Genomic DNA, 113,669 nt, shown 5'->3' on the forward strand with positions numbered 1-113,669 from the left:
TAACTATTTTTTAGCTATATTTTGTATTTTGTAAAGCAGATATTTTATCTGAAATGTTTTAATCAACTCCAGATCAAATAATAACCGCAGACTTCCGGGAAATATCACATCATTCTGTCCCATATTGGGAACGTCTACATACAAATCCTCGAACGTCTACATACATGACTCACCTTTACACGCTGTTTTTTAGCTTTTATAGCGAACATTGTTTTAAGTTCTGTACATGAACGAGTGTTTTTCAAAATATGTTACTTATAGCTAGTTTATTATTAGTTGTTTTTTCGTTAAAATAAATGGCTGATAATCAAGGGATTAGAAGGAGATTTTACAGATGAGGGCAATATTGATGATAATGATAATAATGATTTTAGTAGAACTGACAATCTTGCGCAGCCTGGCACAACGTCGACGCAAGCACATGAAGAAATAGAGATGGGTGAGTACAACACAATAAGGCAGCTGGAAGAGATTAAAAAATCTCTCAATCTCGTGTTTGAATCTCTGGCACAGGTGGAATCGGATGGGACGGGACTGTTCAGCTACTGGTTGAACATCCTCGTCAATGTGGAGGTGTACTTGATGGTCCTTCAGCAAGCCGATTCCATCAAATACATTTTTTTGTGCAGAGACAACTTGGGAAAGTTGCTCATTTTTTTGACCCCTGCACGTCGGATCAAGTTCGATTTCAATATTGGTTTCGGTTTAGGGTTCGACTGCAATACCACTTAACAAGAATTCTACCTTCCGCTTGACAACATAGATTCTGACGTTTGCCACCCCTTCACCACACATAATCATACCCTGGTAAAGTCCAACACATGTAATAGACCTGGAACTGTATTGCTTTGTTTTCATTTTGGTCTTTGAAAGTGGTAGGTTCAACTCATCAGCAAGTTCTCTGGACATGACACTGATGTCTGCTCCTGTGTCAGCAAATGCATCGACTGTCTTCTCGTTAATTATTAACTGAACCTGGTATCGCGGTTTGATTGACACTTGTCTCATATTGTTCCGTTTCCTAGCCTGGCCTACTGGACGGGCAGGAACATGTTTCCTGGACATGCGTTTCGTACTGGCAGTTTCCTCCTCCGACTCACTTGAGGTGGTATCAGTCTCAGTCTCTGAGCTTGATGCAGAGCTTGGTGAGTGGCTCTGATCCTCAACACGGTTGGTATGCTTGTCTCGTCCTTTGCGGGCTTTCGATACAAATGCATCATAAGTGTTTCCTTTATGTAACTCAGGATCAAACTTATGTAAACCACTGTACCCAGCCCTTTCACACTTGGCTGACATCCAACAACTGCAACAGGGTTTTTTTAAAGTCTCTTCGTCGCCAGATGAAGTACCTAGGGGAGATAGGCAGGAATAGCCAAAGGGCGACAGTGGAATCAGAGTTACCGTAGATATGCGTAACGCCAACCAAGCCATTGTTCCGATACCAAGGGAAGAAAATATTAGAGCCCAACTCTCTAGCTGTCAGTATTTAACCAAACTTGATTTTAAATCTGCATTCCACCAGCTTGAAGTCCCACCTCAGAGTCGATACATCACGGTGTTCCATGCCAATGGAAAGCTGATGCAATACAAACGTTTGACCATGGGTACAAAGTCAGCTTCGGGTGAACTCCACCGAGCACTGCAACCGATATTTGCAGACATACCTGAGGCACACTTTCTACACGATGACATAATCATTGCTACAGAAACTGATTCTCGCCACTATGAAGTGATTGATGCAGTTCTGAAAAGGCTTTCACGCTGAACCCGGACTGAACCTATAATGATGTAGGTCAAAACACTTCGTATTAGGCTAAACGATATTATTTTTTTAAAGTAGTTTGAAACCTTACTTTTTGACTGATTCCTTTTTATTAAACTCAGTTCCGACAAATTCGACAAAAAAGTTGACGTCTTTCTGGAAATTACTAGAAAACACTAGGGGAGTAAACGAACCATATTCATTCTCAAGGACGGCTTTATTGTATTTTCTTTCTTTCTCTTTTTCCATCGACTGAAATAGAGTGTTTATGCGTCGGTTGACATAGCTTGAATCAAATGGATCATCTATCTATCTATCTATCGCCGGGGACGTCACACGACAATGTAAAATTTACGGTAGCCGTATGCAAATGGTGGCGACTGCAGGTTGAAACAATTAAGGTTTTTTTGGAAAAAAAATAGGTTTTTAAAGACTAACTTTCATACTAGGGTGAGCTATTCAGCAACGTTTTTTAAAATGTTTGTTTTTCTCATTTGAAAAAACCCTAAAAATAAACAGGAGCATCTTCATTGAGCATCTCCATTGTCTTTGTGGCCATTGTTTTCTGCAATTTATATACATAAAGTTTACGCAGTGCTAAACGAAAAAATTTTCAACAACAGATTAAAAATTGTAGCTATCACACAAGGCAACTACTGGCCAAAGGAAGTCGTAACACAGGAAATCAAATTCGTCACAGCTACAGCTGCCATTATGGATTTTCAAGGTTTGTAACAATTCCTTGTAAAAGAGCAAAGTGGATATACTTTTCCTAAAATTTAAACGAATACCTTTAAGCGTTTTCGCGGATATCTTCGGTTTGAATTTTTACAAAATATTACAGCAAAACATGTTTTTTTCTGTATTTCCGCAAACAAAGATAAAAATCCCACACTATTTCGTAAAAAGATTGTGTGGGTGTGTTGTATGTTTTCATAAAGTTTAGGGGTGAGTGGACAGAGCTCTTTTGTTAACAGAGAAGTTTTATGTATTACGAATATTTTTAGTTATTTTAGGGTGAGATATACATTTGAATTGGTTCTTTGCCTATGGATTTACGCAAATATCCCCAAAATATCATCTTGTATGCTAAATAAATGGCCCTATTGTATCTATCTCATATTAGAGCACTAGTTTGCCTGGTTATCTGTTACATAAAGGTTTTTGGTACCATAGGAAATAAATAGATGAGGTCTTGAAATATTTACTTAACATGGGGTGGATGGGGGTGGTATTACATTTGTTACGATGCGTTACAGGAAGGGGGTGGGGGTAAAAATGGCGAGTTTGGTCTTACGGAATTATTGAATGGCCCTTAAACACAAAAACAACAACAGAAAAGTCTTTTGAATGTATATATGACGATATGTACTACATTATGTACTAGCTGTGTAAAGACACATCTTCTAATGTTTTAATAAAAAGGGATCTTAGATTAAAAATAACCAGCTATCTTTCTGGGTTTTTGTAGCTTTCACAATTAGACACAGAAACGTTTAAGGTGGCTTACCACCAAATAACCTATATCGCAGAGGAATGTCTTTTCTAAGTTAATTGATGAGGATAGTAGGATAGTACGCAACAGTACAAAAAAATTAAGCCAAAAATCTAGTTGATTGGTTGCCATGGTTACCCGTTGCTAGGTAAAATAGGAGCAAAATATGACACTTTGCTGCTCGACGCTAAACCAAATAACTGAATAAAATGCGCTATTTGAAGCACCTTTTTGGGCGCGTATGTTTCTCAAGGGTCACGTGCAGTGATTGAGTGAAACGCATTTTCGTAAGGCTGACTCGTCGCCCAGACAACTGATGCGGTATTTCTTGGACAAAAAAAGGCTAAAACAGAGCGAAACTGGACAAGATAACTGAAAGACAAAACTTAGATTTGAAAATCGGTTTCAGTTAAGCACTAGGTAATAATAATGTCTGCATCCACGGAAGAATTTGTAAATCATGTGTGCTTCGATCTTGAGAATTCTTGCTTCGCGTGGATTCCGTACTTAAACGGCAAAAAACGTGTTTAAAGATTATTTTATGGACACTAGTCGTTAGCCCGTGGAAAGATGCACAGGCTCGCCCGTCGCAGCTAGCTACCATTTTGCGTGACAGACATACGGACGGACAGACGTATACGGGTATTATAATATAGATTCTAGACTTGTGGATCGACAAAAGGTGTACAGCAGCACTATTTCGACCTGAAAAGCACCAAATACTTACGACCTTTGAGTAAACTCTGACGAGTTCACTTCGGAGGGTGCATCGTTATGACAGCTTTCTGACTGCGTGTGGAACACCACATTTAATATTCATAACTGTCATATAATCTCCCAGGCGGCCCTAAAGTGTCATCCAGCTTTTGCAAAGCATTAAACATCGACGGAGGGGCAAGAAAGCTGACTAAAAATGAACGAAATTTGTAACTAAATTGTTTTTTAATTAAAATTAGCGATTTTATGTGCGATTTGCGACGAGGAAGATGAAATAATAAAACAAAAATCAAATTTTGAATTTTAAATTAATTTATTTAGTTTTTTTAGATAAAAAAAAATCACACAGGAGGCCGATAAATGAACTCTCGGAACGGTTTTTCCATTCTGGCAAAAACATCGTTTGCCGATTTGATTGCCTTAGAAATGCCAGCAGAATCAAAGCCATTGATTATGGAATCCTTCTGCTTTTTGTGTGAAGGGATTTCAAATCAGTCAGTTTGAGGGATACTTAATAGATGCATAAAGCAAATAATTTGAAAAAAAAAATGATTTTCTTTTACTCGGTTAAAACAGTTTGTCGGTTAAAGTGACGAAATTAAGGCCAGGTGACGAAATTTTTTAACCGACGAAATAAAAGTCCGACATATTTTTAACCGATAAGGTAACTAAGATTAGTTGCGGTGAGGGACTTTTTTTTAATAGTCTAACATTTTCGTAAAAATAACAAAGTGTATCGCACTGGTTGTTAAAAAGCATGAAGTCCACTTACTAATTGGGTGGAGGAAGGAAGTATTTAAAATAGCAAAATTTTTACAATTTGTTGAAACTTTCTTTCAAAAAACTCATCTGCATAAAAATAGATACAATGTTCAAGCACATTGAAAATAAAATACGGCGCAAAAACGGAAGCTCACTTCAAAAATTTCAAAGGTAAATTGATTTTTTATTATAGTTCGTTGACAACATATTTCTGACACCTAATAACTCCCAGGAAGAAACCTTCGTGAGTCAAAAAAATCAGGAATCAAATCACTTTTAAACAAATATCTATTTGATTATTATTGTTTGATTTTGTAAAGAGGTGGTTAACGATTAAGGGATCTCTTTATCCCATAAAGGTAAAAGCTCGCGAGAATTAACTTACTTTTTTGTTCTCAAAATTTTTGCGGGGCCAAACTAAGTATATAACCGTCAAGACTAATTTAGCGAAGGACTTATTGTAAGACTGGACTAACAATGTTTAAAATGCTAAGGAGCGAGTTCTACATACAAAAAACCATAAATTAATTAAAATTCAATGAATTAAGTTGCGGTTATATCATGTTACACAATAACGAATCATAATAAAAGAAATTAAAAATTTTACCTATGAATAGTAGTGAATGCGCGAAAATTGTTAAGGGAGCATAACTTACTAACAGATATTTGTTAAAAAAGCGTAGTCAGCTCAGTAGGTACAGTAAAAGTAGATTACTTTAGCAATATTATGAATGCTGCTGTGATTTCTCTCAAACTTCATTAACTTCTTTTTCGTTCATTTTATCCGATAATTTCTGTCCAGGTTGCAACATTTTTATAGGAACAATGTTCACACGAGTACTCTTTCTTTCAAGATCAGACTGTCCAGCACGTGCTAAAAATAATGACAACAGCAAAAATGAAAACAGTCAACGAAATTCATTCCCAAAGGTCAAATATATTATCATACGTTTTCTAGGCTGTCTCCTTCTTTGAGGTCGAGACGGATCTCTAAAGGCAGAGCCAGTTTGTAAAGCAGCCATTAAACCATCTAACACGCCAGTATCGTCCTCAGATGCATCCAGGGCAATCTGTCTATTTTTCTGCTGCTTCGTGGCTTCTTTTTTTTTACGGTCTGACTCCTTTAAAAAGATATATACTTTTGAAATAATAAGGAAACAATAATAGTATTAAATAAAAAAAGACTGAAACAGAAGCTTACTGCTTTTTCCTTAGCTTTGCGCTCCTTTTCTTCTTTTTCTCTTCGTTTTACATTGTCTTTTTTCGCATTCTGAAAAGGTTGAAAAATAACACAAATTAATGCATATGTAATCATAACGAAATAATATCGAAAATGGATGTTTTAGGGTCAAAATCTCTTATTATAGCTATGTATTTGTTACAACAAGGCTACGAACCACGTCACAGTTTATAACAAAATGACTATATCCACCACCTCCGAAACGTCTTTTAATTTTTGGAATCTCTAATAGATGGGAACATAATATCACAAAACTGAGATATTTTTATGCATCCTCGTAATTAAGTATGAGCGGCAATCGTTTTACATTTACCGTAAAGCCTCAAATAAACGCAACCCACGAATATACGTACCCTTTCTTTCTGATTTTTCAAATAAACGCCCGCTTAAATAAACGTCTATGAGGCGCCGTAGCGGACAAAAGCAAATTCTCGTTTGTATGACCTATATTATTTTTATGTGACATTACTATTTTTTGTTGTATGATTTTTATATGGCACAAATTCAGAGACCTCATCGCTGTTTTGGTGGAGGAACAGAGGAACCTACAATAATTTGAAATAAATAAAGTGAAAACAAAAGTTAGCTTAATTGACAGAAACAGAAAGATAAAAAGAATGCTATGTATGAAGAATGCATTTTTTTTCAATTTAGGTTTCTGAGGAGGAGTATACATGTGAGAAGTGTGGAACGAGCTACTATGATTTGCAGTTGCACCAAGAACTCTGCCAAGCACAATTTCTACCATTGATCCCTGATGATTTCATGCACCAAAGTTCGAGTCAGTGTGGTAATTACATGTCACCATCAAATCCTGATATGAGTATGCCATCTTTAAATACACAAGAAAATCTTAGCACTATCCAGGAATTACTACCAGATGCTGACCACAATCAAATAAGAACTTGTCTGAGTAATGCGAATGACTTAGATGATGCTCTCAACCATATAATGTGTGCTAATGATGTTGCTGAACCATCAACCTCTAAAGGATCTTTAGCCTTCACTACTCCAATGTCAGTACCTGAAGGATACCAAAGTGGGTATCTCTTAAATTCAAATGATGATTGTACTTTACCTGTAAACAGACAAAAATATGGCAGCATGCATTGAGTTTTTATAAAAGGCCACTGGGAGAAAAAGAGAATCTCTTTAAAAAAATTAGGGTTTTTTTTGATGGTGAAGATGGAATCGATGCAGGTGCATTGAAGAATGAGTTTTTTACAATTGTGTTCAATGTAGCTAAGGATGAGCTATTCGAACCTCTCAACAAGAAGGAAGTGTTTTTTATTCCAAAAAGATCAGGTGGCAATTTGCAAATATACAAAATTTTTGGAGTAATTTTTTTTCAACTTTAAAGTAAATTTTAAATATGGGGAGTGGCACTCGAGGACTAAATATGCTAATATCAGCAATAAAATTCTAAAAGTCATAGGTAGAACCACATATTTTAAAAAAAATGTATTTATAAATTTCCGCAGATTTTCTTTGGAAAACTATAGTAAGAAGTAATATTCACTATGAAGTTCTTGCAAGGATAGGACATTGTTGTTGTAGCTAGAAGATCTAATCTCCGTCTGGGTGAACATTTAATACAGGTTTAACTGTATCATAAATCCAGTGGAGCGCTTACAGCAAGTGACTTTGGCAAAGCAAATAAATTGGTTAGGATTTTTTATTTTGCAAAATAAGGTAAACCGTGTTAAAGATCCCAGTGGAACACAAAAATCAACTTTCTAAAACTTTGTATACTAATATAAACTAATAAACAATTATGATTTTTAAACTTTTCTGGTTCATCCACGATGTGGGAGGGAACGGTTGACGCCATCGACACAAACAATACAATTTCCACGTCCTCTCACCGCCAAATGTATGGATTGTGTGATGACGTCATCCGTCGTTTCTTACATCGTGTTTCTTGATATACCTGAAAATTTTTCGCACATAGTCTTTCACAATATTTTCAATTTTCTCATATATGGTTCTCAATGTTTATTCTCTTAAATTTTTCAATATCTACTTCGAAATTACTTCGAAAATTTTATATTTTGTTATTTTTGTTTTACACAGGTCTCTCATTGATAACAGTAACATTTACATATATCTTGTATATATTATACTGACGTAGATAAACCTGTATAAAGATGAATAATAATAATAATAATAATAATAATAATAATAAAATTTAGATTTAATATTAGGTACTGTGCCTTACAAGCACATTCTAACTTTCTCTTAATATTTTGTGCACATGTATATGGTCCAATTTATTTTGTAGTACTTTGAGAAAAAATTTTCAATTTTTTATGTGTTTATTTTCCTTAAAAAAAAAAAGGAAAAATTTCTACTCTCTGGAAGACATTAGTTTCAAACCTAAATTTTTTCCCAGTGAAAAATTCGAAAAATTATAAATCATAAAATCGCAAAAATCTTGCGAAAATTTTTAATTTTAGATAATCGAACGTCATCCTCAAATATATTTTAATTGTCTTGTGAGAAACTTATCTTTTCTTTTGGCAAGTTCATTCTCTAAAATCTCAGATTATATTGTATAATTCGTAATAAAAATAAATTTTGCAGGTAACTCAACTCCCCCTTGTCTTCTTCCAGTTATAACTGCTCTCATTTTGTTGCCTGAATCTTGATTAATGAAATGATGATAGCCATTTAAACTTCCATTAGTGTATGTTCAATACGTAACAAGCTTGATAGAATGTAAATTATTTATCTTGTAAAACAATCCTTTTAGTTTTACGATACTTTTACTTTATTTCAGATAATTGAAAAAATTAGAAGGCCTCCTTCTTTTAAACACACCCTCCCCTTAAAAAATATAATAAACGCTCCGGGCGTTTATTCGAAGCATTACGGTATCTATTAGGCATTAAAACATCAACAGTTTTTGTCCCTGCCACGTACTTGACTAAATATTTTTTTAAAAAAAAATATAAATTTTTCTTTTTTTAGACATTGTTGCAGTTAGTCATCGTGCAATTATATAGTTTTACCGTGTATTCTTGTAAGAACATATGTATAATTCCAAATGTTTCTTCCAGAGATGACTTCTTTGGATCTAAGCAAAAGTACTCGACAATTTCAGAGAACAAGCTGGTCATCTTTTTGTGCATTTCTTGGACTATTTGAAATGTCTCACCGGCCCCTGCTAAAAAGTCCTGCATTTTACAAAAGAAAAGTTAAAGAACTTATCATTGTAAAGGCAGTAAACTGAACAGTACAAAGCATTTATTAAATGTCATAAACTTTGTGGTTTCTGCATTTTTTCGTAGAATCGACAAATTATATTTTCGCGAAATTTAGAACAGATTCTTAAATGTGAAAATGATTTCAGCAAATTTCCACATTACACGCAGTTGGAGTCTAATTCATACACGGATTATGTGACGTTGCGTGAAAATAAGTAAATTGTCATTTGTGAATTAACATATAGTTGCTTGCTTATTTTTAAAGTAAAAAAAGTGTATTCAGAATTGAACTTTTTCCATATCCATTTTGTTTCGCGAAATATGCATGCGAAAATGCAGAGCGTGCAAACGAGATTAGTTATGACAAACTTCGGGATACTACTTGTTTACTTGCAAGCTTGGACAATGTATCAACAAAATGTTGACTTTTGCAGCTTTTAACACTTTCTTGCCTTAAAATAGGCAATAGAGCAAAAGTGTAACATTTTAATTCGATTAATTACACTTATACTTTATCCCACAAACCTATGCCGAGATTTGGGTTTCATATATATCTAAAATAATCACCTGCTTTCAGACAGCTCAGTGTGGGCACTAGTAAAGCGCTTGTAGGAACAAATTTTAAAGCTTAATTTTGCTTCATTCGATAGCCAGATTCAGTTTCTTATTGACTTCCCTGCAACGAATTCTTTGTGTAACACAGAACGAGGCTGAAGTGATTAACCCTATCTGCCATCTTTTTCCAATTCTTTGCTTGTATGCAACGTTTAACTTTTCGTGCAAAAATGCTTCTGCTATTATTCCTGTAGTATATTAACTTTCGTAAAAAGTTAAAATGAAAAGTGAACATGACCTGAAGCACTCACTAGAAAATAGATGACACACTTCTAAACATTAGTACACATCTTTTCCCCTTGACCAACCTTTATGTTATAAATTAACAATAGCTATCTAGCTACAGTCCTGTTCATAATTTTTTTGGAAAATGTCAGTTTTTAGTCATTTTTCGAAATATCAGAGCAGCTCTTTCTGTCGAGAGCTTACTGATGAAGTTAATAAAAGTAGAAGAAATATGGATAATAATATATCAAACTAAAACACCATTGTCTCCAACATCAAATTCCGACAAAAAATCTTTAAAAAAGCAGATACCATACTAATTACTTGATCATCTAAAAACTAAAGGTTTTGGTGACCAGAACGTACTCCACTGACTACACAGCTCTACAACTTTGAAAAATTGGCAGTAAACAGGCAGGTGCATATTACTGAATATCGGTCAAAACAATCCAAGCTATATAGCTATAGTTTATAATTCTATATATAATTGAGTAAGAGACATTTGCCAGTTTGCCAGATATTGTACCAGGGACGCATCCACACATTGGTACATCTACAAGAATGCTAAATGTTATGCCAAATTCAATGTTTTGTGCATATATGTAATTGTTTGATACTGAATAATAAAGGGTATCATTTAGCTGTATATAAAAAACAATAGATTTATAAAATCTTATAAATTTAAGTTTCTGGTAAACCATTTACTTCCAAAACGTGATCATGGGTACGATACGCCTGTCAGGGTGCTTAATTTTTGGCCTCATTGTTTTTAGACACTAGCATATAGTTACAAACTAAATACAGCCTCATACATACTTCAGCATGAATTTATTTGTATTTATCGGTTATTGTATTTATTCAATTGAGTATCTTGGGATTCGAACCAAAAAGGAAAATTTAAGGAAATGTTGAGTTAGAAAAATTCATAAAAAATCCAATCAAAATATCTGAAAAAAAAGGAATAATATGGTTAATGTTGCAACAGCTTTTGTATAACTTATATAGCAATTATGTTAACGATGATGTAGATATGTGAAAAATTATGTGTTCTATTGCCAAGAGGAAAAAGTTTAAAACATTTGGGCACGTTTATACACGATCCAATTTGTTAAATTCCAACTTCGCGTTTAAAAGTAATTAGGAGATCACAATCCATTTTGTTGAATACGATTTTTCAAATTGGACAAACTTTCTAAATTTTGTTTTTATTTCAAATTGGTTAAAATTTTTGATACAATTTGTAAATACAGTGAAATCTCTCTATCTCGACTACTCTCTATCTCGAACTTCTCTCTATCTCGAACTAAAGTCTCGGTCCTTTTGTGGTCCGCCTAAGGTATTTTCCTTTCTTTATCTCGAAGTTTCTCTATCTCGAACAAAATTTTGGTCCCTTGCGAGTTCGAGATAGAGAGATTCCACTGTATCATGATTCTTGATGTTTCTTTCAACAAATGCAAAAATTAGATTTAACAGAATAGATGGTGTATCGTCCACTTTAGACATTTTTCCAAAAGATAACTATCATCACTTCAGATTTCACTAAAACACAACTCACAGTCCCTGGCTACAGATAAAATCAACCTGCCTGTTGTTTATAAAGCTGGCTTATGTTAAACTTTTTTAGGGTATCCCTCAACAGAATTTAAAAAAATTATTACAGAATGTTTTTATCACCATGGTGGCGATAAAAACATTTCGCATATTCTTAATATTAACAAATAGGAAAGTGCGTTACACAACCATGAGACTCATAGACCCTATCTCACTTTTTTCAATCATAAAGATTAGTCGTAACGTTTTTTGTCCATGAATCTTTGTTAAAGTTAATATGCAGTCAAAAATCGTTTATCGGCGTCTTAGAAAATGGCTAAAATTAGGAACTCCGGAACTATGATAATACTGGAAAATGTTTTTGGCTCAATTTCATCAAATCGGTCTAAAAACACGTCATACGAAGTTTGAAGTAATCTATATTATAATACCCGTATACGTCTGTCCGTTTGTCACGCAAAATGGTAGCTTAGCTGCGCAAGTATAAAAAGGACGAGCGAACCCGTAGATTTTTCCACGGGCTAATGACTAGTTATTTCAATTTTTACTAAAGTTATGCGACTTGTATTTTAGCAAATTTTACGGATTTAAACCAAAATTACGTTTTTTTTATAAGTTAAGATAGAGCAAAACCTTTACAAGATGATGCTTAACGGCTATGAAATACACAGTTAGTTCGAGATTAAACGAAAATTTGCCTCGATTAATAAAATAATTAAAATATGTTTGAAATATAACTTTCACCAACATTACATTTTAAATAGGGAAGCGTGAAAATCAAATCAAACTGTGAGATCTGTTCTGCCATACCATGACGTAAATATCTTACCCTTTGACTATGCTGCCGTCTCCAAATTGTTTATTCTCGAAAATAATCTGCATATAATTCTTCCATAGTGTTGATTTATTGGAATATGAAACCAAAAGTTTCGTTTTGATCTCATAAAAAAATCTCACCTTGTTTTCACCTTGTTTCTATCGTTAAAGTTAAAGTTTGACAAGCAATCTGCAGACAGAATTTTAGTTGCAAAAAGTTTTCTTTTAAGGTATTAAGTCAGAAACGTGCCAGTAACAATTTTTAAATTAAATGAGACAAAGCAAACATGATTTGTGGAGTGATCCTCTCAAGGAAAGATTTGTTTTGACTGGGCAAAATCACTTAATTGCATTTGCTTAAAAAAATACATGGACATGGAAACTTCCTCATTACAAAATTGTTAACAACCTCATGTCATATAATTTACAAACTACTTTGTATTTGGCATATTTTGGAAATTTAAATAGATTTTTTTACGAAATGGAACCTAGAATTGCTTGTAAGAGTCCTTACATTTTAGCACTTTATTACCAATAACATGAGGTTTGACGTCCCACTTGCTAACCTCGATAAGAAAGCCAAATTAGTATCCTAGTTCTGAAATCACAAATGCTTGAAATTTGACTTTTAAATATTGCCAAAACTAACATTTTTATCTCACTTGGCAAAAAAATAAATAGAATAAGATAACCCTTACAATAGGTAAACTGTTGTTTTACAAGCACTGTCAGTAACCCCAGTAACTATTATTTTTACAGATGTTGTTTGGAAAATAAGGTACACTCATTAAGTGGAGACACACTGTGTATCCCAGAAACATCACCAATTTTGATAAACAACTTGACATTCCCTATTTCTTTGAAATCAGCCAGATAGTCAGTTACTCACATCATCATATTCAAAGTTAGCTACAGTATACATAACTTATTTAACACTAAGAATAATAAACTATTATAACGGCCAATATCTGGCACATACATGCTATTATCCAATATTATCACCAAACGTTAATAATTTGATTGTATAACAAATTAATTTTGCAAATAATGCAAATTAACAAACATATGCACGACTTCACTGCGAACTACAAATTTGCTCATAACTAATCTCGTTTTCATGTTATTCAGTAATTTGGGATATATATTTTGTGGAACAAAAATAGATATGGAAATAGCTCTGATTAACCTTGAATTTTCTTGTAGAATAACCTTCGTTATTTTCAAGCCAGAAGTCAAACTTTGTTGTTGTCTTTTGGTTGCGCTACCATTAGAAAATATTTGTCCCTATAAGCGCTTTACTACTGCCCAGACCGCACCATATGAAAGGCAGTCAATGTGTTTAATTTTTGCGAATTTGACTTTTCACCTTTCTCGCCAACAGTAAATCACAAATACATTTAGGTGTGCTCAGAATAATAACTCTTAAAATAACTCAATTAGTACGTGGATTTAACTCATAAGATTTTCACATAAGAAGCTCGACCATAGAGAATTGTGAATTGAAAGGGAAGAAAGGTTTGGAAAAAAATTATTTGATTTTTCGTTTGAGACAGAGAACAATATTAGTATTCATATAAAAAATAATTTTCAAAAACTAATAAATTTTAAGCAAAATAATAAATATTGAGCAAAATACAAGCATTTAAAAATTGCCTTTTTGAGTACAAAGGTCATTTTTTGACATCGGTAGTGTCGTTTTAATGAAATCACATATTATATGGAAGCCAAACATGCTGTGTCTTTTCATCTTTCTATTATATAAGGCCTGTGGAGAAATCTATTTAGGCAGGTGTACATTGAAGTAATTTGGTCCCATGTAGTCCCTAGTTATCAACGCAGGAGATGACTTCAGTTATTTTCACCAGTTTCCAAGTTATTTAGCCTTAAATTTAAAAGTGCAATGCAATGGTTTCACTGCTCTTATTTAATGAATTGACGTCAGTCTAAATATATCGAATGTTTGTGGATTAACAATTTACAGTCTATTTTTGAAAAGGACATTAACCATCGTCATTGATAAACATGCTCCTGTTATCGAAAAGAAGGTCAAACAAAAACCTCAGTGGCTGGAAAGTTCCTTAAGGGATAAAATGAACAACCGAGACAGCCTTTTACGAAAAGCTCACAAATCGAACAAGAATCTAGACGAGCAAAAGGTTTAAGCAGGTGTGGCTTTAATTGAATAACATCATCAGCCATAACAACATATGGGTATAGCTTATTAACGGTATCTTTTATTGTGGATGGGAGTAGCATATTAATTAAGTTTTTTTCTATAACATCACCAAGTTTGCTGTTCTTATACACACCTCCATCGCTTCATCGCCTACATCACCAATATCGGTCAAAGTAAATTCATAATGTGCCTTGCACACAACAAGCAATATTATGCTATGTGTTTTCTTGTAGTTAAAGTAGTCTGAACCACTTCAAGCTGGTGCTTGCATTACAATATGTGTGTCATCCATTGCACCTAAAAAATGTGAACAGTTCTATCGGACTTCAAACTCATTTGCCACCTTTTGTCACATGCTTTCTGTGTCAGGAACATCCAAAAAAACCAAAGTCTGCAATTGACTCCATATTCCTTTGCACGTTTCACTTATATTGACTGACAGTTGGAGGACTTTGTAGCCACTTTAAATCGAAATTTAAGCATATTCTGTCGTTAAGTACCACAATGCTATACATAAACGCTTATAAGGACTAGTGACATCCCTGGCAGTAGAGAGTAGCTGTTAAAATCTGATTGGTGTCGTTTGAAATGACTTGAAGAAATATTTAATGTCACATAATAATAAATCCTTAACTAATACATTGTACAACCTCTTGTGTTTTCTTTCCTGGAAAAGTCTTCTTATCCACATTCTTTTTTGTTGTTTTCTTGTTCTTCTTCTTTATCATGGTGCCATATAAACAAAGTTGTGATTAATTATAAATTTTGCAATAAAACGTATCATCTCCTGCAGCTATTTTAATCTGAATGAGCATCTTTTCTCCTGAGCCCGGAAAATTAATTTCCATACATATCAAACTCGAGAGAAAAATACTCTCAAGTTTTTTTCTCTGTGTAGTCATATCTACCTTAATACGGAAAGCCTAACGCAACCATTGGAATCTTAAATTGCTCTTATTTAACATTAGAGTAAAAATAGATGATAAAAAACACATTTCTGTTATCGTCTTATCATACTCCCATTTCAACCGAAAACAACAACAACAATATTTTGACCTATGTCCCCTTTCAAACTAGTCAACAATCCATGCAAAAAGGTATGTCATTCAGATGACATCAGCAATGACCGATAGATACGCCAAAATAATATTTTCTAAATTTGTTCACCTATTGTCTCTACTGTGTAAAACTTGAAACGCTGATAAAGACTTAAAGCATTTTGTGCTTTTGTTGAATGGTTAAAGAGATATTGGGGCTTAACTGTCTGTTCGGTAATGTGTTGATTAACCCAGCTTCAGAAAATTGATCCCATTTTCGTCCTGAAACAGAATGGGTGACCTAGATTTGGAAACTTACCCTCAAGGTGAAAAATAACTGACGTTATTTCGCCTCAAAGTTATAAGAGCTTCATTAATTTAAATTAAGCAATGGACGTTAACAAATAAGACATAACTTTTTGGTAAAATCAAGGGAACACGAGGAAACTCCCCTTTGCCTATCAAAGACAAATAGACACAGAGTAGTAGTACAAGACTGGTCGATAAGCCCGTTAACTATACATGGATTTCGCGTGTTTGAAGGAATTTCGCAAACTTTTTGATTTTTTGCGAAAATTAATCCACGTAAATTTTTTAAAAATTGTTTTGAGTTGAAAAGACTATTAACGTTATAAACGAATGATTTATAGTAAAATTTTGTTGTTTCTTTCCTCTTTTTGTTAGTTATGCTTTCTCCACGAAAATTTATTACGCGAAATTTTTAAGACAAGCTTATTTGCGAAAATAAATAAACGCAACATTTTTAAAATCTTGCGATTCGCGAAAATGAATCCACGCAAATATTTTCAGGGTTGGCATTCATAAAAATAAGTCCACGCGAAAATTAATCCACTTAAGGTAGTATATAAGATACAGCACATAGTTGCTTATTCAAATATGCAAGTAAACAAATACAACAGCGCAAAAAGATTTGATAAGAAAAGTGATTGAAAAGTTGCAGGAAATAAGGGGTTGATTGAAAACATGGGTACCCAAATTGGGGTAGTGTTTACGGTGGTAGTTTTATCTTGCAGACCAGATAATTATGTGCTCTCTTTTGCCACGTTCCAGTAAATTCGGATTGAGTGGTTCCGAATGTTAAAAACTTGTCCAGGAGGCTTTTCCCAGCAAGGTTTTTATGTCAAACTTTCTCCTTACGAAGTTGTTTTTACAATGATCAAATAACATGGAAACAAGGCCATGAAAGATTAATTGCACTATACATATGGCGAGCAACCTTTAGAAAACGCAACGTACACAACATTACCCATCTTTTTGTTAAAGATGAGTTCAGAGTCATTCGTTGTAATTGTTTCAGTAAGTGCGAATGCAGTATGCACTAGCGCGAAAAACAAAACTGCACGTAACAAATAAGACATTTATTTTCAGTTTGGTATCACCAGTTAGTTACTTTACTGCATTTCAGGACATTTCAGCACTTTTTAATATTATACTCAATAATAAGATAATTAATATTTACATGAAATATTGCACACAAAAAGTTAAACTTTTCCTTCTCATCAACTTTGTTTTCATTTTGAAATTGAAAACCTTGTTTTGAAATTGTATTTCGAAATCTAATTGGTTGATAAATTTTTCCATTTGCTGTGGTAGTTGCACTTACTCCAACTACTGCGACGATTGCTGGCGAATAAGAGAAAATTACATAGTATGATAAAAATAAATTATTTGTGCGACTACGACAAATGAAATGTCTGCCTAAAGTTAGCCAGGAGACCCAGCATAATTTTCTTACCACCAGGAAATTGGAATAGTTAAGGAGGGAACTCTCAAACGTCTCAAACGATTTTTTCTGCGGTCAGAATATTGAACGGCGCTTTTTGATTGGTTAATTCTATTGTTGTATGCTTACATGGCCAATATCGGGAAATCCTATGCTTTGAGCGCGAATAGCCTTACTCACTTGAGCAAATATAATTATTGTATTATTAAAGAGGGCAAGTTGTGACCACGACGACTTTGTGCTCATGGATTGGTTGTAATTCAGGGTTTACTGAGGTGGATTTGAATTCAAGGGATTTGCTCAGACATTTGTTTGAGAAACAGAGGTTTAGCTTTGCAAATTATTATGTCAATTTTAAATATGGCGGAGCTACGCATGTGAACTGAAGGTAAAAGTGAAACTTCCTTTTAACCAATTGGTGCAATTCGGTATGTTAGGCGAGCTAAGAGCCGTTGTATTGCAGTAAAATCGAATATATAATGTATATTCACAAAATATATGCTTTGAATATCAAAATTAGCTACCCCAACCACAACCTCAAATACTACCCCAACTGAGGTACCCATGTTTTTAATTAACCCCGAAATAAGGAGATTTTAAATAAACAGTATTCCAAGCTACAGAAAAAAATTAATTTAAGAAACACTGGTGACATTTTAACTATTCTAGATATAACAATGCTCATTTTCTAGCGTTAAAAGGATACAGACATTTTATCACCAAACTTGTCATCTGGATTGGCTTGAGTGTTGTGGTGTTTTAACTCGTTTCGGATTCTGTTTAAATTAGCATTTAAACTATTGACAGCTTTTAATGTCATGTCGTCAGAAACTAAAAATGAAGAAAATTAGAACTTATAGATATTTAAAAATTTTTTTACGAACTCGCCTATATTTACCTGCATAGGAATTTGAAAGTGCAGTGTCAACATCCTTAAAGGAGGAAAGAGGTAATCGAGGTATTGAGAGTTTTTTGTTATTTTATTTTCAAATTTTTTGTTAAGGATAAAAAAAATTAACTACCTCTACAAGCTTCTGCAGCATGAGAAAGTTCATTTTCGAAACCATCAATTCCTGAAAACTTTGTTTCTACCATCTCAGCTAAAAAATGCGTAAAGGTCATCTTTCCATCTACAGACTTCGTATTACCAACCTACAATGGGCGCATTTCCATTAAAGTTGGCGTTACTGAAGCCTGCTATATATTTGTATGTAATTGCTTAGGTTTATTCATGCAGATGTAAGGTTTATTCGTTTAGGTCATCCTTAACTGACAATGATTTACACTGACTGGAACATTGATTACAACAGACAAATACTATCATTATATATGCTGAACTTCAGACAGTGCTACTTTGTGCATGGTTCACATATTGCGTGGTGGAAAGCAGGAACAGTCACCAGAACTGCAAGTCACAAGCAAACCCAGCACGATGTTCGCACTTATTGGTACACGTAAAGTTTATCAGGACTAATACGTGTCGTCATACTCAACTAAGAACTTCACTTTGATTGAGACTACATGAATGAGCTGTGTTAAACCCTACATCTACATATACACATCATCTGGACAAGCTACCTGCTTGTGTTGTTATTACCTCATGTGCAGTGGAGGTTTTTTTAACTCTTTAAAGGACCCTTAAGAATAACAGCACTTCATTTGATAACTCCTAACTAGGTCATTTATCAACAATAATAAAAATGTTATGAAGGTTTAATCCTGTGTAATATGCATAACATTTTAAAAGAAAATACTAAACTTGCAAAGTACACGTCGATACCAAAGTACACGTTAATACACGTTAACCTATAGATCTTACAGGGTTTACTCATACCTTGGAAAGCAGTGAGATGTCAAATCCAAAAGCTTGAGAATTTTTTGTACCAGCGTTCATGTAGTTACCAGTTAAAAGTAGTAACTAAAATATACATGCAAAAATTAAATGAAGCTTAAACAATCTTGATAAAGCGACTATGTTCTTGATCTTATTACCTCTAAAAATTTCGCCCACTTTGTACTCCGTCGTAGTTCTTTACATGCCTCTGTTGCGTTAGCGATATCCTATTAAACATCGTAAAAAGATGTTAGAAAAAAAACGGCAAATTGATTTTGGCACATGGTTTACGTCAGGTTATTCGCTTCCTTAAACCAATGAATATACAATGAACTACATACAATAAAAATTGCACTTTCATATAACTTAGGCCCATTATAGAAAGTGTGTACTTGATTTACGAAGCTTTGTTAAAGTCATAAAATAAATTTACTTACAGGCTTTACACTTATTAATTCTTCTTCAAAATCTAATTTTGCCTTCATACAGTTTAAACGCTGCTCTAGTCGATGCACACCACTCAGCTGTAGAAAGAGAATAAAATCGAGTAATGTTAATGAATAGGTTCCGTTACACTGTCTTTGAGCAAAAGATCACACCTGAAGAGCAAATTTTTCTGCTTCATTTAAGTCATCATATTCATTCTGAAAGTTTTTTAACTGGTTCATCTGGAAAATAAAAAAGGCAAGTGGTTGAGCACAGGTCATATTTAACAAATAAATAAACAAAATAATTGACAAAGTAAGAGGAATAATGATGGAGCACCTGCTCTTGAGTTGGCAAAAATTTAAGAAGATTTTCTAAAGCATTTCCTGTAATAACTTCGTCGTCAACTTGATATATCTTCTTCTTGATCTGTTCATACGACAATTTGAAAGATCCTACTAATATAGCTAGAAAAGAAATGTCATGAAATTTAAATCTATAAAATATGTTCCAAGTAATAGGTTACATTGTAATGCATTCCAGTTGAGAGAGGAATACTACTATGTATATGTTACTTACACAAGTTTTGAGCACTTTTTCCATCTAAGACTTTGAGGTCCGTGCCTTTTTTTGGTTTTTCAGGCACACCAGTCACAGCAGCATTATCTCCCATTCTTTTAGCAGGTTTAGATGCAAATGTTTCTGAGATCAAATTCAAATAATCGTCTGTGCCAAGAGCTTCTTCTTTAACTTTTGTCCAAAATGTGTTCTCCTTTATCTTTGTAGGGTGAATCTGTGACAAAATTATTTCTTAAAATTACCCTGATGTCTCAAGCTGAATTTTCACTCCTGAACAAAACAGAATGAGACAACATTGAAATTTGATTAGTCACACTTTTTCAGATCGGAAAAGCTGATTTACCTATCAGATATCATAAACAACAGTTTTCTGTTTTTGAGTGGAAATCCATGTCCAGACCGTGTTCACACTTTGCAAGGTAAAGTCTTTCTAAATGGTATCGTTCACACCACCAAGAGTAAAATGGTGTTTTACTACTTATAGTTTCATCCCCCGCAAAATTCATACAGCAACTTCACAGAAACCACTTCAGCAAAATATTGCAAAGTATAATTCATAGCTCTTATAAAGTATTTTCTACCTTTTTAACACTTCATATAACACATCTCTAGAGATGGGTTTCTATTGTTTTCATTATTTCATTTTATTGTATTTAATTTGCAAGCATAAATTCTTTCATAAGCAATATTGAAACAAGCCACAAATTATTTCTTGAGAACGAATGTTATGTGTAGCTTGCGTGTGCGCAAAAATAATTGCTTATAATCTTGTGTGGAACTGCAAACAGGGTGGCCACTTTTTTCAAGTAGTAAATTCCATGTATTTTCCAGGTAATTTTAATCATATTTCCAGGTGCTTTTAGGTATGGGGGCATATAAGACGCATTGTTGGTATACATCTACAGTAATACAACACTACAAGAATAAACATAAAAATATCCTTTCTGATGAAAAACAGCTTTCTATCCTAGGAAGATAATCGAATGCGAAGCAATAATTTTTTAGGTTCTCTACCAGAAGTTCTTTGTTACCACTAAAACCTCACTCAACACTACTTTGGCCATGAGGTAGAACAAATATAATCTGACATATTTTTCACAAAGCTGAAAATTTCTTGTTTCTGTGCAAGTGTACACCCAAAAACTCGTCAGCACGTTGCTTCTTAACTGTTAATAGGAACTCTTGTAATTGTAACTTTCCATCCTTAGCAACTTTCTCATTTATCCATTTTGAAGCAAACAAATGATCTGCCAAAGCTCTATATTGCTAGAGGTTTCTGCTGAAGTACTAGAGCTGAAGAAATTCCTTATACCAGAATCTTTCGATTTTGGTTTTTCTTTGTGTTTCTTTCCTGTACTATGTAATTAATTCCAGTAAAATTATTATTTTAAAAAAAGATTAGTTTAAACAAAATTCCAGTGCATTTTGCATGTAGGATGTTAGTATTTCTGAAAAAGATGTTATTAAATGCCATTATACCCTGTTTACGATTACATGAAGATTTTTGGGAGAGAGTAAGAAGTCAAATTATTGGATAAAGTTCGTACCTTTTTGTATCCTTTAATGGTGGCCAAATGGACTCTGGTCACATTAGTCAGCAAATTAATGCCTCTTGGCAAAAAGCAGAAGTTTACGGCGACGAAGCCTGCTCGTAACTTGACATACATCACCCTCAGGGTCGAAAGACGTGGCTTATTTGCTCTTGCATTCCTGTTCATGAGAAAACTTGTGTTAAAGCAATTGACAGACGGAAATGATCCGCTGATGAAATTAAAGAAGTTGAACAAGTTTTTAATGCGGAAATCGAGAAAGGGTTTGTGTCTTTGAACCTAGCCGTGGAGAAAGAAAGGTATTTTAAGCTGTTTTGTGGCATTCCAACTCGTAAAATAATACGATAAAGTTCAAGCATTATGCAAAAAAAAAAAAAAACTTTTGATCCCAATCAAACTTTGGGAGATATACCAAAAGAAACCTTCACAGAAAAAATAAAGAGATACGATGATGCTGCGGGTGATGATTTGCAAATGGTTGATGAGGTTCCTGAGGATAAAGATTATGACGATGATTTTATTCCGCCCTCTTGTAACGCTACTACGAACAACGAAAAGCTGTTTTAAAAAGACAATGAGATGGTATTAAAAGGGTGTTGCAAAAACGTAATTGCTGTTGGTCCAGTCAATCGCGTACAAATAAAAGAAACCCAGGAGAAAAGCGAAGATGGCTCGAAACTACTTGTTACTTTTAATATGGACTCCATTTTTAAATGTGTAAAGTATGAAGATTGTTGAGAAGCCTAATTTTGGTTTAATATTTTATGTGTGTGATTGTAGCTGATGTTTTTTTGGCCACCGGATAAATGTTAATTAAGATATTGACTTTTAATAGCTAAGCACTTGAACATTTTCCACCAATAATTTTTACGAATGTTTACCTATTTCATCCTGAATGTTCTTTGATTTCCAAAGCTTTTCAGCAATAACCACTGCAATTTATCAACCTTTTTTCCGAATTTTGTTAACATTTCTCGAGTTGACTGTTAATAGTACCTGTAACCTCAGCCTCTTGTTTCTTAGAAAAGAAACCTGTATATTAGATGCAAAGATTAGGACATGCACGTTCGTCTCTTGGTATTAGTTAGTCCGCATTATTTTACGTGTATTTTTTTATGTAAGAATAGATTCTGATTATCGTATTTCATTTATAAATCTTTTTTTGTACACAACTCACACTAAGTATTAAAAAAAACCAAGCTTTTAACCGCCCAGCATCTTTCAAGCGCTCCAGCAATTATATATAGCCCTTTTTTGTGATTAAACGAATTCAAATCATAAAAGATAACAAATAAGCTGAAGAAACGGTACAGCTGCCCACTATTTACTATCTTTCATCACCAAACTACCAAAAATTTGAAAATGTGGAAAACGTTTTTAGCCTCTATACACAAAAAATCTGATTCGCTCTTTTTGTAGCTGTATATCTATTAGAAATATGAATTAAAAATTACATCTAATAAAAGCAACACTATATTGTAGGCTGTACAAACGTTTTTATATACTCAAAATGAATGAACAGTTTTAGTCGCGTCTTGTATCAACAGCAATGAAAATGTATTAACAAATATCCCTTCTTATATTATTATACTGTATTCCCAACCTCACCCCCGGGCTCTTCTTCGCCTATGATATTCTGACGGAATGGCTCCATAATAAGCCATTCCATCCAGAATATCATGGCAAGCCCTGGGGACAAGGGTGACTGTATTTCCTCAATATCATGCGTGGAAACGCTTAGAAAAGCTGCTAATAATTCTTTCACTTGAAAAAAAGACGTTTTATGTAGTAGAAATTATCTTGTCACAAAAGTAACCATTTCCAAGTTAAGGCAGGTGGGACATTTCTTGCTCGTCTGGTATAATTTCTCTGGCATCCTATGATTTACAATAATTTCTGAGATTTCAAGTTTTGCATGCAACCATTATAATTGGTTAGCTAACACCAAGCAAAATAAAAAAATTAAAATAGACCAATTTCAGTCCTTAAATATTATTGGCAATGTCGTTTCACAGATTTTTCACTAAAATTCCCAAAAGTTATGTTTTGCAACAATTAATTCTAAGGTAAATATTAAGAAAATTATGCAACTTTTTACCAACTATTATCCCAACAACAAAATAGCGTAGACATTAATACATCTTATAGTTGGTAAAATGCCACTTTATAAGGAAGAGAATATTGGTTTTAATGTGAAAACAATAATTCCATGTAATAGTTTTATATTTTTAATTATATTAGTCCTAACATTGTGTGTAAGAAAAGTGAATTAAATTCCTTGTAAAAATATTGGTGTGGTCTGTGATCACACATTTCTCAAATGAGGCACTCTATTAACAACTGTAAAAATTGGACCAAGGCTTAAAATCATTCATTTTTGACCTGAAAACATTCTTATCAAAAGTTTAATTTTTGTTTAGGCTTAGAAGAAGTTATAACTATATTTGATTCTTTTTGTGGATTTTATAGCATATTGAGGTAAAAAAAGACGAAAATCGTTTTGTTTCAAAATACAACGTTGAACATGGGGTTAAAAATGTATACTGTAAAAATCATTTTGGGCAAAAAACCATAAACGGGTTATCGGAAGGGTAAAATTAACACCAAGTGGTTCCAAAAGTCCAAGAGAATGGAGACGTATGGACCAAAAAAACTTCTAGAAATTTGGAACCACGGATTCTGGCCCTTTTAAAGCCTGGACTGTCAACTTTTGTCTCAGGATTGTAAAATTTTTGACAATAATAAAAAATTATCTCTGTTCCGCAGCATTTAGACAATCTCAATCAATAAAATGATTGGTCTTGTGACGGTAGTGCAATTATAGATACTTATTTTGCTCATGTCGAATTTGGGTTGCGTAAGTGCTACAAAGCGCATTTTCAGAGAAAGAAAGAAATCTATCCAGAAAGTGTGAATACGGTCGGTCTTAAAAACAAGATTTAGCAAAATCTAGTTTTTATGTTACAAAAAATGCATCATTAATAAAAGTGCATTCAAGTAGGCAGGTGAGAATATTATTTGACTCCATGCAACTTACAGTGCTCCAATTTAATCTTTTTGTTTGTTTAGTTTGGGTATATTTCTTTTTTGCAGATAAACCAGGTGGCAACTTTGGACCCATAAATGCCATTCCAGGTGGAGGTGGAGGGCCTCCGGGTGGAGGTGGAGCACCAGGTGGAGGTGGAGCACCAGGCGGAGGAGGAGCACCAGGCGGAGGAGGAGCACCAGGCGGAGGAGGAGCACCAGGCAGTGGCGGAGGTGGAGGTGGGACACTAAAGCCAGGAGGTGGAGGTGGAGGTGGGGGTGCCCCACCAGGTGGTAGGGATCCAGGACAGGGGGGTGGAGGAGGGGGCGGTGGTCCTGGAACAGCTGCAGCTATAATAACAAGAAAAATCATTTCCAGTATAAAATTACTACCAGGTAAACAATTTCGGTTTTCAAAAAGTATAAAACCTGGAGTAGCTCCACCAGCTTTTAACTGTGCAATGATATCTTCGAGACCTTTCACTTTTGATAGGTGTTCAGTTTCCGCCAGTGAAAACTTTGCTTCAATTTCTGATCGTTTTGTTGTCTCTTCTTTTAACTATTAAATAAATTCAGTAGGTTATGCTTGTGTTTGATTCTAGTGGCGCTTAGGTTGAAATTTACCTGAAAAATAGTTGATACCTTATCTTCAACAGCTTTTACTTTTTTTGCAAATTCTTCAACTTTTGCACTTTCCACTTGGTTTTCTTAAGTTAAAAAACAGTTTATTTTGCTACTTCAACGAAAAAGTACAAAGCAAAATTAATAATCCAAATGCACCTGTTACATACCAATTAAGTTTTCCACATCAATTTGCAATTTTCTAGCTCCAAAATCTGGATCCACACCACTTTTTTGCAAGACAATCTGTGACACACATTCCTCAATTAACTTAAAATATTGTGGCCGTGCAAATACATCATCGCGTATTAACAGCAAGTGTTGTAATATAGATAAAAAACAAGGTTCTGCAGTGGTGTCTTGTATGACATTTTTTAAAACTGTAAAAATTTCTAGTAGATCATCCATGTGAACCGTGATATCATTAAAGCGGTGTTGAAACTCAACAGCATCATCATCCTTATGTTCATCAAAAATATCTAACTGTACATTTAAATCTTCTTGGTCCATCTCACGCAGACCAGGAAGAGCCTCCGCAAAACCTTCTCGAATAATTTCATTCCGCAAATGGAGACGAAAATCTAAATCATCTGGGGTAGCAACTAGAGCATTTATCATCTGAAGACAAGCTACCTAAAAGGAGAAAATCAATTAATTCATAGGGCATTTGAGAATCAAATATTTACTTCAAAGGTACATTTCAACATCAAAACAGAACCGAACAAGCATTAATTATTACACTTAAACATTTCTTTTTATGGCTTAATAAAAAGTTTGCCATGGGAACAGTCCTTTAAAGTAATAAAAACATGCTGTAGGTTGCCAAAATATACATAAAGTAGACCTTAGCTTAAAAACACAAGAGTTAAAAACAAAAAACTCACTTTTAAGGTTGCAGGATAATTGTCACCTTTCAATGCCGTAATAACAGCATAAAATCGTGTTTTATTCTCAGCTTCACCTTTCATAGTCATTGCTTCTAAAGCTTTATCATGACTGAAATGAAAAAAATATAAGAAGTTAAAAAATGTACTTTCTTGCAGGTAATTAACAAATCACTTTATTAATAACTCACAAAATTAAGGGAAACAAAACTAATGTGGTTGTCATAAAAATACACCTTTGTAGCAGAAAGTGGCTATCCTATTATATTTCGTTTTTTTCTGACATTTCCATGACTGAAATAAAAATTTACCTGATTTCCCCATGTTAATTAAAACGTTTAGAGCACGACTAACTTTTTACCGTTTTCTAGGTTTTCCAGGTCGCTTGACATCCATATACACTAGTTATAATTAGACAAAACTCTATATTCAAAGTTTTGATATTTTTATAGTGTTTTTTACTGTAAGAAAGTCATGTTCTGTTGGAGTTGTAATAATAGTAAAAACATAAAAATGAAAGTTTGTTTATATTTTTGTGTTTTTCAACACACAACTACTTACTCAACCAAACACACAGCAGCCATTATTTTAACAACATCCTGCATCATGCCTGGATTGTCTGCTCGTATACTTTGTGCTAACAAAGTTAGACCTTGAATATTTTTTAGCATAAGTGTTAGACCAAACTAAAAGAAGTATTAACAGATTTAAGCCCTCTTTTATCTGTTTTCTTTCTGCAAAATACATATGAAAAAATACAGAAAAAATTAAAAAAAGAATATACAACAACAAAAGACGTATTTTGATTTTAAATTTTGATTTAAATGACGAGGCTTCTCGTGTATACACATTAAAACAAAAAATCTACTTAATATAAAAGTTTTTACACAAAATGTACAATAATTAAAAAGTTAAAAATTTTAAATTCAAAAGGCCTCAAGTTAGACCGTTTTTAAACATTATTAATATTTGGGTGTTAGTTGCTCATTTAGTATGGGTAAAGTTTTATACAAAATGCTTCCATAATTCTCCCTTAAAAATTGTTTATAAGGGCCACACTAACCCCCCTCCACATCAAAGGTGTATCCCACTTCTTAAGAACACCCATACACTATATTCGACACTAGACAGACAACAACATCTGCCTTACGTATAGTAGAAAATGGCTGTGAGTTTTGGACCCAGTGAATTGCACAATGATCATGATTTGAAACCAGTGCGCTATAATATTGCCCATGACCTCTGAGAGCGTACAGAAACGAAAATGTATCTCAAAGAATCATCCTACTATTTGTGTCTCCAGTTATGAGTGTAGCTACAGAAAGTACTGATACAATAATAACCGATTACCCTGGGCTGCATCGCAAAATATCGCCGAAGGTCCATGTTCCGACCGGGCTTGCGAGGTCGGTGCAATGACTGAGGGCGATATTTTCCGTACAGAATGGGGTAATCGGTTATTATTGTATTTGTTAACTGTCTATGTTAGATAAAAATACAAAATAAGAGTTTAGATTTAGTATTACTGTTATAATAAGGTTAATTCACTAGCAGTACTTTCAGTTAACACTCGAGGTCAAAATTCGAAACAGTCATGTTTAAAAACAAACATTTTATGCAGAATTCGAACTTTAGTATAGAATAAATATTTGCAAACAAAACATTACTATGTTTGACACTGACAGAACAATGTGTAAAGTTGAACGTGAAATTAAAACTTAGTTATAGCGAATATTGAAGTATTTTTTTTAACTAGCTAGCTAGCTGACCTAACATGGGCTTCATGAGTTTTATTTGACTAAATAACCAAAAATCTGAAGGAACGAGTCTGAAAATGAGAGGAGACGTATTTGTTTTAATTTTATCTTATTGTGTTTAGTATTTTTGATGAAACTGGATATCAGATCATTGTTTTTTACGGAAATGTAGCTAGTAGTTCACTAGTCATGTTGAAGGAGCATCCAGACAGAATGTTGCTGAAATCTGAACGCTAAGACAATTAGAATGCCTAAAAAACCGTATTACCCGCTTGAAAAATCCAGAAAATATCGCCCTCAGTCATTGCACCAACCTTGCAAGCTCGGTAGTAACTCATACCTCGGGCGATATTTTGTGGTACAGCCCGGGGTAATTGGTTATTATTGTATTAGTATAATTAGGGCAAATGCTTAAATAAAAAACAATAGTAGTTGTTTTTAACGTTTGCATGAAAACAGAAGATTGGCCACAAAGGAAAACAGTTAACTAAGCTACCTGATAAGTTTCCTAAATTTACCTTCACCTATTGTGATCATTTAGCATACCTCTGTATAATAAACATTTGCACCAAACTCATACAGAGCCTTTTAAACAAAAGTTTTGGTTTGATACAGTAGTATTTTGCATTTCATTATCCTCTGTTTCTTTCATTCACGTACTTTCACTGGTCAAAATTTTTTATGTGATTGCTTTCATTTTTACTGGTTGATTCAAACAGAAGTTCTTTAATTTATGAAAAAAAAGGCTTTCAGCCTGTTTTTAATTATTATACAGAATGTTTTCTTAGTGTATGCAATGTGAAAAGCATTTTTTTAGTGTGTAACAGGCCAGCCTTTAATAGTATGTTCCAGTACATATAGTACATTAATTATTTTAATTTTTCAGTTATTCTAATTAACAATTACTTGCTTGAAAAGCTTTTTGCTACTTGGAATAAAATAAACAAGGCGCTAAAACCACCAAAAAATGCAAAAACCGAAAAAATAAAACCAATAGTGGCCGAAAGAAAATTCAAGAAAATAATACCTCCCTGGGGTGTAAATATGTCTTAGAAGCATTTGGCATAAACTTTATTTATGACATTTAAACAACATAAATGTTTGTAAGGTCAAAAACTCTTGAATTTTGGACTAATTCACGCAAATCAGTCAAATTAAGGTCAAAACTGCCATTTGAGAGCTGTAGAAGTCAGCATCGTTGGTACATATAAAACTGTGTTCAAATTCGAAATTATGTATTTCACAGAGCAAAAACAGATATAAAAATAGATATAATTCAAAAATAGTCTTGTTTGCATTTTTATAGAAAATACTTCGAAATAACAAAGAAGAAGTTTTTTTAGATAATGTTAGACAAACAACATTGTGAAGTGTTCCTTTCATTTAATTCAACTGGGACATTAACTGCAAAACTCATAAATACTGCAAAAGATTACAAAATACTTTTTGAAAACAAGCATACGTTTACTTACTTTATTGTTCATAAATGCTTTTAATGATTTGACACACTCATGTTGTATTTTTTGGTCGTACGATGAAGAACTAAAATCAAGCGCATCAACAAGGTAAAAGAATGTACTGTAAAAATAATATATTTCTGTTCCATTAAAAAGACATTTGCATACCTGCAAATATAACTTCGAAGATGATTTAGTATGCATTCTAATCCTTCTGAACCGAATTCACGAATCCAACTAATTATAAAAAAAAGTCAGTTCTACAGTAGTGGCTAAATGAATGCAATATACATGTATGTTATATGCACAAATTACATACCTAATTGGTCGACCAGTAAGGTTAACACGCAAAGACTGCAGTAATTGGAGCAATTCCCCATGATCAAAATCATTTTTTGTCAGTTGAGATTTATAATCGCCTGGTGATTCAGGTCCAGATGATACCTAATAATAATAGCCAATAATCATTTTTATTCTGTCTTGATAATATAAGGTGACTTTTAGAAAATTGAATTGAACAAAAAATCCACCTTAGTATTCTGTCTTCTCATAAACTGTGACAACATATCAACTTTTATAGCCATCTCTCTTGTGCGGATAGGCTTTCGAAGATTTTCTGTCAAATTCATTTCATCCTTAAAAAAAATTCAGTGTTAAAAAATGTATACAATATAATAGTACCATGTTGCCATGGTGACTATTCGTTAAATGGTTGGTTAGGGAAATTTTTTTAATTATTGGAATTTGAAATGCTGATTATATTATATAGGATCATGTGCTTTTGACAAAAGGATTAGGAAATTACTATTAAGATTTCGGATTACATCCAAAATCTTATTAAAACAGGCAGCCTTTTACTTCTTCTTCTTTGAACAATTTATAAAATGATTTTCTTAACGCCACGTCAATTAAACATGTTTCAGACGAACAGCCACTCACACTCTATACTGAATTGATGATATGCTGACTTACGCTTTGTTGGATTATATTGTTTTATTTAATTTACCGCTGGCTAGCTCTTTAATGTCTTATAACAGTGGTAAAAATGGCCACACTGTGCAACAAAGCTAAATACATGAAATGCAACTTGCCAAACAGTTGCATCTAGCTAGCTCCCTAGACATTTATATTTTTTAACCCACTCATCCAGCCTTCAAATTTAAGCTGGCTAGTGGACGGATTTTTGTGTTCACATTTAAATGCTAGAACGTTAAGGCTCACTATTATTGAATGTAGCTAGATTGACACCTAATTCATATAATAATTTTTATCTATAACGATATCCTAGTGTCAAAGAATAGACAAAACAGTAAGAGAATAGTTGTTAAATTTAAAAGTCTAGTTTCCATATATAGAAAATTAGTGAGGAGAAACCTATATTCATTTAATAACTTGATTAACAGCATTTAAAATAACGGCTGGTCAACAGTCACTGATTGCCGAAATTTGACATTTCTTTGTGGCTTAACAATTGCTGTATTTCGTCCTAAATTAAGGAAAGCACGCTGTACAAGGATGACGTAGGTATGTAGCTTCTTTGGTACAATCATACTAAATCACTGATTTTAAGTCGATGTTTTCCAAACTGTGGTTTTTGGACATTTTGTGTAAGATTTTGGCGGAAAGGCAATACGCAGGTAAAAAAATTTGCAAACTATTCTTATTAGACTATTCAGGTAAAAATGTAAGAATCATGGCGAAGTATTTTCTTGGTAGAAACATTGTCAATGTAATTCAACAATTTGAAAGAAGGCTCAACAATGTATATATTTTTGACAATATATTTAGGAGGTATATTCCATCTTTAGGTCAATATCTAAAAACAAAAAAAACAAAAACAGTTAAACTGTTTGCTAAAGATATACACAGCTAAAATACCTCTGAAATATATTGTCAAAAATATATACATTGTTGAGCCTTCTTTCAAAAAAAAACATGGCAAAGTAATTGAATTTTATTTTGTCATTAATAGTTATTTTTTTACATTTTGAATGAAGGTTTCTTGAAGTTGACAAAGGTTTCTTGAAGTTGACAAGCTTATCATAGATCATTTTGAATTCTAAAGTCTAAATTTTTCAGACAAATATTTAATGTATTTCAAACCTTGTTTTTTGACATTTTGTGCAACATTTTATGGGTAAAGACAATATATATACAACATGACGAATGAACTGATTTTTGTTTATTGGGGTTAACATTTGATTTTGTTGCTTATATTAATACGGAGGATTATCATAAGAAACATTAGTGGATTATATTCTTTACAATTTTCTTGATAAAGTCCATAAAACATTACCTACAAATTTGTTTCTTAATTTACCAAACTTGATGTTAAAAAAATATTGATGTCAAAGGAAAGTATATTAAAATACTGAAGCCATTACAATGCACTGAAAACTTTGAGGCCAAATAACTTGAAACAAGGTGGTGACATCAGTCATTTTTCACCATTGGGACACAATTGGACAAGTCTCCCAAACCTGGCTCCAAATACGTTCAGAAGCCAGGTTTTTTTCAAAACCCTTTAAACCCCAATATCTCTGCAACAATTTGTCAAAGATACGTGATCCTAAACATTTTCTTGATCAGCGTTTCAAGATCTATAAGATGAAGGCAACAGGTATACAAATTTTTGTGTTTTTATGAATCTTTGCTGAGGTCAGCAAAAAAATTTAAACCCTTATATCTCCTTAGGCGTTCGTGGAAAACATATGATCCCATACATTATTTTGATCAGCGTTCTAACCTCTAAACATCACACCCTAACGGATAAACTAATTTTGCTAATTTTTTTTGTATATGCAATGCTGACGTCAGCAAAGCACCTTAAACAATCTATTTTCCATTGTCTTTCTGCCTAAGTGGATTTCTCCATGGGCCTTATCAACTACTATATTACTAAAATAATGATCTTTGTTGATTTAAATCTTAGGAACCAATCAAGTTTTTTTCAAAAAAAAAATACAACTTTCTAGACATCTTTGCAAGCTCTTTTACATAAAATTAAATTTACTCCTTGCTTACATCACTTTTAAAATTTTTGGTAAAGGACAGTCAGGATCATTTTTATTTCTGTACTCAACTGGCTATTTTTTTTGTAAACTTTTGTAGGAGAGAACTGTATGCAATATACTGAAACAAATGATATGAATTTGATGTTTTTGAGTAAAGACAATATTGAAAATTATTTTATTTTGAATTGTGCATCTCCTTGGAAACTGGCTTTTTTGACCTTTTAGATTAAAATGTTTAGTGCAGGACAGTATTGTAACGAAATAAGTAGAACCTTTTGCTGTTATTGTTAACTAGTAAATTTTAGCATTTTGGGAAAGGATGGTGCAGAAGAACGAAATCAATATAGAAAGGGTTATGAAGCAAAGCAAAAAATTGCAGGTGCCACTTTTGGTCGAATCGTATAAAAACCAAGTCTCCATGCGCACTATTTATCAGATCAAACGGTTTTATCTTCGCCAAAGTGACAAAGGTTTTTTTTGATGAAATATGTCCCAGGGCTTCTGCATTTAGCTTTTTGGACACATTTTACCATGGGCCAGTAGAGTGACACATTTTATTCGGTACCTGATGTATCAGAAACTGCCACAAAATGTTAAACTAAACATGAATGGTATTCATCATTTGTTTATTTGCAGTTCAGGCAAATGTCATTTAATGTTGAAAAGTGCCCTTTTGGGCTAAGCAGTGTAAAAGTTTACACATGACCACATCAACCTCTATATAAACATTTATCATGAGTGGAAAAGGAAAGTATTATCCCTAGAATATGTAGTTAAGTTCCTTTTGTTGATTTCGCTTTTGTTTTTGGCTCTTGGTTTTTGGTCTAAAAATTGCTAGAACCAAAATATTTTGTGGAGGATTTTAGCTATGTGATGGTACATTTCTAATCGGAGCAGAATTATCTAATGCAGATGTTCTGCTAGAAAATGTCTCACAGAATCCTTTATGCTAGCGAAGTAGCTAATTTTATACTAGGTAATTAGCTAGTTTTATGCCAGCTGTGTACCTAGTTTTATGCTAGTTAAAAGTAACTTGTTTTATGCTAGCTAGCTATGTAGCTAGTTTTATGACAGCTAAATTTAGTAGTTTCATGCAAGCTAAGTATATAGCTAGTTTTATACTAGTTAAGCAGCTAGTTTTATGCTGGCCTAGTTTTATTCCGGCTAAGTAGGTAATTTTATTTGGTAGTTTTATGCTAGCTAAGTGGCTAGCTTTATGCTAGATAAGTTGGTAGTTTTTGCTAGCTAGCTTTGGTGTGAGTGAGGCTAAGAGTTAGTTCACTACATGTAAAAATATGTCCTTACTTCAGTTGCGACCAGGGCAATATAGCTAGCACCAACGCAAGTTTTGTTTCAGGCCATTTGCATCTGACATGTGATATTCATAAAGTGACTTACAAATCACATGGCTAAAATCTGTATGCTGACTTGGTCTTAACTGGAAACTGCACGTAGAAGCTTTTCTTTAAGATATCTCACTAGGCCATCTTTAATAAACAACAAAACCACTCCATTGCCATGTTTAAACAATATAATCTCATTTACTAAATAATGTACTAAATAATAACCATATTAAAATGATGGAAAAAAGAACTAAAAATAACTGACATTCCTATATTTTGGATGTCTAGGTGACAAAAACTTCGAAATTGTATATAGATGGTAATACTCTCCACCGTAGTTATTTTTACTTTATGTTTGCCTTATTTAATGAGGAAGTGGGCTTTGCTTTGCTCCGATATAACTGACTTTTATTTGCTTTATATATATTCGACATGTTGAAATGGTTGGTTTTCAAATTTTCAGGTTAAAATTTTGTGGATGACCAGTATGAAATATATATACCAAAGGAACCGATTTTTGTTGATTTAGTTATGATGACTTAAACTAAGTTTTTGCTGTCATTTAGACATGGTTTAAATTTTTGGAGGGATGACCATATGCAATGTGCTAAAAAAAATTTTTTTATACAAATAGATTTTCACCAAGCTGTTTTTTTTCATATTTTGTGTACAGTTTGTGGGGGAAGACTGAATACGATTTTGTGCAAGATTTTATGGGTATATAAGACAATGTGTAATATGCCGAAAGAACTTTTTTGATAAATTAGGAGTTACTCTTCGCAAACCTCTTTATGCATTTCATATTTATTTTTAACTTTTAATTTAGCAGGGTGAATGCATGCAGTAGACTAGATAATGAATTTTGGTACATATATTTGTATTTAATGCGATGCCAACTGTAGGTGATTGATATTGTTTATTTTATTTATTTATTTATTTATTAATTTTTTTTTGGGGGGGGGAGGGAATTTGAACTAATATGTCGGAATAATATTTTCAGGAATATAAATTTGATTTACTTTTCACATTACTAAAGCAATTAGTAGATTTTTTCACACATCTATGTTTTTTAATGTGCCTCGTTACATTTTTGGGGTTGACAGAATAACAAAATAACAATGCTTCAACTTGGTGAAATTAAAAAACACTGGGTAGACACTCAAAATCAAATTACTGATGCTATGAAAAATCTTGGGATCAGCAGCTGGTTTGATAAATGTGCTCAGAAAGAGTGCATTTTTGAAGTTTTGAAAATAGAAGTTGTTGCGGTAATTTAAAGAAAAAGAAAAAGAAAAAATTTATTAAACATAATTTCAAGGAAGATTTTTTATAACTTCATAACCTGACGATGATGATTTCTTTCATCATACTAGAAAAAAAAACACTGAGGTTTTCAAGCTTTATAAGGCCGTGTTATTATTGTTTAAAAACAAAACCCAACAATTAGCAACATACTACGAGTAACTTTATAATGGAATACAGGTTTTTTTACAGCTATGTCTTCATCGCGTTAGGAAGAAATACTGATATTTTATAGTTTCATAAATCTGTGATGATTATCAGAAGGTCTTTCCTTCTTTAAAGTTTTAAGCAAGAATGTTTTAAGCAATTTAGTTGATTATAATTCAGTTTGCTTTGAGAAATTTGTTATGCTCTTTAGGAAAATAAACCACTTCTATTTTGAAAGTGTGTAAATTCAGTATTTCCAAAAAAAAAAGACAATTCTGTAATTTTAAAAATACAGATTTCGTATTTTTAAAAGTTACGAAATACGAATTTTGTATATTTAAAATACACATATTTTTAAAATACCAACTTAACTGTGTAACTAATAAGTTCATAGACATGTTTTTGTTTGAAGTACAGTGATATTTTTAGGCTTTGTTCTGATGATTTTAAAAACAGTACATCAATGTTCAACGTTTACAGAAACATGTTTAGTGTTTCTGAACGAGACTTCTGTGCTATTACGTTTATTTTACAACCAAATACAGTGATTTATAAGTTTTCTATGGACTCATTACTAAACTTTATAACGAAATACAGCAGGTTATCATCTTCATAGTGCTGTTTTCGTCATCTAAGAACAAAATGCATCGATGTGCATTTTGTTGATTTGGGAGATTTTTAAGCTTAACAGGATGTTTTCTATATATTTTATAACAATATACAGCAAACTTAGAAGGACGTTTTTTCTTATTTTATAATGAAATCAGTGATTGATAAGCTTTGAAGGGTTGTTTTGTTTTTTTCTTTGTCATTTTAGAACGAAATACAGCGTCGTTTTCTCGTAATTGTCACAAGGTAGATGAGTACTCACCCAACAAGAGAAAACACAAGATATGAGTTGCCAGTGATTGTGCCTATTACGGACAACATTAACAGTGACGAAACATTATGCTGTAGAAGAAATAGTTGCACCAACAGTACCGCTTAAATGTAACTTTACATGTGCACGATAGTTATCACCTTCACACGAACCTTCGGTAGCGTTAGAACTTTTGTTGTTATTGTTAACCTATTGTTAAATACATGAGCTATTTTTGCATGTTGAAAACAATAGAGTTTATGTCACACATGCGAACTTTAATTATCCCATGTAAACTTCACGTAACTCATTGTTGTATTTAATTGCTATAGCCGTGAAGGGATCAACGGGAGAACAAATATAAAATGTAATAAAGCTTTAAGGTTTTATTGTTTCTACTCATGAACGGCAACGTATTATCTTTTGTTTTTACATGGATTTATTATGATACTTAGAAAGAATCTTGTGTTTTGCGCGCTTACACAAACCTAAATGTTGTATTTTGTTTAGCACACTAAACAATTTTTAAAAATTAGCGTTTCGACAGAATTACAACTGGGCTACGGGAATTAAAAACATAAACAAAAAAAACATTATTTTAATGTCCAGATGCTCCGCCTTCTCTTTCAATAACAATTGGAATAACTTTATACAAATAGTCGATGTGTTAAATTTGCGTCTAAAATTTTTGACAGTGGGAGCAGAAACACCAATATTAAAGGTGTTTTTAAGTTTTTTTTGCATGTCAACTGCCAAATATTCATCGTCTCCCGTGTAGCATTTTTCGATAAAATTAAAGTGTTCTACCGATAGCTTAGGTTTTCTACCTGGTTTTCCGATATATGAAATTTTACCAGTAGAATTATATCTTTTTAGCAAACAAAAAAGCAATCACATTCTGAAAAAAAATTTGCTCAGCGATTAATTCGTCGGATTTTCCCGCTGTCAGAAAGGCAGGGTCGTAGTGTGTACAGCATGAGCATCATTAAAAACGGGCATGTTCTTACAAGAGAACCACTGAATGCTACCAAAGTGGAATATATAAAAAATACGCTGTTAAAATTTTTATTCCGTTACTGAGGACAGTAAGAAAGGTCTTCGGTGCGATGGTAGAAACAGCATGAATGAATACCTTAACAAAAAAAAACACAATGAAAGTAACATAGATTTTAATTCTGTATAATTGTACGTGTGTTTTTTAAAGTTTTTTTTTGAACAAACTTGTATATGTGCAAAGAAATTTTTTTTTTCTACACTGCTTGTAATTATTCTTGACTTTATCTCTATACACAACGCAACAAAAATTAATAAAACTTGGGATTCAAAAAAATGGCAAATTACTTCATTTATTTTAATCTTCGTCAAGTATTTTAAGTTTAATTTGATCGACCGAAACTAGCATTCGAAACTACTATTTTAGCCGGATGCACAAAAATCGAGGCACATGTGTATCGAAACAGTGTTCTTAAAATAGAAATAAAAAAAACAAGCAGCAATGCGCAAGGTACAAAGCTATTATAAAAAGTTTTCATTTTAAATTCTTCGCATAAACATTTTACATTACACACGAAATCTTTAACGCTTTACGCGTGTTCCTTCATTTTTTTAAAAATATATATCTTTCAATAGCTTTCGTGATTGTTAACACTTTTAAACAAAAGCATGCATGTTACATGTAAGAACAAAAGGCTTCATCATATCTTATTGTTATGACTCGCGTACGACGATAACAATAGAAAGTTATTAAGTTCGTGTGTAAACAAAAGATATGCGAAGGTTCTTTATGTAGACATGAGATCGTTACACTACGTCGTAAAACTCGCGTACATGTAAAGTTACATTTAAGCGGTACTGTAAAGTCAAAGTTGCTGACATATTGAGTGATGAGTGGTCATCCTTTGACACTGATCAGTCAGACATATAGTTTTTATTATGTACATCTTATGTTTTTAAAAAGTTTTGATTTTGTGTGGTTTATAATATTTAATCTAACTTGATTTAAATGTTTTAGTGCATTTTTAAACTATCTGAAAACTTAATATTTGAGTTGTTTTTTATACAGAAAGTTCCTGCACATCAATTATATAAAAAAATTGTTGCAGAAAACTTGTATTATCAGTCCAACTGACAGACATATTGCTGTTTACAAAGCAGTAGTAGTGGTGCTGTGTTGTGGGTTCACTGTTTAAGGAGCTGACTTTTTGAACGTCTTCCACTGCTTAAAATAGATGTAGCTTTGTGTGTTGCACAAAATACTGAAAGTACCTTGAGGAAATATCATCAATATTTTTCAAGTTTTATGCAAGTTATTTAATGCTCAGGTAAGAAACATTCATGTGATTGCTATTGCTATGGTAAGGCATGTAGCTACATTTTATCAGAAATCAGTACAAACCGATAAAAAAATGATAAAAAAAACTAATAAATATTGCAAAAAAACTGATTAAAAACATTGTTTATTACCTTGAGTCTCATTACAAAAATAAGCTAACCATTTAATTTTTTAAGCTAAAAACATTGAGTTCGTTTTCCCCCTTTTTAGAGTTAAAATAAGAGTTGAATTGATATAACTTGACTTTGATAACTTCGAGGTGTTGGACAGAAACCTTAGGGTTTTTCTGACTTTATGAAACACAGCTGCTTTAAAACGTCTTGTGACAAAATGCCAGTTAACTCAACTTTCCGCCTTAAATATCTCTGAGAACATAGAGCAGAGAACAACCTTTTCCTTTTCACTAAACTCTATTATGTTTTCGTTGTTTAATTTTTTTTAGCTTATTTCAACAAGTTTTGTTTTCACCTCATGTCCTGTACATCTTTGTCACATTTTCAGAACTGAAATCAGTCCTACTTGAAACCTTTTTGCTTTTTGTCAAAGATAAGGATGATACAGGCTTTAAAGTAGTAGGCTGCAATCAGCAATTTGCGAATCATTATTATTTTTAGTAGCTTAAAAATCACTATTTTTTTAACAAACAATTACAATGCTATCTTACAAAATCTTAACATCAATTTTTTGGAATTTAAAACATTTACAAAGCTTTTTTATCAAGTTTAAACATTGCAGTATTTCGTGAAGTAATGATCAGAAAGATTTCTTATAAAGCTTAAATATCATTGTACTATTACAAGAAACTTTTTAACCTTAAGTTTAACCTTTAAAAGGCTTTTTACAAATTTTGAACATCATTATAATGTGGTGTATAGCATATATCCAAAAATTCGAAATTTTATATTAAAAAAAATACAAAGTTAACTAGGTAAAAATAACTTTTTAAACTTAAAATCATTAATGCTTAAAGGGAACCCAAGGTATAAAATGATGTCGTACTTATATTATAGAGCTTAAAAAGTTGTTAACAACCCTTTTTAAATTTTTAAAGCTCTTTTCGTTCTCAAGACATTCACATTTAAAGACTTGTTAACCAACCTTTTAAGCTCTAAAGTTCAACTTCATTTTATACTTCTGTTCCCTTTAAGTTTTACAAGGGCTTTAGTTTTTAAAAAGAAGTATTTCTGTGCTTTGTATGGCTATTTTACAACCAAATAATGCGATTTCCAATACAGAGAGTCTACGCTTTACACGACCATGCAAAAAAAAGTTTAAAATGTTCTCTCAATGTTGTCCTGAAGTTATTATGGAACTTTTTTCCATGCTTTATAAACCTCCTAATATTGTTTGTGAGTGTGATACAAACTAAAGCAAAGCACTACACATAATGCCACCTCACATTGAGCACATTTATAGGATGTTTTGTGGCCAGGAAGTTTCTGCTTTCGTTCAGCAGCAGCATCCATCTACCTCTCTGGTAGGACACAAACTTTACAAGAAGGACTAATACAGTTTTAGCTTCTCCTTCAATTTTTGTTGGAAAATGTCATCCAGCAAGGTGCTGAAGTTCCAAGCCAGAAGCTGAAGGTCTGTTCTAAGTCTACAGTCTGAATGTAATCTACTGCGTACATGCTAAAATCACACCTTTGCGTGGGGGACAGCAGTCGTTTGACTTTTGTTTTATTGTTAATTATATCCCTTTTGGGTTTTGCAAGTTTATATTTGCGTATTAAACAACAATGCGCTCGCGAAGAAATATCGGAGCAATTATATTTCTTGTAATAGGAAGATGCATTGTGTAATTGTATTGATAAACTATTCCCTTGAGTATTAGCGCAAAGTAATTAAATTTCTTCCGACTTTTAATTATTTGAAATGATAATAAAAATCTTTCGAAAAGTACAATAATACATTGTGCGAGAGTCTATTGTTAATTTGATTATTTAAGCACAATTAATTTAAGATATATATGAGAAGCATTGTTCGCAACTATTAAATGCCTTGCGCATTTTATTTATTGAAGAATACCACTACGGTTAATTTTTGTCAAACAAATGGTGTATATTCTGAATAAATACAATATCTATATTTCTTGATATAAAAACATTCCCTTCTAAACAAACCACACAAAATAATCCTTCTGCATACTTTTTATCGAAAGAAATAAAACCTTCAAATCATTCTTTTTTTATAGCGTTTTAAGTGTCAATTTGAAAATATTGTGACAAAACGTTTAATTTAAAATCTTTTTATATTCCCTTGTAGACAACAAGTATATACAAAAATAGTTATGTAGTTAAACAAAAAGTTCTGTATTAGTGAGGAAGTTTAATTTTAGGTGATATATCACGATTGAAAAAGTAAAGAGTTATTATAAGTTAGTGTCCAGAAGCTCTCCCATTGCGTAGTACAATGATAGGAAGGACTTTATATATGTGATCAGTGTATTTGTTACATTGTGCCAAAATGTTTTTACCCTGTTAATTAATTCTTCCTTTTTTGGATGGCTTTACGTGTTTTCGAACATAGTTTTTAAGCTCACCCACAGCAACTCAATTGGGTTAATGTCAGGGGATTCCCATGTGGTTGGCCAATAGCTAATACTGATTCCATACTTCGATTTAAGTTTAGGGCTGTTCTCTTGCAATAATCCATTTCGGTTTGGAAAAACGAAATTAACGAACAGCAAGAATCCTGTTTTGAGAGAATCAACATAAAACTCCTATGAATAAAAAACAAACAGTTATTATTTTTATAAAGTTATATTGTACATTAAAATGTTAACTTTATTAAAACAACCTTGCTTCCATATCTCTTTATAAATGAAAACTATGAATAATAATAAAGTAGATTTACCTTTCTCATTATACCAGTAAAGATCATCAACTTTGTTCCTCCTCTTTGGGATACACCTGCCCAAACATAAATTTTGTATGGGTGCTTAACCTTGCGCTTTAACTTAGCAAAAGAATGCCTTCGACAGAAACATAATCTGGAATGTCGCTAAATCCAAATGCTACTTTTGTCAGTGAATATCACATTGTCAAAAGCTTCTTTTGTCACAATGCATACCAAGGCAAAGTTAAGTGGCATTTCACAATTGATTGGGCGAACAACCTGGCAATATCTTGGACCATTTTAGATCCAACGTAGCTTCTTCCTGTAACACTTCAAAGACGTTATAGATAATTTTGACTTGAAATCTTTGAACATTAATTTTTGCAGGTCCACAGCGCTTAATTCATCATTTTTCGAATAGGCTTCATCTATAAACTCATGTTTTAGGAATATAACAACAACAACAATCAAAATGTTATTTAGGTGGAATCAAAACATCACTGAATTTTTGTACCATTATTTCGTACGTCAGCCAAGATTATTATTGAATTGTATCCAGGTTGTCCTTTTGTTACATATTCATTGTTATTACAGCAATGGAGAAAAGAAACACTGTTCTTAAATTCATTTTTGGACAATAATTGTTCTAGAAAAGGGTGTTGATAAAGTACTATCAATACTCTGATATGAAGCTATCACATCTTTTTTAATAATACCCATATAGTATGCAAGAGCAAGGAAAGCTATCATTTTGTTGTTGGTTATTCCATTTTCAGGCGATTTTAAAAATCTGGAATGATTACAAGTTTTCCTTTATTTACTTAAAGGAAGTCAAAAGCATGCAACATTGGCTTCTAAAGTCAATGAACTAATTATCTCTTCAGGCAAAAAAACGTTTTAAGAAATAAAGCTCATCAACATCCTCTGGGATTTTGACTTAAAACCCAGGTGGGGCAGTAAATTGTACCTCAATTAATTTGTCTAAATCTCCATGATTGCATTTGTTCATTATTAATCCTTCTGGGACAGACTTGTCAGTGGATCTAGCATGTCAAAGGTCTACTTTCACTGTCATCATTACTAACATTTTGGTTAGTTTCTGGTAATTAGGTTTCTTCTTCAAAACCTTTGAAATCTGACAAATCATTGTCAGAACCACACAGGTTGTTAAATTTGTTCTCTCCAATAATATTTGGCAAAGTGCGGACCAACTATCAGTCTTTCAAGTGCCAAAAGTTCAAAATTACAAATGGTCCATTTCGAAGTTATTGAGGTAAGTTTGTGTAATCGTCCTTATTAAATGGAATATGTCCATTTCTAGGCTTTATACAAACTTCAACAATTTGTAAGCTTTGTAGCCATGTATTGGTTATTAGATCAATATATGACAATGTTAAAGCAACAAAATATGACACTTTGAACCCTCACATGGCCATGTTTTCACCATTTTGAAACAGAATTTCACAATTTCAAAGCTGTATTTCCCTTATTTCAGAACAAAATTAGGTAATTCTTCAACTTCATCCGTTCGTGTTATCCTCATTTTAAAAACACGGTGAGCCTGTGTGTTCGTCACTTTAGAAAAAATTGAATCCACTTTTACCTTTTTTATCAGATTTTTACGATTCAATAAGAAAAAAAATTTTAATTTTGGACGGAAATCATCATCATACCTAGCAAGCTAGTTATCATCTTTTTGAATACCTACAAAGGTCCAATAATCATTTGCCTAAAGTTTCTCTCTTTACCTATGTTTCCTTTTTTATCTAACAGGAAAATTTTGCAAGGATATGAAAATAAAAATTTCATTTAAATGTTACTAAAATGGAAACAAATCACGAAAAAGTGAGCACATGAACTTGTAAATGAAATTCAAATTTCTCTTTTAAAAACTATGAAATACGAAATTTGTATGTAAAATGCGAAGTTTCCATATTTTATCTTTAAAAAAATACCAATAACAAAGGGGTCAATTTTTCTCAGAGAGCATCACATATTTCTTTAAGAAAATGTAACACTTAGTTATTATTCTAGTAAAATAATGGGTTAAAAAAATTACCAGCATCTTTTCAAACTTTTTATCAAATTCTTCAGGTCTCAGTGATTTCAAACCCTTTATTTCAGCCTCCAACTCTTCATTGATAGGTGCATTGACTTCTTGATGTGTTGATTTTGGACCTGGTGGTCCATTTGGAGGTTTCTTGGCTAGTTTTGGTGGCTTGGGCTTCTTAGATGCAAAGCGATTTAACTAAAAGTAGAAGAATTGAATGTTTAAGCATGCATTGTTCATGACAAAATTGCGAAATATTAATTTTAACTATTCTTTACATGTATGGTGTCTTAATAACTTCTCTATATAAAACATTTTTTAAAAGTAGTTGTTTACTGTTATATTTTATTTTTACCATCTTTGCTCACAGGCAGAAAGTCAGATACAGGGGCTGATCCACGTTAATTTAGACATGGGTTATAACAATTTTGGGGATATCAATATTATATGTATTAATTTTGTGCGAGTATGATGCACAAAATAGATAGATATAATATTGAAATGTTTGACGAATGCTCTATATACATAATATACATTTCAGGGTTTTAGCCATATATATTTCAAAATATAGAAGAATAAAACTAGCATTCTTTAGTATTTTTGCATATTTTTTTTACACAAATATAACATCCAAACACTGTCATATTTATATAACATATTGTGTTTTATATTTTAGGCTTATGAAAATAATATATGTTCAGAGGGATCTTTATCCGCATCAAGCCACTCTGCGTTTTAATAGTTACCCAACTTTTCAAACACTAGGCAACAAACGGAAATTTTCAAAAAATCATTTCCTAGATCAGCCCCCGGCAGTCTTGTAAACAAGGGCTGTCTCCAACAGTATATAACATTAGGAATCTTGACTGTGATATCAACAATCACTCAACCAAACTATATCAGCAATAACGACAATTCCACAGTTGTTTATCTAACCTATAACGATAGTACAATCTTCTTTCTCTTTCTTTCATTGATTGAACAGTTTTCGGTTTCATTTAGTTGTTGGTTTATACAGAAAAGCTCTTTGGTATTTACACATGTACAGGTGTTTAAGAATCAAAAGCATGATGTCTTAAATGTCTCCAGGAACTTGGTTGGATCAGCTCCTTGTTTCGTCAGTACATCAGCAAGTTAAAATTTTGTCTCAATTCATTTCAGAACAAACTCTTTTCTTGAAATACTTTGTCTGATAGCAGCAATATCCACTCTTAATCTTTTCTTCAACAGCTGTAGTCGAGTTGGCAGCCTCATATAAAGACTGAGTATCAGTAAAGATCTCTGTCGTTTTGAGTGGATCATCCAATAATTTATTGACCATGTGAGATAAGCAAAAACAAGTTTCTTATACTTCTAAGAGTGCATCGGTTTCTGCTGTGCGTGTACTTCTGCATACTCTTCTGATATTTCGAGGTGCCCAACTGAGAGGTGTGACCTTTCCATTCTTCCCCTTTAAAAAGACGATGATACCGTACTTACTGATACCGACGATCTGTCTTTCAGATTGGCGTATGATGCATCACAAAAAGCAACCAAATGTAAAACTTCAAATGACAAATCAGGTCGTGTTTGGCTGGCAACTCAACTTAATTGCCCACAAATTGCTCTGTAGTCTTTTTGCAGGCATTTTGCCAAGGGCTTGGTTTTGTCATTTCCATTTTTGACCACCACCTTGTCGATTCGGTCAATATAGCTTCCTTGATGAATCATTAATAGACTTGTCAATCCGACATTAATAAACTCTTCATGCACACAATTGTACCAGAAACATGATGCTTCGTTTAAACCATAGACACTTTTATTAAGCTTCCAAATATTCATGGTTTTGGCTTCTTTCGGTGGCTTTACAAATATCTCTCTGTCCAGAGAATTACCTTGGAGAAAAGCTCATTTGATATTCATTGATTGACGGGTCGATCTTGAAGATGCGATAAGAGCAAAGGTTATTCGTAATGATTCTTTTGCGCATGTAGGCGAGTCATTTTTTCTGTTTGCTGCTTCAAAATTCTCCACCATTGTCAGCTAAAAACTTTCTTGGTTGGCTTAAGTAGCTTATCCACATTTTCATATCGCATCAATCATTACATTTTGTTTCTTGATCTTCTCACGCATGCCACAGTATACCTGGAGAACAAATAGATCAAACGTAAAACCCAGACGCCTTGCTCATAGGTGATCAAATCCATGGCAACAATTTGTTGAATTCAGAAGCCAAAGGGATGCTGACTATCAGTCTGAGTTTTCGCCTCTAGTATCTTTTGCATACATCATAATTTTCGGACACTTCCTTGACTATCTTTGATATCTGGTCTGTATTCCTTTAAATCTTTGAAGAATCAATTAATCTTAACAACCTGCTTTCATGACAGCGACCAAATTGACGATGAAGCTTTATTAAGTCCTTCTCTGATGGGATGGCAGTATTTAAACAGCAGAAAACTGTTTTTGCTTATTCTTTAGGGCTGTCTTCAATCAATTTCCTTTTCTTTGTTAGGGGTAATGTATAATATCCTGAGGTAGTCTTTATTAACTTTTGTTCTTCTCCAAACATAACTGCTGTTTCCTTGTCAAAATCAATCAGATCAACAACGTCTGCCCCCAAACCAATTTCATGCTTCGCAATTGTGACTGGAAGTGAGACTTTCTTCATGGATTGAACCGGTCCGCCATTGCCAAACTTAAAGGTGGAGTTGGACAATCTTTCTGTATTGTCCATCATCATCCAAACTCTCTTGAAAGCACTTTAACCAAATTTTCCCACAAACTGTTTGAGAGCATCCTGAATCAAGAACTGCAGTTAAGAGTTTCTCCAACAAATAGTTTAGTTTCCTCATTCTCAATGTTCTTTGCTTGAAACAAAGTGATTTCATCTGGACCTTTTCACTTTACTGAACAATGGTTTTGCCAATGATATTTGCTATCACAAATTTTGCATCTTGTTACATTTCCATCTCTACCCAAAGGGTTCAAAATTCATCACTTCCTCCTTTCTTCTGTTGTAAATTGTAGCTCCCTCTTCTTCTTCCCCCATTTCCTCTATACCAATTTCGTCGCCTGGAATCGCCGTAATACACAGAATTAGCATCGTTGCTGTCATTAAAGAATACAGGCTCTTCTTTATATTGAGAAGACATTGACGGAGCACCAACTGGAGCTGAGGTGATTCTTTCTTGTAGTCTGTCCAGCTCATGGATTCGATTAACTTCGGGGTGGTATTGATTTGGACATTTTCCTCTGCTACCCATGTTGAATAGAATACCACTATCAGTCTCTGTTGTAACTGTTTCACCATACAAGTCTTAATATACAACCAATATAAATAAACAAGATAACAATAATCAATATCAACGGAAGCTGTTTTCCACAGCAATAGTCAATACAAACAAGGGCTGTCTCCAACAGCATATAACATTAAGAATCTTGATTGGGAGATTAACAATCACTCAACCAAACTATATCAGCAACAACAGCAATTCCACACTCTATTGTTTATCTCACCTATAACATGCACGGCTTTGCACGCCTTGATAATTTGGAGTTGCAGTAAATCACATGCCTTGCATTTGTAAATTGATGCTTAGGCGTGCGAGTCACCACTCACCTCCTTTATTTATATGATAAGGACTGCTCATGTTAAAACAATAAAAACACTTATTGTATTATTTATCAATAAAAACACTATTTTTATAAATACTTCGTTGTAAACTTATGAAAGTGGCTTCGCACAAAGCTTTAAAGATGGCGTAATTATTTCTAATAAGACCGTATGAAGCTAACACATTGCTATATTTCAGCATACAAATAGCGGTATTTGTCTCGAAAACAATGAGAAAGTGTCCTTCAAAGATAAATAATCACCATATTTCGATCTAAAACAAAAATAAACATCCCTTTGAAACTTAAAAATCACCGTATTTCGTTATACCAAATTCTATTGTTTTAAAAATAGGAATTGAGACGCTTTTGAAATAAAAGTGGACATTTTCCTAGAGAGGATCACATTGTCCTCCATCACAAAAGTTTATGAAATGTCAACAGTTTCAGTCATAACATTTAAAACAATAAAAATCATGTTTCATGTCATTGTCTTCTACAACATTTTTACCGGAAAGTTTTAAAACCGCAACCTGTGAAATAAAAATGAACTTAAATCAGGTATTTCATCCTCTCCCACAACAGATTACACAAAATGGAAAAATGAGCAAATGAAAAGAGATTTGCAAAATTCAATCATTTTGTTATTATATTCATTGCATATGCAATTTACCAATATTTTAATCCAAAATGTCAAAAAACATAAAAAGGCAGAGTTAATTGAAACAAGAAAAATAGGTCTTTTAGTGTTTTGAACATGGTAATAAAATGAAGGTTTACACAAAATGTCGAAAAGAATGGTTGTGCAGAGTAATTCTGAATCAACAAAAAGCAGTTCTTTCAGTTTCAACAAATTTTACATGAAATGTCAAAAAACCACAGTTTGGAAATTGTTTTGGGAAAAATATGTCATTTTGTTCACTTTATTGTCAAAAATGAACAGGAGAGGAATGAGATTTTTGCAGTTTTGTGAAATGTTTGCGCTTGATAAAGATTAATGGATTTTATGAGAAATCTACTTTTCGTTAGAATTTCTTATTTTAAAAATTTAAGGCGTGAGTATACAAAAAAGGTGTGTGATATTTTAAAATGCTAATAATTCACCAAAACTTTATTTTGATATACTAATGTATATATTTTTAGAAAGCCTATATGATTACCTATATAATGGTATAGAAATTATTAAGAAAAAATAAAATTTGAAGGTTTAATAGACACGAAAAAAAAAAATGACCCCTCTCCTACAAATGCGATCTCTTTTACAAAACTACTAATTTCTCAAGTTTGCTGTTTGCTTTTTTGTGATCACAAGACATTGATCTAAAAACGCTTTTTTAATTTTTTCATAATTTTTTTGACTTTTGGAGTTATTTAGTATTTAATTTTTTTCCACAATTTTTAACCTCTAATTGTCAGAAAACTCATCATAACTCGCGTTCTGCTCATTCTCAAGAAATAAAAAAAAGCTTTTTTAAATCAAACATTCCTCTCCACTCTAAGCGTGCACTCCACCCCACATCCTTTATAGTTTTGTAAAAGAAATTTAAAACGTTAGTGATACTCTCTTAAAAATTTAACACTGTGAAAAAGAGCTTTTAAGTTTCTTACAGAAATCTTATACTTTTGCATAATAATTGATCACTATGGTAACAACTATTTGCTAACAGGTTTTTTTCACATCTTCTGTTTATGCTGCATGTGTTCGCTCCCATTCGCAATTATACACAGTTAAGTATGGGTAAAACAAAAACAAACTCTAGAAACAAAAATCACGAAAAACCCGAACTTGAAAGGAAAAAAGAAGTATGTTAACGGAGATGAGTGACTGTGGGTAAGTAGCTATAAATATATCATAATTTTTTTTATTTATTTTTTATTAAAATTATTTTGTTAACTTTTCTAGTTATGATGGCACACTCTTCGTTAGCAGCATAGAAGACTCTACTTCTTCGAGGAAAAAAAGAGGAAAAGGAAATAAACAAATTCGTTATTTTCATTATTGTTTATGGGCAAGATGTATGTACAGAAAAGAATTAAGTTTGTGTGCGGGCCAGTATGCTTACCCTAAAACAGTGTTGGACTTCATTCGAGAAGTTGCTCCTGGTGATATAACGGGAGAAATACGGAAAGACGTATATGAAGTTACAATGAAAGAATTTTGTGACAGTTTAAACATACCTTTTGTAGAAGAATAAAAACATGTATATACAAAATATTTACAAAATATGTAAAACAAAAGACTTTATAAAAATTATTTTTGTTGTATCAGGTGAAACCCCTGTGGCTTATATTGTGCACCTTAGTTCTTTTGGAAGGCGTCTTGTCACTTTACTTCTCTGTGTTTCCTTTTTTCCTTCTCAGTTTGCTTTCTGCACGAACTGCACTATCTCGGCTTTCCACTCGTTCTTTATCCATTTGATGCCACTGACTGATTGAGGATGTGTGAGGTTGCATGTTTGGTAATCCCAAAAGATTAGATAAGGTATATTTCAATCGGGAATTATATGAGCAAACACTCAAACTTAAACCCAGTGACATCTCCATCGGCGAGATATACTGTTCTTTTGGACAGATATTCCAAAGAACACTATTAAAACACTTGTTTGCGTTCTGGTTACATGCATTTTTACACCCTTCTAAAAAATTAACGTCAGCCAATCTCTTAAAAATAGGTGTCACACATTCCACTAAAGCTTGGGAGAAAGGAGATTTAATTGGTTTATAAGTGTTTGTCCCATTAGCTATGTCACGTTGATAGCTACACCAGCTGCTCTCCCCCGTAGGGCAATTTTCGTGTTGTGGATGTTCCAGAGTGCTTGCGTAACGTTTTAAAATTGCCCAAGTTTCAGTGGACATTTTTCGGCGTTCCCTTTATTATTACAAATAGTTCGTCCATAAAAATTCTGCATCACGTCGATTCTAGCTAATGTAAGGCAACCTTTTCCACCAATACCTTTACCGTCGTCTAACTTTTTTCCTTTCATGTCTTTCACAAGCTTTCGTAAATTAGTCCCCATTCTCTTTGTAACATGGTTGACACACTCCTCCTTCGCAACAAAACATGTAGCGCAGTAAGGTCGTTCTTTGTCCACGTTGGAAAATGCGCTACTGTCTCCATCTCCAATATATGGATTGTAGCGGATGTTGTGCTTTTCAATTGAGCGTTTATAAAGATCTAATATACCATCACATTCCATTTTCTAAAATATGTAAAAGAAATTGTTAATTTATTATGAATAACACTTTTTTTTATTAGAACAATTTTATAAGAACAATAAGGCTATAAAAAAACGATAATACGCGAACAGATTCAATTTACCTGTGGGCTTGCGAAGTTGTTTTTAAAGCAATTCGGTTCGTGTTCTACAAACCAATCTAGAAAATCGATAGTTTCCATGGATCCATTTTCCCTTTTCTCCGTCATTGCCTTGCATTGTTTGCAAACACGTGACTTGAGTGTCACATCCAAAACTTGTGCCGATGTTGGGATATCCATTACAGTTTCTGTACAACCATACTCTTCTCTTGCTAAATCTCTGGCTCGTTCAGCAGCCATTTTTTAATTTTCTTCGCGCAGTTCTAATGCCTTTTCTTCCCAAAATTTTACATGTTCTACATAGCGATTTTTTCCTATCGGAGATGAAAGTCCTAGAACACTACATATCTTTGAGAGACCTCTTCGTCCTTTACCAGCTAGGCAACAAGCAAGAACACTTTTTCAATTAACTTCGAATATTTTTCTCGTCTTTGGAGTGGTGAAACAATCTTCCGCCATGTCGCATGTTTCATTGTTACATTGCAAAATAAACTTCGTTCCCAGTCCAGCTCGAAAGTCTTTATGCTCCTTTATGGTTACTTGGCTGTGACAGATTTTGCAAACGGAGGATCTTTTTAAACAATCTGTCAATAGATTTAAATCAACGATCCAGTTGCACGGCGGAAAGTTTGTGTATTCGTCATCGCTCTCATCGCTATCGCTGAATGACACAGCGTCTACAATTTTTTTCGACTAGTGCTAGGTTGGCGATCAGCAGTAGAAACCTTTTGCCTTAATCTCCTTTTAGCTGGCGAGTCTAATATTTTTGTTTTGGATTTTCTTCTTTTTTTTGATGATATAAAACTTTATGACGATAGGACATTTTTATTCGCTGTTAACTTGTAAACTGGTTTTGCCATGTTTTCACGGTAATTCAACTTAGGAAGACAAAAAAGAAAAAAAAATATCCTTATGGAAAATAGGAGAAAAACTTCAAAAGAATCTTTTAACTACATACGAAAATCATTTCCCTCTTTGAGTCGGCTATCATTTATAACCTTGAACATAATTGAGTAGTAAAAATTAATACCCAAGATGATTATGTGTGAACAAATATTTGATCTTTATCGCATAACAAAAAAGTAATTTATGAAAAAAAAACTTTTTTGGGATAATAATCTATTTTAAATACATTTTTTTAAAAATATTTTTGCACCATTTTAAAGCCCAGATCTTTTGCTATCTAATCACTGAAAAAAAAAATTTTTTAAAAAAAACAAACCATTTTTTCGTATACTCATGCCTTAAAATCAGGTTTCGAGGAAATAAATTTCGGATACATGAAAAAAATCTAAGAATATTGAAGAATTTATTTTGGCAGTTTTTGCATTTTCTCAGAATAAGATTTTGCAGCTCAAGGCTTTCAAAGTTTTATTTTTGATACACAACCATAGCATAATTGAAGATTGGAGATACGTTAAATCGATCAATAATCCATCAGACATAGCATCAAGGGGCTCAGATGCCTCCAAGGCAGTTGAGGTAACAACATGGTTAAATGGCCCGAAATTCATGTGGGAAAATGAAAACACCTTGAATCACCTAGACTAGTCAGCGACCATTGAGGAGAATGACCTCAAAGTCAGAAAAACTTAAGCTTACACCACAGTGGTAGAGGACAAGTTGATTAACAGATTGGAAGACCGCATATCCAGCTGGACCAGAATAAAACGAGTATTAGCTTGGATCATCATATTCGTGAATTGCTTTGAATGAAAAGAAAAGAAAGACTTTGTCACTGTACAACATTAAGCATTGAGAAAATTAAGTTGGCGGAAACACAGTTGATTAAGATGGTACAAGAAAGATCCTTCTGAACCAAAATTAAAGAGTTGAAGTCCAAAATGTTGTCAGTCTACAAAGTAAAAACGTTAAACTAGACCCATTCCTTGATATTGACGGATTACTTAAGGTTGTAGGCAGATTAAGAAAATTAGAAATAGACGACAACTGTATACATCCAATCATCTAGACGCTGGCAGAGGCCTAACAACAAAAGAAATAAGAAATTACAGATATTGGATGGTTAGCCTAAATTCATTGGTACGAAAAGTAATTTATGTTTGTGCAATGTGTAGGCATTTGAGAGGCAAAGTTGGAAAACAAAAGATGGCTGACTTGCCCAAAGAAAGGTTAATAGAGGCCCCCCCATTCACTTATGTTGGTTTAGACTGTTTTGACCCTTTATGATAAAACAAAGATGCAATGAATTGCAAAGGTATGGCGTGATGTTCACCTGTCTAACCAGCCCAGTTTAGGAAGAGACACCTTCATCCTCGCATTGCGCAGATTTATTGGAAGAAGAGGAAACGTATGTTATATACGATCTGATAATGGAAGCACAGTACTGTGAAAAGGTTTGTTAACATTGTATTCGTGTAACAAGCGTGGTGCACACGAACCACGATAAAATCGTGGTCTGTATGTGTAATTTTATCGTGGCCACCACACTAATATTATTATCTCCACGAAAGATTGTGTGTCCCACGATTATTTTCACAAGCTCCACGATTTTGATAGCCAGTATAATTTAATTTTCTTTCTTTTCAAAGAATTTTTTCGTTAAATTTAATTTGTTTGTCAAGTTAAAAAAGCATATTCGTAGTTTTTGTTTGGTGTATACTTTTTCGTCATGGGCGAGATTGTATTTTTACGAAATGTCATTTGTCTAGAAAAGTTAAATTTGTCTGTGGCGATAGAAATGCTTTTTTAGATTGCATTTTAAAATTTTAAGAACGAAGAGCAGCGATAGAAATGCTTTTTAAGATCGCATCTTAAAAGTTTAAAAAAGAATAGCGGCGATAGAAATGCTCTTTTAGATTTCATTTTAAAAGTTTATAAACAAAACGCAGCGATAGAAATGTTTTTTTGCATCGCATTTTGATTCACGAACGATTAAAATCTATGATTTAGCTAGCTTTATGACAACGAATTAAAACAAAAACTGTTAATTTATTTTTTTTGCCATCGGTTTTTGATTTAAGTGATGAACTAATACGGTCTTTGTTATTTTACAATAGAAGTTATCTATCATGGATGCACGGTGTAATGTTTAATTTTTGTTCGTGTAGTCCACGAAACATGATCATGAGGTCCACGATTGTTAAAAAAATACGCATCATGGGCTATCGTGGTTCGTGCGTAACAGGAAACAAACACGAACCACAATGTTAACAAACCTTTTTACAGTACTGTAATTTTGTAAGTGCAAACAATGAATTAAAAAAAGCAATTGCTGAAATGAATCATGATAAGATTCGCTTTTTTCTGCACGACCTTGGAGCAGATTGGAAATGGGAATTCAATACACCTGCATCTAGTCACATGGGTGGCGTTTGGGAGCACCAAATAAGAACAGCTAGATTAATCCTAACATCCCTGCTAAAAATAAGGAGCCACAAGCTAGATGACGAATCCCTGAACACATTGATGATTGCTGTTGCCATCTTCGAATATTTTAACGATGAAGCCGAAAGTGGTCGTACCACCAACAGGAAAAATTGTCTCACCTGATCTCTATTCCAGTCGTAGATGCCGAAAAGTTCAGTATATTGCCAATGAATTTTGGAGTCATTGGCGAAAGGAGTTTCTCGTGTCACTCAAAAAAAAGTCGATGGAACATGACGAAGCAAATATTAGGTGTTGGCGACATAGTACTACTGAAGGATGTTTTGTTCGAAGTTTGGAACCATTGGCCAATGGCAATAATTGTTGATACGTATCCCGATGACGAGGGTTTTGTTTAAAATGTCAAGTTGAAAATTGGTCTGAATGGGACAGTATTGGAACGAGCAATAACGAAAATTGTTGTTGCTAGAAACAGAGAACTCGGTTATCTCATGAGGAGCCATTTATTTAATGAGAACCATGGTTTATATATTAATATAATAATTACTTTGTTGTTGTGATGTGCCCTATGCACACATGAAAGGAGCAATCTGTTGGTGCCATACAGTACCGCCTGCGTGTAACTTTACATGTACGCGATAGTTATCACCTTCGCATGAGCTTTCGGTAGCCTTAGAACTTTCGTTGTTATTGTTAACCTATTGTTAAATACATGAGCTATTTTTGCATGTTGAAAACAATAGAGTTCATGTCTTGATCGCGAAATTTAATTAGCTCATGTGAACAGTGTGTGTCCCATTGTTGTATTTAATTGCTACAGTCGTCAAGAGATCCACGAACGAAAATAAAATTTAACAAAGGTTTATTGTTTTTACTCACTTTACTTAAAACTTTAAAAATAAAAGCTTTTTTAGATCGCGTTTTAAAAATTTAAAAATGAAAAACGGCGATAGAAAAGATTTTTAGAACACATTTTAAAAGTTTAAGATTGAAAAACGGCGATAGAAAAGCTTTTTTAGATCGCATTTTAAAAGTTTAAAAAACGAAAAAACGGTGATAGAAAAGCTTTTTAGATCGCATTTTAAAAGTTTAAAAACGAAAAACGGCGATAGAAAAGCTTTTTTAGATCGCATTTTAAAAGTTTAAAAACGAAAAAACGGCGATAGAAAAGCTTTTTTAGATCGCATTTTAAAAGTTTAAAAACGAAAAACGCTGATAGAAAAGATTTTTAAGATCCCATTTTAAAAGGTTGAAAACGAAAAACGGTGTTAGAAAACCTTTTTTAGATCGCATTTTAAAAGTTTAAAAACGAAAAACGGCGATATAAAAGCTTTTTTAGATCGCATTTTAAAAAATTTAAAAATGGGCCTCCGGGAAATGGGAACAAACGAAATAAAAACATTGTTTTAATGTCCAGATGCTCGACCTTCTCTTTCAATAACTATTGGAATAACCTTATATAAATTATCAATGTATTTATTACATTTTGCTACAGTAACATTTCTCCAAAAAAATTTAATGCCATTGACCAATTCTTCTTTTGTCGACGGTTTGACACGCCGACGTAGATACTGTTTTAATTCAGACCACAGCATCTCTATTGGGTTAAGGTCTGGACTTTCAGCGGGTGTTGGCCAGTGATTTATGTTGTTGTTTTGCATAAATTCTCTTACAAGAATGGATGTGTGCTTCGGGTCATTATCTTGTTGAAATCGATGCCCGTCAGGGTATAACTTGTCCAGCGACGGTTTTAATGTATTTTGAAGGATCTCCTGCACGAAAAATTCCTAAAGAAACAGATAGACGTTACCTCACCTAAAGAACATTGAACTTTGCAAAAAACATTATTTTGGCGTTCAAATTTTTCGCAGCTGAATGTTCTTAACGCCTTACCTTACGCATTATCCCTATAAATATGAGAAGTGTACTCCTGCCTCGTCGCGAAATTCCTCCCCAAACGTGAACTTTATACGGATGCTTAACTTTTGGCTTTAGTTTTGGCATTTCAGTTTTTTTTCGAAAGCATCAAACAGCGCGTCTATTGATTTCAATGGAGGACTCGTCGGTAAACATCACATCATTGAAGCTATCTTCTTCAGCTAACCACTTCTTACAGTAGGCTAACCGCGATTCACAATTTGCTGGTCGCACAGCTTGGCAATACTTTGGGCCAGTGGCAATCCATCCCAATTTTCGTCAGACCTTTTTGACGGTTGTCACAGAAACTTCAATGTTAAAACTGTTCTTAATTTTTTTCTGAAGGTCAACTGCTGAATGTTCATCATTCTCGTTGTAGCATTGGTCAATAAAATTGAAGTGTTCCACTGATAGCTTATTTTTTCTACTTGTGTTTTTGTGATTTGAAATTTTACCATCCTTTTTATCCTCCCTTTATCCGTCAGCCGTTCTTTCCAACTTCGACCCAGACTACCGCGCAAAACAATTGGATGTTGAGCAACATGAAAATTGTCAACATCAAAAACGGTTTGCATTCCGAAAAAAATTTTGCGCAAAGATTGATGCAACGGATTTTCCCGTTTTCAGAAAGGCAGGGACGCAGCGTGTATGGAACAAGTATTGTTAAACACGGACAAGTGATAACGAAAGAACCTTTAAATGTGGCTAAAGTGGAATATATTAAAAATATTCTATTTAACATTTATTCTGTTAGTGAGGATCGGAAGAAAGCTGCTTGGTGTGAAGCTAAAAATAGCATGAATGAATATTTAAACAGAAAAAAACATAATGAAAGTGACATTGATTTTAATTCAGCATAATTGTATTTTTTTAAAGTTTTTTTATTTTTTGAGAACTTGTATATATATAAAAAGTTAAAAAAAAATGTTTTCTACATATTGTTTTTTGATACTCTCAACTTTATAACACAGCAAAATAATTATAGAAAAGCGGCGATTAAAAAACTTTGTTGGATCGCATTTTAAAAGTTTGGGAATGAAAAGCGGCGATAGAAACGCTTTTTTAGATCGCGTTTTAAAAATTTAAGAACAAAAAACCGCGATAGAAAAGCTTTTTTAGATCGCATCGCAAAACATGTTAGATAGATAGATAGATAGATAGATAGATAGATAGATAGATAGATGTGCATATTTTGCATGGCTAGCCATGTTCTCACAATTAGATCTTTCAAGAACGTCAAAAGTTAGATTTTTAGATTTTTCTTTCTTCGGTATTGAAATTTAATTTGTTTTCAAAATCTTATCGTAAAGGGGAAAGTCCTGACAGTAGGGTTTTTTCGTTTGCGCTGTTAAACGTTGCTTTTTATAAGAAGAACTTTTAAAAGTTTTGCATGTTAAAAAATATGCTTCGATGATAAAGAATTATTACTAAAAGTTTTAAAAAGTAGCAACATTAGTTTTTTTTAAATATTAAGTGTTATGTTAGTTCTTTTTTCTAAAATAATATATTTCAATAGCCTTCGTGATCTTTAACACTTTTAAACAATAACATGCATGTTACATGTGACAACAAAAGGATTCATCAAATCTTATTGTTATGACTCGCGCACGACGATAACAATAGAAAGCAATTAAGTTCGTGTGTAAACAAAAGATATGTGAATGTTCTTTATGTAGACATGAGATCGTTACATGAGGTCGTAAAACTCGCGTACATGTAAAGTTACACGCAGGCGGTACTGTATTTATTGCACCATTGTTGTGTGTGCTGTATCTTGTGTATTGTTCACAGTTCAGTCCACCATATATTGTGTCGTTTTGTAATCCGTGTGTGTGACCTCTACCATGGAGTCCCCTCAAAGGTGGAGTGCACACACATGTGTCTTCTCATTGTATGTATGTGTATGTGCATGCATTAATATATGCCTGTGAGATAATTTATAGGTGATTAGTTTTTATTACCTCCATTAGGGAGTTGGTAAACTTCACATGAACACACCCTTTTTTCAGCCAGTGTAGATAAGATTCTGGAAGAGTAACATATACCTGTTGGAGTATCCACTTTTAGTTTGTTGTTGTGCACTGTTGAGAGTACAGTAAATGAGTTGTTCATTTACCCTCCCTTTTACATCCTTTGGTTGCGCCTTTGTTCACTTGCGATATGGGAGTATAGCCACTGTATTTCTAATGAGTTATGTATATACTTGTATTTTTATATACTTTTGGAAGGCACTTTATACCACCATTTCTTGATATTTGCAGCTTATGTATAATGTTTTAGCGAGTTGCAAGACACTCTGTTAAAAAAATGGCCTTGGCAATTCCCCCGCATCCACAAACACAGGTGTGCAAAATTATTTATGAACACATTGTCTAAAAGCCAAATTCGGTTTCAAAATATTTAATCTGTCCTATTTCCTGGTTACATAACTTACAGGGGTACACACACTTTTCCCAGTACTTTACTTTTGCAGAAAGAAACCTTTGTGGGGAAAAATTTGGTGGAAAAAAACTTTGTGGGAAGAAACTTTCAACACCTTAAAACAACCGCAAAGTCTTACTTCTTTATCACTGGGTAACTAAGGAGACTTGTCCCCAAGAATTTTAAGTTTTTTTATATATATAAATAATAACCTCTGGGAGGGAGGTTGATTACAGACTTATTTCTATCATACTCATTTTAGTAATCATACCCTGCTTAACAACCTTGAAGCTATTTCTTCTCATTGTCAGAGATTTCAAAAAGAGAAAAAAAGTTTTTTATTTTTTTTATTTTTTGTGAAACATTTGTCTCCACAACTCTAGTGCTGCTTATTTCTATTTTCAACAAAGATATTTTTGCAAAACAACATATTTGGGAAGTCTTGCTACAAAAATATATGGATAAACAGGTGCAGTTTTAAACAGAAGAGGTGTCTGTCAAAAATTCAGATAATTTGTTGCATAGCCCCTATTAATTCCTACCTTCGACAATCCCTTTCCGCGCATTTTTATCTTTTTTGAAATTTATGTTTACATCGATTTTGTTCAATGCATTTTCAGGCAATCTAGAGGTGCTAATTTTAACTGAGCTTGTGGCAAAGGGTACCACCACACATGTTCGAGTGAAAAAATGCAAGTGTGCAATTTAAATGTTTTGTTATGTCATCTTTTCTGTGTGTTTTTTATCTTTTCATTTTTAACGTCCGCATTCCCATACATCAATTTTGTAAATGCTTATTTAGATGGTATATCTCCATGTTAGACACTGTAAAATTATATAAATTGTTGTAAAAAAAAAACATCCATGAATCATCAAGAAAAAACAAAAATATACAGAAAAAACTAGAAGGAATGAAAGTCCAAAAATGTTTGCTGGCAAAATTTTGCTACCGTCGCGGTCAGCTTCGCCGGCAAAACAAAAATCACAATGGCAAATTGGGAGCATCACACGTGAAAAGGAAGCCACAAACAACGAAAAAAGAATTTTTTTTTCTCTGGAGCATAGTTCAGTTACTTCCTGCAACATGCATGCCAGAACATTGAAAGCTCTTAGCGAAACATAAAATAACATATTTTTATGCTTCAACTATGTGTTTTGCACTTCAACTACATCATTAAAGACAGTTTATAACCACTTGTGGTTAAATTTATTCATTGCAGAAAATGCTAGACTTTACTTATTAAATTCTTTGTTTCTGTAGTGTTGAACTTTAATACTTTTAAACTTTTTTTTCCTTTTTTATACTTTTACATTTAAGGGACCGTCTCAAAATGTTTATATGTACAGTACAGTCCAGATGTAAGCGTACGCGTACGCTCAAGATTCACACCTTTTTCTCGGAGGCGGTAGTTGTTTGTCTTTTCTTTTTATTAATTATCTTGCGAGTCTTGTAAGTCATTAACTTGCGCGTAATAAACAAAAGATTATTGAAGAAAAAATAGCTTATTATAACTGCGCGTAACTATTGTCAAATAACATAACTATTCCCAATAGCATATTGCATATGTTATCAACTCTATCAATGTGACACGAAGAGCCATTGTTTAATATTTTTATTAAACAAAAGTTTTGCGTGGAAACTAAATTAACTAGCGAGAAGGCATTGTTGGTTGCGCGGGTCAAATAAAGCTTTTAAGCGATAGAAATTATTATATTTTAACAAAGATTGAAACTTTAATTTTGATAGAAAAGCTTTTTTAGATTGCATTTTAAAAGTTTAAAAACGAAAAACGGCGATAGAAATGTTTTTTTAGATTGCATTTTAAAAGTTTAAAAACGAAAAACATCGATAGAAATGTTTTTTTAGATTGCATTTTAAAAGTTTAAAAACGAAAAACGGCGATAGAAATGTTTTTTAGATCACATTTTTAAAGTTTAAAAACGAAAAACATCGATAGAAATGTTTTTTTAGATTGCATTTTAAAAGTTTAAAAACGAAAAACAGCGATAGAAATGTTTTTTAGATCACATTTTTAAAGTTTAAAAACAAAAAACGGCGATGGAAATGTTTTTTATTGGATTGCATTTTAAAAGTTTAAAAACGAAAAACGGCGATAGAAATGTTTTTTTAGATTGCATTTTAAAAGTTTAAAAGCGAAAAACGGCGATAGAAATGTTTTTTTAGATTGCATTTTAAAAGTTTAAAAACGAAAAACGGCGATAGAAATGTTTTTTAGATCGCATTTTGAAAGTTTAAAAACAAAAAACCGCTATAGAAAAGCTTTTTTAGATCGCATTTTGAAAGTTTAATAACGAAAAACCGCTATAGAAAAGCTTTTTTAGATCGCATTTTAAAAGTTTAAAAACGAAAAACAGCGATAGAAATGTTTTTTTAGATTGCATTTAAAAGTTTAATAACGAAGAGCAGCGATAGAAATGTTTTTTTAGATCGCATTTTAAAAGTTTAATAACGAAGAGCAGCGATAGAAATGATTTTTAGAAAGTTTAAGAACGAAGAACGGCGATAGGAAAGCTTCGTTAGATAGTTTTTTAAGGATTTAAAATGTTATCAACTCTATCAATGTGACACAGAGAGCCATTGTTTGATAGTTTTATAAAATAAAAGATTTGCGCGAAAACTAAATAGACAGCGAGATGCATTGTTTAAATCTTTTAAGAGATAGAGCTGTTGCGCGCTAGAAAAAACAAAGACAATGTTTTTAACAATAAAATGTAGCGTGATACTATAAAACGTCAAAAGTTATATTTTTAGATTTTTCTTTCTTCTGTATTAAAATTTAATTTGTTTTCGAAATCTTATCGCGAAGGGAAAAGTCCCGAACGTAGGGTTTTTCCGTTTGCGTTGCTAAACGTTGCTTTTTATAAAAAGAACTTTTAAAAGTTTTGCATGTTAAAAAATATATTTCGACGATAAAGAAATATTACTAAAAGTTTTAAAAGTAGCATTAGTTTTTTAAAAATATTTAGATCATTGGATTTGTTGTTTTTTAAAAGAGCTTGTGTATTTTAAATAAATCGAGATTAAAATCGCGTTACTATAATTAGTTTAGTTGTTAAAAAAAATAAAAATTCATGGCCTTCGCGTTTAATTTATTCTCGCGCAAAGTATTGTTTTTAAACAATGTTTCTTGCTATGCTTTTGTTTTTAACACGAAGCAATTATTTTCGCGCAATTTGAAAGGAACTCGCTATCCTATTGTTTTTTTTAATGAAAGCAATTATTTTTGCAAGTTGAGCGTACGCTTACATCTGGACTGTACTGTAGTTCGTATAATTCGTATAAAAAACTTCATAATGATTTATTAAATCTTACCTATCATTTTATTTTTAATACAAACTTTTTCGTATCATCAAAATTACAAGTTTGTATAAAGTTTGTATCATTTAAAATAAAGTTTGTATGTAGTTCGTATCATTTTTAAAGTTCGTATAAAAATTTGCTTATACAAAGTTCGTTTATTATAATTGGACAATTGTCTATAGTCTTTATATTGAAATTTTTTCAACAATTACAAAGTTCATTTTGTTATACAAATTTTGTTTATTTTAATTGGATTTATTATCTAAGTTCTTAAGGGATCGTCTCCACGACATCGTAGAAAGCGAAAATATCGCCGTAGATTGTTTAAAAATCATGAAAACAAGACCGTAGAAAGCGAAAAAATTGCTGTGGAACATTTAAAATTCATGACAACGGGATCGTATAAAACCAAAAAATCGTCGTAGATTGTTTACAAATCATGAAAACGGGATCGTAGAAAGCCAAAAGATCTCTGTAGATCCTTTAAAAATCATGAAGCGGGACCATAGAAAGCAAAAAGATTGCCGTATACCGTTTAAAAAACATGAAAATGACATCGTAGAAGCTAAGAGATTACTGTAGATCGTTTTAAAATCATCAAAGCGGGACTGTAGAAGATAGAGATCGCCGTAGATCATGTAAAAATCATGAAAATAGCATCATAGAAGCTAAGAGATTACCGTAGATCGTTTAAAAATCATGCAAATGGGATTAAGCGAAAAGATCACCGTAGATCTTTCAAAAATTATGAAAACGGCATCATAGAAGCTAAGAGATTGCCGTAGATCGTTTAAAAATCATGAAAACGAGATCGTATAAAGCGAAAAGATCGCCATAGATCTTTTCAAAATCAGGAAAATGGGATTGTATAAAGCGAAAAAGACAGCGGTAGATTGTGTAGATTGAACCTATGAAGACGCATTTTTGCTAGTTTTTTCAAAGAAGTCAACCTCGTATATTTTACTTCAAATATTTCTGGTTTCGTTTACAGTTTAATTCTTTTGTTTTGCTTTCCTATTGAAGAATTATGCGCAATTACGCTAGTACTTTTAAAGTTCGTTTCAAGATCGTACTGTATAATAATTTACTTCGTTCAAAGTTCGTATCATTTCATTTTGTATGATAAAAAAAACTTTGTTTAAGTTTGTATCATATATTAAAAAGTTTGTATAAACTTCCTTTAGTTTTTTTATTTTAAACTAAGCACTTCGTATGAATGACATTCGTTTCATGAAACGTAGCGTTCGTATAATTATACGAAAAAACGGTACGCACATTTTGAGACGAGCCCTAGGTTTTTAAAAAGTCCACCACCACTATGGTGCATGATCATAACGTTTGTTAGGAAAGTATGATCGCTAGGATTTACAAAATAACAATCCTAAGATCGTCAGGTACAAAAATATTATTTTAAGCGCTGGTATGGTTGTCTTTTGGAGAAAAATAAAATAACTGAAAGTAATTTTATTTGACAATAACGGAATATTATTATAATTAATGATTTTCATTAGCGTTGTCATCATAAGCCGCCATTCAGATTTCCGTAATTTAATTTACATTTTTTTGTTCCACAAGTAGTTTGATTAATGACTCCATAAACAACATTATCATAATGGATTAAAATTTCTGGCCGTGAACAAAACTGGGACTTTTACTATTTTTTGTTCCCAATGCCAAAACAGGAACCTCTGTGGGGTGTACAGGAGAAAATGAATTATGTTGCTTTACTTTTTTAAAAATTTTTCTTAATTTCTATATTTGTTGCTCATGCATTTCCAATTATCAAAGCTTGGAGTGCAGATGGGTGTTTTTTTGTTGTGAAAAAGTTAGTATGTGTATTTTTGGGCAATCTAACAACCTCGATTTATTTATTTTCCATCAGATAGTATGAATACAATAAAAATAAAAAAAATTACACATGCAAGCTTATCAAACTCACCTAATGAAGGGATAAATTCTGGGATAAATCCTGATGTTCATTTGCAAAATTTTGCAAATGAACATCAGGATTTTTATGCAAATCCTTTGTATAAGTGCAACTGATCTCTTTAATCCACTGTACCATGCCAGGCATTTCTTGCACTGGGCAAAGTTTTCAAAAAATGTCAATTAAACGTGGATAGAAAGATAGATGTGCATATTTTACAGGGCTAGCCTGACAAATATCGAGGGATATACCCTGTCTATTATTTCCAGGAGGGGCCATGGCTTGATGGGGAGTCCTAGAGTATTTAATGCTCATTTTAAGCTACGCTGAACCATATAGGGACGTATGCGGCTAATCGGCACCCTCGTCTTATCAGCACCATCGTTGGGTGAGCGAAGAATATGTAAATGGAAAACATTGTGACAGCTTCAAATTACCACATTACATTATAGTGATTAAGCCTTGAAATAAAAAATTGACATTTGCCAAGACAGAGCGACATCCAAACGACGTCCAAAAAACGTTATGCGTGGCAATGTGAGTATGGAAGGTACCCGAAATGCTGTTTCTTCACAAAAGAATACTTACCAAACTAGAACCTTTATCCTTCTCCCTATCCCCCATTTTTAACTAATTCAATAACAGAACTGTTAGAAAGACATCAGCGGTCAATTTAAAATATATATACTTTATGTTTGTTCGTTTCACTTTACCCAAGTAAGTTAGCTAAGTAGCAGTACGCCTTTCTGCTGCCATATTAGATATATGTTACTCAGAGCGCATGCGTAAAGCTTGAGCGATCTGGGTAAGTCGTCCACGTATTACTATCTGAATATGAAAGAAATATAGTATTCAACATGCGTTCAACTTATGTACGTTCCCAAGCCTTGTGGAGATAATGATGTGCTATTTTCCATGTAGCACATTGTAGTGAGGCTCATGAATGTCTGTTGTCTATGAGAGGGGGGATCCGGGTCAAAATTCCGTGCATTCGGTCGTCCGTTTTAGGCGTTCGTTTTAGGCATTCGTGTGAACTGTCGTCCGTTTAAGGCATTCGTTTTAGTCTTCTGTTTCAGGCGTCCGTTTTGGCGGTTGGTTTTAGGCGTTAGTTTCAGGCGTTGCCAATGGAGAAAACTATCGGTTAAAATACAGAACTGGTCTTGAAAATACATATAAAATTTAACTCGGAAAGCACTTCATGGAAGGATTATGGATCCTAGTCTGTGAATATGTCTTATACTTGAACCTCTAACACAACCTCACCTTTACCCGACATTGTCGTATTCCTTCCCTCACGACAGCTCAACTGCATTCGACACGCGACGTTAAACAATTTATCAACGTCGTGATGTTGTTAATACATACTACTGCCTAATGTAATATCTTTGTAATGTACAGTAATACACTGTAGTACTTAGTAATATGCCGTATTGTATACTGTAGTACTTAGTAATATGCCGCATTACTTTGTAGTATCCAGTAATACACTGTAATACCTTGTAGTATTCAGTAATACACTGTAAAACTTTGTAGTATTCGGTAATACACTGTAATACTTTGTAGTATTTAGGAATACACTGTAATACTTTGTAGTATTCAGTAATACACTCTAATACCTTGTAGTATTCAGTAATACACTGTAATACTTAGTAATATACTGTAATATTTTGTAGTATTCGGTAATACACTGTAATACCTTGTAGTACTCAGTAATACACTGTAATAACTTGTAGTATTCAGTAATACACTGTAATACCTTGTAGTATTCGGTAATACACTGTATTACCTTGTAGTATTCAGTAATACACTGTAATACCTTGTAGTATTCAGTAATACACTGTAATACCTTGTAGTATTAAGTAATACACTGTAATACTTAGTAATATACTGTAATATTTTGTAGTATTCGGTAATACACTGTAATACCTTGTAGTATTCAGTAATACACTGTAATACTTTGTAGTATTCAGTAATACACTGTAATACCTTGTAGTATTCAGTAATACACTGTAATACCTTATAGTATTCGGTAATACACTGTAATACCTTGTAGTATTCAGTAATACACTGTAAAACTTTGTAGTATTTAGTAATACACTGTAATACCTTGTAGTATTCAGTAATACACTGTAATACTTTGTAGTATTTAGTAATACACTGTAATACCTTGTAGTATTCGGCAATATACTGTAATGCCTTGTAGTATTCGGTAATACACTGTAATACCTTGTAGTATTCAGTAATACACTGTAATACTTAGTAATATACTGTAATATTTTGTAGTATTCGGTAATACACTGTAATACCTTGTAGTATTCAGTAATACACTGTAATACCTTGTAATATTCAGTAATACACTGTAATACTTTGTAGTATTCAGTAATACACTGTATTACCTTGTAGTATTCGGTAATACACTGTAATACCTTGTAGTATTCGATAATACACTGTAATACCTTGCAGTATTCGGTAATATGCCCAAATACTTTGTAGCATTCAGTAATACACTGTAATACCTTGTAGTATTCGGTAATACACTGTAATACTTTGTAGTACTCAGTAATATACTGTAATACTTTGTAGTATTTAGCAATGCACTGTAATACTTGTAGTATTCGGTAATATACTGTAATACCTTGTAGTATTCGGTAATATACTGTAATACCTTGTAGTATTTATTAATGCACTGTAGTACTTAGTAATATACTGTAATACTCTGCAGTACTGTTTAGGTATTTGGTAGTATACTGTAATACTTAGTAATATACCGTAACTAGTCGATATGGTCGGTCAAAAATCCACTTAGACAGAGAAAAATAACAAAAAGTTGCATTTAACTTTTGATGACGTCAGCACTGTCCTGTTTATATACTTAAAAAATGTTCTTAAAAGTTTGTTAACTCGTAACATCTCAAAATAGCATAAATTTGCATACCCATCGCCTTCATCGTATAGATCTTGAGACCCTGTGGGGTTAAAAAAATTTTGATGACGTCATCAACCCCTCCACTCCAAAACGGATTTGGGGAATCAGGTTGCGGAAACTTACCCAAATTTGTCCTAGGTGGTCCCTAGTTACCCACACGGTGAAAAATCATTGACGTCAGCACCTTGTTTCCAAGTAATTTTACCTCAAATCTGTATGTGCGCTGTAGTGGATTAATAAATTTATTATAGGATATATATTGAAGTTAAAGTAGTGTTATTGACGTCGCGCCGTAACGACAGAAAACCTAACATATTAGACATACATGTTACGGCAATATTAAAGGAAAATAAACACATTCTCTCAGGCAGAAAAATAGAATTTTAATGTGTTTTACTGACAGCAGCTTTGCATTTGTATATCCCTATATCCAAATATCCCTGTATCTGCACCCAGTAACTTGCAGTTGACCTGTCTTGTTTGGAATACAAAAAGTAATTTGGGTATGGATGCCGGAATTATTCTGTAGCCTTTATGGCGTTGCCAAACATTTATGCGACCAGAATGGAAGGGGGTACATTACAATTTAGGCATCCATACCTGAATTATTCTGTACCTTCTCTGGTGTTGCCAGATATTCCTGCGACAAGAACGGGATTGGATATATTAAAATTGAAACATCCATACCTAAGTTATTCTGTACCCCTTATGGCGTTACCAGATATTTATAGTTACAGAAAGGAATGGGATACAATATAATTCAGGCATTCATACATGAATTATTCTGTACCGTTTCTGGTGTTGCCAGATATTCATGCGACAAGAACGGGAGGGGGTACATTAAAATCCAAACACCCATACCTGAATTATTTATACCTCCAATGGCGTTACCAAATATTTATAAGCACAGAAAGGAAGGGGTCATAATATATGTCAAGCATTTATACCTGAATTGTTCTGTACCCACATGGAGTTGCCAGATATTTATGCGGCAAGAGCGGAAGGGGGTTCGTTAAAATTCGAACACCAATACCTGAATTATTCTGTACCCTCTATCGCGTTACCAGATATTTATAGGCAAAGAAAGGAAGGGCGTACAATAAAATTCAAACACCCATACGTGAATTATTTTTACCCCTTATGGCCAGATATTTATAGGCACAGAAGGAATGGGGGTACAATATAGTTCAGACATCCATACCTGAATTATTCTGACCCTCTCTGTCCTTGTAAGATACTTATGCGGCAAGAATGGAAGGTGGTACATTAAAATTCAAACACCCATACCTGAATTATTCTGTACCTCCTATGGCGTTGCCAGATATTTATAGGCACAGAAAGAAAGTTGTACATTGTAATTCAGGCATACATACCTGAATTTGTTTGTATCCCCTATTGCGTTGCCAGATATCTATGCGACGAGATTGGGAGGGGGTACATTATAATGCAGGCATCCATACCCGAGTTATTCTTTACCCTTTATGGTGTTGCCAGGCATTTATGCGCCCAGAATAGGAGGGGGTACATTACAATTTAAGCATCCATACCTAAGTTATTCTGTACCCTCTCTGTTGTTGCCAGATATTTATGCGGCAAGAACGGGAGGGTGAACATTAAGATTCAAACACCCATACCAAAATTATTCTTTACCCCTTTGGTGTTGCCAGATATTTATAGGCACAGAAAGGAAGGGGGTACAATATAATGCAGGTATCCATACCGTTGCCAGATATTTATGCGGCAAGAACGGGAGGGGTACATCAAAATTCAAACACCCATACCTGAATAATCTGTACCCCCAATGCCGTTACCAGATATTTCTAGGCACAGAAGGAAAGGGGGTACAATATAATTAAGGCACCCATACCTGAATTGTTCTGTACTCCCTATGGTGTTGCCAGATATTTATGCACCAAGAACAAGAGGGGCTGCATTTTAATGCAGGAATCCATACCTGAGTTATTCTGTACCCCTATGGGCTTGCCAGATATTTATGCTACCAGATTGGGAGGGGGTAAATTATAATTTAAGGCATCCATACCTGAGTTATTTTGTACTCTTTATGCATTTCTCTAGATATCTACGCGCCCAGAATGGGAGGAGGTACATTCCAATTTAGGCATCCATACCTGAATTATATGTACCATTTCTGTCGTGGCGGATATCTATGCGGCAAGAACGGGAGGGGGTACATTAAAATTAAAACACACATACCTGAATTATTCTGTACCCCTTATGGCGTTGCCAGATATTTATAAGCACAGAAAGGAAAGAGGTACAATGTAATTCAGTCATCCATACCTGAATTGTTCTGTACCCTCTATTGCGTTGCCAGCTATTTATGCGACCATATTGGCAGGGGGGACATTATAATTCAGGCATCTAAACCTGAATTATTCTCTACCCTCTCTGTCGTTGCCAGATACTTGTGCACCATAAACAAGAGGGAGGATAATACAATTCAGGCATCCATGCCTTAATCTTTAGAAATAAGTTTGGCTAGCTACATCACTACTGTAACAAGGCACCTCTAGAGAGAGGTACAAATTTGACAATCAATTTACTACGTGATTACGCAGTTTGTATTTTTATTTAAGTTCCGTTTTTCCTAAATTTTGTGTATTTTTATTATGATTTTTTTTACCCTTAGACATTTACCCTATCATTCTGTTGAGGGTCGATGACAATTGATCATTTAGTTCCATTTCAATTTAGAATCATTCGTCCATTTGACATTACTTCTATTTCTGGTTATATATAAGTGAAGAAAAATTGTTTGCCCGGTTATTAGATTAATCTCTAACTTAAAAAGCATTATCCTGCCATATACAAAACGCCAGAAGATAGTAAAAAGACGGAAGTAGTTAACACATTATGTATATAACTTTCTTTTTTTCTTTTTTTAACCTCAATGTTTCTTAACTCAATATTTACAGTTCTTCGTATGTTGGATTTCCTTCTTTGTCGCATGTCTTCGTTTTCTTGTTCGTTGGGGTCACTGATGAATCTCCTCCTCTCCCGACTCAGGAGAGCTTGGCGGTATCATTTCTTTTAGATGAGGATTCGTGTTGATGATTTTCCTGTCCCACCTCAGGAGAGCTTGTGTCCAATAGATCCTGACTACCCTCTACATGATGAAGAGGAGAAGGCGTGTTTACCTCTGGTAGCTGATTGCATTGAAGTAAAAGGTTTCGGTGTACCACATTGGTCTTGCCAGATCCAGATCTTATTTTGTACACAGGTAAATTGAGTTTCTGTGCGATTATTGCGTAAACATCTTTTTCTCAATAGGATTTTAGTTTTCCGGTCTAACCTCGTTCTTTAAGGTTACAAGTAGAACCCTGTCTCCAACTGCAAGTGTAGCATCATAAATCTTTTTGTAATAATTCTTTTGTCCTGATTTAGCAGACTTGGATGAAGCAAGACAGGCTTGTTAAATAAATCTTTTCTATTTTTCTGTAGAAGTATGGTGGTCCTCAATTTCTTCTTTTAGAGCGAACATCAAGTCAATTGGCAATCTGTTATGGCGTCCAAAAGTTAAGTAAAACGGTGTAAGTCCAGTTTTTTTGTGCACTGTGCTATTGTAGGAAAAGACAAGGTGTTTAATGTGGTCTTTTCACTTATATTTCTTGTATTTTTCCACAGTCTTAAGCATATTTATGATTGTGTGATTCATCCTTTCACATTGGCCATTGCCCATTGGGTGATATGGAGTTGTCCTTGAGGACTCCATGCCACTTAATTCCTGCAGTCTTTTCCAGAGTTTGTTGTCAAACTCCTTCCCTTGGTCATGGTGTATGCGTTTGGGAAATCCGTACGATAAAATGAATTCATTGAACATCTTTTCAGCTGCCGCTCTGCCTGACTTATTCTTGGTAGGATAGGCTTGGGTAAAGCGGGTAAAGTGGTCAGTGATTACCAACATTTACTCATATCCTCTTTTTGCTTTGTCAAGATGCAGGTACTCTACAGTAGGCCTTTCCATTGACTCCTGATGTTGATATGGGCTCTAATGGTGCTCTTTGTTCAATGTTTGGCTTTTTATACTTTATGCACTTGCATTTCTTGAAAATAAACATTTTGACATCACTAGCCATGCCAGGCCAGTAAAATCTCCTCCGTGCTAATTCAATCACGCGATCATATCCCAGATATCTCCTTGAACACCATCCTATGATAACATGTGGGATGAACAATCTGGTTTGCAGTTGTGTTTTTTTTTAATTAATATTCCTTCAGAGTTTATAAACATCTGTTGGCAGTATCTTGCCAGTAGTCTACTTTTTCTTGAGATTTTCTTCTGGATAGCTCATAACTTTTGGTGATTTGAATTGTTCCACTAATAAATACAGAATAATCTTTTCATGTTTAGGTTCCTACACGATGGATTCCGACGACGATTTGTGACCAGCAGTTCGTTTATTGGAACGTTTACTATTGCTAGTTGTACTGCACTGTAAACCTTTCGATAACAAATCATATAATGGTTTTGTTATTCTTTAGAAATCTTTTATCGATGACCTACAGTATCCAATAACAACTAACTCTAGACGTTAATCTTTGACCGTTTTTGGTTGTTCCAACAATTTGTCCAATGCCTCCGTGTTGACATAGTCATTGCGGTAACTAGTTTCATCAATTACTTTCCCAAGCGTGGGACTGTTATCACAAATATACATGGCCTCAGCTATTTTTTTCTTTTTAAAGTGGTGAACATTATCTATCAATACTGAAGTTCTTTTGTTCACCAAGTTGGTAATTCTCAATGACTGAATGTTTTAGGATGTGAGAGTTCTTATCGCGTTTTTGGTGGTCTATCTTTCATTAAGCCTCCTGGCTGTTTCACCAATGTATGTAGCATCGCACTATTCCACCGGACAAGTATATTTGCACACAACACCATGTTGTGTTCATCCTTGGTTCTATTTCACAGAAAATAGCAAACATAACATTTGACATTGATCAGCAATGCGTGGCTTGACATTGGCTGATAGAAACTGTTTAAAAGTGTTAGACGCTTTACTAAGCAGTTACCATTATTTTCTAATTCGCTTTTCTTAAACGAAATTAACCTTATTTATTTTCCCGTAGCCAGACTTGACAGAATAAAAACCATGAAAGGTGTTATTGGAGATTCATTGGTGTCTTCATCAGAAACAGTGTCGGCATTTTGAATGTTGAAATTTCGCCGTGTGTTATTAATTACATTAGATACAACTGCTTCTGGATAAGTTTTTTATAAACACATTTTTTAAGTGATTTAGTTCGTATTTCAGATCTTGTCATGAAGAGCATATATTAAACGCTCTCAACACCAACAATTTAACCGTTTCAACTTTCCATGGGCGTAATGCAGATGAATTCTAGTGCATTTATATGTCAGTGTTCGTGTCTTTTCGATAAATGGATGTGTTTTTACATCAAGAAAGGCGATGTAGTTATCGTTTTTAACTTCATATGTTCACTGGATATTCGAATGGTAACTATTAAGCGTGATCAGCACATTGTTTATCTGGTTTTCATTAACAGTGTCATCTACATATTTCTTCCATAATTTTACTGAATTTTCTAATTTTGGGACTATTTCATTCTCCAACTCAACCATGAAGATATGCTAGGACTGGTCCTAGAGGCGAGCTCATTGCTACACCATCTACCTGAATATAAGTTGGTTGTTAAAACTGAAATGTACATGTTTTGTACATGAGATTAATAGATGTTTCATTTCCTCTCGCTTAATTTTTGTTTCTATAACTTTTTCAGCATATATCTTTTGCAATATTATGTCTATCTTTTGTTCCAACGGAACGTTGGTGAATAAACTAGTGACGTCAAAAGGTACTAGTTCGTAATTATGAGGTATCTTTTCTCCTTTCAATGATAATATAAAATCTAAAGAGCTTTCAGTAGTATATGTTGACTTTGTCAGCGGTGTTAAAGATTTCGCAAGGTAGTTTGATGTGTTGTAAATAGCAGATCCGATATTCGATATGATGGGTCGTGATGGTAAATCGTCAGCTACTGTAGAATTAGGTGGTATCTTGTGAACCTTGGCGGTACCATAAAACTGAGCAGGGTTGGAACCTTGTGGATACAACTTTTTGTATTCGTTTTCTGTGCTCTCTGAACTTGATTAATTTGTTTTCTTATTGACATTTGGTGTTATATACATAGTGGTTGTATTATAAGATGGAGCGTAAATATCTACGCAAATGTTTATCGTCGTCTTGTGTTTAATCCCCTTCTAAACTGCCTTTATCCCAAAAGAGCCAAAGCTCTTTTGTTAAAATTATTCTTCTATTTGATTTTCAATATTAATTGTTAATCAACCGCATTTGATGTGGTACTTTAATATCAGATTTTTATTTCCTTAAAGGGCGGAAGAAATTTACATCTGTAAGGCTTTAACAAAACAGTTAGGAAAGAATTGGCAAGTCAGGAGCAATCCATACACATAAAGTTGGCTAACATTTGCGAAATTGCCTTCACAAAATATTCAGGTGAGAATTCCCGATTTTAAAAGCAATCCATACATAACACATTCGGTTATGTTGGTAAATCGAGCCTCTGATAAGTAAGAGATACAGTTATTTCCGCAAATTAGACCTTTGATAATCATTCAGGAAAGAGCTCCTGTTTCTAGAAGCAATCCATACATCACAGATTCAGTTGTTTCGGTGGATTGGCCCATTGTTAAGCATTCACGAAAAAGCTTCTGTTTCTAGAAGCAATTCATACATCACAGATTCGGTTATTTCGGTAAATTGAGCCATTGGTAAAAATTCAGAAAAAGGATCCTGTTTCTAAAAAGATTCCGTACATAATTGATTTGATTGTTTCGGTGAGCTAGGTCGTTGAAAAAAAAATTAAGAAAATGGTCCTGTTTCTAGAAGCAATCCATACATAGCAGGTTCCGTTGTTTTGGTGAATTGGGCCTTTCATAACACCGAAGTCGGCACTTGTCTATGATTGTAGTTTGTAGTTGTAGATTCTTGATGAAATTTTGTGTATTTCACAGACTGAAAGTTTTGAATTATACTTTCAGGTTTATTGGATGGTTTTATGATGGTTCTCATAATGTATATGAATGTACTGACAGTAACTCAATTTTTCTTTGTAGTTTCCTTAAATAATTATTTTTTCAAAAAATATGCTCATGCACTACGAAAGTCAAAACCATTAGCATCTGTGGCATCACAGAATGTTTCACAAGAAGATTACTACTTCTTTATATATTGCTTTTTGTTAATATAGAAAGTTTTTTATGTGATTACTTCAAAAAAAACATGATCAAGCTTGTGGCCATCCTTTTTAATATATTACATAGCATGCCCGGAATGATATTTTGAAACATTCACTTTCTGTTTGATAGCCCATTGTGATTGATTTCAATTTATTTCTACAAATGAATATATATAATACAGTGCCACGTATGAGGTGAGCTAGTTTTACGTATACTATACATCTTGTATTATTATAAGAAGCAAATAAGTACTTGTTAAAAAAATATATTCTACAAATAGTTGAAATAGTATACAGCTAATAGTTTTGATTGAAGTAGAATGAAATGAATGCGGGCTAAAAGACTTTGGAACAAACTCAATTTCTTTATTCCCTTTATAGTTCAGAAACATACTTTAATGACTTGACACAAGTTGATAATATAAATTGATTACAAACAATAGAACATGCTGCGTGGAGTGAGTAAGGAGGAGAAGAAGAAAACTGTTTTGAACATAAACGATGAAGATCCGTCTCGGAGATGAAGACCCGTCACGTCACATTAGTTTTAATTGGGTTTTTATAGTTTTTTCGCGCACTTTCACATTGTCTTCTAATCTCCGTACGAATAGGACAAGCGTGTGGTAAAAGTGAGAATCGAAAATATCGTAGTTCTTGATTTAAATCTTAACGTAAAGAGTTTCTTCAAGCAGCAAAAAGGAAGCAAGTAGCTAGACATTTCTTTTTTAAGTATGCCGACTTCTTCTTCACATCTTTTCAACAGCTCTAATTCAATCAGAACAACTCTTTTAAATTTCATCGACAATCCTTTAAAAAATACGATGTAGTATATATTGGCAGATATTTTTGTGTAACAATATTTTCGTTGTTGCCACTATTTTTTAAGCCCTACAGTACCTCTATCCGAATGTTTTCACAATAAATGTAAAATCGTGATATACGAAGTGTCAAGAAATGTAACAACAATTCTACTTACCATCAATTCCGGTATTTTCCATCCATTGGGATGACACTTCATGAAGTCTACCCATAGTTGAGAACTGTTTTGTGATGGCGGCATTGTAGCCCATAAATCCAATGCTAATTGAATGTGTTCCTTCAAATATGAAAAAGTAGAAAATAAGGTATGATGACACAACATGAATCAACAAAAATGTATTGGAGTTTGTTTCACTATCCAAAATTCAAAGCAACAAACAAAATGTTTTTGAATATCAAGCCAAAAAAATCTGTATATTTTGAAATAAAAATATAGTATGTTACCTAATTCTAATAACCATATCCTAATACTGTATATATTTAGAAATAAAAACGCATTGAGCAAAATATTTCAGCATCAAGCATTCGTTGTAAAATTTAAAAACTTTAAAAATTGTAAAATTTAAACCCTCCACTTCTATTTTATACATAAACAGTATTGGCTCGTAAGTTTTACTACCATACAATATAATTTTCAACATTTATAATTTTTATCAGAGTCTCCACAGATTTACATACTATGTAATTCAATTCTCCTTTTATTATCTGCCTTCTTTGTTTCTTGTTTGTCCTTATATGCATTGCTTCTGCCCATGAAATAAGGTGTCGTTGTCCTTTTCGCTAGCTGTTGTTATTTTTAAATTTTTCACGGAGCAACTTTCCCATTTTGCTAGATCTTTTTCAGAGAGAAGATATATTCAGATGATAGAATATATTTTACCTACTTTAATCATAGAAACTTTGCAAAATTGAATTGAATTGAAGAAGAATTTCGAAAAGTGAAATTAAATTTCGTGAGATAAATTTTCGCCATGGCACCATTATGCGATTGTTTCATGAAAAGTACATACACATTTTCAATGTGTTTATTGAAATTTCAACACGTTCTTGTTTCAATTATTCCTTTTGAAATTCACTATATTGGTCAGGAAGGAATCATTTTTAGCTCGAAATATAATTTTTCTGCACTTCACTCACAAGCTACCTAGATATACAACCACCTTCAATCTACATTCGCTCGGCGTTCATTTTTTTAAATAATGAAACAATATTCAGCAACCTTTCCCAACAAACTATCTGATGCTGATTAATTAAGTCTCAAATGATCCTCCATTATAGAAAACTTCATAGATTGTTATTAAACAATTTATATTTTATACTCTTAGCCTTTTACTTTGTGTTTAGTACTCTACTGTGAGTTCCTGTGTTATGATAGTTATCCTTTTTAAGCAATTTAGTTTGGTGCGGTTGTCTATACCATGGCAAACAACTCTGTTTGTGAGTGACCACGGTAAAATATACAGTATGAATTAATGCCCCCTTAACTCACCGCTGAAGGCAAAAAAGAAGGTGAGATAACTCTTGTACACGCCTAACTGGCTGACCATCTCCAAAGGCTTTCAGTCTGTCTAGCCATAAATTTGGCCAGGAGACCCAGCGTTGTCCCTTCAAACCACCCTTATAATCATTTTTTCTTTCTCTATAAAAGAAAGCTTAAATAACTAGGCCAGCCATAAATTATAATATGAAATGTTGTGGAAGGTTGAGCTGGGTATCCTGGCTACAGCCTCTGCTGTCTAGTGTAAGTGGCGGCTTCTCAAGTTTGTAGATACCGATGATGGCGTAAATAAATAAATCTTAGTGTTATATTTCCTTGTCTGAAAACAGGGTAGAGGGTGGGGAACAAGGATGCAGTAGTCCGTAAACCGCCTGCAGCGCAGCGGATAGACGCAGAAGCGATGCGCTCCGCCCTGACATGGTCACCAGGTCTCTACATTATATGGATTCTTGGATCTCCTGAAAAAATCATCATTATATCCATTTTTCATACATATGGTCAATATATCAATATTTAGAAGCCCGTTCATTCCAGTGCATATGGACATAATATCCATTCTACATTATCGATATATTGTCCGTTTTTTATAGTGAGGATGTTGTAAAAACAAAGCCCTTGGAAGTCAAAAAGGTCATAACGAGGACATTTTAAACCTTGTCAAAACCCAACCCAACAACTTTACTATTTAAATCTGACTGTTCAAATCTTCGTTGTCGAACCATTAACTTTTGTTTAATCACGATAAAAAATTCGAAGAGCTTAAATTTCTGATTTGTTTCCATTTTAAAAAAGCTGCAAAAGATAAATAAGAATTTCATCCATATCGTTACTTATCGATACTGGCATGGATAGAACTTGATGATGTGGTTACAAAAGACTGCGTAACAAAGCGTACGGCGGTTCTTATTATTAATGGCAATTAAAAATAATTAAAATACCCCGATATCGAATTGAACCTTCGATTTTTTTGTAGATTAATGGAGCTTATTCCGTTCACCGCAATTTTGCACACAAAGAGACGGAAAAAGGGTATAACTGTATGAATTTTAAATTTTGAATTGATTTGGATTATTGTTTGTTGCAGTATGAAACTAATTACTGCACACCATGTTGTTCTTCCATTTGAACTACCACCTTTTAAAGATGGATTGGATTCGAACCAATAACTTTCATGATTTTACAACAATAGACATTATTTGCTTGGAATTCACAAAATTCAATGTCACTTCATAAAAACACATCATAAAGCTTGTTGTTACAAAATTAATTGTGAGTTAAAAACCCTAGCTAAGTATTACAGGTTTATTGAAACTGTTGTCTCCTTGAATTAACAAACTTTAGACTTCGCCAAAGTTTTTATTAAAGTAAAGGGTGTAGCCAGCTATTTGAAAACTTTTGTTGCAGCCAACTGGTATTCGGCTATTTTTGCTTTTTAGGCAAATTTTTTAAAAAATTCACGTTAATTTAAATACAACCTAGACCCGGGACGAGGTTGTATTATTATAACCTCGCTACGGACGACGTTGTACTTATGAAACATAATACAAGTTAACCTGGGAAGAGGTCAGGGAAGGGCAACAAAAAGTTAGTATGTATCACCATGCTCGACAGCATGACTACATGTATTTATGTAACTGTTTCTTTTTTATTACTTGCAGAGTAATGAATTACCCAATGGGTTATAGCATATGCTTGCCATTTATAAAACAACGCCTCCATCCATGATCGTACGCATTTAATATTTTTCAACGTGAAATTCATCCTTGAACAAAATTTAAAATTTTAGGCCAACTAAATATCTTGAATTACCATTTAAGGTCGATTTTGATCACATGAAACGTGTACAACTGTTCTAAATTTTAACGAGCTTGTTCGAAAACGCATGCTGTACAAAAACGCAAGGGGAAACTTCATTCTAGTCAATACACAAGCAAGCGAACTGAATTAAGTAATAGGGGAAGATGTCCTATTAGGGTAAATATTTAGGCAAGTAGCCAGGCCCATCCATACCTACACATAAAATACTGAAAACAAAATTTAGGAAACTATTCCCGCAATAAATACGATATTGAATGTATTGTGAAGCTAAACAAGGAAAAGCTTATTCTGATTAAAAAACAATTAGACAAGTAGCGAAACCTATCAATTCATCATTAAAAAAGTATTTTGGGGAATAACCTTACGCAATATAAAAAAAGAACAGAATAAAAAAACGTCAAACGATCACTTTTTTCTATTCAAAAATCGAAAGGGCGAGTAGCACACGCGTGCGTATATCATTGCATGTGCATACATCAAAGACTTTGTTAAAGCTCTCTCGCACCAAATGAAATGTTCAATGTTCTAGCAAGGGAATAAAAAAACCTTTCTTCTACTCTGTAAACAGGCAAGGGAGCAAAAGATCCTGCAATACAACCTAACAAAGGGATCTGATAAAAACGACATCGCGAAAGGTGAAGTATTAAATCTCTTGGTCGGCCAATTCGAGAAAAGACTTTATTTCACTCAGAAAACAGGCACGAGAGTGTGAGACCCATCCATACATCATTTAAAATGAGAATTTTGGAAGTTGCCTTTCACGCTGAATAAAAAGTTAGATATCCATCCATACACTACTAAAAAGGAGATTTAGATAATATCAGATGTCCTAACATGTGAATTCACAGGAAGACTTTATCCCACTCAGTAAGAAGCAGGAACGGGGGAGACTGATTCATACCACCATACAATATTAAAAGGATATTTTGCAAAATACCTTCAGGCGGAAAAAACATACAGCATGTCGTAGCAGACCTGTGTATACAACATTAGTTCTCCTCAGTAAATAACCAAGAAAATAAGAGATCCATCCATACCATATAAAAATAGAGATTCTATGGATATACATGCATCATTCAAAAAACGCATTTTTTTAATTTACCCTTCTCGCGAATTAAAATATTCAGCACGCCAACCTGGTAGAAAACTTTATGCTAGACACTAAACAAGGAGTGATGTTTGATGCCCATCCATCCATACACCACTAAGAAGGAGATTTTGGAAAAAAGTCGCAAATACGCTTGTACGCAATAATAAACAAGACGTATGATATACGGAAACAACCTCGCGAATAAAGTTTACAAAAAGCTGTCTATTAAATTGTGATTTCTGCTACGAAGTTACACGACATATTTTGCTATTCAGATGGGCAACAACATTTCTTGTGGACTACGCAGTTATTTTTCGAAATTTATTTGTGAGATCTTCTTGAACGGAAAATTCCTCGAAATTTCAATTTTCGTTGGGTCAGTCTGGGGTAAACTGACTGACAGAAAGAAGAAAGCGAAAACGAGAAATTCTTTTCGCTACAAAAAGAATTTCGTTCTCGTAATTATTATGGTGGAGCGTCTTCGTTTTTCTCTTACGTATTGTTGTGGAAATTTTATTTTTTGCAGACTACTTTCCAGGCATTTGGGGAGACCTTAATTCTGCCTATATTCACTTTTGAAAACTTTGGTGGAAACACCTTTACTTTACCAGTTAGTTAAATAAAGCTTGTGAACACTAATCTTATCTTTTTAAAAAATAAACAATATGCAGGCGCTGCATAAACTATCTCGCTATTGAAAATGCACAACTATGAAAAATCCACAATGCAACCCAATTTTACAATTTCTGCTAACAAAAAATACAGCCTATCATTCATGGTTGAAAGTCGCGCGATTGAAACGTTTATGAGCTTAAACTCCATTTAGGTGACAAAAATCAAAATTTTGATGTCACTATCATATTCAGCATGCTTTTTTTGTTAGCTGTGCCAAATTTTGTCGAAAATAAAGCATATTTATTTTCGAACCAATTTTGGCCTAAAATGACATTTAGGTGACAAAAATCAAAATTATGATGTCACTATTATGTTCAGCATACTTTTTTGTTAACTGTGCCAAGTTTTGTCGAAAACAAATACCAAATTTGGCCTGAAACGTCATTTAGATGACTTCCAAGTACTTAGAGAGTTTAGGTACGAAATTTAAATCTGTGACGTTGCAATTGATTATTTCGGACATAGTTAGTTACGAGTTAGTAAAAAGAAAAAAAAAGTAAAAATAGTTACCAAGATGAGATTCGAACACACGACTACTCCCGTGTCGGTGCTCAGAGAGGCAAAAATTTCCATTCTTGTAGGACACATTTGCGTTTTAATACAAGCTCACGAGCTTGTAATTAGATGTTCTAGCAGCTCAATTCATGGAATACTTTATTTTTTATCTTAACACAGTAAGTTTGCTGGAATGTGGGACACCTATACATACATTTATCAAAGGAGAGATATTAAAACAAACAGTAGATTTGGATAACTATCCATACACAAATAAAAACGATATTTTAGAAAAATGTGTGTCATGTTTTTTTTGCTGTTTATAGGAAGCAGTGTAATTTGATTTTGAACTTTTAATATTTTTAAAACTAAAACCTCATGACAACAATGATAAAAAAGTATATGGACTTTTTTTGTTCGTAGCTGTTAGAAAAACTAATATTACTAATATTTATAGGACACATTTTAATAGCAGACGATGTTTTATACTGTATAAATATTCATTATAAATAAATGAATGAATAAAAAATGAATAAATAAATAAATAAACTATTCGGAGGAACATAGTTATTAATATAGTGTAACTAGCTATATAAAATTGAGTTATGACTGCATCTTTCACGTTTTACCGGCAATGTTACTTGTCTACATTTATAACGACGATATGGTTGCTACGAAGTTAAGTTATATTGCGCTGTACAAGGCCCGTTCTTAAAGCTCTCTAGCCATTGAACACTACGACTTTCTCATAACCGGTTGAACATAGCTATTAGTTAATAATAGAGTAAATAGAATTTGATTTAGCTAATATTGCGTGTATTTCGACTCCTAAAAAGAAATAGTACTCTAGCATTTTTTTATAAAACAGGAAAATTTGTTGAGTTATTTCTAAAAGGTTTTTTAGTAACACTAATTGACCAAGGCAGTTCACAAGATAGCGTATAGCTCTGAATAGACCATTTTGGAGATTATGCGCCATTATGAATTTGCGGAACTCGGTGGTGCAAGTTGAACTTTGGACTTCACATTTATTCAGTCATTTGCCTTGCGAAACTGCTGGCGGCAGGACAGTTTTGATTTTTGATATCTGTTTTTATCTTTGTGATACTAATTTTATGATATATATTTTGAAAAAATTATTAAATTATTATTAAAAATTTTATTAGGCACTTATTTGTACTTTTAATTTCTTTTTGTACAATAAAGGCAACCTAATATATCCTAAAAGCCTCTAGCTAGAGGTCTCCCAAAAATGCTTTTAGGACACTGTACTGTAGATAGCTATAAGGCTGTAATTAGTAATTAATGCTTGGTTAAAGGTAATTTCATTTTATATTTAGATATTTAAAATTGTGTAGCTGCTTTGTGCATTATAAAGATATTGGCATTGGATTATAAACTTGGATTATAATTTACTTTAGAGGAACTATGTTTTTGGATTTGTAAAGAAATGTTTAGGTTGTAATATTTGTAAAGATCTAGAGAGTTATAATCCATTGTCAAAATACTTGTCAAAACTCTATAGTGTTATTTATTCCTAAAGTGAAACTTAAGCTCGCAAAATAATCTGGCTTCTTTTCTATAACGGATGTAAAAATTTTCAATACACTGCCCATAGAGATACGGTAACAGGTTCAGTCGCAGATTTTAGGAATAGAGTCATGAGTCATTTTAATTGCAAATAATTTTTATTATTTTGATATATTTATAATTTTGTTTCTCGGTGTATGTTTGACCCTTGATCCGTCTACTTAAACACTCCTATCTTTGAGTCTTTCAAGAGTGGTATTAGAAAGAATACCTGTCTTTCTTCCCTGCTTTCGCTATTGCCCTATAATTTTTTTGTACGCTTCTCTTATTGAAAAATATCAAAAAGGGAGAAATGAGTTTAGTTTACAGACTAAAGTGTTATTCAATTTTTTGTTTTTCTATGTTATTTGTTTTAGTCACAATGTATATTTTACATGATTTTTTGTTATATATACGTATGTCTTTGTCGGTTTCTTTATCAGAACACGCAATTATAGCAGTAACTTATTACTAAAGTGTAAATCTTTATGATAAATAAATAAATTACTCTCTGAAGCTCGTTTGAATTATTGGCATAATAAGTTCCATAGCAGAAAAAGCTCTGGCGATTAACTCAACTATTACTCAGTCCACAAGAAGTCAGTCGGCTGCCTCACACTAAGTTCTAAAAAATCCTTATACGTTGTAAGAGCTGACAAGAAGTCAGTCAGCTGCCTCACGCTGAGTTTTAAAAAATCATCATACGTTGTAAGAGGCATAATTCGATCGTAAAAATATGTTTAAAGTTGATTAAATATATCACTTCAGCGTTAAAATAATAATAAAAAACACTTAGTATCCCTACGTCCTACACGTGTATTTAATTGCTATTTATAATTCATTAATAGATCAAATCAATACGCTTAAATGAATGTTGTCTGGTGCTATCCCCTGTTACTTAGATAAAAACATTACGAAGACCTAGGCATGCTGAGAGTGTATACAAAACTCGTTTCTTTTTGTGTGCTTTAAGAGAGTTTTCTACTACGGCATATAGGGTTCAAAGTTCAACTTGCCCACCGGGCTTCGAAAATCCATAATGGCGCATAATCTCCGAAATGGTCTATAGACCTGTCACCATGATCCATACTACACGTAGCATAGAAGCACACAGTATGTTACAAAAAATTTTTTTAAGGTTATTTCTTTTGTAAACATTATATTTAATTAAAACGTATATACATACATTGCAATAAAATAATTTGTTGGTCTGTTTCTATAGCGAAATATCGCCGCTTTATCAAAAGAAAAATGCTATTCTGGTGATATATAAAGGTAGCAAAACTACACGTCGTAAAAAATGCGGGAAGTAGTGTCGCTAACTTTAGGATCCACTGATTGTAATTTTTATTTTTTTTCCTTTTATTTACATCATATGCTATTGGTAGCATCTAAAAATGCCATTTGACCAGTGTTCCAAAAACCTCTTGTGAATGCATAACTCTCGATTCATGAGAAAAATTCGCTGTCCACTCGTTGAATGGCTCACCAGGTAACTGTTGTAGACACGGTTCAATACGTTCATCATGACAAATTCTTTTAGTTACATCCCCGTGACATTAAAGATTTCATTATGTCTAAGCGAAACGAAGCCACATATTTTGCACGACAAAGCATGATTAATTGTGAACTTGAAATTTGAATCGGAGCCCAGAAGCATAGCTTGGTAGTTGTGTATCTCGTTTCTTAAAGGTAGTCACTCGACTAGATACACTGCTTCCTGGTTGATGTCGTTCATTCTGACTTCCTGCGTACTCATTTGATTGACATGACATGATCGAGAATGACACTAATCTTAGCAATTTATTTTGTTTGATTGGTTTTTCTTTTGTTTTAATTCTGGATCTTCTTCATATTGTCGAGTCTGTTGTTTTATTTGTTTACCAAGATATTCAGTTATTGGTGACAAGTTGTAGAATGTTCGTAAGACCACGAAGTTTAATCGGGAGTGACAGCAGTTGTCTCTCGTTTTTGTTTACTTTAATACATCCCGTCAGTGCTGGTATTAATTCGAATTCAATAACTACGAGTACTTCTTCCAATAATTAATGTGTGGTATGTTCGCATACAGTACGTTAATTTATGCTTGTAGCCAGCCACTTTATGCCCCTTGCGACTCTGTTTTAGCAATTTTACTCAGCATCTTTTAATTCATTAATCCAATCTGCTACTTTATCCAAAACATATTCATCTTTGAAGCTTCTAGAACCAATTACATTATTACGTTATTACCAATTATATGTTACAAACTGCGGTGTGATAACTTAGTTTCCTCAAAAAATTATTTTTTAACTAAATTTTACTTATTGGATTTAATTTTCACATGGCAACTAGCTACTATGGCTCAGCAAAACATGAATAACTTATATCCCAAATAAATTTCTTGCTTTCTTTTCTTTTCTTGTAGTTACCTCTTTTCTTGAAACTTTTGTTTGTAATAAATTTTGAATTGATTTGCATTATTGTTTGTTGCTGTATGAAACTAATTACACACCATGTTGTTCTTCCATTTGAAGTACCACCTTTTAAAGATGGATTGGATTTGAACCAATAACTTTCATGGTTTTACAACAATAGAAATATTTTTTAAATAACAGAAATACAAAAGGTCACACATATCAGCATTTATACAAAACTAATTTTGTTACCGGAACAATAATACAATATACACCGTCCAACGGACGTTAAGCCGAGAATGATGATGTTGATGATGAAAACTTCCTTATTCCACTCTTCCAAGAAACATTATCACTAAAGTTATGTTGGGTTTTACCTGCATTAGAAATACAAACAGAAAGGTAAAGGAGCAAAAATCAAACCACCTGCCATTACCACCAAATTGATTAACATAAAAAGCAAGGTATAAATTAGAACAGAAGAATTCCAAGAAGAGTTGTGAACAAAAAAACATTGTGCATCATCATTAAATTAAAACAACAGAAATTTACCTAGTTTTTAAAATCATTACACTGCAAAACTAATTCCACTACTCCACAATTTTGTTTTAATATGAGGGGTGGTAATAAATTGAAATGGGTCATAAAATTTTTCGAAATTTGGTGTTGCTTGTTCAATTTTTCAGCACAAGTCAATAATAAAAAAAGGTAGGAAATTAGCTCACTGAAGAGAGAGGGGTATTTCAACTGGCAATATTACCTGTACATATAATGTGACCCTCCTGAAAGTCAATATACTGAATAAAAATTTGACTACTTATTTGAATAATTATGGTATCAAGTTAGCAGCATCTCTACACTGTCTCAACTTAACAAGGATTGTCCAGGTTTCAGACATTTCTAGCCTAGTTAACTAAGTTTTCTTCGAGATATTAAAATTGAGTTTCTTATATAATAATTTTCCAGTGCAAAACCGAATTAAAATCAACAAATAAACATAAAGCCAGCATGACCACATCTAACATTAAAGATTTCTCAACACTGATCACGTGAGCAAAAAACAATAGAATTTCTTGCCTTAAAGTATTCACAAATTTCTTTCATACAAGACAAAAAATATCTTCTGAGCAATTGTATTTCAATTGGCATAACTGGTATTTTATTTAATAAAGCATGTTAACATCAAAGATAAATGTATCATAAATGTAAAAAACAACTTTTTAAGACAAAGCATTCTTACTACTAAGTGAGCACACAACACTATTCTTCTTGCTTTAAAAAATAAGATTAATTAAAATAATTCGTTAACAAAATTCAATCTAGCTCAGGCTACAAAAAAAGTTAATTATATGCTTAACTCAGAAATCTTTGAAAAGATGCCATACACTGCCTCTTTTTTCAACAATAAATGCAAATGCACTAGCTCTTTTGGAACATGTATTCAGTATGGAATTAGCTACCTTTCCTGTTGATAGAAAATATATTTAAAAAAAGTATTCTGTTTATATAAAAAATCAACTCTGGCCTACTTTTCACCACATCAGATTTTAAAAACTAACGTTTTTCTCAAAAAAATATTTTAATTTTTTTATAAAATTATTATTCAACAGATAACCGAAAAAAACATATCAATTTAAACGTTTTAATAGCAAATTTCCAGAGTTAATGTATACTATTAATAGCATGGCTTTATAACGTATTATGACGTTTAACAGTTAAAAATTTATTGTTGCCAGAAATTGTATCCTGGAAGAATCAATTTTTATATGAAAATTATACCAATAATCATAATTTTCCTCAAAAAGTTACTTTTTGGTCTTATAACAGCAGATCACTGAGAATTTACACAACTAAAAATCTTGTGGTAACATTTTTAAAATTAAAAATCTTGATTTTGTAAACATTATATGCACAAATTCTAAAAAATTATAAAAAAAATTGAAATTGGAAATATCATCTTTTTTAAAACATCTATGGACACGCATCTTGCGTACAAAAAATAATTGTATGGAGCAAAAGATCGAAATGGAACTGAAGTTTAAAACAAATGTCTTTTAGTAAAAAACACAATAGTTACGGAGAAAATATCACTTGCCGTAAAAATATAGTCTGCGGCCATGTGGAGGGGCGGATTGACATAGCAAACAAAATAGTAGATGATCGCAGTGAATACAACATGGTACGACATAGCCCTCCCTTTGTCATGTATTCCTGCAGTATATATTTGCTTATAGGTTACTTCTAACGACAAAGCAATGTGTTTCGTTAATATATTAACACTTTTAAACCACTCCATAAGTGAATAATAAAAAATAAAAAATTGCATGCGCAAATTAACAAATATAGGTGGGACTGTCAAGATTGAGGCCCTAGACGCCTCTTTAGTTTTGATCTTTAATAAATCCCAGTTAAATGAGATGTTCCAAGGGTACAATCTTAACGGCTCCATCACTGCTTCTCTGCTATCGTAATAACTCCAGCTTAAAATGGTGCCAGGATTAATTCTTGTAAGTAGATGTTTTTTATCTTCTCTTTTTTTCTCATTTTCTGTGATCGCTTTTACTTTCGATTTTTTGTCGATTTATTATTTGTTACTTTTTCTGTTTAAAGTGTAAATGATACAGTTTCCCTGTAGTGTGTGTGGAAAACCAGTTAAAAACAACAGACATGCAATTTTAAGCAATTATTGTGATAAGTGGTCCCACTGTAATTGCAATGAAATCTATACTTTTGAATACCTATTTCATTAAAGAAGGTCCAATGATCCTTGGCTATGCCTAAGTTATGTGAATCATGCCATGCCCTTTTTTTATTCCTCAGATACAAATGTTGTAAAAATATGGACAATGCTCCCACTTCCGTAATAACTAAAACAGGTAACGACTAGTCTCCGCAGAACCACCACAGAACAAGCAGCGAACCACCAGTCTCCGTAGAACAACCAGAGAACCAGCAGCGAACCGGCAGTACTATGACAGAACGAGTAGTCTTGGTTGAGAACCACCAGAAAATGTTGATGAGAAAAAACAATAGTTGACGGAATCATCAGAATAGCGATCGCTGTAAATGCACAACACTCCATGCCTTATAAAAAAAAAAAAACTGCAAAATTTCGGTAGAACTTACTATCCCGCCCCTTATTTCCGGGAATTTTGAGAATAAATTAGTAGTATATGTCATTATGTTCATTATATCTTTTAGGTTTATATGTACGGCTTTATGCCATAATTAAGAATAAAGATCTATTCACATTCTGGTAGCAGAGGCTAGTTAAGAAGATGGCAACTGGAACAATCACGATGGCACAAAAGTATGGATTGCCCCAATTTTCTGAAGATGGGGATTTATGGGAAGTAGTTACAGAACTTCCAAAGAAGAAACAAGGACCAGTTGTTTATTTGAGTTTAAATTCAGAAGTACGTCAGCCTTAACGAAAGAAGAATTGAATGAAGAAGATGGTTTAAATAAACTTTATATGGCATTACTGAAGATCAAGCAATGTTCAATGCTTACGAAAAATTTGAGACCTTTCACCGTTCCAAGACAATGTCGTTTGGTGATTATGTAAATGAATTTAAACAGCTTAATCAAAAACTTAAGAGTTTTAAAATTGAGTTACCAACTGCAGTTCTTGCATATCAACTACAAAAAAATGCACATGTACCGAAAACTACACGTGAACTAACACGTGCTACGGTTCCTTCCCTCACATACGACTCTATGAAAAAACAGATAAAAGCCATTTATGATCAATGTGCTCAAAGTGAAAGTAGTAGAGACAGTAATGATATTGGTGTTGAGCAAGAAGTATTATATGGTCAAAAGTTTGACAGACGACGTTTTAACAATTGGAACACTCGTGGACGTGGCAGAGGTGGTAAATATTTCTGTGCTAAAAGAAGCCAGTACAACCCTAATGGTCCTGATGGACATCCATTGCAATGTCACCATTGCAAATCTATAATGCATTTCATGAATGACTGTCCTGATAAGAATAAAGGAAGCAAAGGGCAGGATAAAGTACATGTGCAGTTTTTCGCAAAGGGTGTGGAACAATGCTTTATGGAGCAAGTTGTGTCTGAGTCTTTGAATTGTGCTTTACTAAACTCAGGATGTTCATCGACAGTTTGTGGTGAAAATTGGCTTGCATGTTACATAGACACTATGCCAGAAGGGACAGCTTTAGCTGAAAGTAAGAGTAACAAGTCCTTTAAATTTGGGCCAGGTGGAAGCTTCCCCTCAGTTAAACAAGTTAACAACCCTGTTAATATGGCTGGAATGCAAGCCCATATTCTTACTGATGTTGCCGATTGTGAATTACCATTATTGTTATTAAAAAAGAGTCTGAAAGCGGCTAATAGCCAACTTGATTTTGTTAATGATAAAGTCACTATGTTTGGAAGAAAGACATTCCTTTACAACACACGTCAAATGGCCATTACTGTATACCTCTTACACCTAAGCAAGTTGCTGTTAACAAAACATCTCCGGGTGTAAATGCCACCAGAGTTATATTCACAGTCAACGATCTCACTGTAAAATCACCTGAAAAAAAATGCAAAATAGCTACCAAGCTTCACAAACAGTTTGGACATCCCATAGACAGCAGCAAACTGAAAACTCTTCTCCAAGATGAAAATGTTGAAGATAAAGAGTTATTTCAGCAAATTGACAATGTTACAAACTCTTGTGACACATGCAGTAGATATATGAAGGCTCGATCAAGGGCCAATTGTCTCACTACCAATGGCCACAGATGTCAATGAATGCCTTGCCATGGACCTAAAATTCCTGACAGTTAATCATAAAAAGTTAACCATACTTCATATGATTGATGTGTTCTCTAGATACAGTGCATCAACAATTATCAAATCCAAGAAAAAGGAAATTATCGTAGACACAATTCTCAAGCACTGGGTTGCTATTTTTGGCACACCAAACTCGATTTTTTCAGACAACGGTGGGGAGTTCAACAATGAGCTCTTAAAGGGGCACTCCAGTGAAAAAAAAATATTTGAAAAAAATGTTATTTTAAGAAGACAATACATAAATATGTCAGAATAAACCTTTTACAATCGTTAAAAATCTTTATTTATACCTTAATGGGGTCTGTAAACATCTTCAATTTTAAATAAATTTGCAAGGTTGCGTAAAGTTGAGAGGACTAGGTCCGAATAAATAGGCATACGTCACATCGTGAAGACAGTCCGTGAGCTCAGCAGCACACCTTCTAAAAGTTTGTTTACTTACTGTTTACATTGTTCGTTGATAAGACGTCTTGTAATAATGACGAAGATTTTAACTTAAAAAACATAGAATAGGATAATTAGGATAAACATAGAATAGGATAATCTCTTCATGAAAAAGACTTTACAAAGCTACAGCCACACGACTTCGAACCTCTTGTGTCCCACAAGGGAGAAATTAATAATGATGCAAAGTGACGAGGTGTCTTTTACTGACTCAAAATAACGTTCTTAGCATAATATTTTTTAAAGAAATAGAAAATATATTTAATTGGTTTTTTTTTAACATTCCTTTCATCACAAAAACTTTATCATTTGTTTCAGTAAAAAAACTTTCTTACTTTACAAGCCAATTTATTTTTATTTCACAATTCAGCAATATTTTTTTATCCGCACGTGCTTTTTTGCACACAAATGCAAACAAATTTTATGTAACGTTGAAATTGTCACCATGATGGAGGACCATTCAAATGCGTGATCGAAAGATCGAATAATGTTCGGGTCCTGATAAGTTGGTAAAACGGGAGTATTAATATTGTACAAATAAAAATCATTCTTATGATTATGGTAGGTCATGAATGCGTTGCAGAAGCTACTGACTTATAAGTAGTTGTTTTGACAAAGCTGTTTTAGAAACTGCATTATCAGCATCACATGCAGCCTTAAACATTATAAAGATTGAAGAAAATGGGTACATTTACCCCCTGAAAATATTCGGCATGTCCTTCCATCAAAAAAGCTTCTTTTTTGAAAAACAAAGAATAGAAACTTGATCGCCCAGGAAAGATGTGTAACTACTTTCTGAGTGCGTATATAGCAAAAAAGAAAAAAGTGATTTTTACTGGAGTTCTCCTTTAAGAGATGTAGCAGAACTGTTAAACACAAGAGTGTATACAACAGCAGCAGAAGCTCCATGGTCAAATGGTGTATGTGAGCATCATAATGTCATCCTGGAAAATATAATTATGAAAATTGTTGACAACACTAGTTGTTCTGTTGAAAATGCACTTACGTGGGCCACTTGTGCCAAGAATGCGTTGCATAATAACCATGCATTCAGTCTCAATCAGCTTGTATTTGGACGCAATCCAAATCTCCCATCTGTGCTTACAGCCAAGCCTCCTGTTCTTCGAACAGTTACACCCAGTCAATTAATTGCGAATCATCTGAATGCCCTGCATGTTGCTCGCAAAGCATTCATTGAAAGTGAATCTTAAAACAGCACTCAGTCATCAAACACGGACATCTACCAGCAAAGATTTTTATAATGGTGAATTGGTATACTATAAGCGACGTGGAGAAAGAGTGGAGAGGACCTGGTGTAGTCCTTGGCATTGATGGAAAACAGGTCCTTGTTAAACATGGAGGAACTTACGTTCGAGTAAGTCCTTGTCACTTGCAATCAGTGAAGGGACACCGTAGTTGTCAGGAAAGCACAAGTGGAAACCCTCAAGTGAAGAAAACTACAACCAAAGAAGAAGATTGCGTTGATGAGATTTTAAACAGCGTAGCGAATGGGTTGCTTGAAAGCGTAAACGATTTTGATATCAACACATCGTCAGAAGTTGTACTTGATGACATTCCTAGTGATCATGCCGTAAATACAAATGAGATCCCTGCTATTTCCCATGCTCAGGTTGAAACAACACATCAATCAAGCATTGAGCAAGAAGTTTCTAACACACCTCGCAATGAACAGTCATTGACAGTGACCCTTCCAAAAGTCAGGGAGAGGGTTAGGTTTATTGATCCTGATACTAATAAACTTGCTGAATTTATGGTTGTTAGTTGTGCTGGTAAAGTAGGAAAATCTGGAGTTGGAGCATATAAGAATTGGTTGAATGTCAAAGATGTTAAAACCAAAGCCATGAAATCAATTGACTTTGAAAACATTTTGGATTGGGAAAAGGTAAACACAGAGTCAGTATATAATGTACAAACGTCATGTGATGTTAGTGAAGCTCAACATAAAGAATTAACTAAATGGCGTGATTACAATGTTTATGATAAAGTTGAAGACAAAGCGCAAGACATAACCACAACCCGCTGGGCGATATCTGAGAAAAGTCATGATGGTAAAACAGAAATTAAAGCACGATTAGTGGCACAAGGTTTTGAGGAGGACACTATTGGTATACGAACAGACTCGGCAACTGTAAACAAGGAGAACTTTTGTCTTGTGTAATATTGGTGCAACCCATGGAAGGAAAATTTTACAGTCTTGATATTAAAGCTGGGTTTCTTCAAGGTGCCAAGATTGATAGAGCCGTACATCTTCTTCCACCACCAGAAGCTAACACAGACAAGTTGTGGAAACTAAAAACACCTGTTTATGGCTTGTGCGACGCTTGGTAAGAGACATTATCTAACGTATTCGATAAAGTTGGAGCTACAAGAAGCATTTATGACAATGCATTATTTTTCTGGAGAAAAGAAACTCTCGAAGGTGTAATTTGCTGCCATGTTGACGATTGCTTCTTCGTCGGAAGTGATATGTTTCATGACACTATCATTGCACATTTACGTAAGACATTTTCACTTAGTAAAGAGAATTCAAAGTCGTTTAACTTTTTGGGATTAGAAATTGAACAAGAGTGTGGTGCAGTAATTATTCATCAGCATAATTACATTAGTAACATTTCACCAATTAATTTGACCAATAGTACGTCTACAATTCCACTTACAAAATATGAAGCACGTCAAATTCAATGGGCAGCAAAACAAACTAGACCTGATGCTGCTTATGTTGCCTGTGATTTAAGCACTCGCATAAGACATGGAACAGTTGCTGATGCTCGTAGAGCTAACAAGCAGCTGAAACATCTGCAGCAAACTGAAGTAAAGATTGTTATTTCAAACACTGGAGATGTTAAAGCATCATCGCTCATACTTTTCAGTGATGCACCACATGGAAATTTAATTAATGGCGGCTCACAAGGTGGATTTGTTCTGCTACTGCATGGTGAAAGCAAAATTCTGCCACTTATTTGGAGATCTAACAAGTTAAAATGGGTTGTTAAAAGCGCCATGGGTGCGGAAACCATGGCTCTCTTAGAAGGTGCGGAACATGCTATGTTGATCAGATCCCTAATTAAAGAGATTTTTTCAGTTGATATACCGATTATCTGTATATCAGAAAATAAATCACTTGCGGAAGCAGTCAAAAATACCAACGTCATAGAAGATAAACGATTGTATATTAATATTTGTGCACTTCGTGAGATGGTCGAAAAAGGAGAAATGGGGGAACTCATTCTTACGAAATCAAGTGATCAGATTGCTGACTGTCTTACGAAAGGCACTGCTTCAGCTGAAAACCTGCTACGTATACTATCCGGTAGAGAACAGTTGAAATACCGTTAAGTTTTGGTTAATTAGAACAAATATAACAGTATGCCAAAAGACACTTTAGAAGCATTCTTACATTGTGTTCCTGCGTCTTGCAGTTTCTTTTCTTGAACATACTTTATGATTATGTTTTATTGAGAGAGAATGTAGTGGCAAGATTGTCATTATGTTCATTATATCTTTTAGGTTTAGATGTACGGCTTTATGCCATAATAAAGAATACAGATCTATTCACAGTATACACTTTATTAGTGAAATATTATCCAAATTATACCGTTCTGGGATTAAAAAATCAAGACTCATTCTGTTTCCTTGCAATTTACTCTACCAACATTTCAATCTTTTTCAGTAATTTCAATCAGGAATGCTAATGATTACCATGATAACAACAATAGCTAGAACAAATACATATGTTACCCCCAGCAAAACAACACTTTTCTTGCTGATTCAAATCGTGAATTTTTATGAAATGAATAACAAAAGATCGACTTTTTGTATTGTGATTATTTTTTTTACATAGAATGAAGTTTATAACACTTTTAGAGTCATTTTTAAAATTCACCTGCACGAGGACCGTTAGTTCGTGTACAAGAGACACGAAATAGCCAGTGAAAAGTAGGGTATTCGACTGTTATGTATTTAATTAGCTTCGTTGCGCTCACTCTGGCGTGGGAGTTTAATATTGGAATTATTTATTCATTGGTGGTTCTGTGATGATACTGCTGGTTTGCTGTTGGTTTTCTGGTCGTTCTACAGGGACTGCTGGTTCTGTGGAGACTGGTAGTTACCTGTTTTAGTTATTACATCCCACTTCAACTAATTTACAAACCTTTGTTCAACCGGTTTGGACAGGTGAACGCAAAATGCCCTTTCGAAACGAAAAAGAACAGGTCATGGTCCTGGACGCGAGATGAAGAGGGATTGCGAGGATGATGTTGAAGGAAGCAATGAGGCACTATGCATGTACTGTAAAAGGTCATCTATGCATCCAACCAACGTGCTGGATCACTAGCCATGTGCAAGCAATGGAGTTGGTCAAATGCGTAGACAGCAAAAAAACTTATATTGATTGGCAAACTACGTTACAAAGTGTCGTATGTAATCATTTCCTTGCAAAGATGCAGAAAAAAGACAACACACCAGGACTTAACCCTTCATGTGTGACTTATTTGTGGTCATTCTTATAAGGGAAACATTGGGACCACTGCCACTGTTTTTACATTCAGGTCATACTCACCTATATCATCTATCGAAATACACAAGGCTAAAAGAGCATTAGGCATAGGAGAAGAAGCAGGTCAAAGTTAACATACTCGCACTTCTTAATTATTTCCACGTCCCTTTTGGGCACAGGATGGGTAGGCGGAATAAAGGGAAAAAAGTGCGCAAAGCATCAACATTGCCATTACAGCAAAACACAAAAGGAGAATGGCAGCTGAAGTTGTGTCAGTAACAGTTGAGGGCAATATTTGTGTTCTTGTGGCCGAAATACAATCAGAGTTTTCTAATTGAGCCCTAAGGGGCCTTCAAAAAATTTTTGGGCCCCTGTTAGCGGGATATTGGCGCTAAGGGAGGGAGGGGTTTTCAAGCTTGAAAAAAGGATCCGCGAACAATTGAGAAATTTAAAAAATTTGTTTGTGGCCTGAAAATTCTTCGTTCGCGAGCATAATGTCTCATGTCATCAATTCCGATAACTTTTATCTACAAAACACGCCCCTGAGCCTTTTAAGATTTATCCAAATGTATGTATTTCACGGACAGAAATCTGCTAAAAGAGGGGGAGGGGGTCTAAATCTTAGCGGCGATATCCCGCTAACGGGGACCAAAAAATTTTTTGAAGGCCCCTAATTTTGTCTCCAGGGAATTGCACTGGATTGCTTTTAAATCCAATTTTATCAAAATTTAAGGTTACAGACTTAGCTTTACTCTTTCTCGCAGCCAAAGTTTTGTTTTAAAGGAACATTTTTTAAGCTTTTTTGTTGTAGTTGTCAGAGGGATTTTCTCCTCCTGGAGGTCAAAGTTATTGCACATGCTCCAAGGTCTGACAAATGGCTTTGTATTTTACAGGGCAGGATTCTATTCTCGTCTTAAAACAATAATCAAATTTTGCACATGATAGAATACCAATGACAAATTTTCCTCCACAACTACTTAAATTAGAATGTACAGTTCGAATTTCGAAAAAAAACATTCGAAATTACATAAGAAACGAACCAACCAAATAAGGGTATTTGTTTCATTTATTTTAATAATATTAATAATAATAACAATAATAATAATAATAACAATAATAATAATAATAATAATAATAATAATAATAATAATAATAATAATAATAATAATAATAATAATAATAATAATAATAATAATAATAATAATAATAATAATAATAATAATAATAATAATAATAATAATAATAATAATAATAATAATAATAATAATAATAATAATAATAATAATAATAATAATAATAATAATAATAATAATAATAATAATAATAATAATAATAATAATAATAATAATAATAATAATAATAATAATAATAAATATTTAAAGTGGCTAGCCCAGAAAATCATAAAAACCTATAGTTAGTGGATTGTTTCCACTGGGGGCCACTAGAACAAAAAAGAAACAAAAAATGATAAACCTTAGACTGCCTCAGCTCAATCAAACATAGTAACATTTATAATCTGTGAAAATTGAAAAGAAAAAGAATAAAAAACAAAAATTAAAAAGTTAAAAAGTGATCTCCATTAGAATTTGCCAAATACATTAGAGATGGAAGTCTTAAACGAAAGCAGACTTACATCACAGGTCACTTGGTCTGGAAGATTATTCCACACTTTTGCAGCTCTAAATGGGAAGGCTTTTTTGCCAAATTCCGTGTTGACCAAGGGAAGTGTGAACCTGTTTTTTGAAGCTCCTCTTGTTTGATGATTATGACAGTTTTTTGTCAAAAGGAATTTTGAGCGCATGTAATCAGGAGCAATGTGATTCATGTTGTTACAACATCCGCAGCAAATTTGTGTTAAATTGTATGTAAGGTCCTAGGTGCCCGTGAAACCTAACACAGAGATCCTCAAACAACATCTGTACAGCATTCTTCTCAAAGATTAAACCACGTAAAATGTATCAAGTCATTCTATACATCTTCAGGAAAATTCACTTGATGTTTAATAATTGCATTTGGTAGCTGTATAAGGATGAGATCAATAACTGAGACAATGTTGTGACTTGCTGATATGCTATCATCTTGAATAATAATAAATGCTAGATCATAACGATTAGAGTACCTAACATAAGATAAATCGTAACAAGTAGGGTTCCTAAGATATAACGGGTAATATATATACATGCCTCTTTTCTTCTTTTTTTTTTTTTTTTTTTTTTTTTTTAAACAAAAACTAAATGATGGACACGAGTAATTTCGTGTGTAAATGTCTATTTCATAACATAGTCTTTAAATCTTTCTGGTGGTCTTCTAGTGCGTGTTGATCGTCTCGTTTGGATAACGGGTGTCGGAGGGCAGACGATTGATGGTGGAGTGTCTGCCTGAGTTGTCTCTTGTTCAGTTGGAATTGTTTCTGGTTGATTGATTGCTTGTAGATCTGTCCCGTTAGTACTGGGAAGATGTTCTTCTTTTGTTTGTCGGAGAATGTCTAAATCGATGATATCGTTGCGTGTTTCGTTTGGTATTGGGCGTAAAAACTGTCTATTACGTAATGTCGTACGACGGCTGCCATCGACTACAACACGGTATTGTCGATGGGGTAAACTTTCGCTGATTACCCCGGTCTTTTCCCATCGAAGCGGGGCGTTACCAGTTTGGTTCTGAATGGAAACAGTGTCTCCAACTTTCAAAACAGGGAGTTGTTGTTGTGATGTCGTGCAAGCTTGTTGGTGTCTTCTCGTAAAAGCGTTCTCACGAATATCGGCTAAGTCAATCCATTCTTTCCGGAAACGTCTTGGTGCTGGAAGATGGTCTCTGATGTTGCGTCCAAATAGGAGCTCAGAAGGTGAGACTCCCATGTCTGGTGATGGAGTGTTTCGGTACAGGAGAAGGGCTTTGGCGACATTATCGGTGTCCAGTGATCCAGATTGACTAATATTGGTCGTTAATATTCGTTTGACAGTCTTAACTGCGGCTTCTGCTCGTCCGTTGCTTTGGGGGTAGCCGACAGATGATACTCGATGTGAAACGTTCCAAGATCGTAGAAAGTTTTCGAACTCGTGAGATGTAAATGGCGGACCCCCGTCTGATGACAGTTCTTCGGGGACGCCAAAATTTGTGAAATATCTTCGAAGAATGTTTACAACCGTGGTAGCTGTAGCATCAGGCTTGGTTGAGGCTACCTCTGGCCAACCGGAGAAGCGATCTGCGTAGACTATATACAGACGCCCTGCCATGTGAAATAGATCGGCAGCTGTCTGTTGGAATGGATAAATCGGCGGATCGGGGACTTCCGGTGTATCTTTGCGATTTGAGGGAGCGATTTGGTTGCATCGGGTGCATTGATTCCTGTGATTTTGTATGTGTGAGCTCATTTGTGGCCAGAAGAATCGTCTTTTTGCATTTTCTCTCATTGCGCTGACGCCTTGGTGTCCGATGTGTAACTCTTCTAGTAGGGTACGTCGAAGAGCGCGTGGTATCAGGACGCGATCTTCAAGCATAATTAGATTGTCTACACAATATAAGTCATTTTTCAATCTCCAGTAGGGTAAGATATGTTGTGGTAAAGTTTCTTTGTTGGTTGGAAATCCCTCGAGAATTGTACGGTGGAGATCTTTGTACTCGGCGTCTTCAGATGCTTTGCGTGAGATGTCCTCAAGGGAACACGAGTTGTTTTGGTTGAAACGGAGGTGGATAGAAGCCGAGATAGTAGCCTCGATCTTATCAGAGGTGTTTGACGGTGGTGAAAGCGGTATCCGGGACATGAAGTTTGCTCCTACGTTTTTCTTGCCCGGGATGTGGATTACTTGGAAGTTATACATTAGAGTCTTTTCTCTGATGTCTAACAGTCTTGGGTTTTTTAGCTCGAACAATTCTCTTTTGTTAAATATTGGTACCAGAGACTCGTGGTCGACGGCGATAATTAGGTTAGGGCATCCCATTACAAACATTCGGCAAGATTGTAAGGCGAATAGTAAAGCGAGTGCTTCGCCTTCGACTGGTGCGTATCCGCTCTCTGCGGGGGATGTGAAGCGAGAACCAGCGTAGCATGTTTTCCAGTGGTTTTCTCCGCACGTTGGCTTAATCGAAGGACACGAACAATGTTTTTGGAGAAGGGTGAAGCCGATACCAGTCTTGCTCCAGTCGGTCGTGATGCAGGTTTGTCGGTTTATCTCGAAAGAGCGAACGCCTTCATCGATGCTGTCGAGGATCTTTTGTTTGGATTCTTGAAATACGCGCTCTAACGTCTCATCCCAATAGAATTTTCCATCATGTTTCAAGAGTTCTCTGAACGGAGTCATGACGGGTGCTTGTGCGAAGGCGTAGGAGACTTGGTTTACTAAGCCGAACCATGATCGAACACCGGTGATGTTGGTCGGCGATGGAAAGTTTTTAATGCCTTTTAAGATTTTCTGGTTTGGTTTGTAACCATGTGGTGTGATAACAAAACCAGCGAATTCAACGGTGTCTTTCGCGAATTGAAATTTCTCGGGATTAAACACTATCCCGTTGTTGGCACATAGTGTAATGTAGTTCATTGTGTGCCAAAATGCTGTTGCGATGTCAGAGTCCCAAAGGATCGAGTCGTCTACACAACGTTGGACACGGGGAAAGTCATTTGTTATATCGTCAAAGCGTTTCGTATACCCGTCTCCAGATCCATGGAATCCTTGTGGTGCTCGGAGGTAGCGGTATCTGCCCCATTCGGTGATGAATGTCGTTGCTTCTTTTGCGTCGTTGGCTAATGGAACGCTGTGGTATCCGTTCCAGGCGTCGAGGGTTGTCTTTTTGGTTTGCGGTGGAACTACACTTACGATGTTGAAGGGTGATTGGCTGTAATGAGTTTCTCGTTTGGTAGATGCGTTTAGTTTTTGCAAATCTACTGTTCGACGGGGAGTGCCGTCGTTCTTGGGAACGGTAATCATCCGAGAACACCAGTTTGTAGGTGTCCCGGTTGGAACTGGTTCGACTATCCCCAAGTTTACATCTTGATCGAGTTGGTCTTTGACGGATTCTTTCCAGTGATGTGGTACTGGTATTGGTTTATGAACGGAGACGGGGTTTTCGTCCTCACGAAATTGGATTTTTAATGGTTCGCCTGTCATCACTTGTAGCTTTTGGTGTTTGCAAGTGTTAAATGCACTACTCGAAAAGTATGTTTTGATCCAAACCTCTAATTGTTCTGTATACTCTGGTGTCGCTGGAAACGGAATCGTGTCAGGTATGGGTGGACATGGTGAACGACGTGGACATCCGCACTCGGCAACGGAGTCGTCTGGTGAGTCTGTTGCATTCAGTTGGCTGGTTGCAATCTGCTCCGGGAAGGTAGAGTGTACGATGTTCAACTTTTTCAGTGCTGTTTTTGATAGAAAAAATCCTTTAACTTTGTCACATAAGTAAACAATTTCTGTGGTGGTCGATGTACCGACGGTGATGTCAGCAATGATTGCGCCTTTAATACTGATGTCGTTATTGTTCACAGCGCGGAGACGATGTCGAGTTTTTATCAAAGCGTTTTTACTACAATTCAATTGTGAAAGCAGTTCTATTCCTGCTGTACATGTTTGAGCGCCAGTATCAGCGATGGCGCTAACTCTGGTAGGTTGCAGTTTATTCAAAGAAAACGATTTACAAAGTTTCTGATGTGCAGATGAGTTGAGTGAAATAGAGATATTTACTGTTGGCTGTGGGGATGGTTTTTGTTCGATGAATTTATCATTTTCCCATTGTCCGTGAGGTACGCCATCTAGTCAGAAGGACTCGGTGATGCTACCAAGGAAGGAAGTTTCGGCTGGGTCGGATGGATCTGGGGCATCTTGAATGGCGTTCGTCTTACTGCTCATGCAAACATTCGCGAAATGGTTAAGTTTTCCACAGTTATTACATTTCTTGCCTTGTGCTGGGCATTGCTCTCTTCCTTTTGGATGACGGTTGTGTCCACATCCTCTGCATTTTCGATCTCCTTCCTGATAGTTTGGGCGATTGTTGCCTTGTGACTTCTGTCTTAAGTCACTACGTTTGTTGCGTTGGTAGTCGGATTTGACGCCGCTTACATCTGATTGGGCGGGCAATGATGGTTTGAAGTGCTCCGTGGCTTGGGCGGTTGCTTCGAGTGTAAGGAGGCGGTCTGTCATTTGGGTAAGTGTCTCTATGGAAGTCATTTCACTTAAGATCTTTGTGCGATGGGAGGAGCTCAATAATCCTGCTATGACTTGCGACATAATCATATTTTCGGAATACGATATTTCACAGTTTTGGTCATCGCAGTCACATTTACGTGAAAAGTTGCAGAGCATCGCTTGAGATTTTAAACGGGAGATGAAGTGAGTGATCGTTTCGCTGTCACTTTGTCGCATGGAGATGAACTGTTGTCGGTAAACTTCAGGGTGAATCGTTTTTACTGCAACCGATTTGATGTATGATAGCAGTTCCGCTTCGGTGGCTCTATCGAGGGCGTCTGGCCCAACAAAGTTGTAAAGCATTTCATTCACGTTGGAATCGCAGGTGGAGCGTAGTTCATTCCTGATATCCTGTATGTTTTGAAGGTGGGTCATTTGTTTGTATCGTCTCCACGCATCCGTGAAGATTATCCATTTATTGTCACTGCAATCCGCAGAAATCGTCGGTCGGTCCGGTTTCGAACATCGATTTCTTTCGTTGGTAGATGGAGGTGCAGGTGCTTGGTTGTTCAGAGCTACGTTAGGGAGGACTTGGGACATGAATTGGGTCCATTGTTCCTGCATGACTTTCTGTTGCTTTTGCATTTCTAGCACCATGGCCAGAGCGGCGGTAGTTGCATCGGTGCCGGCGGGGGTCGGGGCGGCGTCCTCAGGGTTCGACATTGCAATTCAAGGCGGAGTACGGCGATATAGCGGGAAATCTTTGAAGAGCGAATCGGCGTGTGACCACGATGGCGTAAACCCAAGATGGCGGTGTGACCAAGGAATAATAACAAGCGAGAGTGTTCGGAGCACTCACAAACGACAAATACAATGAACGAATACAATTGCGATAACAAAGCGAATTAGTGAGTAAACAATGTTCTGTAAAATGATGCAGCAAGTTCAAATATGTTTGATGTATGTGTAATCGTATAACTTCGAGTGAAATAACAAGTTTTCAGTGGTCTGTGAAAGTTTTTTTTTTTTTGTTGTTGAATGTTTGTATAACTTACACAGTTCGAGTTCACGTTTGAACAAACGAATGATGGATTCGAGACTTGGTTTGTTGAAGGAACAAGCGTCAAGGAATCGAAGGTTGTAGGTATGATTAAACTGCTCGCAGCGCCATGTATAAGGATGAGATCAATAACTGAGACAATGTTGTGACTTGCTGATATGCTATCATCTTGAATAATAATAAATGCTAGATCATAACGATTAGAGTACCTAACATAAGATAAATCGTAACAAGTAGGGTTCCTAAGATATAACGGGTAATATATATACAGTAGCTAGCTAAAGTTGAAAAATTAAAGGTTTTCCATATGCTTTTGATAAAAGTCCAATGACGTCCTTGTCCTCACGTTATTGACTCTAAACATTTGACTTGTTATGGTCAGGAAAATTTCGGCCCTCTAAAGATCTCTGAATTTTCTCCAACATTACTAAGTGATGTCCATCCTTTCATCTGTTATTTTTGCAGCTGGTGTAAATTATTCTATAATATTTATAAGTGCTGTAGTTTTTACTACATGTATGATACACCACAAAATGACTAGAAAGTCACTAAGGGTTGTATCTATTCTGGAATTGTACGGTGTAGGTACCTCTAGCTACAAAAACCCAGCAAAACACTTTACAAATTCACGCCACTAAAACACCATCTTTGATTGAAACGTCACGCATACATTACTTTTCTCTGCATGCTTAATTGTGGGCGAATTTTAAGTCTCTTGTACCAGGCCCTCGTACGCGTTTCATCATCATATCAAAAAACGCTACAGGCCCTGGGATCGAGGTTGCTTGTTGTTGATTTCCGTCGCCGCTATGCGGGGCGGAATCTTTGCAATAGCTTCCCAAGATGGCGGACGCTTTTCCGTACCGGAATTTTAGTGCTGTTGGTGAATTTAAAATTATGATAACGCAACGAGTTGTTGAGATAATATCAAGATAGTTATTTTCAATAATAGTACTAGCTGAAAGCAGAGAAGGACGAATAATGAATGGGGGGAATGGCGATTCCATCGCAAATTCAAGACCTGCAACTGCAGCAGACGAAGTAATGGGCCATCGACATCAACGGAAGTTCCGTGTGTAAAGTGCAGAAAATTATTCCGTACGGCGAGAGGTGCTCTACAACATCAGAGACAATGTAAAGTAATTGTGTCAAGAGTCGATCTTCTGCCTGCAGAAGAGGAGGTTCCTATGCATGAAAATTCTAACAACAATGCAACAGAAGTAACAACTCCCGAACAGTTTTACTGGGGTGAAAGGAAGGGAAGTGATTTTACAAAACTGATTGATTCCTGCTATGAAAAAATCGTTTTCTGGAGGAAAAATCTTTTTATGCTCCCAAGTGGAGGCGCTGGCAAAGACATCACCCGGGAAATAAATAGATTGCTTAATACTTGGGTAGAAGATAGGTCGATCTCTATGAAGGCGATTCACATCATGCCAGCCCTTTTACTCCAAAAACCAAGCAAAACCTCCAAAACCAGAGACCATGTAAAAGCTCTGGAAAGAAGACTGCGTTTATGGTATAGAGGGAAGATTAATGCGTTGGTGAATGAGGCAGAAACACTACAATCAAGACTGCCAAAAATTATGGAGAAGAAAACAATTGAAACAATCTCAAAACAGTTTAAGGAGAAAATGGAAAGAGGTGATGTGCATGGCGCAATCAAATTGCTTACAAACAATATGGGTAGAGGAGTGCTTCCATTAGACGATGCGACAATTGCAACACTGAAGGAGAAGTATCCCAAAGGACAAAATACTAATGATTACAATCTACTGCATGGCCCTGTTCAACACATCAATCCGATAATAATTGATGCTATTGATGAGCAAATGGTACTAAAATCTGCATTTGCAACACAGGGTGGTTCGGGTCCTTCTGGTTTTGATGCTGATGGATGGAGAAGGCCGCTGACATCGAAAATGTATGGAGAGTGTGGCAAGGATTTACGATCGTCCATTGCAAATGTCACAAAGAAACTTTGCACCCAACAAATAAATGATCAATCGTTGCAGGGTTTTCTAGCTGCAAGGTTAGTACCACTTGACAAACAACCAGGAGTCCGGCTCATTGGGGTCGGGAAAGTATGCACCGTATATATAATTATTCTGCATAGATAAATAGAATGTCTGTATATTTTATATGGCTAGCCTTACAAATCCTGTCTATTATTCCTAGCAAATGCCATAGCTTAGATAGGGAGTCTTAGAGTATTTAATGCTCATTTTAAGCAATGCAGACCCAATTAGGGTCCTTGCTCTACCAGACAACTCCCTGTAGCATCCAACAGCCCACATAGTGTGTCATCTCCCCAATTTCTCTCACATGGCTTGGGTTAACCCGGGGCTATGGTAGCACTCACCAATATTAAATTGCCGCCAAGGGAAATCGAACCCCGTTTTCCCGCACAAAGTGTCAGAGTTATAACCACCACGCTATGGTGCCATTAAAAACGGCTAACTATTCTCTTACTGGCTAATTATCAGTTCTCCTTGTGCCTAATTTGCTTGATAATCTTTCTTAAACTCACCCAAAGTATCACAAAATATTTTTCTAAGATTTCTTAGAAATGACTTGATTTTTAAAAATCTCACGAAAAGGACCCTCGAATTTTCAAAACCGCAAATTTATAATAAATTTGCGGTTTTGAAACCCTCTTCCTTCAACTTTATCGAAAAGCGTGTTTTTAATCTTTCTCCATCATACGTCTTTTCCCTTTGAATTTAACCGTGGTGTCATAAAAAATGTTTACTACGAAGATCAAAATTATTTTCCTCATAAAAATGCAACATGATGTGTTCACGGGTCAAGATTTGAGAGAAGAATGTATAATTATTTACGGTTTGTAAATATGTACAATATAGAATGGAGGCTACGGCACGTCCCAAGACTGAATGTGAGGCTACTACGTAAAGACGGACATTGATACAAGATGACGGACGTTCACAGTGTAGACATTATGATACGTGTAAATGTAACACAACAGTGGTAAAAAAAAATAATGTTTTGTATTGATTAACACACCAGCTCAAAAGAGAAAAGACGGAAAAGATAAAGGTTAGCAACTTCCATTAGATCGACACTTTTTATTATACTCAAAGCGTGTTTTCATTTTTCTTTCGTGATCATTTACTCGCATGTACTTTTATTATGAGGAGTTTCTTTTGATTTTCATAAATTAAAAAAGATGTCTTCAAGAAAAAGTTTAAATTTATTTGAGAAGGAAAAGTTGACTGAACAAGTCCGAAACTAACCCGTTATTTATGACAAAAGTCACAAAGGTTATATGGCCAGTGATTGCTGAGTTTCTCCAGTTGCTAAAAATCATAAAGCTGGATTTCCATCAGTGCGAATTCTCTTATCGCTCTGGCTTTTTTGACCCATTGATCTTTTTTCGCACTGGTGGAAATTGCAGAGCGACACTTTTTTTGCTCTTATCGCCCAATTTCAGTCCGATCGTCAGAGCGACAATTATCAGAAAGTTTTGATATTTATCGCTCTGAGTTTTCGCCCAAAAGTGCAACTTCAAAGAAATACCGAATGTCCATTTAAAAAAATTGAATAGATTCTATTGAAATTTAACTTCAGCACATGCTTACACGTGTTGAGTACAAGAAATAGTTTCATATGTGTTGTGAACCGAGCAGTGTTGTAAAAAAAGTTTTTATAAAATGGGAAAAACAAATAGGTGCGACTTAAGGGAAGATGAATATTTAGCAGAGGCTGTTCGAAATTTTTCATTTCTGTACGACAAAAGTTGCAAAGAGTATCGAGAAAAAGATCGAGTGGCAAATGCTTGGAAGAATGTTGAGGAGGAGTTAGGATGTGAAGAGGGTAAAGTTTATCCTTGTTTGTCAGTTCAATGCGCTACATTTTTGCGCTGTTAAAACTTGAGCGTATTCAGCTTGTTCTATTACTTATTTGGAAAAAAAAATGTTTTTAAATTCAACTGTTTTAAGGTGAAGCTATTCGAAGATGGGACAACTTGAAAAAAAGATACAGCAAGAAAAAGAATAACCTAAAAAAGAAATCTGCATCGGGATCAGGTTTGGCTGACGTTGAATCATGTGTCAAAGATTTGAAAGAATACTCTTTTTTATCTTGGCTTGATAAGCATTATCAAATGAGAGACACAAAATCAAATATAGCGGCTCCGGAGGATGAGGAAGATATTGATTCTTATTCGGAGGCAGCGGTTGAAGATTATTTAAATAACGAGAATGACCCTGCTACAAAATCACCAAGTTTGGCCAAGATGACAACTATTGATCCACCATCTGTTACTTCAACAAAGAGGAGCGGGCGTAAGAGTACGAAAGAAGAAACAGAAACGTTTGCTTTGAAGAGCATCGGCAAGGCTTTTGCATTGAAAGCAACTCAACGTGGTAGTGCTAAAAAGGACGCAGATGGCCTGTTTGGGGAAATGGTTGCTGAAGAATTAAGACAAGTATCTGGGCGAAGCAAGATTATGCTAAAGCACAAAATTCAAACCGCAATCTATGAATGTCAAATGGAGGCTTGGAATGGGTCGCAGCCTAAACGACAGCTACACATGATGTCCCCACCCTCAACTCCTAGTTTTGGTAATTCTCTCCATTTCAACGCCTATGGAAGCCCCGTATACCAGCAACAGCAGCCATTGCATGAAGATAAAACCGATCATAAAGGGTATTACACAAATTTGTTGAATGAAAAACAATAGTTTTTTTTTGCATAAAACAAAACTGTAAATACAACGATAACAATAGTAAAAGGTCTTTTCAAAATATTTATGTACGCCTTACATGTCGGTACTGCCATTCAACAGCACCCTCTTCACTATTCACAAAATCCTTGATTGCTTCCCGCATTTCTGTAGCACTTCTTTCTGGCCGGGAGCCCCGTACATTACATAAGTCATAAAGACATCCTTCGTTCTGCCCCACCTGTCTTCTCCATTCCCCAGGCGTAATCTCCCCATTCGTGTCTGTGCTATCGACAAAACCATTTGGACAATACATTGCGGCTTCAGTTTGGCGTAAGTAATTGTGTAAAGCAATTGCTCCGAGCGTAAAATTTTCAACATTTTTTACCGATACTTTTATTGGGCGGCTAAATATTCTCCATCTAGCCCGCAATAAGCCGAACGCGTTTTCAATAACACGCCTGGCACGAGAGAGGCGATAGTTATATACTCTCTCAGGCTCGTTCAGCTTGCCAGGATATGGGCGCATCATATTTTTCTTTAAGGGGAAAGCTTCATCTCCAACTAGAAAATAAGGTAATGGGTCAAATTTACATCCAGCTAGTGACGTAGGTGGTGGGATTTGAAGGGATTGATTTTCCAGTTGCATTCCAATTTGACTCTTTGATAAGACACACAGTCGTTGTTACTTCCATATTGTCCTACATCTACGAGAATAAGTTGTACTTAGCATCACAGACTGCTAACAGTATGATGCTGTAGAACCCCTTGTAATTGTAATAGAGCGATCCTGAATTGGGAGGGTTTTCCATGGCAATATGTTTCCCATCGATTGCCCCTATACAATGTGTGAAATTCCACGTGTCTTCGAATTCATTTTCGATTCTTAACCACTCTTCTTTGGACATAGGGGGTCTTACATATTCGCTTAGGTTCTCCCAAATTGCTGCAGCTGTTTCAGACAGAATTCGTGAAATAGCACTCGCGCTAATACGAAAGTTGAATGATAGAGATTGTTGAGAATCTCCTGAGGCAAGATAACGTAAAGTAAGAGCCAAGCGTACAGCTGCAGGAAATGAATTTCGAAAATTTGTGTCTCTTTTTTGGATTGATGGACCTACCAGAGACAATAAATGTTCGAATCTATCAGGAGACATTCGAAGAAATCTATGAAATAAAATATTAAATAAAGTTTCAAAGAAAGAAATAATAGAAATGCTCTCCATAACTATTAAAAGGAAGCAAACTTGGAACTAAAATTTACTAGATACCTAAAGTAAAATTCTCTATCGTGCAATTTCATTTCTTGAAGCAGTTGATTATACACTCCTTTCAATTCTCTTTCTCTATAAATTTGACGAACCCAAGAAAATGGCGATTTTCTTCGTCTCTTTTTCCTTATACTTCTAATGACTATTAAGGCAGCTACAGCTTCTTCTTCTTCTGAACTGTCTGCCATCTTGAAATGTGTGTGTTCACATAAGAAAATTTCGCACAAAAAATAATTTGTATTGGCATGCTATCGCACTGAAACTCATTTGCAGCGTAGAACTCCTGTCGCACTAAAATTTTGTGTAATTTTAGAGCGATAGAAAGATTCGCACTGGTGGAAATCCGCCTTAAGTTAATACAACGCATTCCTCAGCCGGGATACGTTTTCGAAAATTGTTGTCTTCTTTTGAAATCCGTCTTTCTACTAAACTTAATAAATGTTGGAATCTGTCTGCACTCATTCTTAAGTACCGATAATTATACTCTCTATCATCTTTTAACTCTTGATATAGAGTATTAAGATCAGCGTGTGTCTGGGGTTGTTGATGATTTTCCTCACTCAAAATATTCTTTTTTTATTTTTTAATTTATATTTACTTTGATGTTTATATCGGTGGTAAAAATATAAAAATAAATCTTCGATTTCTTCCAATTCCAATTCACTATTATTCATGATACAATTATCTTTTTCTGCTCTTCTCTTTTTCTGATTAAAAATATAATGTCCCCACTGTAAACGCACTTAAACGCAAATCATACGCACTTAAACGCCCAGTGGGTACCAAGCTTAAGTTAGTCAAGAGTTGGAAACCGATAGTATTCTCGCAGGCAAGATAGTAACAACGAAGCTCAACAATGAAACGTAAGAACAACCATTTTTTCCCGCCGCTCCACTGAATTGATTTTCCTCCAGCCATTAAAAAGACATCGAATACCTAAAAAATACTCGACAGAGCAATTAAACTTTAATGAGCATATTGGATTTATATTAAAGTACATTGCAAATTTTTGAACAACAAATAATCCTGATGCTACCTCTCCCCATGTTTATCAGAGAAAATTAGTAAAAAATATAAATCTTGTATTGTTCTTATGAAGTTGTTCTGTGAAAAACACAATTTTAAAAAGTTTGGTATGATGTAAAATTATAGCTCAGTTATCATAATAATTGAGATTTGAATTTTGTGGAAAAATTTTACTATTTAATGTAATTGTTTCCCGATATTTCCGGGTCTACTTCAAGTTTTAAGACTTTCCAGATAATTGGAAACCCTGGGTTGCTAATGACGGAGATTTTCAAGCTGCAGGGTTTTTTGTTGATTTCCGCCGCGTAAGGCGGAATCTTTAAAATCGCCTTGGAAGATAGAGAGATAGGGACCACCTAGAGCCTAGACGCGCGGTGTCCAGGATAAAGTATTTGCTCTGGGCTTGGAAATTGTTCAATTTCTAAAAAGCCAATAGAAATGCGTTATTTGATTTTTTAGCCAATAGGATCTCAGATTGTCAGAATTTGACATTCATGGCTTCCTGCGAGGTTTTTTTCAAAGTTCTTCGAGTTTTAGGTCCCACAGGCCAAAGTTTCTTGCCCAAAACAGTCGGTTACCGTTTGTCTTGATATGTTTGAAACTCCAAATCAATTTTTTACAAAACAGTATGTTTGGTGGTTTGGTCGATGAGATTTCTCAGGTAAAAAAAATGCTGTATCTTTAAGCTAGCTAGTTTGTTACTTAGCTATGTTTAAGTGATTTACATTTGCGATTCTTCAGAGTGTTTAAAGGTCTTATTTAAGCTACCCAATTCCTTAGCATTTCTGCCCAACTATAAAACGGCCTTCCTTATATGTAGCTAGTTAGGGATCAAACCCATTACATTTTTTTACATATGAGGTGAGCAAGCGAATCACTTACAGTTTCGGAACCAAAACTGTTGATTAATAGCCTAAAAGGTGCCGTAGTTTTCAGGAAAGTTTGACCGGTTTAAGCCACATTTGCATTAGCTACGGACTATTGCAAATAAACTTTCATATAAAGAACGTAAAATAAGTTTTGTCTTATATTTAATATGACCATCGTTAAAATGCAGCATTGGGCAGCAGATCAGAATTACAAATTGTGACAGGCAAATCTACGGTGCATTTTTCCGTTAAATTTTTTTTAACTATATACACTATGAAAAGGGCTGCGTAATTTGTTGCATTAAGATAATAAGTCGTTCATTAATCGTCATTTTGTTTTGTACACGAATATTCAAAAAACATTTTTTTTTAATTTGAATCCTAAATCGAACATTTTTTCTTATATATTTCGGCCTATGCACCGTTACGTTGTGTTGCAAGCAAAACTTTTTGCTCTAAAAACCCCCGACTTACGAGCTTAATTTCCATGTAAGTGTGTCGTAATTTACGTAAATGGGGTCACTGAATAAAAATTCGCCCTGAGGTGCACAACATGTGAATGAAGCTTTAAAAAAGCATTAAGTATACTGTATTTACTCTATTATCCAGCTTCCCTGTTATTTCCACCTCAAGTAATCCTGCCTTTTTTGCCATAGATTGTAAAAAATATTTCTGCCTTTTCAAAATTTGCATATATTATCTGTAAAAGAAATTTTTGTTGGACCTTTTTTTTGCAAAGCTTTAGGCCAAATCCGCAAAATGTTCCACAGAAATTTTAGAAATCGGTCTTCTCCAAAATTTTCCATTTCAGCTATCCGCAACAATTCTACCACAAAAATTTTCATTTCTTTATAATTTGATTTCTTTAGGATCTAAGTTATTGAGTTATATGTTGCTCATTTGTTAAAGCCCTAACTTCTGAATACTATATTAGACAAAATACTGTTTTGCCTCTGCAAAAAAAAAACTGAACTTTAGGCACCCAAAAATTATTACCGCACATTTCGTGAAAATGTTGTGAAAATATATTCTGCAAAACGAAGGTACCACTCATCCACAAAAATAAGTTTCAGGAAAATGTATTGTGCAAATAATTTCTACCAGGCTCTTTCAACAATTTTTAATGGATATTAATATTCCAATTAAAAGTTGTAAAGGTAGTTGCGTTGGTTATAGTCTGGAAAAGACTTGAGAGGTAAATCTATGTGTGTTTTATACTTTTTATGCTTCATATTTCCAAACTTTGTTAAAAACTTGTTGAGTTTTGCTAAAAACAATACTATACACTGAGGTTTTTTACCCAAAAATAATCCCACATATCCAGTCTATATATTCTGCAATATCGGATTCCTGCTAAACCCACCTTTATTTGTAGGTTAAAACACTAATCCAGTGGGGAAGTAATAATAGAGTAAATATGGTATTCTTGGTCACTGTTAAATATAACAATTTAGGGATGCTTTTAGGCAGGTGTAGGAACCTTCAAAACAAATTAAAATATTTATGAAAAAAATTTGTCTTCGCAAACTGTACACTGTACAGGTGTTCTTCTTGGAAAGACGGACATCACAAATATTCACATTATCACCTGATAAATATTCACACAAATACAAATATTCACATTATCACCAGATTTTTTTACCAAAGCTTCATAAAATGGTGAAAAATGTCATTTTATCTTGCATTTATACCTGTGATCTTTGAATATTTAAGGCACAGAACAATATCACATTAATGTGCTAAGATTATTTCGAATTCTTCAAATATATATGTATTTTTAGTATTTTTCTTTCTTTTTTAGGTCAGCCATAATCTAACGCAGCCATCATCAGCATTTCCAAAAAATGTTGACAGAGTAAACTGCAAACATTAAATTGTGAAAAATGAATCACTAAAACTAATGTATCTATATAATAATACGCCAGTTCCGTGTCTCTCTGTGACAGGCAAAGTGGATGTCTTTATTTTCCTTTGATGTTACCGAAAAATGCATGTCTAATATGTTAAATTTTCTGACGTTACGACGCGACGTCAATAGCACTACTTTAACGTCAATATCCTATATTAAATTAATGAAGCCATTACAGTGCACCTAAAATTTAGAGGCCAAATAACTTGGAAACGAGTTGGTGACGTCAATGTTTTTTAACCGCGTGGGTAACTAGGGACCACCTGGGACCAATTTGGGTAATTTTTCCAAACCCGGTCCCCAAATCCGTTTCGGAATGAACGGGTTTATGACGTCATCAAAAAACCTTTAAACCACAATATTTCCGTAACCGTTGGTCAAAAGTACATGATCCTCAACCTCGTCCCCAGGCATCTTGTATCTTTTCTGACCCCGGGACGGCGAACGAACATGGCCCTGGAGGAGGCCTCGTCACGTGACCCTCCAATACACAGTATTTCTGTGTGTAATATTTAATGATATTTGTCTCAATGTACCACAGTTTTATATATAACCTTGCAGAGCTAAGCGAGATCGACGTTTTACGTCACAGATACGTGCGGCGAGTTTGTTTTGATTCCTCTCATCACAACACACAAACTTCTCGCATATTGCCCTGGATTGTTTTGTGTAAATGTATAAATATACAATAATGTTATTTAGGCTGCTGTTTACTTGAAGAAATTCAAGCAATTTAGTTATGTGTATTTCACTGAATTGGTTGACTAGCAAGCACTGGGTTGCAAAACTTGTAGTTAGGGGAAACTTGGAAATTAGTAAATGATTTGCCCATCTGAACATAACACTTCGTTGGTTCTCTAAGGTGCAAATATGGCTACATAATTTTCAAATGTTCGTATCATTCTAGGTGCCTGACTGAAAGTAGCTAAGCAGAAATTTAACCTCATATTAACATTTACATTTTTTATTCATTTTGGCTGAACTTTAGAATTTCATTTACCGTGAGTTAATATCTGTGTCGGCATTACTGCTTTTATATGATGACAAAGATTTTGCTGTATTTAAACAATACTTAACTGAAACTGAATTCATATATGGTGGACTCACTGCTTGCAGTTATATTGGGTGAAAAAGGCTACAGAAGAGTATTTACTTCAGAAGTATTTTTTTCTTTTACATTTGTGGCCTTAACATTTCCAAAAAGCCACCCATTACTGATAAATTCTGCTTTTTCTTTTCTTGATGACATGTTTTTAAAACGCCTTGCAGCTTTTTTATTTTTTACTCAACAAGCTCACATTTAATTTGCACACTTAATTTGCATTTAATTTATACAAAAACAAGGTTTTTTTCTGTTTAAAACATAAATTATTTAAAAATTTTATCAGAAGCATTATGCCGGTTTGAAAATTGAAAACGACAAGTCTACGTGTGATCTGTTTTCTCGATTTAATGTATCACTGCCTTAATAGTTTAGAAAGAATTGGTATTCGACTTTACCAACAGCAAAGCATTGCTACCTTGAGAAAAAAATGTTTCGGGAATAATTTTTTAAGGAAATTATTTTGGGGATTTTGGACCAAAATTAGTTTCATAAATTCGCACTTTTTAGAGCTCATCAAAATTCTGCTGCTGTTCAAAAACCGAATTTTTATTGATATATACATCTATTTATTGTTATCATTCTGCTTGGAAAATATTTAAAATGCAAAACTAGCTAACCGTGATATTAATTCAGTATTCTCATAAGAGGATCCTATCACAAAAAGATATCAGCAAAGAGATATTCCTTGCAACTAAATTTTTTGTTTACTGGCATAATTTTAGGTTGAATCTTATCTGACCTATTTCTGAGGTTAGAATAGCTTTTAAAATTTTCTGAATCTGTATCTTGGTCAAAATTGATATGCTGTCAAAACGGCTTATCGGCGTCACTGAAAAGGGCTAAATTCTGAAACTCAGAAAGTATGATGATAATAGAACAATTTTTTGGCTCACTTTCATCAAACCAATCTAAAACCATATCATACTAAATCTCAAGTCAATATTTTAATTTTTACTGAAGTTATGGGACGCTATATAAACTATATACTCGGTTTAGACTTTTTTTGTTATTTTTTTATGTTCACTGCTCTGTAATTTGTATTAAAACTCTTGAGATAATATATCACAGTGGTGAGCTGTTAAATATCTACCACCATCTTCAGTACATCCTTAACAAGTTTCAAGTCAATAACTTTATTTTTTACTGAAGCTTTTGCACTTTGAATTTTCTTGAATTAGGCCGGATAAATGTGCATTTAATGATAAAATGGCTCCGACGGTTAACCTACTGGCTTTTTATATCTTTTATAGTAACCAAAGCATATAAGGTAATAAAACATGCCCACTAATAACAACCTGATATAACTTAAAACGAAATGTATATATATTTTTTAAAAAAAATTTTTCGATATTTTGTGCAAAATTATTTTGTCTATAAAAGACATGGGCGGCAATTTTATGCAACGTCATTCTTTGCAAAAAGCTGCAAATCAAACCTGGCCACTTGGAAACAAGTTGAGTTTCTTTCTTTTGTTCTTATCTTGATAGTTTGCTAGGTATAGTGTGCTAGCTAGCTACTTTTCTAGCTTTATTAAACATTCCCAGCTATTGAAATATTGTCTTGTAAGCAGTATTACTTTATGATGTCTTATTTTATACTCTCATTGCTTAGTAATGCTTTTTATTAAATTTTTCAGTTTGAAAAAAACTTGACACTGCTGATACACCTCCGCCATTTTAATACGAACAACTTCCTCCTGTTGGTCACAGACTCGCCGCCTCGCCAAAATGTTTTGTATGACGCAATAATTATTTGACATATCCGCGCCAATCAGGTTTCATATCGGACCAGCCTCCTCCAGGGCCATGTTCGTATCGCCGTCCCGGGGTCAGAAAAGATACAAGATGCCCTGGGGACGAGGTTGCATGATCCTATACATTTTCTTGATCAGCGTTTCAAGATCTATACGAGGCAGGCAACAGGTACATGAATTTCTGAAAAAATTTTTTTTGTGTTTTCACGGGCCTTTGCTGACGTCAGGACAATTTTTAAACACTTATATCTCTTTTTGCGTTCCTCGAAAACATATCATCCTGCACATTATTTTGATCAGCGTGATTCAACCTCTACACATTACAATAAAATAATAAAATAAATTTCTCTAACTTTTTTGGGATCTTCACTG

At 34.2% G+C, this 113,669-nt stretch overlaps 3 protein-coding genes and 1 long non-coding RNA gene across 4 annotated transcripts; all 4 read right to left on the bottom strand.

Moving 5' to 3' along the window:
- Window positions 1-4,784: 4,784 nt before the first annotated feature.
- Window positions 4,785-63,995, bottom strand: LOC130654984 (protein diaphanous homolog 2-like). Its single transcript, XM_057457685.1, has 24 exons — window positions 63,797-63,995; window positions 43,373-43,561; window positions 30,009-30,113; window positions 29,798-29,922; window positions 29,647-29,715; window positions 29,494-29,563; window positions 26,826-26,950; window positions 26,265-26,376; window positions 25,551-26,013; window positions 25,402-25,466; window positions 25,189-25,318; window positions 24,773-25,110; window positions 20,186-20,399; window positions 19,946-20,073; window positions 19,780-19,848; window positions 19,618-19,704; window positions 19,339-19,407; window positions 19,181-19,264; window positions 18,369-18,498; window positions 18,053-18,177; window positions 8,988-9,152; window positions 5,938-6,006; window positions 5,686-5,857; window positions 4,785-5,610 (listed from the first exon to the last, which is right to left on the bottom strand). Exons 1-24 carry the CDS (start codon window positions 63,830-63,832, stop codon window positions 5,486-5,488), a joined length of 3,264 nt encoding a protein of 1,087 aa, XP_057313668.1. The 5' UTR covers window positions 63,833-63,995; the 3' UTR covers window positions 4,785-5,485.
- LOC130654986 (uncharacterized) lies at window positions 34,850-43,365 on the bottom strand. Its single transcript, XR_008984536.1, has 2 exons — window positions 41,332-43,365; window positions 34,850-41,197 (listed from the first exon to the last, which is right to left on the bottom strand). It is a non-coding gene; the product is annotated as an uncharacterized LOC130654986 (long non-coding RNA).
- Window positions 46,655-54,649, bottom strand: LOC130654985 (uncharacterized). Its single transcript, XM_057457686.1, has 2 exons — window positions 50,277-54,649; window positions 46,655-50,157 (listed from the first exon to the last, which is right to left on the bottom strand). Exons 1-2 carry the CDS (start codon window positions 50,511-50,513, stop codon window positions 49,786-49,788), a joined length of 609 nt encoding a protein of 202 aa, XP_057313669.1. The 5' UTR covers window positions 50,514-54,649; the 3' UTR covers window positions 46,655-49,785.
- An 8,608-nt stretch (window positions 63,996-72,603) lies between the features above and the next one.
- Window positions 72,604-74,713, bottom strand: LOC130655586 (uncharacterized). Its single transcript, XM_057458352.1, has 2 exons — window positions 74,353-74,713; window positions 72,604-74,183 (listed from the first exon to the last, which is right to left on the bottom strand). The coding sequence occupies exons 1-2, from the start codon at window positions 74,444-74,446 to the stop codon at window positions 73,969-73,971; spliced, it is 309 nt and encodes a 102-aa protein (XP_057314335.1). The 5' UTR covers window positions 74,447-74,713; the 3' UTR covers window positions 72,604-73,968.
- Between the last annotated feature and the right edge of the window lie 38,956 nt (window positions 74,714-113,669).

The sequence above is a fragment of the Hydractinia symbiolongicarpus genome, chromosome 8 (assembly GCF_029227915.1).
Source record: "Hydractinia symbiolongicarpus strain clone_291-10 chromosome 8, HSymV2.1, whole genome shotgun sequence".
Lineage (NCBI taxonomy): Eukaryota > Metazoa > Cnidaria > Hydrozoa > Anthoathecata > Hydractiniidae > Hydractinia > Hydractinia symbiolongicarpus.

Excerpts from the sequence above, each read along its gene's own strand:
- LOC130654985 (XM_057457686.1), bottom strand. The coding sequence starts at position 50,513 with ATGGCTGCTGAACGAGCCAGAGATTTAGCAAGAGAAGAGTATGGTTGT. Across the intron at positions 50,158-50,276 it reads ACAACTTCGCAAGCCCACAG|AAAATGGAATGTGATGGTAT; the intron begins GTAAATTGAATC and ends TACATATTTTAG.
- LOC130654984 (XM_057457685.1), bottom strand. The coding sequence starts at position 63,832 with ATGGGGGATAGGGAGAAGGATAAAGGTTCTAGTTTG. Across the intron at positions 29,923-30,008 it reads TGAGAAGACAGAATACTAAG|GTATCATCTGGACCTGAATC; the intron begins GTGGATTTTTTG and ends TATTATTATTAG. Across the intron at positions 19,849-19,945 it reads TTTTGCCAACTCAAGAGCAG|ATGAACCAGTTAAAAAACTT; the intron begins GTGCTCCATCAT and ends TTTATTTTCCAG.
- LOC130655586 (XM_057458352.1), bottom strand. The coding sequence starts at position 74,446 with ATGGGCTACAATGCCGCCATCACAAAACAGTTCTCAACTATGGGTAGA. Across the intron at positions 74,184-74,352 it reads GGAAAATACCGGAATTGATG|GATTGTCGATGAAATTTAAA; the intron begins GTAAGTAGAATT and ends TATTTTTTAAAG.